This window comes from Macaca nemestrina, chromosome 4 (assembly GCF_043159975.1).
Source record: "Macaca nemestrina isolate mMacNem1 chromosome 4, mMacNem.hap1, whole genome shotgun sequence".
Lineage (NCBI taxonomy): Eukaryota > Metazoa > Chordata > Mammalia > Primates > Cercopithecidae > Macaca > Macaca nemestrina.
In genome coordinates, this window is record NC_092128.1 from 131,270,333 (window position 1) to 131,383,363 (window position 113,031).

Consider the following 113,031-nt stretch of genomic DNA (forward strand, 5'->3'; position numbering starts at 1 on the left):
AATGAGAAAATTATATACTAGGTCCAGCATAAGAAACAGGCAAGAAAAACACAAAGGATTTCCAAAGAGATTCTGAGCCAAGGGGCCATAAGATTTTAGATAAATGAATTCAATACAAAGCAGAGAAAACAGATTTGTTTTCAGAATCTTTGAGGTTTTGACCTGCCTAGTAAATTATCAACACTTTTAAAATTTATCTGTATTGGGCCGGGCGTGGTGGCTCAAGCCTGTAATCCCAGCACTTTGGGAGGCCGAGACGGGCGGATCACGAGGTCAGGAGTTCGAGACCATCCTGGCTAACACGGTGAAACCCCGTCTCTACTAAAAAAATACAAAAAACTAGCTGGGCGAGGTGGCGGGCGCCTGTAGTCCCGGCTACTCGGGAGGCTGAGACAGGAGAATGGCGTAAAAACCCGGGAGGCAGAGCTTGCAGTGAGCTGAGATCCGGCCACTGCACTCCAGCCTGGGCGACACAGCGAGACTCCATCTCAAAAAAAAAAAAAAAAAAAAAAAAAAAAAAAAAAAAAAAAAAATTAATCTGTATTGATCTGATGTTTTTCTTCTCAAAATAGGTACACACTTACACACAAACATACTACATTCACCACAAATCTCTTACACCTGAAGTTTATCTATAAAGTGATATATTTGTATATGTAAACCCATGTAAATCAAAACTAAAAATCTGTGTTTTGCAGACTAGAGTGGGCACACTCAGAAAAAATAAAGAATAAAATTTTAAAATAATCAGAATTCAGAAATATGTGAATATATTTTATTATAGTCTTATGTAATCTTTATTGTAACCATCATAATGATCCTATAGTTACAAAAACAAGAAAAAAATAAAAATATTACCTCTGGTAACAATATTCCACTGAGAGGAGGGATTACAAAAGATGTCATTGTACTATGCTACCCTCCACTATGCTATCCAATAGTATATTGTGACCATCAGTTACCTACAACATGGGATAAGGTGGGATAGGTTAATGCTGGTGGTAAGATGCATTTCATTCAATGGAAAATAGTCTTAAGACATTAAAAACAACTTTGTTCCATTAAAATAAATTAAGTTCAAATAATATGTCAAAAAGCATTTTAAACTCCACAGTATTTCATTATTTTTATGTGTAACTAGTAAAACAATTCACTTCTAAGATTCAAAATGTTTCTCTTCTCCTACAATGCATAATCGTATTATCCTGAACAACTACCTCACAAATCACTTACTACACTGTTATAAAGGGCCTCTCCGCCTAGATTTTCTTCATGCGTCTTACATTCAAGTGTCCTCAGTGTTCCACGGAAAAGTGTATTAATGGTGCAGATGTCTCCGAGCTCTGATGCAGAAACCATTAACCACGTGCTTTCACATGAGCACTAGAAACGATGATATAACATCAAGAAATTTGTGAGTTTACTTGACATAAATATTTGCTTTTCAAAGTAATTGTAATTATTCCAATCCCCAAAAGTATAATTTGAATGTAATTTATAACTGTCCAAAGAGAAAATCAATCTCCTTCTCCATTTAAACTTACATACAAGTAAGCAACCTATTTTAAATTATTATCTATAATCAACACTGATTAGAGCAATGTCTCAAATTCTTACTGCCTTGGTGCTTTCTACTGTCAATCTATAACGTTTACTTAGGCTTGGTTTCTAATGTATTTTTCACAGTTTCTAAATCTGTATAATATATTCTAGTAGAAACTCTCCAGTGTTTTCTAAGGTACATGTATGGAACAGAAGTTTTTCCACATTTATTACATCCATAGGGTTTCTCCCCAACAGAAAGTCTGAGGAACTCCCGGAGAGTTTCCCTTCAGTATAAATTTTCCAGTGTACAATACAATCTGTGGTATAAGTAAGGTATTGTGCCTTTCTTTATATTTGCAGTGCTTTCCTTCACCAAAATAATCTCATGCACATTAAGGGTTCTATTTTGTGAAAGATCCTTCAACAGTCATTACATTAATACCACTTTTATTTAGGATGAAATCATTGCTGTAGATTGTGATGTCAGCATTCATTAATGGTTTTGCCACATTTTTTACCTTGGTAGGGTTTCTCTCCAGAATGAATTCACTTACAGTAAAAGTTGAGCACAAATTAAAACTATTGCTACATTCCCTACAATTGTAGGGGTTCTCTATCATGTGAATTATCTTACATTCAGTAAGGACTGAGCATTGGTCAAAGACTTACCCCATTCTTTACAATTCTAGGGGTTCTCTCCAGTATGAATTCTCTTACGTTTAGTAAGGTTTGAGAACCAGTTAAAGGCTTTGCCACATTTTTCACATTTATAGCGTTGCTCTCCAGTATGAATTATCTTGTGTCCAATAAGATGTGAGCTCTGGTTAAAGGCTTTGCCACATTCTTCATATCTGTAGCATTTCTCTCCAGTATGAATTCTTTTATGTTTAAATAAGGATTGAGCCATGCATAAAAGCTTTTCCACATTCTTCACCATTGTAGGGTTTTCTTCCAGTATGAATTCTCTTATGTCCAATAAGATGTGAGCTCTGGTTCAAGGTTTTGCCACATTCTTCACCATTGTAGCATTTCTCTACAGTATGAATCCTCTTGTTTTTAGTCAGGATTGAGCCATGCATAAAAGCTTTTCCACATTCTTCACAATTGTAGTGTTTCTCTTCAGTATGAATTCCCTTACATTGAGAAAAGTATGAGAACCAGCTAAAAGTTCTGCCGTATTCTTCACATGCGTAGGGTTTCCTTCAGTATGAGTTGCCTTGTGTCCAGTGAGATGTAAGCCCTGGGTGAAGGCTTTGCCACATTCTTCACATGTGTAACGTTTCTCTCCAGTATGAATTCTTTTATGTCCAATAAGGTGTGAGCACTGATTAAAGGCTTTGCCACATTCTTCACATTTGTAGGGTTTCCCTACAGTATGAATTATCTTATTTTGAGTAAGGTTTGAGAACCAGTTAACGGCTTTGCCACATTCCTCACATTTGTATGGTTTCTCTCCTGTATGAAAATTCTCTTAAGGATTGAGCACCAGTTAAAAGCTTTGCTACATTCATTGCATTGGAAGATTTTGCTAAGACTAGTTGATAAATATTGGTTAAGTCCATTATAACTTTTTTTCTGTCCCTTACACTCACCCACACTTGTCCAGTCTTTTCTTAAGTTTAAATTTTCAGTGCCATAGCTTTCGTATCTTCTCAGTATCACTTTTGGGAATAAATGTTTTATGCTTTGCTCAGGCAAAAGGTCTGGAGTAAAATGAGAGGATACAGCTAAAAGAAATAAAAATGAATTGTACCACTGATTAGACTCAGGAGAATACACTTTACAAATACAAAATATAAAATTATACCAAGCACAATAAGATGGCATAATACCACATGCCCAAATTCCTTAATAGACATGGAAACATAACAAAAATATATTAACCAAAATGCCTTTGTAAGAGTTCTAAAAACCAGTTAAGAGATTGCAGTGCCATAGATGAGAATGATGCTAAGAGCCACATAAAAGACAATGGAACATTTGTTACATTTACCCACCTCCTCCCCAATACAGAATAATGCCTTTAAGTGTAAACTCTCAACTCCTGGCTTCTCTCTAAAAAGCAAAAAAAAAAAAAAAAAAAAAATAGTGGCACATGGGTCCATACTTCCGGCTTTGTGGGGTCTTTCCAAAGACTGGTTTCTGTTTACAGGGACACAGAGTGCTGAAAGAAATGGTGCTATACTTTGAATGACAGGGTAGTGTCTGTGAGAGAAAAGGGAAATGATTTTAAAGCAGCAGAGAGACTGTAGGACCACAGAGAAACAGCCGGTGTACCAACTAATTACAGGCTCTGAAGCAGAAACATGGGCAAATCCACAGAACCCAATAAAGGGAACACAAATCTAGGGAAGAGACATCTTAAGAACAGGTTTGAGAAATTCTCAATATCTATCCTGGTAAATTGGTGTCAGACACTGCAGGAAAGAAAGCCACTTTATACAGACTGTGATAGGTGGTTATTTATTTATTTATTTATTTATTTATTTATTTATTTATTTTTGAGATGGAGTCTGCCTCATTTCTCAACCAAATGTTAGAATGTATACAAAGTATCAGACTAAGATGGCCCAATCAAAGAAACAAGTATGCAGAAATCAACCGTAAAGAAATTAAGCTGTATAAATTATCTGAAAAAATCAACACAACCATCTCAATTATGCTCAGTGTTTAACATGGGAACACAGACAACTAAGTGTAACTAGAAAAATAAGAATATCAACAAAATGACAAAAAGAAACAAGTTTTAGAGAAGACATACAAAAAATGACTGAGAAATTATCTAATGTAAGAAAAAAATATTAAAAACTGAAACTCAACAAACTCCAACTCGGATAAAGAGACACATAACAAGACACTATAATATGAGCAAAGTTTTGAAAGTCACAGAAAAGAATCTTGAATGCAGAAAGACAAAAGAGATGAATCACCTATATGCATGCTCCTGCAAGATTATCAGTGAATTTTTTGAACAAAAACCCTGCAGAAGAGAGTTGAGTTACATATTCCAAGTGCTGAAGTAAAAAAAAAAAAAAAAAAAAAACTTTTAGCAAAACTGTCCTACAAAATTTTTTAAAATAAAGATTTTCCAAGATAATGCTGAGAAAGTACATCAGCAATATAACTGTCCTACAAGAAATGCAAAAAGAAGTCTTTCCCATTCAAAATTTAAAATAATAGAAAACAAACCAAATCATATAAAAATACACGACCCTCTGGGAAAGATATGCACGTACACAAAAGTAAAACTTTGTAGTATTATGATAATTAGGCAGAAAACAATTGTGCTTTAAAATCTGAAAGACATCATGAAAATTAAAACACCCATTAATATATAATATACTTAGTGACATTATAAGTTAAGGGCAGATGTAATGAGCAAGCATTTTTGTATGCAACTGAGGGCAAGTTGTTACCAGTTTAAAATATACAGTTGTAACTTTAAGAGATTTTTATGTAATTTACATGGGAACCATAAAGAAAATGCAGCTACACAACAGAAAATAAAAGAACAAAGCATGTCACTACAAATATCAACAAGACACAAAGGAATACAAAGTGAATAGGGACAAAATAGGTACAACAGTCAAATAAAACAATAAAATGGTAATTGTAAGTCATTTCCTTTCAGAAAAGTATTAAAATACGCATGGACTAAACTTCCCAATCAAAAGGCAAATATTACATAAAGGGATTTTTTTTTAAAAAAATTTAGAAAACAAAATCCACCTATGTCATGTCTCCAAGAGACTCACCTCAGATCTAATGATGAAAATAGACTGAAAGTGGCAGGATGGAAAAAGACATTCCATGCAAATGTTAACCAAATGAGAGGTGGAGAATTATATTAAGTCAAAAGCTGTCATATTTTATAATATATAGTTTAAGTCAAAACACACGAGACAAAAAAGGATATTATATCATAATAAAATGGGTAATTCACTGGGGACCTACTTTTATCTCCTATCAGGTTTTCCAAAAATATAAAGCATTTGAACAACCAACCTACATGAAGACCTGAGCGAAAAAGGAAGGAATTGAACCTCCACAGACTGTTTCAAGCCAATCCCACAACCTCTATGACTTTCTCAATAACCTATTAGTAAAGTTATTTCATAACTTTGTCAAAGTTAAGTTGTAGGTTAAGCCCTATATATCTTAATGGCCCATCCAATTCAATTAGGTCTTCAAGACGCTTCATTCCCTATTACAGAAGAACTACTTACCTTCCATGATCACACTCTTATAATTATTTTCCTAATTAGCTCCCTGGTTCTATACATTATTTCTCTAATACTCACAACAAAATTGATTCATACTAGCACCATAGATGCCTAAGAAATAGAGACTGTCTGAACTATCTTGCCTGCTATCATCTTAATCTTAATTGCCCTCCCATCCCTACACAGCCTGTATATAACAGATGAAATCAATAACCCTTCTCTCACTGTTAAAACAATTGGACATCAATGGTATTGAAGCTACGAGTATACAGATTATGAAGAATTAAGCTTCAATTCTTATATACTTCCAACAGCCAACTTAAAACCAGATGAACTTCAACTCCTCGAATTCAATAACCAAACAATCCTCTCAATAGAAACTCCCATCCGCATGTTAATCTCCGAAGATGTCCTGCACTCATGAACTATTCCCTCACTAGGGTTCAAAGCAGATGCAATACCTGGACACTTAAACCAATCTGCCTTAACCGCTATACGACCAGGCCTCTACTATGGACAATGCTCAGAAATTTGTGGATCTAACCACAGTTTTTATACCTGTTGTTCTAGAATTAGTCCCATTAAAAACGTTCAAAACTCGGTCTATATCCACACTATAATCTCACTGTAAAGCTACCCCAGCGTTAACCTTTTCAGTTAAAGGCCGAGAGAAATCACACTTCTCTACAGTGAATGCCTCAACTAGGTACTTTCCACATGATCTATTATTATTATATCAACAATCATAACTTTATTCTCCATTATTCAATTAAAACTATCAAAGTTCATTTGCCATACACCCCCACACCAAAAATAATTAAAACACAAAAATGTAACAATGCTTGAGAACTAAAATGAATGAAAATCTGTTCACCTCATTTACTGCCCTGATAATCCTAGGTTTACACACAGCAGCACTCATCATCTTGTTTCTCACCACACTCCTTCCAACCTCCAACTATCTAATCAATAACCAATTGATTTCTATTCAACAATGACTAGTTCAACTTGTTCTAAAACAAGTAATAATTACACATAATATTAAAGGACGAACCTGATCCCTTATACTAATATCCCTAATTCTCTTTATTACCTTAATCAATCTCCTTGGGCTTCTACCCCACTCATTTACACCAACTACCCAACTATCAATAAACCTAGGTATAGCAATCCCCTTATGAGCAGGCGCAGTAATCACAGGCTTCTACTTTAAAACTAAAAACTCCTTAGCTCACTTCCTACCATCAGGCACACCCAGACCACTTGTCCCTATACTAGTAATCATCGGAACCATTAGTCTACTTATTTAACCAATGGCACTAGCTGTACGTTTAACACTCAACATTACAGCCAGTCACACATACACTTAATTGGAGGAGCTGCACTAGTATCAACTATTAACCTTCCCACAGCTTAAGTCACCCTTATTATTCTAATTCTATCTTCGCTGTGGCCCTTATCCAAGCTTATGTCTTTATGCTATTAGTAAGCCTTTATTTATATGACAACACATAATGACCCACCAAACACACACCTATCATTTAATCAAACCCAGTCCTTGGCCTTAACAGGGCCTCTCTCAGCTCTCCTAATAACATCCAGCCTAGCTATACGATTTCACTTTAACTCTATTACTCTTTTAACCTTAGGCCTACTAACCAATACACTGACTATATATCAATGGTGATGTGACACTATCTGAGAAAGTACATTTCAAGGTCACCATACAATTGTTCAAAAAGGCCTCCGATATGGAATAGTCCTATTTGTTATCTCAGAAGCATTGTTCTTTGCTGGGTTCTTCTGGCATTCTACCATTCTAGTCTAGCCCCTACTCCAGAATTAGAAGGACACTGACCCCCAACAGGCATTTCTCCCGTCGACCCTCTGGAAGTACCTCTCCTGAATACATCTGTATTACTTGAATCAGGGGTTTCGATTACTTGAGCCCATCACAGCCTAACAGAAAATAATCGAAAACAAATAATTCAAGCATTACTTACCACAATTACCTTAGATTTACTTCGCCCTCCTACAAGTCTCAGAATACTTTGAGGCTCCCTTTGCTATTTCTGATGGAATTTATGGCTCAACATTCTTTATAGCTACAAGCTTTCACGGACTTCATGTCATTATTGGATCAACATTCCTCACTATCTGTCTCCTCTGCCAATTAAAATACCACTTTACATCTAGCCATCAAGTTGGCTTTGAAGCCGCTGCCTGATACTGACACTCTGTAGATGTAGTATGACTATTCTTGTATATTTCTATTTACTGATGAGGATCTTACTCTTTTAATATAAACAGTACCATTGACTTCCAATCAATTAGTTTTGACATCTGAAAAAGAGTAATTAACCTAATACTAGCCCTAGTAATCAACACCCTATCAGCCCTATCACTAACAGTTATTACATTTTGGCTCCCACAATTTAATATTTATATAGAAAAATCCAGCCCCTACGAATGTAGATTTGACCCACCCGCATTCCTTTCTCCGTAAAATTTGTTCTAGTAGCCATCACATTCCTATTTGACTTAGAAATTGCCCTACTACTACTCTTGCCATGAGCCCTTCAAACAAGCAACCTGACACTAATAATCAGCACAGCCCTTATACTAGTCATCATTTTAGTCCTAGGGTTAACTTATGAATGAGTTCAAAAAGGATTAGATTGAACTGAATTGGTAGATAGTTTAAGCCAAAATAAATGATTTCGACTCATTAGATTATGAGATTACACTTAGAAGGAATATTATTATGATTATTCATCATAAATACCCTTATAACCTTAAATATCTATTTCACCCTAGCATTCATAATACCTATTACCCTCCTAGTATTTGCTGCCTGTGAAGCCGCAGTGGGCTTTGCCTTACCAGTTTCAATCTCCAACACGTATGGCCTAGACTATGTATATAACCTAAATTTACTTCAATGCTAAAAATTATTATTCCAACAATTATACTGCTACCAATAACATGACTCTCTAAAAACTCTACAATCTGAATCTATAAGACTATTCACAGCCTAATCATCAGCTTCATTGCCCTATTATTTTTTAATCAATTCAATGACAATCTATTCAACTTCTCATTAACCTTCTCTTCTGATCGCTGACATCACATCCCTTCTAATCTTAACAGCCTGACTACTACCTCTTACAATTATAGCAAGCCAGTACCACCTCTCCAACGAGTCACCCCCATGGAAAAAGCTCTATATTTCTTTATTGATTTCCCTACAATTTTTTAAAATTATAGCATTCACAGCCAGACAACTAATTATATTTTATATTCTCTTTGAAGCTACACTTATCCCTACCTTAATTATCATCATCCTCTGGGATAACCAACCAGAATGCCTCAATGCAAGTTCATATGTCTTATTTTATACACTAGTGGGATCTCTCCCCCTACTTATTATACTTATTTATACTCAAAATGCCCTCAGTTTACTGAACATAATAATATTTAATACCCAAGAACTATTAATTTCCTGATCCAATAACCTTACATGATTAGCATGTATTATGGGTTGTATAGTAAAATTATCCCTATATGGACTTCACCTATGACTTCCTAAAGCCCACGCAGAAGTTCCTATTGCCAGCACAATAGTACTTGTAGCGGTTCTCCTAAAACTAGGCAGCTATGGCATAATACGCTTACCCTTATCCTCAGCACCCAACAGAATATACAGCCTACCCCTTCCTCATGTTATCCTTATGAGGTATAGTTATGATAAGCTCTATTTCTCTATGACAAACTGATCTAAAATCACTTATTGCATATTCCTCCATAAGCCATGTAGCACTTGTTATTATGGCTATTCTCATTCAAACTCCCTGAAGCTTTACCGGTGCAATTACCCTCATAATTGCCAATGGACTTCCTTTGTCCTTACTATTCTGCCTAGCAAATTCAAACTACAAGTGAATCCATAGCCGAATCATATTACTCTCTCGAGGGCTTCAAACACTACTCCCACTAATCGCTCCCACATAACTCCCACAAATTGCTACAATTTGATGATTTTTGTAGCAAATCTTACTGACTTTGCCTTAGGCCCTAACATTAATCTAATAGGAGAACTCTTTGTAATAGTGGCTTCATTCTCCTGATCAAACCACCATTATGTTTATAGGACTTAATATATTAATCACAGCCCTTTATTCCCTACACATGCTTATCACAACACAACGAGGAACACTTACATATTACATTAACAGTATTAAACTTCCTTTACATGAGAAAATATACTAATACTTACACACCTTGCACCTATTCTATTATCCCTAAACCTTAAGATTATTACAGGTTTTATACCCTGTAAAGATACTTTAATCAAAACATTAGATTGTGGCTCTACTGATAGAAGTCTGCAACTTCTTATTTACTGAGAAATTATGCAAGAACTGCTAACTCCTGGCCCCATGCCTAACAACATGGCGTTCTCAAGTTTTAGAGGATAAGAGCTATCCACAGGTCTTAGGAACCAAAAATACTGGTGCAACTCCAAATAAAAGTAATAATCATGTATTTTTCCATTACTATAACCTTAATCTCCTTAACCTTACCAATTATTACTATCTTAATCAACCCTCACAAGAACTTGTACCCATATTACGTGAAAATATCTATCTCATGCACCTTCACCATTAGCCTCATTCCCACAATGTTTGTGTATATAGACCCAGAAGCCATCATCTCAAACTGACATCCAGTAACAATCCAAACCCTCAAACTCTCATTAAGCTTCAAACTAGGCTACTTCTCCATAATATTTATCTCAGTAGCACTATTTGTCACCTGATCTATTAGAGAATTCTCAATATGATACATAAAATCAGATCCTAACATCAATTTTTCAAATATTTACTTATTTTCCTCACCAAAATATTAATTCTAGTTATCGCCAACAATCTTTTTCAACTTTTTATTGGATGCGAAGGCATAGGAATTAGTCTTTTTTACTAATTGGCTGATGACAGAGCTGAGCAGATGCTAATACAGCAGCCCTCCAAGCGATTCTGCATAACCGCATTGGCGATATTGGCTTCATTTTAGCTATAGCATGATTTCTCTCCTCCAATATATGAGAACCTCAACAAGCATTTATCCTAAATCCTACCCCCGATCTTCTTCCATTAATTGGCCTTCTCTTAGCAGCAGCAGGAAAATCAGCTCAATTTGGCCTCCATCCCTGACTTCCTTTGACCATGGAAGGCCCAACCCCAGTCTCAGCCCTACTCCACTGTAGCACTATAGCTGTAGCAGGAGTTTTCCTGCTTATCCGCTTCTACTCCTTAATAGAAAATAGTATATTAATCCAAACCCTTACCCTCTGTTTAGGGGCTATTACCACCTTATTTACAGCAATCTGTGCTCTAACACAAAATGGTATCAACAAAATCGTAGCATTCCCCATCTCAAGTCAACTAGGCCTTATAATAGTTACAACTGGCATGAATCAACCACACCTGGCATTCCTACACATCTACACCCACGCCTTTTTTAAACCTATATTATTTATATGTTCAGGATCCATCATCCATAACCTCAATGATGAACAAGATATCCGAAAAATAGGAGGACTATTTAAGACTTTACCCCTTACTTCCTCCTCCCTTATTATTGGCAGCCTGGCATTTACAGGTATGCCTTTCCTCACAGGATTTTACTCTAAAGATCTCATTATCAAAACCACAAACACATCATATACCAATGCCTGAGCCCTCTCTACTACTCTTATTGCCGCCTCCCTAACAAGTGTCTATAGTATCCAAATTATTTTCCTTGCTCTAATAGGACAACCCCATTTCCCAACCCTAATCAGCATTGATGTAAATAACTCTTCCCTAATAAACCCAATTAAATGCCTTACAGTCAGCAGTATCTTCACTGATTTTCTCATTACCAAGAGCATAATCCCTACTTCATCCCCTGCAAACAACAATACCACCTCCCCTAAAACTCACAGCCCAAGGGGTAACCATCCTAGGACTCTTACTGGCAATGGAACTTAGTTTTATAACTAATAATCTTAAGACAAAATATCCATTACAAACATTCAGCTTCTCCAATATATTATGATTCTACTCAATCACAGTTCACCACACAACCCCTCACTCAAACCTATCTACAAGCCAAAACCTGCCAGCACTTCTGCTAGACCTAATTGGACTAGAAAAGTCCTTACCAAAGACAATTCCACAGACCCAAATCACAGCCTCCATTACCATAACTACTCAAAGAGGCCTAATTACATTTTATTTCCTCTCTTTTTTTATTCCATCCTTTCTAACTTTGCTCTTAATTATCTATTACCCTGAGTAATTTCAACTGCAACATAAATACTAACAAACAATGTTCAACCAGCAACTACCACCAATCAACATCCATAATTATATAAAGCACCCGCACCTGCAGAATCCTCATGAATCAGCCCTGGGCCCTCACCCTCAAAGATTATTCAACTTCCCACACTCACAAAATTAACTATGATCACCACCCCATCATACTCACTATTCATCAAAGTAACACCAACTCTATTAGTAGCCCCAATAATAAAGTTTCTAAAACTTCAATACTTGATCCTCATTACTCAGGGTATTCCTCAATAGCCATTGCCACAGTATAACCAAAAACAACCATCATCCCCCCCAAATAAATCAAAAAGACTATTAATCCCATAAAAGCCCCACCATGGTTCAACACAATAACACAACCTACAGCAGCACTAAGAATGAACCCTAAGTCCCCATAAATAGGAGAAGGTTTAGAAAAAAACCACAAATCCCATAACAAAAGAACACTTAGTAAGAAAAAAGCCTATGTCACTATCCCACATGGATTATAGCCATGACTGATCTGAAAAGCCATCATTGTACTTCAACTATAAGAACACTAATGACCATTATATGTAAAACAAGCCCACTAATAAAAATCATTAATTACTCATTCATTGATCTCCCCACACCATCTAATATCTCTATATGATGAAACTTCGGCTCACTTCTTGGTACCTGCTTAATCCTCCAGATCATCACGCGTTATTTCTGGCCATACACTACACACCCGATACCTCAATTGCTTTCTCTTCTGTTGCCCATATTAACCAAGATGTGGACTACAGCTGAAGAGTCCGCTATTTTCACACTAACAGCTCTTCAACATTCTTCGTCTGCCTCTTCCTACACGTTGGTGGAGGCTTATATTATAGGTTATTCATATATTTAGAAACCAGAAATATTGGCATTATCCTCCTACTCACAACCACAGCAACAGCATTTATAGGCTATGTGCTTCCATGAGGCCAAATATCATTCTGAGGCGCTACAGTAATCACAAACCTATCAGCCATCCTATATACTGGAACTGACCTTGTCCAATGAATCGGAGGTGGATTTTCAGTTGACAAAGCCCCTCTTACACAATTCTTCACCTTCCATTTCATCTTACCTTTCATCATCATAGCCCTAACAATTCTCCACCTTTTATTCCTACACGAAACAGGGTCTAATAACCCTTCAGAAATTCCATCACATTCCAACAAAATCACCTTCCACCCTTACTATACAACCAAAGCTATTCTAGGTTTAATTTTTCTCCTCCTCCTTTTAATAATTCTAGTATCGTTTCTCACCTGACCTCCTGAGTGACACAGATAATTACACCTTAGTCAACCCCCTAAATACCCTGCCCCACATTAAACCAGAGTGATACTTTTTATTTGCATACACAATCTTACGGTCCATCCCCAATAAACTAGGAGGTGTACTGGCCCTTCTATTATCCACTCTCCTTCTAGCAGTTATTCCTGCACTCTACACATCCAAACAACAAAGCATAATATTCTGCCCATTAAGGCAATATCTGTTCTGAATCTCAGTCACCGACCTACTCACACTCACATGGATCGGAGGACAGCCAAGAACATCCTTTCATTACCATCGGACAGACAGCATCTATGAGATATTTCTCTATTATTCTTGTTCTCATACCACTCACTGCCCTAATCAAGAATAAACTACTTGAATGAAACTGCCCTTGTAGTATAATCCAATACGCCAGTCTTGTAAACCAGAAATGGAGAGTCCCTCCCCAGGGCAACTCAGAGAAAAAGCATTCCCACTTCACCATCAACACCCAAAGCTGAGATTCTAATTAAACTATTCTCTGTATTCTTTTCAGCACCCATTTTAATTTCTATGTAAGTACTGACCATCAGCACTAATACATTAATACTTTTATGTACTTTGTGCATTACTGCTAGTCCCCATGAATATATAGTACTGCTAATGCTTGATTGTGCACAGTACATTCACAGATTAGATGACATTACAAGCTTGCTCCACATGCATATAAGCAAGTGTTCACAATTTCTTAACTATCATACATAATACTACACTTACACACAGAACTAGTTCTACATGGATATCGACCAGCACTCAAAATTCTTAATATTACATAGTACATTCATTTGTTATAGCATATTTGACATAGCATATTTCAGTCAAAACCACCCTCGCCAACATGGATATCTCCTACCAAATTTTGGTCTCTTAATCTACCAACCTCTGAGAAATCATCATCCCACTCGGGCGTGTTACCCTCCTCGCTCTGGGCTCGGAATACTTGCGGGTGACTGTACTGAAACTATACCTGGCATCTGGTTCTTACCTCAGGGTCATAAAACTAAGATCGTCCACATGTTCCCCTTAAATAAGACACCTCGATGGACTAGTGACTATCACCCTATTAACCAGTCACGGGAGAACTGTCATGCAACTGGCATTTTTAACTTTTGGGGATGCTATCACTCACCATCGCAGAAGGTCTGGTCCCCTTGCTATCGGCTGTAGTTGTACTTGGATTTGATTTCCACCAAACCAATTGTAGAAGTCGCACCTACTCCCTCAGGTAATCCACTCGACTCGGCCTCCCAAAGTGCTGGGATTACAGGCGTTAGCCGCCGTGTCCAGTACTTTTTTTTTAATTGAAAAAAAGATTTTTTTGGCCAGGCACAGTGGTCACACCTGTAATCCTAACACTTGGGGAGGCTGACGTGGAAGGATCGCTTGAGCCCAGGAGTTCAAGACCAGCCTGGGTAACATAGGGAAACCACTTCTTCCCTAAAAATACAAAAAATGAGCCAAGTCTGGTGGTGCTTGCCTGCAGCCCCAGCAGCCCCAGCTACTTGGGAGGCTGAAGTGGAAGGATTGCTTGAGCCAGGAGTTTGGGGCTACAGCAAACTACATCTTAAGGCAGGGTAGGTAGTCAACGAAGTGCCTCCCGGCCCTGCCCGGAGTCCTCACCTCCTGCAGCTGCCAGGGGTACCACTGCTCCTTAATGCCCCGCTTCGGTTGTCCAAGTCGGAGCAGAAGCTCCAGAGGCCACCCAGCTCCTTGCGCTCCCGCAACATGCTCTCCCAGGGGTACAGCATCCCACCTTGCAGCGCCAAAGCGCAGCCATACAACAGTGGCCAGAGCGCCGTCCAGGCCACCCTGTCCACCGGGTCACACTTTCCGCTCCACGGCTAGGCCGCCGTCTATGGGGCTAAGAGCAGCACGGGAGGAGCCCAGCGGAAGGGTTGCGTTAGGCGCCTAGGGCCGTCCAAGCCATCTTTGCTGAGGACAAGTGCCAGGCCTGCAGGGGCAGGGCGGGGCCCGGTGCTGCCCAGTGGGAACTGCAGCTGTAACCCCAGGCTATACCTTTGGGTAAGCGGAACCCTCAACCCCAGCCAAGAAGGGCAAGGTCGGCTCCCCACCCCAGAACCCACTGGACGAAGATGGGCTGCAGGCCAGGACAGAACTCCTGAGATCAGTGGGATCTCTCGTTCATCAAGGAGCACCTTCTCTTGCCTTCCACAGCAGGAATTCGAGCAGGCCCCAGCCTGTAGCATCCATGCCTGTCAGATGCAGCCACTTGAAGAGAAGAATGTTCTTGGGATGGTGCCATAGCCTTGACCCTGGGCCTCTGGGGCCCGGACCCTAACCAAGGAGCCAGGAGCCCTCTCTTGGGGTTGCAGGCATATGAAGATACAGGGAGAGGGGCCAAATGCAGTGGCTCATCCCACTTTGGGAGGCTGAGGTGGGCGGATAACCTGAAGTCAGGAGTTGGAGACCAGGTTAGCCAACCTGGTGATACACCTGTCTCTACTGAAAATATAAAAAATTAACTGGGCATGGTGGTGCTTGCCTGTAATCCTAGTTACTTGGGAGGCTGAGGCAGGAGAATCGCCTGAAGCCGGGAGGAGGAGGTTGCAGTGAGCTGAGATCATGCCACTGCACTCCAGCCTGGTCCACAGAGTTAGGTTGTCTCAAAAAAAGAAAAAAACAAAACAAAACACTACATACCTCCTACCAAATTTGCCTGCTAGGAAATTCCTTGTGAGCCCCGAAAACTTTACTGAACTCTAAGTCATTCCTCTGCTCATCTGAGACAAATGCGCATTTGATTGAACCACCTTGACTGGTTCATTCTTTTCTTCCTCCTCGGCATTTAAATGCAGGAGCCACTGCCTGGCTATTTCTTTCTCCTCTTCCTCCTTTACAGGTGTGAGCCACCTCGCCTGGCTGTTTCCTCCTCCTCTTTTACAGGCGTGTGAGTCACCTCGCCTGGCTGTTTCCTCCTCTTTTACAGGCACGTGAGTCACCTCGCCTGGCTGTTTCTTCCTCCTCAACAGGGGTGAGCCATTGCACATGGGTGTTTCCTCCTCCTCCTCTACAAGCATGAGCCACCTCACCTGGTTGTTTCCTCCTCCTCCTCCTTTACAGGCGTGTGAGCCACCTTGCCTGGCTGTTTCCTCCTCCTCTTTTACAGGCGTGTGAGCCACCTCGCCTGGCTGTTTCCTCCTCCTCCTCTTTTACAGGTGTGTGAGTCACCCGCCTGGCTGGTCCTTCCTCCTCAACAGGTGTGAGCCATTGCACATGGGTGTTTCCTCCTCCTCCTCTGCCTCTACAAGCATGAGCCAGGTCGCCTGGCTGTCCTCCTCCTCCTCCTCTTTTACAGGTGTGAGCCACCCGCCTGGCTGTTTCCTCCTCCTCCTCTTTTACAGCCATGAGCCACCACGCCTGGCTGTTTCCTCCTCCTCCTCCTCTTTTACAGGCGTGTGAGCCACCACGCCTGGCTGTTTCCTCCTCCTCCTCCTCTACAGGCGTGAGCCACCCACCTGGCTGTTTCCTCCTCCTCCTCCTCCTCTTTTACAGCCATGAGCCACCACGCCTGGCTCTTTCCTCCTCCTCCTCCTCTTTTACAGGCGTTAGTCACCCGCCTGGCTGTTTCCTCCTCCTCCTCCTCTCTTACAGCCATGAGCCACCACGCCTGGCTGTTTCCTCCTCCTCCTCCTCATTTACAGGTGTGTGAGTCACCCGCCTGGCTGTTTCCTCCTCCTCCTCCTCTTTTACAAGCGTGTGAGCCACCTCGCCTGGCTGTTTCCTCCTCAACAGGTGTGAGCCATTGCACATGGGTGTTTCCTCCTCCTCCTCTGCCTCTACAAGCATGAGCCAGGTCGCCTGGCTGTTTCCTCCTCCTCCTCCTCTTTTACAAGCGTGAGCCACCCGCCTGGCTCTTTCCTCCTCCTCCTCCTCTTTTACAGGCGTGAGCCACCCGCCTGTTTCCTCCTCCTCCTCCTCTTTTACAGGCGTGAGCCACCCGCCTGGCTGTTTCCTCCTCCTCCTCCTCTTTTACAGGCGTGTGAGCCACCACGCCTGGCTGTTTCCTCCTCCTCCTCCTCTACAGGCGTGAGCCACCCACCTGGCTGTTTCCTCCTCCTCCTCCTCCTCTTTTACAGCCATGAGCCACCACGCCTGGCTCTTTCCTCCTCCTCCTCCTCTTTTACAGGCGTGAGCCACCCGCCTGGCTGTTTCCTCCTCCTCCTCCTCTCTTACAGCCATGAGCCACCAGGCCTGGCTGTTTCCTCCTCCTCTTCCTCATTTACAGGTGTGTGAGTCACCCGCCTGGCTGTTTCCTCCTCCTCCTCCTCTTTTACAAGCGTGTGAGCCACCTCGCCTGGCTGTTTCCTCCTCCTCAACAGGTGTGAGCCATTGCACATGGGTGTTTCCTCCTCCTCCTCTGCCTCTACAAGCATGAGCCAGGTCGCCTGGCTGTTTCCTCCTCCTCCTCCTCCTCCTCTTTTACAAGCGTGAGCCACCCGCCTGGCTCTTTCCTCCTCCTCCTCCTCTTTTACAGGCGTGAGCCACCCGCCTGGCTGTTTCCTCCTCCTCCTCCTCCTCTTTTACAGCCGTGAGCCACCACGCCTGGCTGTTTCCTCCTCCTCCTCCTCTTTTACAGGCGTGAGCCACCCGCCTGGCTGTTTCCTCCTCCTCCTCCTCTTTTACAGGCATGAGCCACCCGCCTGGCTGTTTCCTCCTCCTCCTCTTCTTTTACAGGTGTGTGAGTCACCCGCCTGGCTGTTTCCTCCTCCTCCTCCTCTTTTACAGGTGTGTGAGCCACCTCGCCTGGCTGTTTCCTCCTCCTCCTCTTTTACAGGTGTGTGAGTCACCTCACCTGGCTGTTTCCTCCTCCTCCTCTTTTACAGGTGTGTGAGTCACCTCGCCTGGCTGTTCCTTCCTCCTCAACAGGTGTGAGCCATTGCACATGGGTGTTTCCTCCTCCTCCTCTGCCTCTACAAGCATGAGCCAGGTCGCCTGGGTGTTTCCTCCTCCTCCTCTTTTACAGGTGTGTGAGTCACCCGCCTGGCTGTTTCCTCCTCCTCCTCCTCTTTTACAGGCGTGTGAGCCACCACGCCTGGCTGTTTCCTCTTTTTCCTTTATAGGTATGAGTCATCGCAGCTGGGTGTTTCCTCCTCCACAGGCGTGAGTCACCTCACAAAGTTCTTTCTTTTCCTCCTCCTTCTCTTTCTCATTTAAAGGTGTGAGCCACTGCTCCTGGCTGTTTCTTCCTCCTCTTCCTCCTTTACAGGCGTAAGCCACCATGCCTAGCTGTTTCATCCTCCTCCTCCCGTCTCCTCCTCCTTTACAGGAGTGAGCCACCACGTCTGGCTGTTTCTTCTTCGTCTTCTTCATTTTTTTAAGACAGAGGCTTGCTTTTTTCACCCAGGCTAGAGTGCAATGGCGCGATCTTGGCTCACTGCAACCTTCACCTCCTGGGTTCAAGCAATTCTGCCTCAGCCTCCCCAGTAGCTGGGATTACAGGATCCTACCAGCACACCCAGCTAATTGTTGTATTTTTAGTACAAACGGGGTTTCACCATGTTGGCCAGGCTGGTCTCGAACTCCTGACCTCAAATGATCCACCAGCCTCAGCCTCCTACAGTGCTGGGATTATAGGTGTGAGCCACCACGCCCGCTTGGGTATTTTTTTTTTTTAATGTGTTAGCTGAAGTCTTGCTATGTTGCCCAGGCCTCCCAAAGTGCTAGAATTACAGGCATGAGCCACTGATCCTGGCCTGAGGTCACTGTGATACCCTGTTTGAAGCGGATGGGGCCTGGACCAGATGGAGGCTATGACAGGAGCCCCTTCTTCCCTTCCTATCTATGATTCTCATTGCCTTTGCCCAGTTTTCTCTGCTTCCATTTTATTAAGTTTTTCTTTTAGAGACAGGGTCTCACTGTGTTGTCCAGGCTGGAATGCAGCGGCGTGATCATAGCTCACTGCAGCTCCACTCCTGAACGTAAATGATCCTCTCACCGCAGTCTTACAAGTAGCTGGGACTTACAGGCATGCCCCACATGCTGGACTAATTATTTGTTTTATTATTAGGTACAGGTAATAACACAGGAGTCTCCCTGTGTTGTCCAGGCTGGTCTCAAATTCCTGTCCTCAAGCATCCTTGCACCTTGCCCTTCCAAAGTGCTAGGATTACAGGCCACCCCGCCCTGCCTCTCCAGTCTCTGACTGTCCCCACTGGCCAGCCCTGGAAAGCGCAGCAATGAGGGAGCCAGGCTGGGGCAAGAAACACGCAGCAGCGTCCTCTTGTGCTCACTTTATATGGGGCCAGGCATGGGAGGACCTAAGCCTGCTGTGCCTGCAATAGTGCCCGCACCTGGCAGATCTGCCTGTTGATGCCAGAGCACGCAGTGCCACCTAGGGCACGATACTGCCCCACACTGTGCCCATAGTCCCACACGTGGCTCATGTCACCTGAGAACAGGGGGCTGGGGAGAGAGGAAGAGGTGGGCCAGGCCACCGGGCCACCCTGGCCTCCAGGCACCCAAGCTCACCTCTTAGAAGGCAGTGTCGGGAAAAGGGTGTGCCACACCTGATGATGTGCAGCTCCTGTAATGACAGCTGGTTGAGGGCAACCCCCTTGGACTCAGCCATGAACACGGCTTTCCCAGAGGCCTTGTGGGCCTGGCAGAATGGCATCTGGGTGCTGGGGAGGAAGGTGGCACTGAGGCAGCTTCCTCCACGCCCTGATCTGCCTCCATTGCCTGCGCCTCTTCCTTTTTTTTTTTTTTTTTTGATACAAAGTCTCACTCTGTCGCCCAGGCTGGAGTGGTGTCCCGACCTCACCTCACTTCAACTGAACTCCACCTCCCAGGTTCAAGCGATTCTCCTGCCTTAGCCTCCTGAGAAGCTGGGATTATATGACTGTGCCACCACGCCCAGTTAACTGTTGTATTTTTAGTAGAGACGGGGTTTCACCATGTTGACCAGGCTGGTCTCGAACTCCTGACCTCAACTTACCCACCCACCTAGGCCTCCCAAAGTGCTGGGATTACAGGTGTGAGCCACCAGGCCAGGGAACCTGCACCCTGAGCTCCCCTACCCTCTGAGGGGCACCCCATCTCCTCAACCTCCCCCTGGCTGATACACACTCACCTCTTTGCAGACCAGGTAGTAGGTGAGGTCAGTGGCCAGTATGTCAGGGTTGAGGGCCTGTCCTATGTTCTCTCAGTGAACCTGGGGGCACAGGTGGGCAAGTGGTGAGCCCTGGGCACCCTGGGGTCTGAAGCTGTCAAACCCAGGACCTGTCCCTCTGCCAGGATGTCCCTGCCTTGGGCAGATCCTCTCTTACCCACTCGGCTCTGTCTCACTCTCAGCTTGAACAATCTTTTCCATAATTACTGATAATATTTACATACACTATTAACGCTTACTGGCCTGTAGGTTTTACTGGCCTTTATGTTTTCAAAGAGTCCTTATCTTTAGCATGCACCAGATGTTCCTGGAGGATTTTTTTTCTGTTGTAGGAGACAGGGTCTTGCTCTGTTGCCCAGGCTGGAGTGCAGTGGCCATCACAGCTCATTGCAGCCTGGACTCAAGGGATCTTCCAGCCTTGGCCTCCTGAATAGCTGGGACTACAAGTGCGCACGGCACCATACCCAGCTAATTTGTTGTTGTTGCTGATTTGGGCTTTTTTGAGACAGGGTCTTGCTCTGTCACCCAGGTTGGAGTGCAATGGCACAATCATGGCTCTCTGCATCCTTGACCTCCTGGGCTCAAGAGATCCTCCCACATCAGTCTCCAGAGTGGCTAGGACCACAGGTACACGCCATCACGACTGGCTAATTTAATTTTTTTGATTTTAGAGACAGGGTCTCGCTATGTTGCTCAGGCTGGTTTTGAACTCCTGGGCTCAAGCGATGCTCCTGCCTCAACCTCTCAAAGTGGTGGGATTACACACGTGAGCCACCAGGCATAGTGACTGGAGAATTTATGAAAAATACAAATTACTGGACAGCTATGGTGGCCCACACCTGTAATCCCAGCATTTCGGGAGGCTGAGGCGGGCGGATCACCTAAGGTCGGGAGTTTGAGAGCAGCGTGGCCAACATGGTGAAACCCCGTCCCTACTAATAATACAAAATTAGCCAGGCATGGTAGTGCGTGCCTGTAATCACAGCTACTCGGGAGGCTGAGGCAATCGCTTGAACCTGGGAGGCGGAGGTTGCGGTGAGTCAAGATCACGCCATTGCACTCCAGCCTGGGCAACAAGAGTGAAACTCCATCTCAAAAAAATAAATAAATAAAATAAATATACATCCCTGGGGACCACCCCCAGAGTCTCTGATTCAACCATCTAGAGTGGGGCCTCACATCACATTTCTCAGGAGTTCTGAGGTGATGCTGGTGCTGCTAGTTGACTAGTTTCAAGAAACAGTTTTTTTTCCCTTTGTTTTTAGATAAAGTATTGCTCTGTCACACAGGTTGGAGTGCAATGGCGTGATCTCCGCTCACTGTAACCTCCATCTCCCCAGTTCAAGCGATCCTCCCACCTCAGCCTCCCAAAGTGGCTAGGATTACAGACATGAGCCACCGCGCCTGGCCCATGTCCTGAGGTCTCACCTGCTGTCTGCCAATGACGAAGTAAACAGAATGATGCCCCGGGCAAGGTGGAGAGGGGAGGCCAGGAAAGCGGTGGGGCTCCATGGGTCGTACCTTCAGGCGGCGCTCATTGGCTGTGTGGATGTCCTCATCATTGGAGTTGAGTTTGAAGGTGCCCTGGGCCCACTCCTCAGCCACCTATAGCGGGTAGCAGCAATGCCAGGGGTCAGGTGAGCAGGCATCAGCAGCCAAGAGGGCCCCTGCCCTGGTCCCACCCTCCGTGATGACTGACTGTTCCTGTCCAGGAGCTGAGTCCTGAAAGCGCACCCTGAGAAGGTGCATCTGGGGCCCTGCACACCTTTACCCATGAGCCATATGGGCCACAGGGGTCATTAAAGGATGGAGAGAGGTGGTCATCAAGGCACCCAGTTAAACAGCACATGAGAATATACTTAGTTCAAAGTGAAACCACAGACTGGCAACACTGCACTATTTGCTCAGGGATTTGGTGGGAGCCTGTGGCCACAGGGAGGGGGTCTCAGGTGGGGCTTGGGCCACGGCAAGTACCTTGTCTAGGCCATGTAGTATCCGGTCCATCTCGGCCTTGGTGAGAAGCCCTGAGAGCACACCACTGGACTACAGCCTGGGTGACAGAGCAAGACTGCATCTCAAAAAAAAAAAAAAAAAAAAAAAAACAGGACAAAGTGAGTGATTAAACGTGGCTCTAAGATCTCACCCATGCCCTCAACAGGTATTATTTACCGCATGCTGTGTCAGATATTGCAGAGTACCTTGGAAGCAACAATAAACAGGACTTCCTTCTCTCTCCTGAGCCCACAGTCCTCAAGGCTTCAATGAGCTGTGATCGCACCACTGCACTCCAGCTAGGGCAACAGAGTAAGACCTTGCCTCTACAGAAGAAAAAGAAAACTCAGGTTCCAACCCAGGACTTACTGAATCAGGATCTCAGAATGCAGAGATCTGCCATTTCAAAAAAACTTCCCCTAGAGATTCTGATCAGCCAGGTGTGGGCCAGATGAACTCTAAGCCCCCTTAAACCTTTGACATTCTATGAGTCTATTAAATCAAAGTGCAAAAAACGCTGAGTCCAAACTGAGCAAACAAATCCCATCTCCCTATGTGCAGCCTCCCTGGATTCAGAAAGCCACACTGCCTGGCGAGTAAGCAGGGAGAGAATTCTCATTAACCCAAAGACCATCTTTGAAAACAGACTGGCTGCAGCTGAGTGCGGTGGCCCACACCTGTAACCCCAGCCCTTTGGGAGGCTGAGGCAGGAGGATCGCTTGAGCCCAGGAGTTCGAGATCAGCCTGGGAAACATGGCAAGACCCTGTCTCTATTTTTTCAAGTAAAAAAACAAAATAAAAAATCCCACACTGGCAGCTCATGGTTCTTTCCAGCTGTCCCCATGAGCAGACTTCAGGACAAGGCCAGGCAAAGGTGGGGAAAAATGGGGTGGGGACCCCCAGGCTCACCCTCTTGTCTGCTACATAGTTGGAGTTGGTCACAAAGGTCACAGGCCGGGAAGGGTCCAAGGCTTTGGTGTGAGCGATCACCATCCTGTCCACAAAAGGCAGAAGGCACAGGTTCCGTCAGTCCAGGAAGGGCTCAGACACCCTCCCATCCTTTCTGTCCCATCTTCCCCCATCAGAACACAACACGGGGCCAGGCACGATGGCTCATACCTTTCATCTCAGCACTTTGGGAGGCCGAAAGAGGGTAGATCACTTGAGGTCAGGGGTTGAAGATCAGCGTGGCCAACATGGCAAAACCCCGTCTCTATTACAAATACAAAAATTAGCCGGTCATGGTGGCACGTCTGTATCACCAGATACTCGGAAGCTGAGGCACGAGACTCGCTTGAACCCGGGACATGGAGGCTGCAGTGAGCCAAGATCACGCCACTGCACTCTAGCCTGCTCCACAGAAGAAGACCCTGTCTCAAAACAAACAAACAAACAAAAAGAAAAAAAACATGCAGCCACTGCTTTCTTCCCTAACTTGAGATGTATTTTACATAAGGGCACATGATCCTCTAGTCCTAGACCGAGCTCTCTAACATCACTCTTTCTCCCCCTGCCTCCGAATCCTATCCCCCCAGAGGAGCAGTCACCCTTCCAGGCACACAGAGCTGAGGTCAGTGGGCTGGACACTGCCAAAAATGAGGTTGACTCCCTGAAACAGCTCTTGAACACAGGAACGGATGGGTGCAGATTCAGGAGGGATATTTATTAATGCATCAAGCAAACAGGGAGTGCAGGCTGGGAGGTAGGCATGGGGCTTGGTGCGAGGTGCTCAGTAGTGGCTCAAATCGAAGGCCACAGGTCCTGGGCAGTGGGAATGGAGAAACATGCACAGAGAAATGGTGCACGTGCCGGGCAAGGTGGCTCACGCCTAGAATCCCAGCACTTCAGGAGGCTTACTAGAGACCAGGAGTTCGAGACCAGCCTGGGCAAGATAGCAAGACCGTTTCTACAACAAATGTATAAATTAGGGTGGGGCATGGTGGCTCACACCTATAATCCCAGCACTTTGGGAGGCCAAGGCAGGTAGATCACGAGGTCAAGAGTTCAAGACCAGACTGGCCAACATGGTGAAACCCCATCTCTACAAAAAAATACAAGAAAAAAACAACTGGCTGGGCCTGGTAGCACCTGCCCGTAATCCTAGCTACTCGGGAGGCTGAGGCAAGAGAATTGCTTGAACCCAGGAGGTAGAGGTTGCAGTGAGTCGAGATTGCACCACTGCTCTCCAGTCTGGGCAACAGAGCAAGAAACTTTTTCTCAGTGGGAAAAAAATAAATTTAAACTTAGCCTGGCATGGTGGCACACATCTGTGTTCCCAGCTCTTTGGGAGGTTGAGGGGGAGGATAGCTTAAGCCCAGGAGGTTGAGGTGGCAACAAGCCATGACTGCACCACTGCACTCCATCCTGGGCAACAGAGCAAGACTCTGACTCTGAAAAAGAAACAATGAAAGAAATGTTGCAAATGGAAATGACAAGTGGTGGCAGGAATTGGGCTCTGCAAGACAATAAACATAACTTGGACTGGAGAGTCAGGGACAGCCTCTTAGAAGAAACAGCCTTTATGCCAGGTCAAGTTAACCAGGAGGGATAAAGGGAAGAAAAACCCAACAGAGGGACGAGCCTGTGGTCAGAGCTTCCAGCACCCGCCCCAGGCCTCCACAGTTATTTTTTTTTTAGAGACAGGGTCTCATTCTGTAGCCCAGGCTGGAGTACAACCTCCCCTTCCTGGTTTTAAGTGATTCTCCCGCTTCAGCCTCCCGAGTAGCTGGGATTACAGGCGCACACCACCATGCCCGGCTTATCTTTGTATTTTTAGCAGAGATGGGGTTTCACTATCTGTTGGTCAGGCTGGTCTTGAACTCCTGACCTCAAGTGATCCACCCACCTGGGCCTCCCAAAGTGCTGGGATTACAGACATGAGCCATCATGTTCGGCCTAGACTGTTGTTGAAGCCTCTTTTCCTCTTCTCTATCCTAAGTTCATTTCTTCTTTTACACCCTCCCCCCATCATTGCTCTGCCCATTCAAAGCTGGCTGTGGCTGGCACAGGACAGAACAGAACCCCCTATCCTCAAGTTCCAAACCCACACTCTCCAACAGCCAGGCTTGAAGATGGGAAGCTTCAAAGGCTTGTGACAGCCCGGATGAACCACTCCAGCCTGGACGGCTCCCTTCAATTCCTGCCCCGGGGAAAACAGGCAACAGGCATCTCCTGAAAAGGCTGCTGATGTCGGCCTTGAAGGGGAGGTAGACCCCTCATGCTCTAGTGCATTGACCCCATTTACCCACTGTAGACACAGGGGATATGGGGAGGGTGGGGGGCAGGTCAGGGCATGAGGAGGGGCCCTGCTATTGGGCACTCCCTCACATAAACTACAGCATGGAGCTCAGGGGCCTGCCAGTCAGACGGGAAGAATGGCATCCCAATGGGGTAGATCAGGCCACCTATCCCCCTACACAGGGCACAGCCCCCAGGGCAGGGCAGGGCCCCCCACAGTCCCACCCCAGGAGAAAGGCTGTTCGGCAGCCATGCCCACCCACCCGCCCTGCCTGCTCCTGGCTGCACTGACCACGATGGCATAGGAGTGGGCACCGCCAAGCCTCAGCACCACTCTTGTGCGCAGGTCCTGGGTTCATTGCTCCGGCAGAGTCACCTCCTGTTCATACTACACCTGGCTGACAAAATGCCGCAGCCGCCAGTCCTGGCCAATGTCGTTGAAGCTGGAAGGAACCGGCATGTCCAGGGTGGGGCCCGACTGTGGAAAGAAGGGCCAGTCTCAGCTCCTAGGCCCCCAAAGGGATCCAGGACCAGTGTGCTGCACCAGCTGTGCCCCCAGGCCTAGCGCAAGCCCTGACACAGAGCAGGGAATCTTAGCAAGACAGACAGATAACTTGCTGAGGACAGGTCAACTGTCAGGGCGGTTTGTGCACCTGGGCCAGCGGGGCCAGGAGTCCATCCTCGGAGTGGATGGGGCCCAATATCTCTCAAGACACGAGTGAGCCCAGGGCCGCATCCCAGCTCGAGGCAAGAAAGTTTAGACTGGTGACTAAGAGGTAGATGACCCACTGCCTGTCACAGGGAGCTTCCTCCCTGTGGTTGGGGGGTTTGAGGGGGCTTTCCTTAGGACACTGAGTGGGGCGCACACTAGCACCCAGTTCTCTCCTCTCTTCCTCCTGTACTGAATGCCACAAAGTCAGAAAAAGAGGATGCAGACCAGGCAAAAGTGGCCCAGACCTTACCCGGTCCCACTTCTCTCCTGGCCACATCCAAGTCAGGAGGGGAACAGGGGTGGCGTCCTTGGCCTGTCACATCCTGTCCTGTATCTGAACCTTGAAAACCAAAGGACCTTACTGCCTTGGCAGAGCTGACCTCAGGACATCTAAACTGTCCCCTCCTCCCGATCCCTGGGCCCAGCTCTGTGCAGCGCCTGCCGCTCTGGACCCCCAGTGTCTGGGTGGCTCATGCCTGTAATCAGCGCTTTGGAAGGTTAACGTGGGAGGATGGCTTGAGGCCAGGAGTTCGAGACCAGCCTGGGCAACGTAGTGAGACTCTATATCTTAAAAAAAAAAAAGTTTTTATTATTATTTTTAAGACAAGAGTCTCACTCTGTCACCAAGGCTGGAGTGCAGTGGGGTGATCTCAGCTCACTGCAACCTCTGCCTCCTGGGTTCAAGTGATTCTCCTGGCTTAGCTTCCCAAGTAGCTGGAATTACAGGTATGCACCACCACACCCAGCTAGTTTTTCTATTTTCAGTGGAGATGGGGTTTCACCATGTTGGCCAGGCTGGTCTTGAACTCCTGGCCTCAGGTGATTTACCCGTCTCAGCCTCCCAAAGTGCTGGCATTACAGGCGTGCGCCATCAAGCACATTTTTTCTTTTCTTTCTTTTTTTTTTTTTTTTGAGACAAGAGTCTCACTCTGTAGCCCAGGCTGGAGTGCAGTGGCGCGATCTCTGCTCAGTGGAAGCTCCGCCTCCCGGGTTCATGCCATTCTCCTACCTCAGCCTCCCGAGTAGCTGAAACTACAGGCCCCGCCACCACACCCGGCTAATTTTCTTTTTTTCTTTTTTTTTAAGCAGAGACAGGGTTTCACCGTGTTAGCCAGGATGGTCTCAATCTCCTGACCTCGTGATCCGCCCGTCTCGGCCTCCCAAAGTGCTGGGATTACAGGTGTGAGCCACTGCGACCGGCCTCGGCTTTTTTTTTAATTAGCCAGGGATGGTGGCTCCAGCTAACTTGCAAGGCTGGGGTGGGAGGATCGCTTGAGCTCAGAAGTTAGGATTGCACCACTGCGCTCCAACATGGGTGACAGGACCAAACCCAGTCCCAAAAATTTTTTTTAAATTAAAAATAAACACTAAAAAGATAGATACTGCCCGGTCTCAGCCTTCGCCCACGGAGGAGATTTCGCAGAAGCGCTTCCTCCTCCTCCTCGGCCATCCTGGGTCCCCCCGTCCACCTGTCCCCCAACCCGGCGCACCCAAGCCCGTTGACCTTTAACCTCCTCCGGGCTCCCAGCTCCGGACGCCCAGGTGAAGGAGCCTGCTGGGGGGCCCGGGCTCCTCCACTCCCACCCCCGGGCTTCCGGGGACCTCCCGGCCCTGCCCCAAGCACGCACCTCTCGCAAGGGACACCGATAACACCGCTCCTAGAAACCACCGCACCTGATGTCGAAGAAGTCGGCGCCGAAGCTCCAGAGGCCTCCAGCTCGTTGCGCTCCCGCAATGGCCTCTCTCGGGGGTATAACATTCAGCCCTGCAGCGCCAGGGGGCAGCCCCACAAGAGCGGCCCCAGCGCCTACCAGGTATCACGCAGCCCCACAGACCACACTTTCCGCTCCTCCCTGGGCCGCCGTCTACGGGTCTAAGAGCAGCGCGGGAGGAGCCCTGCATCTCGCGCGACGCGACGCCCGGCGCGCCTGAGGCCATCCTCGCCATCTTTGTTGAGGGCGACTGCCAGGCCTTGAGGGGCTGGGCGGGGCCAGGCGCTACAGAGTGGAGTCGGTGGCTGGGAACCCAGGGCTAGGCCCTTCAAGCAGGACCCTCACCCTCAGCCCCAGCCAAGAAGGGTGAAGTCTGCTCCCCACCTCAGCCCAGTCCTGACGATCCAGGGCTGCAAGCCAGGACAAGAACCCCTGAGATAGGCGGGATTCCCCTCTTTCTTCAGGAAGCACTTCCACTGGCTTTCCCCAGCCGGACTCTGAGCAGGCTCCAGCAGAGCCTCTTCTATGCCTGTTGGAGGCAGCCTCTTGGAGGGATGCACGTCCTTGGGATGCGGGCCCGTAGCCTTGACCCTGGGCCTCTGGGGCCCTGATCCTAACCCGGGGGCCAAGAGCTCCCTCTTGGCATTGCAGGCACGTAAGGATGCAGGGAGAGGGCCTGGCGCAGTGGCTCACGCCTGTAACCAGCACTTTGGGAACCCGAGCGAAGCAGATCACTTGAGGCCAGGAGTTCAAGAGCAGCCTGAACAAAATGTGGAAACCCCGTTTCTACTACAAAAACAGAAAAGAAAAGAAAAGAAAAGAAAAGAAAGGGCCGTGGTGGTGGGTGCCTGTAATTCCAGCTACTAGGGAGGCTGAGGCTGGAGAATCGCTTGAATACGGGAGGCGAAGGTTTCAGTGAACCGAGATCACACCACTGCACTCCAGCTCTGGGCGAAAAAACGAGACTCTGTCACAAAAAAAAAAAAAAAAAAAAAAAAAAAAAAAAAAAACATTGCAGGGAGAGGGTTTCCTGCGAGACCCCACCCTACTCCAGTAGGGAAGGCACCGTGTGGAAGAGGGTAGAGGAGGAGATCTGGAGACGGCAAAGGAGACGTAGGTTTATGGAAGGGACTTTCATACAGGGAAGGTGCCGTGGCCATGGCTGGACATGAGAAGCACTACCATTTGTAAAAAGCATGCAACTTACATAACATTTTCACCTAGCATCCTCTACCCATTACTGGTGGTAGGTGTCCAAGTTCCTGGTGATGAATCCGTACACATCTGCAACTACCTCAATTCTTGCCTCCTCAGAAGAAAGAATCAGACTGAGGGTCATAAGGCAGAAACCCAAATGGAGGCAAGTTGCAGAGCAGGAGTAAAAGTTTGTTAAAACGTAGGCCGGGCACAGTGGTTCAAGCCTGTAATCCCAGCACTTCAGGAGGCTGAGCCAGGTGGATTACCTGAGGTCAGGAGTTTGAGAACAGCCTGGCCAACATGGTAAAACCCTATCTCTACTAAAAATACAAAAATGAGCTGGACGTGGTGGTCAGCGCCTGTAATCCCAGCTACTTGGGAGGCTGAGGCAGGAGAATCACTTGACCTTGGAAGGCAGAGGTAGCATGAGCTGAGATCGCACCACTGTACTCGAGCCTGGGCTAAAGAGTGAGACAACATCTCAAAAAAACAAAAAGAAAAAAAAAGTTTATTAAAAAACTTTAGAACAGGAAGGATAGGAAAGAGAGAAAGTAAAACTTGGAAGAGGGCCAAGTGGGCGACCAGAGAAACCAAGTGCCCAGCTTAACCTCTTGACTCAGGGTTTCATATGTTGGCATTCTTCCTGGATCTTGCCACTCCTGATTCCTTAGCTTGGGGCTCTGAACACACATTTTTCTTAGACCATAAAGTCATTCTCAGGGTCCACATTAGTTACGGATGTCAGGTGCCTCTGCCATAAAGAGGGGGCGCTCAGGTCCTAGGAACCTGGCCTGGACACAATTGTTTGTACGATTACTCCCCCACTCCCTTTTTTAATGCTCACCAAATCAACCTTCTGAAAATGGACCTTAATACTGGAAATGGAGTCTTGCTCTGTTGCCTAGGCTGTAGTACAGTGGCACACTGCAGCCTCTGCCTCCTGGGTTCAAGCAATTTCTCAGCCTCCCAAGTAGCTGGGACTACAAATGTGCACCACCACAGCTGGCTAATTTTGTAGGTTTTTTTTTTTTTTTTTAAGAGTTGGGGCTTCACCATGTTGGCCAGGCTGGTCTTGAACTCCTGACCTCAAGTGATCTGCCTGCCTCGGCCTTTGAAAAGTACTGGGATTATAGGCCTCTCCAAAGTGCTGGGATTATGGGACCCACCGGCCCATATGGAAAGATTTTTAAAGGCAGGGAGGCTGAGGTTACAGGCAAAGTCATCAATCAATCCATAAAATGGTTTGCCCCCAAAAGGCGGGATATCTTGAAGCATCTTGGCCAGTCTGGTCTCAAAGTCCTGACCTCAGGTGATCCACCTGCCTCAGCTTTCCAAAGTGCTAGGATTACAGGCGTAAGCCACCACGCCTGTAAAAATTAGCCAGGTTTGGTGGAATGTGCCTGCAATCCCAGCTACTTAGGAGTCTCAGGCAGGAGTACTACTTGAACGTGGAAGGCAGAGGTTTGCGATGAGCTGATGTTGCACCATTGCACTCCAGCCTGGGCAACAAGAGTGAAACTCTGTCTCAAAACAAAACAAAACAAAACAAAAAAGGCATAAGTGACCATTCCCCCAGATGTACATTGTGTATTTGGTGAAAGCCTGATCAAAGTCCGGGTGCAGTGACTTGTGCCTATAATTCCAGCACTTTGGGAGGCCAAGGCAGGTGGATCACGTGAGGTCAGGAGTTCGAGACCAGCCTGGCCAAGGTGATGAAACCCCATCTCGACTAAAAATACAAAAATTAGCCAGGCGTGGTGGCAACCACCTGTAATCCTGGCTGAGGCAGAAGAATTGCCTGAACCTGGGCAGTGGATGTTGCAGTGAGCTGAGATTGCACCACTGCACTCCAGCCTGGGCAACAGAGCCGGACTCCATCTCAAACAAAACAAAACAAAACAAAACAAAAACACAAATGAACAAAAAAACAATTTATGGCTTCACTAGAGGCTGACCAACTGATCCCCATTTCCTATCCCACCAGCCATAATGACAATTTTAATGAGACAAGAGACTCTAGTAACTTTCTCCTGATAAACGCCCACTGACCATGCACTAGTTCTGGCTGAATGACAGAAATTACACATCTGCATGCCTTTGTGTACTGAAAAGACCTTTTGACAGATAAAATCTAACTGTACATTTAAATGTTAAGTTTGCATCCCAAAATGAACATGGATCCTGTATTACATGCATATTCATTGATTCAATACACCTGTGTCAGGACCACCTTCATGAATATTCACAGATCCTCCTATAACCTTTTAAATATGTGTAACCATTCTGCTGTCAGATCACTATAGAAGCTGCAGATACAACTGACAGTGCAGAGCTTAATTAATCAATTTAATAATTAAGATTGAATGCTGGCTGGGCACGATGGTTCACGCCTGTAATCCCACCACTTTGGGAGGCTGAGGTAGGCAGATCATATGAGACCAAGAGTTCGAGACCAGCCTGGCCAACATGGTGGAACCCTGTCTCTGCTAAAAATTAAAAATAACTTAGCCAGGTGTGGTGGTGCACACCTGTAACCCCACCTACTCGGGAGGCTGAGGCATGAGAATTGCTTGAACCCAGGAGGCAGAGGTTGCAGTGAGCCAAGATCACATCACTACACTTCTGCCTGGGTCACAGAATGAGACTCTGTCTCAAAAAAAAAAAAAAGAAAAAGAAAAAAAAAAAGTGGCCCAGCTGCATTCCCTGCCCCTTGCATAGAAGTGGACCATACCTCTGAATATCTTCCTAGAGCCTCTTCTATCAAAATTTAGTGATAGTTGGATGCTTTTCCCTCCCTTGGATGTGGCCGTCCTCCCTTCCTGAGTATTCAGCTTTAGAAAGGGGCATCCTGGCATCCTAGTTTACCCTCTTTTTTGAGCTACAGCATTTGGTGGCTAAGAAAGGACAAGCATCCAGGGAATCACCTGTGGCTAATCAGGCAGGACCTGCCCTAGAGCGAGGTGTGTCTGGATCTCACTAAGAGCTGATCATACTGTGCTGGATGCGAGAGACCCATGGTATCCATGGAGGGATCTTGCACTAAATTATTGCAGCTTTGTCCAGATTTTATGCAGGACCTGGATGGAGTTGAGATCTAGCCAATATTTCTCTATGTGAAAAAAATAGGAAGGACTGAACCATATCTACCTTCCTAGGATATATGTGCTTTCAAATAAATACAGAAATAAAAATTGCCTGGTATAGTGGCCCACACCTTTAATCCCAGCACTTTGGGAAGCTGAATTGGGGGCATTGCTTGAGCCCATGAGTTCGAGAGCAGCCTGGGCAACACAGTGGGATCGTCTCTACAAAAAATTCAAAAATTAGGCACACGTGATGGTGTGAGCCTGTAGTCCCAGCTTCTTGGGAAGCTGAAACAGGGGCATGGTGTGTGCCCAGGAGGTTGAGGCTGCAGTGAGCTGTGATTGTGCTACTGCATTCCAGCCTGGGTCACAGAGCGAGACCCGGTCTCAAAAATAAATAAATAAATAAGGTCAAAGAGTAAATACACAAAATCTGCAGATAAATGATTAAAGCACTTTTATTCAGTCTTATTTATTTGTTTATTTATTTATTTAGAGAAAGAGTCTCACTCTGTTGCCCAGGCTGGAGGGCAGTGGTGTGATATCAGCTCACTGCAACCTCTGCCTCCCAAGTTCAAGCAGTTCTTCTGCCTCAACCTCCCGAGTAGCTGGGATTACAGGCGTATGCCACCACACCCAGCTACATCCAGCCTTATAATTAAGGATTAAAATGGTTCACCCTCACATAAAATCTGCCACCTCTGCCAGCAAGACTAATTATAAAATTCATCAGCCTCATGATTGAGCTGTTGTGTATCCATCAAGGGCAACACACCCACAAATCATAAGCTACTATTTGACATAGCAGGTGGGTGAGAGAAATGATTGCCTCCTTGTCATTTTTCAGCCAGTGATCAACATGGCATGATACTGCACTCACATTGTTAGGCCATGGCCATGGTGCAGGTGATAATAGCTAGTGGGGAGTGCTCCTCTCTCTCAGGTGCAGATGGAATGCAGAGGAAATAGTGAGGGCAAAGTGTGTGCAACATTTGGAGAATGGAGCTGTCTATCATAAGGCACTATTATGTGGACCATTCTTTCTTTAACAAACATTTATAATGAATTTTGGCTATGTACCAGGCACAGTTCTAGATACCAGGGATAGAGCAGAGAAGCAAACAAATTCCCAGCTTTTTTTTTTTTTTTTTTCAACACATTCCCTACTTTTACGGAGCATACATTCCAGTTGGAGGAGAGAGGACCAGAAATAGATAAATGTATGCTGTGCAGCAGAGATGCTTGGTAAGGGAAAGGGGAGGGGGTGTGACTGGGAGATTACCAGTTTGGATAAGTTGTCCAGGAAGATGTTTCTACTTTGGTAGAGACTGAACAGAGCAAAAGAGAGCAGAAGTCAAGAAGACAGTGGAGGGGAAAGTTTCCGAGGGAGCTGTGAGTACCTAAGGCCTGAGGTTGGAGCACATTTGGTGTATTTGAGCAACAGCAAGGAGGAAGCCACGTGCCTGTAGTGCAGGGAGGGAAGCAGAGAGGTGGGAAGGGGCCAGGTCATGAAGGGTTTTGTGGGTCATTTAGGATGCTGACTTTCACTGAGTGAGATGGGAGCCATTGGAGGGGCTGAGCAGAGAGGCGCAGGATCTGACTTAGGTTTTACACAGATACCCCAGTTCCTCTGGTGAGAACACGGTAAGGGAGAAAGTGACGTCAGCTGGCGGCTCATGATATCCAGGCAAGAGATGCTGGTGGCTTGAACCAGAGTGGTCGTGGTAGGGGTATGAAAAGTGGAGGGCTTGTGAATAAATTTTAAAAGTAGAGCAGACAGGATCTGTTGACAGATTATTTGAAGTGTGAGAGATGGAAAGGAGCCATAGATGACCCTAAGATTTTTAGCCTGAGCAACTGGAAGAATAGAGCTCTCACGGAGGCTCTGGGGGGAATGCAGCTGGAGGGAGGGAGGAACAAAGGGCTGGGCCACCAGCAACTCACGGAAGCCAAGCTATACAATTGGAGAGTATTTATTGATGAACATGCTTACTTGTTTGAATGAAGTGGAGCTTGCAAACTGGTGGCTCAGGAGCCAAATCTGGCTGGCCAATCTGTTTGGTTTGGTTCTCACAATATTTGTTAAACAATGAAATTAGTTGTTGATGTTTAAAACTCTAGGGAGTTTATATCAAAATCTGGATTTACGGCATCTTTTGGAAAAGTGAAAGATATGGCAATGCTGGGTGGTGATGAATAACAGTGCGGCTCTTTGGTAAAGTGTGCCGTGCTCAGTCCCCTACTCTCTCATTGTCTTACAGCCAACTGCTATCCTGTCTGTGCCCTGATTTCCTCATTTGAAAATAGGAGTAAGAGTAGTTCCTACCTCCTGGGGCTGTAAGGAAAATTAACAGAGATAACTTATGAGTAGCACTCAAATAGCATTCAGAAATGTGAGCTATTATTGTTATTGCTGTTATTATTGATATTGTTATTATTATTACCTTGCCAGGCTTTGAGTTTGCGTGAGAATTTCAGAAAGCTGGAAGATGATACTAACAGGGGTTGAGAGGTAAGTGAAGCTTCCCTTAATCAATAATGGCACCAAACCAGAAAGCAGGAGAGATGGAAGCACAGCTCACAGACACTTAGAAAATTGTGATCAGCCCCACGAGTCAGAGTTAATTTCTCTTCTGCAGAGCTGGGACCAGCGGCCTGGATCACCCAGTGACTCATCTAATAGCCCTGTGAGTTTGCCCAGCTTGCAGCATCACAAATTACACTTGCAGCCTCCTTATCAGGCAAGCTAGGAAATTAAACCTAAATGGCTACGGTGTTGCTAAGTAATATGGTTGCAACACAGACACCTGAAGCTGAGACCATCACAGGCCCATTAAAGCATCATTTCCCACTGTGGCTAATGAGGTCCCAATCCTTTGAAGGAAACCTGCTGTTCTTTTTTAAGGTCAGAAAGTGGAGTAACTCGGTTAGAAGCAAGAGACAGAATTTCCCTTCCTAGATGCTAGGGGTTTGTGTGTTTATGGGTATATATTGGAGCTCTATGGTCTCATGGCTAAGTGGTGGGGGTGAGGGAGATCAGAGACAGCCATCCTCCCTTCCTGGACTCCTTGACCCTGAGCCGGGAGGGGCCTGGCCAATGGCATCAGGCAGTGTTAGCCAAATGCCTATTGGCTTCAATTTGGGAGGCTTCTTAGGAATATGGGGCAGAAGGGGATGACGATAGTTTTGGCATTTTCTTCCTCAGGACAGTGTTTTCTTTAGGGGGCTTTTCCGTTTCTACAACAAAGTCCTAGAACCATTAATGGGGCTCCTGGACCCTGGGATGCTTGGGCAGCTAAGCTAGACCTGGAAGTGGACTTCATTTTCCCGTTTCTTTCCAGTCAGACCAACCATGTCCATTTCAGAGTTTGGTTCCTCATGGACCTGGAAAGATTAGAGCCTGGGCACAACCCCAGCAAGTAAGGCAGTGGCTGTATGTGGCCCCCTGAGTTCACTCAGGTAGGGACTGAGCATGCGTGTCACCAGCCCCGTGTGGCTCTTCTGAAGCTCCACAGCTGTGCTTGCAGTTAGCTGTTTAGTAAGTCAACACACTGGGGCTGTGTGGTCAGGGGTTGGGGGACTGCAGCCCATGGGTCTGCCCCAGCTCCCCTCTCTGAAAGGATATTCTCTACCTTCTCTGCTCTGGGCTCCTGAGACGGATTGGGAGAGTATTACCTCCCCCCCGCCCGCCTTTAATTAGTATCTTTCATCACATCTTCTCCACAATGCTGACGGTTATTTTTCAAGACTCATTCAAGTGGGTTGGGCCTCACATAACTTCTGCATGGTGATCCGAGTATGGGGCTTCCTGGCAGCCTGGAGGACAGTGACTGCAGTACAGTGGGTGTGTTTGCCCCATCCAGGTCTGAGCAAGCCCTGAGCTTCATCTGCTGGGAGCTCTTGATAATCTGGCCTAGCTAGTTCCAGTCTTCATGAAAAGAAGAATGTGGAGGAGAATTCCAGAGCTGCTTTCTGGCATTCATTGTGTGATGGGAGACATGGCTGTCCCCAAAGGGGACAAGGACTTTTAGATTGGGGACATTTCTAAGTCAAACTCTAATCAAGTGCCTTCTTTGCATTTTGTGAGCTTGCTGCAGGCTTGGACCTCTCTCCCTAAGGAAGAGCTGCGCTCTGCTGGAACTGGATGGACATCTGGGGACTCACAGGCTGGCCGCTGCTCTGACTGTATTTCCTACATCCCCACACACCATCCTCATAGGGAAGATGACACATGACATGCCATGAAACACTTGACCAAGCACAGGTCAAAGCTACCAACACATCCCATTCTGTGGTACCTTGCAAATCTCGTGCAGCTGTGAGCTATGATTTATTTCATGTAGGTGTACTGGGGTGCTTGGGTCCTAGTGGTTACTTTTCATACCATTATTTTTACCAAGTGTTTTCTCTCCTAAATTCAATCAAAAGCTGCATGATTTCTATCCCCTCTACCACTATTTCCATTCAAGGAAGGAAACGCTGGCTAGATTTAGAGAGTGTCCCTTTCATTTCTTTGGAGGGCCATCATTTGCTTCGTTGCATATGTACTTTTCCTTGGTTGGTTCTTTAAAATAAATTTTTTTTTCTAGCAATCTTCCTGTCTCAACCTCCCAAGTAGCTGGGACCACAGTCGTGCACAACCACACCTGGCTAATTTTTTAAATTTTTTGTAGAGATAAGGTCTCTCACTATGTTACCCAGGCTGGTCTCCAACTCCTGGGCATAAGTAGTCCTCCTGCCTTGGCTTCCCAAAGCCTTGGATTACAGGTGTAATCCATGTCTGGCTTTAAATTTTTTGTAAAAAACAAAGACATAAACACACACACTAGCCCAGGCCTACACAGGATCTGTGTGTAACTAGAGCAGGAGACCCTTCTACCTGAGAACTTTTGTCTTTGCTGTGTGATCTTTGGCAGGTTATTTAAGCTCTCCAGGCCTTAGTTCTCATTTGTAAGATGAGATAATAATAGCATCAATCTCAAGGAATTGTGTGAAGGTTAATTAATACATTTTTAAAAAGAGAAAACACTCAAGGGGTATTAACTATTATGATAAGAGTGGCAATGACCATGCATATTGGACTTCATAGATGGAGGAAGCCCAGGCTCGATGGACAGCTTCCCTGTTTCCCAGCAACGTTTTAACAAATCTATCAAATTCCCATTCTCCACCTAGGTGGCCTTGCCAGGGACGTGGTGACAAGTATAAAGGGGAGGAGCGATGCTTCTTCAGGAAGGTGCTGATGGAAGGATAACCAGGCCTGTGCTTTTATGAAATAGCAAGCCAAACTGGGAACTTGACCTAGAGAATTTGATTAATCTCTTCAACTACATCAAAGGCAGCAGTGAAGCAACTTCTCTCGTGTGATGCCAATAACTAAAAGAGTGTGTGCTGTCCTCCAACTGCCACTTACCAGCTGTATAAAAAGGGCCAGTTACTTAATCTCTCTGAGCCTTAGTTTCCTCATCTGTCAATGGGAATGATACTATTTTATAGGGTTGTTGTGGTTATTAATCAGGTGGTATCTGTAGAATGCCTAACAAGTTTTTGGAACCAGGTGAAGGCTCAGTAAAAGCCAATCATTATGCTCATTATTATGTTTATTATAAATGCTTTTTTTTTTTTTTTTTTGAGACGAAGTCTTGCTCTTGTCCCCCAGGCTGAAGTGTGATGGTGCAGTCTTGGCTCACTGCAACCTCCTCTTCCTGGGTTCAAGTGATTCTCCTGCCTCAGCCTCCCAAGTAACTGGGATTACAGGTGCCTGCCACCAAGCATGGCTAATTTTTGTATTTTTAGTAGAGATAGGGTTTCACCATGTTGGCCAGACTGGTCTCAAACTCCTGATCTCAGATGATCCATCTGCCTCGGCCTCCCAAAGTGTTGGGATTACAGGCATGAGCCGCCACACCCAGCCTATAAATGCTCTTATTACGAGCTACCTTACAGCTTATGATTTACAACTGAGGAAGCAAGTTATTTCATGGCAGGACTTGTCCTGTGATAGTTCTCTTCCTCATCATGAAAGATGTCAACAGCACTCATCGGGATTCCCCCACCTCTGGCCTGGGCTGTTGCCCATGTGAAGATTGGGAGAAGGTGATGCCCACCTGGTTGCACAAGAGCTGGGTCTAAGTCATCCTGTCTCTGTGTGTATCTACAGCCCTAGGAACGGCTCATGGCTCATGCTTCTATTGCATGACCAGGGATTCTGAGGATGGTTTAGGTGTCCAGACTCAAACCTTCCTTGTCATTACCTCCTTCCTAGCTTTTTCCCTCTACCTAACAATTCTTCTTTCTCAGGTTCTCTTGAATGTGTCCCTCTTTTCTAGAGACAGTTGCATCTTCCTACCTGCCTGCAGCCTCCTCTGGCTTTGCCCTCTTCTGCACCCTCCCTGAAATTGTTTTTGTCTCTCCAGCCCCAGTTCCTCATTCCTCAGATGACAGCACCCAGACTTTCATATGGGGATGGATAAGTTAGGAATGCATTCAGCTGCAAATAAGAAAGCTGACGCAGAGTGGCTGCAACATAAGGATTTATTTCATTCACATAGCACTAAGTCTGAAGATAGGTGGTTGCCTGCTTTGATTCAGCCTTTCTATCCTCATGCTCGCAGCTCCAGGCATCACATCAGCACTCAAAGCAGGATGAAGGAATGGAGGAAGGAAGCACAATTTGCATTTGTTCTTTTTTTTTTTTTTAATGAGAAAAGCCAAAGTTTTTCCAGTTGCCCCCAGCATACTTCCATTTATATCTCATTAGCTAGAGCTGTGTTAAGATTCTCTCTAGCTGCAAAGGAGATGAGGAAGGCTAGCATTTCATTTTTCTAGCCTCCAAAATGGAGATAAAGAGAAAAGGAGCTCGAGGGTGTGGGCTTATGCAGCCAATGCTGTCTAGTATAGAAAACTTCTCCCCAGTCTCAGCACATGCAGCAGACTTGACCCCCACTCCAGGCATGTCACTGATGACCAATCAGAGCATGATATCGCTCTTGCCACAGGGATTGTTTCATGAAAGGGCATGTGACTAAGCTAGGGAAATTAAGAGATGATGAGACTCAATTCCAGGACTTCAGTTGAGACTATTGGGAAAGAGATCTTTTGTTTGGATTTAAGCATAGCATAAACTGCTGAGATCCTCAGGCTACCCCTTAAAGAAAGCTGACCTGAGATGGTTCCAACCTAGAGGAAAGCAAGGCTGAGAGACAAGGAGCAGTGCTGATGACATGGATGGAATTCCTGGATCCAACTGTACCTGATGCCCCCAGGAACTTTCATGTATGTGAGCCAGTAAATTTTCCTTTTTACTTAAGCCAATTGGAGTTCAATGTCTATCACTTCAAGTAAAAGAATCTTGGATAATACGTGCCCTTGGAGGCTCTGCTTGAGGTACCAACACCATCTGGTTTTGTTTATGTGTTTACGTATCAAGATCTCTCACCAGATGCATGCTCTGCTGGCAGGGGTCATCTTTGTATCCCAAGGCCCCCCACATTGGACGTGACACATGGCAGGTTCGCAGTAAAGGCTTCATTAATGAATGAGCCATGTTTCTCCTCTGCCCTCCATGGCTGCCTTATAAATCCAGGCTCTGTCATCTGGCACTCAAGGACTTCCATCATCCAGCCTCCATAATGTCCTCCCATTATTCCTCTCGATGAAAAACACTGCTGCTGAATTTACCTTTTTTTTTTTTTTTTTTTTTTAAAACAGTGGCCCTTCTCCATCTGTACATCTCTTCATGCTGGTCTCTCCGCCTGGAACACGGCTTTCTCCATCTTCATCTTTCAAAACTCTATATATTCAAGACATAACTCAAATGTTGCTTCTCCCAAGGAGCCTTCTTTGATCATCTCAAGTCATAACACCTGCAGCTCTCGCTGATCTACATGAGACACCTGTCACGTCGCCCTGTGGCGGTTGATGTGTCAAGATCTTATCTTCCCAATTAAACCATTAGCTTTGTGCCTCTTCCAGCACCTAGCAGGGTGCCATTCACATTGTGGGGCTCAGGAGACATAGATCGCTGGAAAAACCTGGTTTGGAATGAATTTCTCTCTCAGCCCTGGAGAGGGTTTTTCTTTTCCTGACCACATTTTATTAAAGCTATTTTTCCTACTAAATTTTTTCCCACAAATGTGTTGAGGTATAATTGATTTAAGGTGTGCAATTGGATGAATTGTGAGATATGTATACACCTGTAAAGCCGCCCCACAATCGAGAGAGTGAACATGTTCTTCACCGCTGATTGGTGCCCACGCCCCTTTGTCATCTCTACCTCCCTTTCCCCGACAAACTCCAAAACAGATCAGCTTCCTGTCACGACAGTTGAATGTGTATTTTCTAAAATCATATGTTGATGGAGTTGTATGGTTTGTATTTTTTTGTCTGCCTTCTTTCACTCAAGAGAATGACTTTGAGATTCATCTGTTGTTGTGTATATCAATAGTTTGTTCTGTTTCACTGCTGAATCGTGCTCCCTGTCATGAATATGCCACTATCTATCAGTTCATCTGTGGACATTTGGGTTGTTTGGGTCCAGTTTGGGGATTTTACAAATAAAGTTGCTATGAACATTTGTGTATAACTCATTATATGAACACATGCCTTCATTTATCCTGACAAATATCTAGGAGTGGAATGGCTGGATCAAAGGGTAGGCATCTGTTGAATTTTTAAGCTCTTTTATGTGGTGGTACCATTTTACATTCCCACTGGTTCTAGTTCTACATACTCTCTTGCCACATTTTCATTTCTTCCCCATATATCAAAATTAGTGCTTTTCAAACTTTAAAAAATTTGGGTTTGTTTTTGAGACAGGGTCTTGATCTATCATCCAGGCTGGAATGCAGTGTCATGATCTCAGCTCACTGAAGCCTCCACCTTCCAGGCTCAAGGGTTCTCCCACCTCAGTCTCTGGAGTAGCTGGGACTACAGGTGTGCACACCACCATCCCTGGCTAATTTTTGTATTTTTAGTAGCGATGGGGTTTTGTCATGTTTCCCAGGTTGATTTCAAACTCCTGGCCTCAAGAGATTTGTCTGTCTTGGCCTCCCAATATCTTTTGTTTTGTTTTGTTTTTTAAGAAGCAGAAACCTTAAAAAAAAAAAAAAAAAAAAAAAAGGCCATCCCTAGACCCCTAGTGAGTAAAGCGTGTAAGGAGACAGATGCTTTGGCCAAAGGGTTGTAGGAGGTGTGTGGCGCCTGAGGCCCTGGGTCACCTCTTCCGGCCCTGGGGTCCTAAGAACACATACATGTAGAACACCCGCTCTAGGTGATAAACGTGAGTCAGATTGGACTTTCACTTACGTTCTGGGCCACAGCACCTGCCAGCCATGCTGAGAACCTCACCAGGGCCTCCAAAATGACGAGCCTTGGAGGCGGCTCGGACACAGCAGCCTGGACTATGGGGTGGTATTTCTCGCTGGATGGAAAAGGTTTTTCAGGATATAAATACTACCTTTCCACCACCATGACTTGTCAAACTTCCTCCATCTCCAAGACAAATATCAGAAACTGCATGACTCCAGATACCAGGAACAAAGAAACAAATTGGGAACACTGTGGGCAAAAAAAAAAAAAAAAAAAAAAAGATTTTAATAAAGATTCAGCCAGCTCCGTGCGTAAATCCTGACACACTGCTTACTGTGATCTTGACAGTGATGCTGGGCAAGAATAAATAGACTGTGAGGCCATTCATATTCCTGGCACTGATGAGCCCACTGCAGCCTAAATGATGGCTGACTATAGACAGGGACCCTTTCAGGGGCTGCTCCAGCAGACCTCTGGCCTCAGACTCTTGGCCTCTGCAGGCTTTGGGACCCTGAAGCTGAGGTTTCTCACTGGCCTGCAGTGAGCCTGAGAAAAGCAGATTCACGGGCCCTCAGCCTTCATTCGCACTCCTGTGCCAGAACCTGAAGAGCTGTGTTTTCACCTTGCTGTGTGTTTCTTACTCCTCCTCATTCTGCTTTTATTATAGAAAACTTTAAACATATACAAAAGTAGACAGGATAGTAAAATGAACCCTATACACCCACAGCCCGGCTTCAACAGTTACCCATAGATGGCCAATCTTGTTGCATCTCTACTCCTACTCACTGTCCCCAGTATTATTTTGAATCAAATCCCAGACATTAAATTATTTCATCCATAGACAGGTCCCCCAATCTAAAACATAAGGGAGCCTTTTTAAAGACAAAACCATAATATTATTATCCCACCTAAAAATGAGCAATAATTTCTTTCTGGCCCATAGTGGAGTGTGAGGACCATGGCCTAAGCTCTCTCAGCCAAAGAGTAGGTCACTTCTTCCGGTAGTGGGAGCTACGCCTGACACGTGTCGCAAGACAGTGTGCATTTTTAAAGGAGGGTGTGCATTTTTAAAGGAAGCCAGCAGGAGTTCTACTTCTGGAAATCCAAGCTCATAAGAGAAAAACAGCACCAAGTTGAGCTGACCACTTGTGTTGCAAAGGGGGCCTCGGGTCCTAGGCAGGACCATTATCTAGAATCTTGTCATCCACGCCTTCTATTTGTTTTTAAAGCCAACTTTGCATTTTAACCTAACGGGTTCAGGGAAGCCACTGTCAAGTTCCCTATAGAGTAGTTCCTGGGGGCTTACCAGTATGACGTCACCCTGGGCAGTCTTTGAATATCCAGTCAGACCCCCTGGGTTTGATGTGTGTCTCTGCAGTTTATATACTGTGCATTAGGAAGTGGACACTTGCTGTCATTGGCTGGCAGGGGTGTTTTTTGAGATGACAGTAGATGACATGCTGATAAACTGGATGCTGAGAGTGTGTGGTGATGCAGGTCACCCATCTTCCCCTGCCTGCCTGTGCCCACTGTCTATCCAGGGGCCCATCCAGATGGTTTTCCAGGCCCTACCTTCATCCCAAGAGCTGGATTCATGGTTTCTTGTAGGTGCCAAACAGGAACCAGCTGGGCTTTTCAGCACACAGAGCCCCCCGATGCTGGTGGGTAGAGCAGGCCCTGTTGAGGCTCTTGCTCCAGCTGCCCCCCTTGGAGAACCCTCTGCAGTGTGCATGAGGCACTCCTGGGCTGTCTTCTAGCCCTTGCTCCTGAAGGCACCATTTCCCACACATCCCAGGCTCCTTGGAATTGAGATGCTGTGGTCGTGGTCTTGGCTGACCAGGTGTCCCTTGATTCCAGTAAGGAGCAGGGACATGGGAAAAGCTTTGCTGGTGGAGGAAGCTGCACAAGGGAGCAGTGGGATGCCAAGGTCTCCTATTGCTGTCCATCCTCAGGGCTGAAGGCTGCTCAGTAGGAAGTCACCTAAAGTGCTGGGATTACAGGTGTGAACCACTGCACCCAGCATTTTTTTTTTTTTTTTTTTTTTTAGACAGAGACTCATTCTGTTGTCCAGGCTGGAGTGCAGTAGTGCAATCTCGGCTCACTGCAACGTCCACCTCCCAGGTTCAAGTGATTCTCCTGCCTCAGCTTCCTGAGTAGCTGGGATTACAGGTGCCCGCCACCACATATGGCTAAGTTTTTGTATTTTTAGTAGAGAAGGGGTTTTGCCATGTGGGCCAGGCTGGTCTCAGGCTCCTGGCCTCAAGTGATCCACCCACCTCAGCCTCCCGAAATGCTGGGATTGCAGGTATGAGCCACTGCACCTGGCCAAGTTTTACTGTTCTTAGTGTGCAGATATTTTACTTCCTTGGTTAGATTTATTCTTAAGCATTTTATTTTTCAGCATTATTCACAATAGCCAAGATATGGAAACAATCTAAGTGCCCATCAACAAGGTACACAATAAAATACTATAAAGCTTTTAAAAAGAATGAAATCCTGTCATGTGTAAAACATGAATGAAACCGTAGGACATTATGCTAAGAGAAATAGACCAGGCACAGAAGGACAAATACTGTATAATCTCACTTACATGTGGTAACTAAAAGTCTCACAGAAATAGAGAGTAGACAGGTGGTGAGTGGAGGAAAGTAGGGAGACAGAGGGATGGGGAAACAGAAAATATTGATCAGGCCGGGCGCGGTGGCTCAAGCCTGTAATCCCAGCACTTTGGGAGGCCAAGACAGGCGGATCACGAGGTCAGGAGATCGAGACCATCCTGGCTAACGCGGTGAAACCCCGTCTCTAGTAAAAAATACAAAAAAATAGCCGGGCGAGGTGGCGGGTGCCTGTAGTCCCAGCTACTCGGGAGGCTGAGGCAGGAGAATGGCGTAAACCCGGGAGGCGGAGCTTGCAGTGAGCCGAGATCCGGCCACTGCACTCCAGTCTCGGCGACAGAGCAAGACTCCGTCTCAAAAAAAAAAAAAAAAAAAAAAAAAGAAAATATTGATCAAACGGTACAAAGTTGTAGTTAGACTGGAGGAATAAGCTTCAGTGATCTATTGCATTGCATGGTGTCCATAGTTAATAATAAGCCACTATATATTTCAAAATTGCTAAAACGGGGAGTGGGGTGGAGCAAGATGGCTCAATAGAATCTCTCATCAATCATTCCCCTACATAAACACCAAATTAAACAATTATCCATGCAAAAAAGCACCTTCGTAAGAACGAAAACTCAGGTGAGCAATCTCAGTACCTGGTTTTAATATTATATCAAGAAAAGAGGCACTGAAGATTGCAGTAAAGAGAGTCTTGCATAGCCTATACCATCTGACATTCATCCCCCAGCAGCACCATACTGAACAGAGAGAGAATCTGGGTGCTTTGGGGAGGGAGAGTGAAGTGATTATGGGACTTTGCATTGGAACTGAGTGACTGCCCTGTCACAGTGGAACACAACACAGGACAGAATTCTGCTAGTGCCCACAAAGGGAGCATTTTTTTTTTTTTTTTTTTTTAGATGGAGTCTTGCTCTTTCAACCAGGCTGGAGTGCAGTGGCATGATCTCGGCTTACTGCACCCTCCACTTCCCAGATTCAAGTGATTCTCCTGTCTCAGCCTCTCGAGTAGCTGGGACTACAGCTGCACAACACCATGCTCAGCTAATTTTTGTATTTTTAGTTGAGACAGGGTTTCACCACATTGGTCAGGCTGGTCTCGAACTCCTGACCTCAGGTGATCTGCCCGCCTTGGCCTCCCAAAGTGCTGGGACTACAGGTGTGAGCCACCACTCCTGGCCAAAGGGAGCATTTAACCTAGCTCCCACTAAAGAGGAATCTCCCATGCCAGAGACAGATAGGAACTTCAGTTCCAGCTGCCTCCACCACTAGTTAATTAAAGTGCCCTGACGTCCTGAATAAATTTGAAAGGCAGTCAGACCACAAGGTCTGCAGGTCTGCAGTCCTTGGGCAAATTCAGGTGCTGAACTTGCTCAGAGCCAGTGGAATGGGAATGCGCATGACCCAATGAGATATCAGTTTTGGTGGCCAAGAAGTGCTTGTATCACACCTCCCCCAACTCCAGGCAGTGCAGCTCAAAGAGAGACTCCTTCCACTTGTAGGAAAGAGAAGGAAGATTAGAAGAGAACTGTGTCTTACCACTTGAGTAGCAGCTCAGCCACAGGAAAACACACCACTAAACTGATTCCTGAAGCCCCCAATTCAAGGCCCTACTTCCTGGACATTTCTAGACTCACTCTGGGACAGAAGGGAACTTGCTGCACTGAAGAGACGGACCCAGCCCGGCAGGACTCACCACCTGCCGACTAAAGAGCCCTTGGGCCTTAAACATCAGTAGTAGCAAGGCAGTAGTCGCCATGGGCCTTGGTCAGGACCTAGTAATTTGCTGGCTTCACATGTGACCCAGCACAGTGGCAGCTGTGGTGTTCACAGGAGCAACTATGTCACCCCTCCCTCACTCCAAGTAACCTAGTACAGACAGAGAGACGCCTTCAGTTTGGGAGAAAGCGAGAAAACAGTTTGAGAGATTCTGCCTAATAATCCAAGGAATTCTCCCAGATATTATCCAAGACCACTGAGGCAGTATGAGTCTGCTAGAATCACAGTGCTACTTGGCTTAGGGTACTCCCTAGTAAATTCCCTTTGAATACTTAGAAAACCTTCTCAAGAAGAACAGGCACAACTGAGCCCAGATGGCAAAGACTACAATAAATATCTAACTCTTCAATGCCCAGACATAGATGAACAATGACAAGCATCAAGACCATCCCAGAAAACATGACCTCACCAAATGAACCATGTAAGGCACTAATGACCAATCCCAATCACACATCTCAGGACAGAGATATGTAACCTTTCAGAGAACTCAAAATAGCTGTTTTAGAAGAGCTCAATGAAATTCAAGATAACAGAGAGAAGAAATCCAGAATTACATTAGACAAATTTACCAAAGAGATTAAAATAATTTTAAAAATCAAGCAGAAATAATGAAACTGAAAAAATTTAATTGACATACTGAAGAATGCATCAGAGTCTCTCAACAGCAGAACTGGTCAGGCAGAAGAAAATATTAGTGAACTTGAAGAAAGCTATTTGAAAATACAGTTAGAGCAGACAAAAGACAAATGAGGTCGTATGTGGTGGCTCACGCCTGTAATCTCAGCACTTTGGGAGGCCAAGATGGGCAGATCACGAGGTCAGGAGATCGAGAGCATCCTGGCTAACACAGTGAAACCCCATCTATACTAAAAAACATACAAAAAATTAGCTGTGCATGGTGACGGGCGCCTGTAGTCCCAGCTACTCGGGAGGCTGAGGCAGGAGAATGGCGCGACCCCAGAAGTCGGAGCTTGCAGTAAGCTGAGATTGTGCCACTGCACTCCAGCCTGGGCGACAGAGCGAGTCTCCATCTCAAAAAAAAAGAAAAAAAAGAAAAGAAAAATGAAACTAAAAATAAGGTGTGCCTACGAGATCTAAAAATAGCCTCAAAATGGCAAATCTAAGAGTTATTGGCCTTAAAAAGGAGGCAGAGAGACAAAGGGATAATATCAGGGAACATCTCAAACCTAGAGAAAAATATCAATGTTCAAGTACAAGAAGGTTATAGAACACCAAGCAGATTTAACCCATAGAAGACTACCTCAATGCATGTGATAATCAAACTCCCGAAGGTCAAGGATAAAGCAAGGATCCTAAAAGCAGCAAGAGAAAACAAACAAACAACATACGATGGAGCTTCAACGTGTCTGGCAGCACACTTTTCAGTGAAAACCTTACAGGCCAAGAGAGAGTGGCATGACATATGTAAAATGCTGAAGAAGAAAACCTTTTAGCCAAGAATGGTATAACCAGCAAAAATATCCTACAAACATGAAGGATAAATGAAGACTTTCCTAGACAAATAGAAGTCGAAGGATTTCATTAACACCAAAACTGTCCTAAAATAAATACTAAAGAGAATTCATATATATATATATATATATATATATATATATATATATATATATATGAAACCATTTGAAGGTACAAGACTCACTGGTAATATTAGGTTGATTCAAGAGGAACTGCAGGCCAGGCACGGTGGCTCATGCTTGTAATCCCAGCACTTTGAGAGGCTGAGGCTCACGAGGTCAGGAGTTCGAGACCAGCCTGGTCAACATAGTAAAACCCCATCTCTACTAAAAATACAAAAATTAGCTGGGCATGGTGGTGGGCACCCACCTAAGTACCTAAGTAATCCCAGCTACTTAGAAGGCTGAGGCAGGAGAATTGCTTGAACCCGGGAGGCGGAGGTTGCAGTGAGCTGAGATCACGCCATTGCACTCCAGCCTGGCCGACAGAGCTAGACTCCGTCTCAAAGAAAAAAAGAGGAACTGTGTTTTTTGCCATTACTTTTAATGCCATAACTTTTAATAGCAAAAACTGCAACTACTTTTGCACCAACCTAATAGTAAGTATACAGATACACATGGAATGTTAAAATAAGATTATTGTGATGGGTAAAGCACTCATATCTGGAGTAGAAATACTAAAAAGTAAATGTATCAAAAATAATAAGTATGACAACTTTTCAAGACATAGACAGTATAAGATATAAATAGAAATTTTAAAAATGTCAATAAAGTGGAGGGATGAAATTGAAGTGTAAAGTTTTTATTAGTTTTTGCTTGTTTGTTAGTTTCTTTGTTCATTTATGCAATCGGGGTAAGTTGTAATCAGTTTAAAATAATGGATTATAAGATGTTATATACAAGCCCCATGGTAACCTCAAATCAAAAAACGTACAAAGATACACAAAAATAGAAATTAAAGCATACCATCAGAGAAAATCACCTTGACTAAAAAGAAGACAAGAAAGTAGGTAAAAAGGAAGAGAAGACCACAAACCCACCAGAAAACAAATAACAAAATGACAAGAGTAAGTCCTTACTTATCAATAACAACAATGAATGTAAATGGATTAAACTCTCCAATCAAGAGATATAGAGTGATTAGCCAGGCATGGTGGTGGGCGCCTGTAATCCCAGTTTCTCAGCTGGCTGAGGCAGGAGAATCGCTTGAACCCAGGAAGTGGAGGTTGGAGGTTGCTGTGAGCCGAGATTGTGCCATTGCACTCCAGCCTGGGTGACAGAGCAAGACTCTGTCTCAAAAAAAAAAAAAAAAAAAAAAAAAAAGAGAAAAGAAAAGACAGAGTAGCTGATTGGATTTCCAAAAAGAAAAAAACAACAACAACGATCTGTTACCTACTAGAACACACTTCACCTAAAAAGACACACATAGACTAAAAATAAAGGGACGGGAAGATAATTCCATGCCAATGGAAACCAAAAAAGAACACGAAAATGTATACTTATATCAGATAAAATACATTTCAAGACAAAAACTGTAAAAACAGACAAGGAAATTCATTACTTATTGATAAAAGAATCTATTCAGCAAGAGACCATAAACAATATAAATATGTATGTACCCAACATTGGAGCACTTAGATATATGAAGGAAATATTATTAGAGCTAAAGAAAGAGAAAGATTATAATACAATAATAGCTGGAGACTTCAACACTCTACTTTTGGCATTGGACAGATCATCCAGACAGAAAAACAGCAAAAACATTAGACTTAATCTGCAGTATGGACCAAATGGACCTAAAAGACAGTTACAGGACATTTCATACAATGGCTACAGAATGCACATTCATCTCCTCAGCATGTAGCATATTCTCAAGGATACAGAATATGTTAGGCCACAAAACAAGTCTCAAACAATTCAAAATATGAAATCAAGTATTATCCCTGACTACAAAGGAATAAAGGTATAGATCAATAACAAGAGGAACTTTGGAAACTACACAAACACATGAAAATTAAGTAATGTGTTCCTGGATGACCAGTGGGTCAATGAGGAAATAAAGAAGGTAATTTTAAAATTTATTGAAACAAATGAAAATGGAAATATAACTTACCAAAACCTATGGGATACAGCAAAAGCCGTACTAAGAACAAAGTTGATAGTAACAAGTTCCTACATCAAAAAAAGCAGAAAAACATCAAATAAACAACCTAACAATGCATCTTAAAGAACTAGAAAAGCAAGAGGAAACCAACCCCAAAATTAGTATAAGAAAAGAAAGAATAAAAATCAGAGCAGAAATAAATGAAATTAAAATGAAAAAATACCAAAGATCAATGAAATGAAAAGTTTATTTTTTGAAAACATAAACAAAATCTACAAACCTTTAGCCAGACTAGGGGAAAAAAAAAGAGTAGACCCAAATAAATAAACTCAGAGATGAAAAAGGAGACATTATGGCCAGGTGCAGTGGCTCACGCCTGTAATCTCAGAACTTTGGGAGGCTGAGACAGGAGGATTGCTTGAGCCAGGAGTTTGAGACCAACCTGGGAAACATTGTGATACCCCCATCTCTGAAAATAAAAAATTAAAAAAAAAAAAAAAGAAAAAGGAAGCATTACAACTGATGCCGCAGAAATCCAAAGGCTCATTAGAGGCTACTATGAGCTATTATATGCCAATAAATTAAAAAACGTAGAAGAAATGGATGAATTCCTAGATGCATACAACCTATCAAGATTGAACCATGAAGAAATTCTAAACCTGAATGGACCAATAACAAGTAATGAGATCAAAACCGATATAAGAAGAAGTCTAGCAGCAAAGACAAGTCCAGGATATGATGGCTTCACTGCTGAATTTCACCAAACATTTAAAGAACTAATATTAATTCTACTCAAACTATTCTAAAACATACAGGAGGAGGGAATGCATCAGAACTCATTCAACAAGGCCAGTATTACCCTGATACCAAAACCATATAAAGATACATTAAAACAAGAAAACTCCAGGCCAATATCTCCGAGGAACATTGATGAAAAACCCCTCAAAAAAATACTAGCAAACTGAACTCAACAACACATTAAAAACCATTCATCATGACCAAGTGGCTTTATCCCAGGGATGCAATGATGCTTCAACACACAAAAATCAATCAATATCGTACATCATATCAACAGAATGAAAGACAAAAAACATATGATCATTTTAATTGATGCTGAAAGGGCATTTGATAAAATTCAATATCCCTTCATCATAAAAAATTTCAAAAACCTGGGGATAGAAGGAACATACTTCCACATAATAAAAGCCATGTATCGCAGACCCACAGCTAGTATCATACTGAATGGAAAGAAACCTAAAAGCTTTTCCTCTAAGGTCTGGAAAATGACAAGGATGTCCACTTTCATTGCTGTTATTAAACTGGAAGTCCTAGCTAGAGCAATAAGACAAGAGAAGATATAAAGAGTATCCAAACTGGAAAGGAAGAAGTCAAATTATCCTTGTTTGCAGATGATTTGATCTCCTATTCAGAAAAACCTAAAGACTCCACCAAAAAAAAAAAAACTATTAGAACTGATAAACAAAATTAATAAGTTACAACACACAAAAATCAACCTACAAAAATCAGTAGCATTTTTATACCCAAAAGTGAACAATCTGAAAAAGAAATAAAAACTGATCCAATTTACAGTAGCTATAAATAAAATAAAATACCTAGAAATAAACATGACCAAAAAAATGAAAAATCTCTACAATGAAAACTATAAAACACTGATGCAAGAGGACATAAAACATGTTCACGGATTGGAAGAGTCAATAATATTGTTAAATGTCCATACTACCCAAAGCAATCTATAGATTAAATGCAATCCCTATCAAAATACCAATGACATTCTTCATAGAAAAAGAAAAAACAATCCTAAGATGTATATGGAACCAAAAAAAAAAATACTTAAAGCAATTCTGAGCAAAAATAACAATACTGGAGGGAATCGCATTACCTGACTTCAAATTATACTACAAAGCTATAAGTGAAACAGCATGGTATCAGTATAAAAACAGACACATAGACCCATTGAACAGAATAGAGAACACAGAAATAAATCCATACAGCCACAGAGAACTCATTTTCAACAAAGGTGCCAAGCACATACATTGGGGAAAGGATAAGCTCTTCAATAAATGGTGTTGGGAAAACTGGATATCCATATGCAGAAGAAAGAAACTAGACTTTTATCTCTCACCACATATAAAAATCAAATCAAAAGGATTAAAGACTTAAATTTAAGACCCCAAACTATGAAACAACTACAAAAAACAATAAGGAAACTCTTTAGAACATTTATTGAGTAATACCCTATGAGCACAGGCAATCAAAGCAAACATAGACAAATGGGACCATCTCAAGTTAAAAACCTTCTGCAAAACAAAGGAAACAATCAACAAAGTGAAGAGATAACCTACACAATGAGAAAATATTTCCAAACAATTTATCTGACAAGAGATTAATAACCAGAATATATTTAAGAAGCTCAAACAACTCAATAGGAAAAAATCTAATAATCCAATTTAAAATGGGCAAAAGATCTGAATAGACATTTCTCCAAAGAAGACATACAAATGTCTTCTTTTGTCTTATTGACAACAGCCATTTTAACATGTGTGAAGTAACTGCTCATTGTGGGTTTTTTAAAATGCCAAACAAGCAAATGAACAGGTTTTCAACATCACTCATTACCAGAGAAAGGCAAATAAAAACTACAATGAGATATCATCTCACCCCAGTTAAAAAAGCTTTTATCCAAAAGACAGGCAATAACAAATGCTGGTGAGGATGTGGAGAAAAAGGAATCCCTGTACACTGTTGGTTGGAATGTCAATCAGTACAGTCTCTATGGAAAACAGTATGGAGTTTCCTAAAAAAAAAAAAAAAAATAGAACTACCATATGATCCAGCAATCCCACTAGTAGGAGTATACCCAGAAGAAAGGAAAGCAGTATATCAAAGAGATAGCTCCACTCCCGTGTTTGTTACAGCACTATTCACAATAGCCAAGATTTGAAAGCAACCTAAGTATCCATCATCAGATGAATGAGTAAAGTAAATGCGGTACATATACATGATGGAGTACTATTCAGTCATAAAAAATAATGAGATCCTGTCATTTGCAACAACATGGATGGAACCGAGGACATGATGTTAAGTGAAATAAGCAAGACACAGGAAGACATGTCCTCACTCATTTGTGGAGCTAAAAATTAAAACAATTGAACCCATGGGGATAAAGAATGGAATGTTAATCACCAGTAACTAGGAAACGATTGGGAGGGAGAGAAGTGGGGATGGTTGATGGGTACAAATACATAAATAGAATGAATAAGATCTAGTATTTGATAGCACAAAAGGGTGACTACAGTCAACAATAATTTACTGTACATTTTAGAATAACTAAGAGTATAATTGGATTGTTTGTAACACAAAGAAAGGATAAATGCTTAAGTTGACGGGTACTCTATTTACCCTGATGTGATTACTGCACATTGAATGCCAGTATCAAATGTCTCATGCACCCTATAAATATATACACCTACTATGTATCCATAAAAATTAAAAATTAAAAAACACAGGCCCAGTGTGGTGGCTCATGCGTATAATCCTAGCATTTTGGGAGGCTGAGGCAGGTGGATTACCTGAGGTCAGGAGTTCAAGATTAGTGTGACCAACATGCCAAAACCCTGTCGCTATTAAAAATACAAAAAAAAAAAAAAAAAATCTCAGCTACTTGGGAGACTGAGGAAGGAGAATTGCTTGAACCCAGGAGGCGGAGGTTGCAGTGAGCCAAGATCACACCATTTCACTCCAGCCTGGGCAACAAGAGCTAAACTCCATCTCAAAAAAAAAAAAAAAAAAAAATTAAAAACACAATAAGCTGTTACTTCCCCCATGCTAAAATGGCTATTATCAATAAGACAAACAAGTGCTGGTGAGGACGTGGAAAAAAGAGAACCCTTGTACACTGTTTGTGGCAATGTCAATTAGGATAGCAGTAAATTAGGATAGAAAAACAGTATGGAGTTTCTTCAAAAAATTAAAAATAAAACAATGACCATATGATCCAGCCATCTCACTACTGGATATATTACCTCCCAAAAATGAAGTCAGTATGTCAGAGAGATACCTACACTACCATTATTCACAAGAGCCAAGATATGGAAGCAATCTAAGTGTCCATGAATAGATGCATGAAGAAAAAACTGTGGCATACATGTGCAATGGAATACTATTCAGCCTTAAAAGTCAGGAAATCCTATCATTTGCAGCAACATGGATGGAACTGGAGGACTTTACACTACGTGAATACGCCAAGCACAGAAAGACAAATAGTAAATGATCTCACTAATAGATCAAATTTTTAAAAGTTAAACTTGTACAAACAGAGAGTAGAATGGTGGTTATGTGAGTTAGGTAGAGGGTATGGTAGGATAGATGTTAGTCAAAAGCTACAAAATTTTAGTTAGATAAGAAAAAGTTAAAGAGATCTATTGTACAACATAGTGACCATATTAATAAAAATATTTTATATTCTTGAAAATTGCTTAGATATTAAGTTTTCATCACAAAATAATTGAGATAACACATATGTTAATTAAATCAGTGTAACCATTCCACAATGTATATGTATTTCAAAACAATATGTTGTACATGAAAAGTACATACAGTTTTGTCAATGAAGATTAAAGAAAAATAATTTATATGGCTCTCTCCTGTATTTATCATGTCCAGAAAACTGACTACAATGTATGGTTTATTGTGATTAATACTGTGACCAAATTTTATACATCCACATAGTGTAGTTATATATTTTATAACATATACTAATATGTAATACAACATAATACAACAAATATTAAAACATTAAGTTTTAAGTATGTTTAACAAATTTTTAAATCTCTAATATGTCAATTTACTAAAAACATCATTTGGGGCTGGGCACGGTGGCTCATGCCTTATCCCAGCACTTTGGGAGACTGAGGCAGGTGGATCACCTGAGATCAGGAGTTCAAGATCAGCCTAATATGGTGAAACCCTGTCTCTACTAAAAATACAAAAATTAGCCAGGTGTGGTGGCAGGCGCGTGTAATCCCAGCTACTAGGAAGGCTGAGGCAGGAGAATCACTTGAACCCAGGAAGTGGAGGTTGCAGTGGGCCAAAATCGTGCCACTGCACTCCAGCCTGGGTGACAAGAGCAAAACTCTGTCTCAAAAAACAAACAAACAAAAAAAACCATATCATTTGGAAACCAGTACAAGTAGAAATTTTCCATTCTCCAATAACTAGTACCACAAGTATATGAATCAGACAATAAATTACTGCTTACTACAGTATTCTAACTTAGTATGACACTAAATAATTATATAAATGTCAAAGGTATAATCTTTAGCCAAAGGTAAAATGTACTTTCTTGTTTTAAAAAGTTTATCACTCTTTTTTCTAGTGACCAGTTTAAAATGGTTTCTACATTAGGTAGTAATGAGTTTATGGAACATGTCTACACACTAGTATTTTTGCTTCCATTTTGTTTAAAGAGCTTTCCAGCATTCTCAATATCATGATTGATACAGAGACAGATAATATGTACATGGTGCATTGGGAACACTGGGATAAACAAAGAGGTTCTTCCCAGACTCTGTAGATTTTGGCTTAAAGCAGCGTTCAGCAAACTTCTATGAGAATGAATCACGGTTAGAGTAAGCATTACTTTAAATAAAACAGAGTTTATGTTCCTCATTAGTAACTGTTAACTTACAGATTACCAGAGTTACCAATATTAGCCCAAGTTAAAATGTTACTTTGAGACTATGAATGATACACATATATTTAACTTAATCATTCCAAAGCCTGCCCTCTTTCATTTTTACCTTGCAAAACTCCCCAAGGGTAGTGATGGTCTCTGACCATCCTTTCTGCAACTTTCACTTCATCCACACTCCCCACCACAGCAAAGGGTAACAGCATCTAGAGAACAAGAATGATATCAATTGAATTCTCTAGCACCAATAGAGCTTACTCTATTACTCTCAATCCTGTTATAAAAATGACAGTGATGATGATATTGTAGTATATTTAATTAGGGATCTACCCTGCATCTCATTTTAAGACTTAACAATATGCACTAATTGGTTTCTGTCAGCTTCAGCCTCAGGCTGTGCACACAGTTGGAAACTGTCTACTGAGCAGAGCCTAAAGCAAGGTATCCTGCTGTGGGAAACACAAAGTAAAAAGATTTTTAGTAGACATAATTTTTCTCCCACTATCTTTACCCTGAACCATCTTTACCCTGAATGTTGAAGAAATAACATACAAAAAACTTTTAACTCTAGTATAAAGTCAAAAGACAAAAATATTAAAAATAACTACAACTATTAGAATAATTAATGGATACAATATAAAATGTATTAATAAGCAATACTGTATATATCTCAATAAATTACGTTTGTTTTTTTCAGACAGAGTCTGGCTCTGTCACCCAGGCTGGAGTGCAGTGGTATGTGCTTGGCTCACTGCAACCTCCACCTTCCAGTTTTGAGCAATTCTCCTACCTCAGTCTCCCTAGTAGCTGGGATTACAGGCACCCGCCACCATGCCTGGCTAATTTTTGTATTGTTTAGTAGACACTGAGTTTCACCATGTTAGCCAGGCTGGTCTTGAACTCCTGACCTCAGGTGATCCACCCACGTCAGCCTCCCAAAGTGCTGGGATTACAGGCATGAGCCACCATGCCCAGCAAAAATAATTTTTTACATTTTACAGTACTTAGCATTTCAATTCAGAAATCTATTTACTGTTTGCAGTATCTTAAAATAAAGGAGGTATTTCACAAAAAAAATAAATAAAAGAGGTATAAATAATAAGAAAAGAGAAATGGAAGAAATGGAATTAACAGTTATCAGTTTAGATTCTGTGTTTCAGATCCTTCACAAAGATTTTGGCACTTACACCTCAAAAAAAAAAAAAAAAAAAAGCCTTAAAAGAAGTGTCGGCCGGGCGCGGTGGCTCAAGCCTGTAATCCCAGCACTTTGGGAGGCCGAGACGGGCGGATCACGAGGTCAGGAGATCGAGACCATCCTGGCTAACACAGTGAAACCCCGTCTCTACTAAAAAATACAAAAAACTAGCCGGGCAAGGTGGCGGGCGCCTGTAGTCCCAGCTACTCGGGAGGCTGAGGCAGGAGAATGGCGTAGACCCGGGAGGCGGAGCTTGCAGTGAGCTGAGATCTGGCCACTGCACTCCAGCCTGGGCGACAGAGCGAGACTCCGTCTCCAAAAAAAAAAAAAAAAAAAAAAAAGAAGTGTCATTGGTCCCATAGCATAGATAAGTTAACAGTCTCAGGGAAGATGAGTGAATTGTGCATGATCTCTTGACTTTTAAGTAGAGAAGATAGGATGGAAATCTAAATCTACATACTTTCAAAATTTATCATCTTTCAGCCGGGCATGGTGGCTCATGCCTATAATCCCAGCGCTTTGACAGGCCGTGGTGGGCAGATCACCTGAGGCCAGGAGTTCAAGACCAGTCCTGTCAACATGGTGAAACCCCATCTCTATTAAAAACACAGAAATGAGTTGGGTGTGGTGATGGGCATGTATAATCCCAGCTACTCAGAAGGCTGAGGCAGGAGAATTGCTTGAATCCAGGAGGCAGAGGTTGCAGTGAGCTGAGATTGTGCCATTGCACTCTGGCCTGAACAACAAGAGCAAGACTCCATCTCAAAAAAAAAAAAAAAAAAAAAAAATTATCACCTTTCAAAGTTTGAGCTAATATTTTAGGTATTTACTACCACAAAAGGTTTATACAAATAAAGAGTTTAGTCATCTTTACTACTGCCCTGATTCTAAAACCAGAGACAACACAGCATTCCGCATCCAACCCCCATCTATTTGTTTTGAGGCAAGTGCATTTGAGAGTTGGAGGCTCCCTTTTAACACTCAAGACCTACTTGTGAAATAGGGGCCCTGCCTTAGATGCAGCAAACGGAGAAGATGGGGGCCCTGACCATCCTTGCCGAGTTCATGAGGCAGTGGCTCATTATGTGGGGAAGCAATCCAAAGAACCTCAGACTGCTGCTCCTCCACAATGAGCTCTCAGTTAGTTACCAGTGGGTGCCTGAAGTTTCAAGGTGGGGTGGGGGGGCTGGGTAACCTGTCATTGTTTCCACCCACAATTACAGAACACTGCCTCAGAGATTTTGCCTTGGAGGGGAAACAGGCCATGAAATGAGAAAACCCATCCAAAAATTTAAATGTCATCCCAAGGGACCTGAATAGCCAAAAAAATATTGAAAAGAAAGACCAAAGTTAGAGGTCTCACACTTCTAGAATTCAAAACATATTACAAAGCTACAGTAATCAAAATAGTTTGGAAGTAGCATAAAGACAGACATTTAGACCAATGGAATCAAATACAGAGCCCAGAGTTAATCCTCCCTTACCTATTCTTCTGTTGATAGACATTTGGGTTGCTTCCAGCTCTCAGCTACTGTGAATAATAACACAATTTATATGGCTTTGCAAATATCTAAGACCCTGCTTTCAATTCTTTCAGATATATACCCAGAAACAGGATTGTGAGATCATATAGTAATTTTATTTTCAATTTTGGAGAAACCACCTGTATTAGTCTGTTTTCACACTGCTGATAAAGATATATCCTAGACTGAGAAGAAAAAGAGGTTTAACTGGACTTACACTTCCACATGGCTGGGGAGGCCTTAGAAGCATGGTGGGAGGTGAAAGGCACTTCTTATATGGCAGTAGCAAGAGAAAATTAGGAAGAAGCAAAAGCAGAAACCCTTGATTAATGCATCAGAACTTGTGAGACTTATTCACTATCACGAGAATAGCACGGGAAAGACCGGTCCCCATAATTCAATTACCTTCCCCTGGGTTCCTCCCAAAACATGGGGGAATTCTGGGTGATACAATTCAAGTTCAGATTTGGGTGGAGACACAGCCAAACCATTCCACCACCATATTGTTATTCGTAGCGGTTCTACATGAGAAAAACTATAAAACTCTATTGAAAAAATCAGAGACAGGCTGGGCGTGGTGGCTCACGCCTGTAATCCCAGTCCTTTGGGAGGCCAAAAGGGGTGGATCACCTGAGGTCAGGAGTTCAAAACCAGCCTGGCCAACATGGCCAGCTGACATGGCCAACCCCATCTCTACCAAAAATACAAAAATCAAAAAATTTTTTAAAAAAGGAAGAAAAAGAAAGAAAGAAAAGAAAAGAAAAACTCAGGGACTATCTAAATAAATGGGGAGCCATTCCACATACCTGGATAGAAAGACTCACTATTGTCAACATGTCAATTTTCTATAACTTAACCTATGGATTCACCACAATCCCAATCAAAATTTCACCAAATTATTTTGTGAATAATAAACTAACTCCAAAATTTATATGAAAAGGCAAAAGAACTAGAATAGCCAACACAATATTGAGGAAGAACCAAGTTGGAAGACATACTATTCAACCTCAGGATTTACTACAAATCCATAGTAATCAAAACAGCATGGCATAGGCAAAATGGTAGACAAACAGATCAATAGAACAGAATAGAGAGCCCAGAAATATGCCTACACAAATATAGTCAATTGATATTTGACAAAGAAGCGATGGGAACTCAATGGAGAAAAGATATTCTTTTCAATAAATGGTGCTGGAACTGGGTATTTACATGCAAAAATAAGAATCTATAAATAGACCTTACATATTTCACAAAATTAACTCAAACCAGATCATTCCTAGAAGATAATGTAGAGTCCTAATTAGGGAAGGGGAGTCAGACTCGTGGGAGCAGGGGAAACCGAAAAAAAAGGGAAGCAGATAAGCTACAAGTCTGCCTTTCTTCATAATCTGGAACACACAGCCCTACTGCACAAACAACTCATAATCTTCCTGTGCCTGGCTACCAGCAGACCCTCGGTTGACATAAAAAATTGCAAGTTTGCCGGGCGCGGTGGCTCAAGCCTGTAATCCCAGCACTTTGGGAGGCCGAGACGGGCGGATCACGAGGTCAGGAGATCGAGACCATCCTGGCTAACACAATGAAACCCCGTCTCCACTAAAAATACAAAAAAATTAGCCGGGCGTGGTGGCGGCGCCTGTAGTCCCAGCTACTCGGGAGGCTGAGGCAGGAGAATGGCGGGAACCCGGGAGGCGGAGCTTGCAGTGAGCCGAGATCGCGCCACTGCACTCCAGCCTGGGCGACAGAGCGAGACTCCGCCTCAAAAAAAAAAAAAAAAAAAAAATTGCAAGTTAGCTCACTGCACTGATGGTGGCAGGAGGCAGACAAATGCCTAGAAAGATAGGGCCAAGTCCCCAGGGAAATCCCACCTCCAAGCCAAGGACAATTTAAAGCCTAAAAGCCAAGCTACGAGTCAAATCCACGGACTGAACTGAGAAGCTGACTCCCTGCCTGGTGCTCTTTCCTCTGACTGATCCCCGCCCTTCACCTGGTTTACATACACCTACACTTCCTAATTGTTTTTTCACATTGCTGTGCCCACCTTTGGGTGGTGCCTTTGTTTTAACCTTTTTGCACATGCACAAACCAATCAGCATGCACTCCCCTGTTCTGAGCCCATAAAAGCCCTGGGCTTAGCCACACAAGGAGAGAAACTGCCCCCAGGTCCTCTCTCCACTGAAAGCTGTTCCATCACTCAATAAAATTCTCTCTACCTTCCTAATCCTTCAATTGTCAGGGCATCCTCATTCTTCTTGGATGTGAGAAAAGAGCTGGTGAACCCCCCATCTCAGGTAGAAGCTATAACACAGGCAGGCTGGAGCATGCTGGTCCAGCCGCAGGCTGAGTTGCTGTGCAAGCCAGACTGGGCCAAGTGGATGGGGAGCCTCCTGTGTGGCAGGTAGCGTGCCCAAGCAAGGCCCAGGTGGGGGTGTCACTGGCCAGAGGTCCTTGGCTGGCAAAATGACTAAGAATCTTGCATCACAACCTTGGCATTATCAGCGCTACACAAAGCCCTCTTCAGCATACAGCCTAAGAACTAGCTTATAAAATCTCAGGCAATCCTTTGTTTGCAGTCAGCTTCTTTGTTGCAAGCCGCCCATTGCCTCCCTAGCAATGTATTTTCCTACTTTCTTTAATAAGTCTACCTTCCCTACCTATAACAAGCTAAAATTTTCCTTTTTTTTTTTTCCTTTTCTTTGAGAGACTCTCACTCTGTCACCCAGGCTGGAGGGCAGTGGTGCAATCTTGGCTCACTGCAACCTTTGCCTCAATGAGGTAAATTCTTTTTTTTTTTTTTTTAGAGATGGAGTTTCGCTCCTGTTAACCAGGCTGGACTGCAATGGAGTGATCTCGGCTCACAGCAATCTCCGCCTCCCAGGTTCAAGTGATTATCCTGCCTCAGCCTCCCAAGTAGCTGGGATTACAGGCATGCAGCACCACGCCCAGCTAATTTTGCATTTTTAGTAGAGGCAGGGTTTCACGATGTTGGTCAGGCTAGTCTCAAACTCCCGACCTCAGGTGATCCACCCACCTCGGCCTCCCAAAGTGCTGGGATTACAGGCATGAGCCACCAAGCCCGGCCAGTAAATTCTTTTATGCCTACACCAGTCCAGATAGTCATCACTCCCTCGCAACAGATAACATAAAAGGAAATGTAGGTGACTTTGGGTTTAGCAATGACTTCATCGATATAATACTGAAGACATCATCAATGAATGGAAAGAATTGATGAGTTGGACTTCATTAAAACTAGAACTTCTGCTAGCAAAAGACACTGTTAAAGATAACAAGATAAGCCACAGACTGAGAGAAAATCTTTACACAACACACACTTGATAAAGGACTGATGTCCAAAATATACAAAGAACTCTTAAAACTCAACAAGAAAATGAACAACCCAATTAAGAATGGGCACAAGATCCAAATAGCCATGTCAACAGAAAAGATATTCAGATAACAAATCAGCATGTAAAAAAGATGATCAACATCATACATCCTCAAGGAACTGCAAATTAAAAGAAAAATACATGATACTACACAATTATTAAATTTCCAACCACTGAATCTAAAATAAAAGTTAAAAAAAATTTTTAGGTCAGGCACAGTGGCTCCCCATTGTTAATCCCAGCACTTTGAAAGGCTGAGGTGGTTGGATCACCTGAGGTGAGGTGTTCGAGATCAGTCTGGCCAACGTGGCGAAACCCCATCTCTACTAAAAACACACACAAAAAAGTAGCCAGCTGTGGTGGTGCACACCTGTAATCCCAGATACTTGGGAGGCTGAGGCAGGAGAATCATTTCAACCCGGGAGGTGGAGGTTGCAGTGAGTCAAGATCACACCACTGCACTCCAGCCTGGGTGACAAGAATGAGACTCCATCTCAAGAAGAAAAAAAATTTTTTTTTAATTTCCAAAATCCAAAACACTGACAACACAGAATCCTGGGAAAGATAGAGAGCAGCAGGAACTATCACTCATTGCCTGTGGGAATGCAAAATGGCATAGCCACATTGTAAGATTCTTGGGCAGTTTCTTTCAAAATTAAACGTACTTTTACCATATGATCCAGAAGTGCACTCATCAGTATTTATCCAAATAAGTTGAAAACTTGCGTCTGTACAAAAGCCCGCACACAAATGTTTATAGCAACTTTGTTCATAATTGCTAAACTTGAAAGCATCCAAGATGTCCTTCAATCGGTGAGTGGATAAACAATCTGTGGCGTACCTAAACATGAAATATTATTCAATGACAACAAGAAATCAGCTATCAAGCCACAAAAAAAGACACAGAGAAACCTTAAATACTTATTTCTAAGTAGAGTGAAGCCAATCTGAAAGTTCTACACGAACTATGATTCCACCTATATGATATTCCCAAAATGGAAAATTATGGAGTAAAAAGATCAATAGTTGCCAAGGGTAAAGGGAAGAGAAGGAGACAGAAATGAATAGGTCAAGTACAGGTGATATTTAGGGCAGTGAAACTACGGTGAATGTTACTGTAGTATGGGATAGAGGTCACTAGACATCTGTTCAAACCCATACAATGTTCAACACGAACACTGAAGACTTGTCAGATACAAACTTTAGTTTACAACTTACCAGTATTGCCTCATTAAGTGTAACAAATGTACCACACTTCAGGCAGGATGTTAATAATAGAAGAAAATCAAGGGAGGGCCTTAAGATCTCTCTGTTCTATCTGCTCAATTTTTCTACAAATGTAAAACTACTCAAAAAAAAAAAAAAAAATTTTACATTTAAAAAGAAGGATGGGGCCGGGCTTGTGGCTCACACCTGTAATCCCAGCACTTTGGGAGGCCGAGGTGGGTGGATCATTTGAGCTCAGGAGTTTGAGACCAGTTTGGCCAATGTGGTGAGACCCTGTCTCTACTAAAAATACAAAAATTAGCCAGGCGTGGTGGTGGGCGCCTGTAATCCCAGCTACTCAGGAAGCGGAGGAAGGAGAATTGCTTGAACCTCAGAGGCAGAGGTTGCAGTGAGCCGAGATCATGCCACTGCACTACAGCCTGGGCAACAGAATGAGACTCCATCACATACACACACACAAAAAAAAAAAAAAAAAAAAAGAAGGATGGAGGTTGGGGTGAAATAAAATTATAAGGAGATTCCAATAAAGGCTAAATTGTAGTCCAACTAGTTTGCAAGACAAAAACAAACAATAAGAAAGCTGGGAGGAGGCATCCTTGGGTTGCAATAAACGTCAAACACTGACTTCAGAAATCATTCCTTAAAAGGAGACAATTTGATAGAATTCATTTAGAGAACAATATCGTTAACAAGGCAGTGCTGCAAACAATTGAGCAATCAGCTGGCAATTAGTGGAGCTTATCAGCTGGGTACAATCATGGGTAAAGAGAGAGGGCAACCAAAACCACTTCATTCAGTGTGTCTATGGGCCTGCCTAAAACTGCACCTTAACGAGGAGCAACATCACAGGCTTAACATTGTAGGAGGAGAAACAGACTTTACTCAAACAATTCTGCCAGTTACTGAACAAATACATAACAAGCTCTAGGGGAAGAGATAGAACTCACATCCCAAGTTGTCACAATGCAGTATCTAAAATACCCCATTTGTAACAAAATATTACATGCAATGTATAAAACAAAATATACCCTTAAAAAAAGAAACAGGCCGGGCACGGTGGCTCAAGCCTGTAATCCCAGCACTTTGGGAGGCCGAGACGGGTGGATCACGAGGTCAAGAAATCGAGACCATCCTAACACGGTGAAACCCCATCTCTACGAAAAAATACAAAGGACTAGCTGGGCAAGGTGGCAGGTGCCTGTAGTCCCAGCTACTCAGGAGGCTGAGGCAGGAGAATGGCATAAAACCGAGAGGCAGAGCTTGCAGTGAGCTGAGATCCGGCCACTGCACTCCAGCCTGGGCGACAGAGCGAGACTCCATCTCAAAAAAAAAAAAAGAAACAAAGTGGTCAACAGAAACTGGCTGTGAGACTGTTCAGATGTTGGATTTATCCAAAAAATATTTTATTTCTAATAGTCATTATAATTAGGTCCACAGATATAAGAGAAGCCAAGATTAAAGAATTAAAGGAGAGTGACATCTGCAAGATAAGAGACTAGGAGATCCCAGTTCTTATCTCCCGAGAAAATGCTAATTTGGCAATATCTATGGACAAAAGTGCCATTGTGGGAGCTTTGGGATCCAGATAGCAGATTATGATATTCTAGTACATTTGAAGACCAAGGAAAGCCGCTTTAAGAAGACAGGCTCACACCTTAGTAGCAAACACACTAAGTGCAGACTCAGCAGACCTATAAGCATCCGCATTTCTCTGTGGACTTGGCTCCAACCCCACATGCCCGAAGCACTGAAGCTCCTTGTCCAAATTCCTTCCATGAGCTTCACCCACATACAGACTGACTACAGAACCCACAGAAGACCAGGACCCAATCAATCCTACATAACTATGGTCCCTAAGGTAGTTACACCAGTTGGGAGCCTAAGATGAGAGTGTCTTTACCTAATAAAATGAGTCTTTAAAGACAAGAAGACAAGATTGCTCCTTTAAATAAGCAAAGACCAATGCAAGACTATGAAGATCATGAGGAATAAGTCAAACATGACCCCACAAAAAAAAAAAAGAGAAAAAAAAATCCCCAATACGGAGCCATTAACAGGCCCTAAAATAATGAAGATCCATGAAGCTACTTGAAAAGAATTCAAAATAATTACATTTGTTTGTTTGTTTGTCTCGTTCTGTCACCCAGGCTGGAGTACAGTGGTGTGATCTCAACTCACTGCAACCTCCACTTCCCAAGTTCAAGCGATTCTGCCTCAGCCTCCCGCTGGAACTACAGGCACGCACCACCATGCTCAGCTAGTTTTTGTACTTTTAGTAGAGACGGGGTGTCACCATGTTGGCCAGGCTAGCCTCAAACTCCTGACCTCAGGTGATCCACCCATCTCGGCTTCCCAAAGTGCTGGAATTACAGGTGTGAGCCACCACACCCAGCAAAATTCAAAATCATTGTCTAAAAAAAAAAAGCTAAATAAGCTTCAAGCAAATACAGATAAATGACAAAATGAAATCAGGAAAACAATACATGAACAAAATTAGAAGTTCAATAAAGAAAGAAAAAACACACAAAAATTCTGGCTCTACAAAGTAAAATAATTGCACTGAGAATTTTAGTGGACAGCTTCAATGCAAGACTCAATCAAGCAGAAGAAAGAACGAGTGAACTCTAAAACAAAGTATTTGAAATTATCATTAGATAAACAATAACAAAAAGGATGGAAAAAGTGAAGAGAGCATATGGAACTTACAGAAAATCATCAAGAAAACCAATGTACGCATTATAGAAATCTCAGAACGAGGCAGAGCTTGCAGTGAGCCAAGATCACTGCCACTGCACCCCACCCTGGACAACATAGTGAGAATACATCTCAAAAAAAAAAAAAAAAGAAAAGAAAGAAAGAAATTACTCATTTTGCAAACTGAATCTTTGTATACTCTGACCTATATCACAAAGAGAATTCTGAAAGCAGCAAGAGAAAAACATCTTGTCCCATATAAGGGAGCCTGCATAAGACTATCAATGGGTATCTCCACAGAAATCTTGCAGGTCAAGAAACAGTGGGATGATTCAATGTACTGGAAGAAAGAGAAAGACCAAAATGAATACTTTACCCCCCAAAAACTGTCCTTTAAGAATAAAGGACAGGCTGGGTGCAGTGGCTCACGCCTGTAATCCCAGCACTCTGGGAGGCTGAGGAAGGCAAATCACCTGAGGTCAGGAGTTCAAGACCAGCCTGGAAAACATGGCAAAACCCCATCTCTACTAAAAATACAAAAATGAGCTGGTGTGATGGCAGGTGCCTGTAATGCCAGCTGCTCAGGAGGCTGAGGGAGGAGAATTGTTTGAACCCTGGAAGCAGAGGCTGCAGTGAGCTGAGGCCCCATCATTGCACTCCAGCCTGGGCACCAAGAGTAAAACTCTGTCTCAAAGAAAAAGAATTAAGAACAATGTTCCCATCTGATCATTTCAGCTGTGGCCTGGCACTCTTCTGAGAGCCCAGCCCCAGGTACTTGCAATCAGCCCTGGCACTGCTGTCGCTTTAGCATTCTGCAGTTGCCTGAGCATTCTTCCTGCCCCTGCCTAAGTTTTCTGCCAGTTGTGTGGGGGCCAGCCTGCCCCTCTCTTTCACAGCCAGCATCTGAACCCTGGGTACCTGAGGACACATATGCCAGCCTGTTTCTGATCCAGTCCCTCCAGTACTTATGCATGCCATCCAGAACACCATTTGGGATCTGAGAATCAAGAAAATGGCTAGCCCAGTCCACCACTGGCACCTGATCACTCCCTCTGGAGACTAAGGCTGTGCTGACCCAGGCGGCCGACACTACAGCAGCTGAAACCCACCCTCCTGTGCTGAAAGGTGAAGCTGCTTCCCCTGTGTACACAAAGTAGCAGCGTTCCTGCATGAGAGAACAGGCAAGCCACAGGGCTGTCTATTGGGCTGAGGGAAGAGGTCCTACCCTGAGGCTGCTCCTATGAAGAGTCATCAGACAGGCATTTTCAATGGCTCTTGGCTACATTATGACCTGGAGGTAGATTACAGTGTCTGTCTGAACTAACAGTCATGAGCTCTGTGGGACAGGGGTAGGATAGGGAAAGAGATCATGTTCCTACCTACATAGGAGGCAGAGCTGGTACAGCTCCTCCCTCCCTACAGAGACCTGTGAGTATTTCACCAGGAGCTGCCCCAGCCACCCCTGTAAAGGCTACTGTTCACGTTCATCTTGAGATGTTGGTGGGTAAGCTTTGTGGTCCAGCTCTGCCCAGCTTTGTCTTCCCCTCTGGGCTGAACAGGCAACTCAGAGTCTAGGCATTACATAGACCAGCCTATCACCTGAAACAACAGAGACGAAATCACAGTAAACAAAGATCAAACACACACCATCTGCTTCTGCCATAGCTGGCTCTTACTCATGAGCGCCACTTACTGGCATGAAGGTTAAAGGGCACAAACCAATAAAAAGTCTACTGACAGAAGGGCACAGGGCTAAAGAAACAAAGCCAAAGTCCCCTACCCAATAGATGCTATAGTTACACCCACAAGGGGGGAAAGCCCCATCTAAATTAAAGGAAATTCAAAAACAAGAAGTGACAACTTTCCCAGATGAGAAGAAACCATCATAAGAACTTTGGCATCATGAATTTAAAAAAAAAAAAAAAGAAAGCAGAATGTTTTGATGCTACCAAAGGACGCACTAGCTCTCTGGCAATGGATCCTAACCGACCAAAATGACAATTCTGAAATGAAAGATAATGAATTCAAAATATGGATTATAAGGAAGCTCAATGAGATCCAAGAGAACATTGAAAATCATCACAAAGGCCGGGCGCGGTGGCTCACGCCTGTAATCCCAGCACTTTGGGAGGCCGAGGCGGGCGGATCACAAGGTCAGGAGATAGAGACCACGGTGAAACCCCGTCTCTACTAAAAATACAAAAAATTAGCCAGGCGCGGTTGTGGGCGCCTGTAGTCCCAGCTACTCGGGAGGCTGAGGCAGGAGAATGGCGTGAACCCGGGAGGCGGAGCTTGCAGTGAGCCGAGATCGCGCCACTGCACTCCAGCCTGGGCGACAGAGCGAGACTCCGTCTCAAAAAAAAAAAGAAAACCATCACAAAGATATCAGAGCAATGTAGAATGTGAATTAAATACAGATATCTATAAATTAAAAGAATGGAATTTCTAGAAATGAAAAACACACTGAAGGACCGATTTACAGTTGAAAGCTTTAACAATAGGCTAGACTAAGCAGAAGACAGACAGAAAATAGAATCCCACTGACTTCTGGCTTGTAAAATTTCTTCTGTGAAGTCTGTAGTTAGTCTAATGTGATTTCCTTTATAGGTGATTTGAAATTTCTCTCCTGCTTCTTTCAGAGTATTTTCCTTCTAGTTGACTTTAGATAGTCTGGTGAAGTTCATTTTGCAAAGTATTTCCAGGTATTCTCTGAGCTTCTTGCATCTGAATGTGTACCTTTCTAGCAAGGCCAAGAGAGTTTTTCTGATTATTCCCTCAAATATGTTTCAAATCTTTTTACCTTCTCCTCTTCTCTCTCAGGAATGCCTACAACTCATAAGTTGGGTTGCTTTACATAATTTCCTATTTCTTGACCTCTTATTTATTTAAATTTTCTTTATTTTTTACCTGTGTTAGTTCAAAAGACCTGTTTTGTTTTTTGAAAAAGATAAGAAAATTGATATGGTGTTAGGCCAGGCACAGTGGCTCATGCCTGTAATCTTACCACTTCGGGAGGATGAGACAGGTGAATCGCCTGAGCTCAGGAAGTTCAAGACCAGCCTGGGCAAGATGGGGAAACCCTGTCTCTACTAAAATACAAAAAATCAGCTGGACATGGGGGCAGGTGTCTGTAATCCCAGCTTCAGGAGGCTGAGGCATGAGAATTGCTCAAACCTGGGAGGCAGAGGTTGTAGTGAGTCAAGATCATGCCAGTGCACCCAGCCTGGACAACAAAGTGAAACTCTGTCTCAGAGAAAAAAAAGAAAAGAAAAGAAAGAAAATTGATGTGGTGCTAGATTAACCAGGAAAAAAGAGAGAAGATTCAAGTAAGCACAAGCACAATCAGAAGTGATAAAATTGACATTACAACTGATACCACAGAAAACAAAAGATCATCAGAAACTAATAAAATATCTCTATGCATACAAACTAGAAAACCTAGATAAAATCGTTAAATTTATCCCTCCCTGCTCAGATGTGGCTCGAGCTGGAGGCACACAGGGCGAGATGCCGCAGACCTTCAACCCAGAGCAGCTTGGAGCCAGTGAATAATAGCTCTTCAAGTCTGCAATAAAAAATGGCCTCTTCTAGAGAATTGTTTGAACCCGGGAGGCAGATATTTCAGTGAGCTGAGATGGCACCACTGCTCTCCAGTCTGGACAACAGAGCGAGACTCTGTCTAAAAAAAAAAAAAAAAAAAAAAGCCTCTTCATGGCTTAAATTACAAAAGTAAACTAAAAGACATACATGTTTTTCTTTACCCCAACTCATTCCTTACATGTAGACTCAATCTTTTCAGCATTTGCTTTACTGGTTTAGTAAAAGCCAGGAAAAACAACTTTGTGGTAACGAGAATGTTATCCAACTGTATGTTGTTTACCTTATTGTAAATACTGGTGAACAGCTGTCAATAATGGTTTTATATTCCTTAAAAAAAAAAAAAGAAAGAAAGAAAATGGATAAATTCCTGGAAACATACAACCTCTTAAGACTGAACCAGGAAAAAAATAGATATCCTAAATAGCCCAATAACAAGTAATGAAATAGATTCAGTAATAAAATAATTTCAAACAAACAAACAAACGAAAAAAACAAGAACAAATGGGTTTACAGCCAAATTTTGCCAGAAGTACAATGAAGAGCTGGTATCAATCTTACTGAAACTATTCCAAAAATTTATGGAATTTTTCGATTGGAAGAATCAATAACATTACCGAGACCATATTAACTAAAGCAACCTAAAGATTCACCACAATGCCTATCAAATTACCAATAACATTTTTTACAGGATTAGAAAAAAATGATCCTAAATATCATATGGAACCAAAAATGCATCTAAATAGCCAAAGTAATCTTAAGAAAAAGAACTAAGCCAGAGGCATCATGTGTCTGACTTCAAATTATACTATAATGCAATACTAAATAAACCAGTATGGCATTGGTACAAAAACGGACTGATTAATAGAACAGAATAAACAGTCCGTTGCTAGGAAGGATACAGCTAAAAAAGGGAGAAAAAAATTGTGAAAGAAAAGAGAATAAACAACCAGTAATAAAGCCACATGCCTACATACAAGTGATCTTTGACAAAGTTGGCAAAAATAAACAATGGGGAAAGGGCATTCTATTTAATAAATCGTGCTGGGAAAATTGGCTACCCATAGGCAAAAGAATGAAACTGAATCCCCATCTCTTACCATATGCAAACTTTAACCCAAGATGCATTAATGACTTAAATGAAACACCAGATGCTATAAAAATCCTAGAAGAAAATGTAGGAAAAACTCTTCTAGATATTGGCCTAGGCAAATAATTCATAAATTAGTCCTGAAAAGCATATGCAACAAAACCAAATATACACAAATGGGACTGAAACTAAAGAGCGCAGCAAAAGAAATGATCAACAGAGTAAACAGACAATCTACACAATAGAAACAAAATATTTGCAAACTTTGCATCTGAAAAAGGACTAATACACAGAATCTACAAAGAACACAAACAACTCAACAACAGCCAAGAATAAACAACCCCATTAAAAAGACCACAAAGGATATGAACAGACATTTCTCAAAAGAAGACATACAAGTGGCCACCAAACATATGAAAACTTGCTCAACATCACCAATCATCAGAGAAATGCAAATTAAATCCACAATAAAGGCTGGGCACAGTGGTTCACACCTGTAATCCCAGCACTTTGGGAGGCCAAGGCGAGTGGATCACCTGAGGTCAGGAGTTTCAGAACAGCCTGACCAATAAGGTTAAACTCCAACTCTACTAAAAACACAAAAATTAGCTGGGCTTGGTTGTGAGCACCTGTAATCCCAGCTACCCCGGAAGCTGAGGCAGGAGAATTGCTTGAACCCAGGAGGCGGAGGTTGCAATGAGCTGAAATCATTTCACTGCACTCCAGCCTGAGTGACAGAGCGAGACTCTCTCAAACACTCAAACACACACACACACACACACGCACACACAATATCATCTTACATAGTCAGAATGGCTATTACTGCAAACACAACAGATGTTGGTGTGGATGCAGAGAATAATGAATGCTTATTCACTGTTGGTGGGACCATAAATTAGCACAAACTCTATGAAAAACAATATAGAGATTTCTCAAAGCACTAAAAATAGAGCTACCATTCGACCCAGTGATTATACTAGGCATCTACCTGAAAGTAAACCTTATATACAAAAGTCACTTTCACTCATATGTGTATTACATTCCTACTTATAATAGTAAAGTCATGGAATTAACCTAAATGTCCATTAACAGTTGACTGGAATTTTTAAATGTAGTGCATCTACACCATGAAATACTATGCAGCCATAAAAAAAAGAAATCATGCTCTGTGCAGTAACATGGATGGAGTTGGGGGCCATAATCCTAAGTGAAATCACTCAGAAACAGAAAATCAAGTACCACATGTTCTCATAAGCAGGAGTTAAACAATGAGTACACAAGGACATAAAGATGGAAACAACAGATAACAAGACTCCAAAAGGCAGAGATTGGAAGGAGGTTGATGGTCAAAAAATTATCTACTGGTAATGAGATGTGATCAAGGCACTACACACCAGCTGGGACAACAGAGTGAGACCATGTCTCAAAAAAAAAAAAAAAAAAAGATCTGTTGGGTACAAAGTTTACTATCTCAGGATAGTTACACTAGAAGCCAAACCTCACCATTATGCAATATATCTATTTGACAAATACGCACTTACACCCTCTGAATCTAAAATAAAAAACAAAAGAAGTTTATAGTAGTAAACACCTACATCTCTTAAAAAAAGATCTCGCCTGTGCATGGTGGCTCATGCCTGTAATTCCAGCACTTTGGGAGGCCGAGGCAGGTGGATTGCCTGAGGTCAGGAGTTCAAGACCAGCCTGGCTAACATGGTGAAACACCGTCTCTACCAAAAATACAAAAAAAATTAGCTGGGTATGGTGGTACATGCCTGTAGTCCCAGCTACTCGGGAGGCTGAGGGAGGAGAATTGCTTGAACCTGGCAGGTGGAGATTGCAGTGAGCCAAGATTGCATCACTGCACTCCAGCCTGGGCGACAGAGGGAGCCTCTGTCTCAAAAAAAACCAAAAAGATCTCAAATAAACAACCTAACCTTACACCAAAAAAAAAAAAAAAAAAAAAAAAAAAATTAGCAGAAGGAAAGAAATAATAAAGATTAGAGCATAAATAAATGAAATAGAGAATTTTAAAAGTTTTAATCGGCCAGGCACGGTGGCTCACACCTGTAATCCTAGGAGATCTCTTGAGGCCAGGAGTTCGAGACCAGCCCAGCCAACATGGTGAAACCCTGTCTGAACTAAAAATACAAAAATTAGCCAGGCGTGGTGGTACGCTCCTGTAATCCCAGCTACTCAGGAGGCTGAAGCAGGAGAATCGCTTGAATCCGGGAGATGGAGGTTACAGTGAGCCAAGATTGTGCCACTGCACTACAGCCTGGGCAACAGAGTGAGACTCTGTCTCAAAAAATAAAACAAAAACATTAATCAATTAAGCTAAGAGTTGATTTTGGGGAAAAAAAATCAAAATCAAAGCCCTTACTTTGACTAAGGGCAAAAATAGAGAACATGTTAATAAAATAAGAAATGAAAGAGAAGATATTACAACTTATTACAGAAATTTATTTCTTACAGAAATAAACAGAATTATAAGGGACTATCATGAACAATTATAAATCAACCAATTTGACAACTTGGAAGAAATGGTGAAATGACTAGAAACATATAACCTACCAAGACTGAATGGAGAATAAATAGAGAGCTTAAAGAGACCAATAAAAAATAGAGAAAATAAAGAAGTAATTTTTCAAAACTCCAAAATATAGCGTAGGACCAGATTACTTCATGGGTAAATTCTACCAAACACTCAAAGAAATTTTAATATAAAACATCCTCAAATTCTTTGAAAAAATAGAAAAAGGAGGTAACACCTTCAGAGTCATTTTATGAGGCAGCATCCCCTTGATATCAAAGCAAGAAAATATACTTCCAAGAAGAAAATTATAGGCCAGTATCCTTGAGGAACACGGTGTTTGAATTAAATCTAAATAAATCTGCTTACAAAGAATCAATTCTCAGCAGACACTTTTCAAAATGAAGAAAATGTAAAAATTCTCACACTAGATTCTGGATAAAATAAACACTCATTTATAGCCTCTTTGTCAGATATTGTTACTGAAACTTACATTAATTGAGGAGTTTGCTTGAGCAGCAGTTTCTTCATCTGTTGGGAGCTGATATATCTGGATGCCACTGCTAATCAATTCACTCATTATCTTACTCTTAAACATCTGTAAATCATGTTTAGAAATTGTGTCTGCTTTGGTAATCAGTGGTATAATGTCCACCTATTAAAAAAGAAGACAAAATCTCAGCATCAAGGATTCATTGTTCATCCTACAGTTTTTATAGTAAAGCTTCACAATCCCTGGCAACAAATTGCCTAACTAGATAATCACTGGCTGTCATGCCTTTCTTAAAAATTATTTTCCAAAATTATCAATACTTTTGAAGATTCATCTTTTATCCAAATTCACATTTAAAAGTCTCAACCTTGTTTCTCTTCTAAAAATCCCTTATACCTCTACAGATACGGAGTTAGTAAAATGTAAATAGTAGGACAATGTAAATTATTTTCGATTTTATTTCTTATTAAGCTGAGTGATGAGACAAATTGAAAGAACTTTCATCAAAATTGTGGAAGGGACTTTGTCTGCTTTCTACATCACTTATTCCATCAATCAGTCTTAATTAATGTCCCATTTTCACACACTCTTGCCCCACCTAGATGTGTTTGCAGATAGATTTGCTTTGCTTTTGTTTTTCAAAGATCACCTAAAAAGAATATAGATTGGTTACCATATTCTTTTTTTTTTTTTTTTTTTTTTTTGAGATAGAATCTTGCTCTGTGGCCCAGGCTGGAGTAGAATGGTGCAATCTAGGTTCACGGCAACCTCTGCCTCCCAGGTTCAAGCAATTTCCTGTCTCAGCCTCCCGAGTAGCTGGGATTACAGGCGCATGCCACCACACCCAGCTGATTTCTGTATTTTTAGTAGAGACAGGGTTTCACAATGTTGGCCAGGCTGGTCTCAAACTCCTAACCTCAGGTGATCCACCCACCTTGGCCTCCCAAAGTGCTAGGATTACGGGCGTGAGCCGCTGCACCCGGCCTGGTTACCATTTCTAAAGGCGCGCACGTGTGTGTGTGTGTATATGTGTGTGTGTGTGTATAAGAACACCTTGCAAACAAATATGTTCATTTTTCTTTTGTAAAACGACATTATTTTCACATAGGAAGTTAAATATTTGCATATTTGAGGTTGAATTTTTACCCACAGTCTTCTCCTAGTGCTTCAATATGATCACTCCTGTCCTTTGCATTTGCACTTAAATAACTAAACTTTTTAGAAAATAACAATATACAAAATTATAAAATGTTTCATTACTGTTAAAATATCTTATGAAATCATAGCTCCACAAAATCAGTATCTGTAATATAGTAGAAATATATGAATATAAATTTTAGGCAGACTGCTTTCGTTTTAGATTGCTCAAAGCACATTTTTTTAAAAATCCATGGACAGGCCGGGCGCGGTGGCTCATAGTCTATAATCCCAGCACTTTGGGAGGCCGAGGCGGGTGGATCACCTGAGGTCAGGAGTTCGAGATCAGCCTGGCCAATATGGTGAAAACCCTGTTTCTACTAAAAAATACAAAAATTAGCTGGGCATGGTGGTGGGCACCTGTAGTCCCAGCTACTCGGAAGACTGAGGAAGGAGAATCGCTTGAACCCAGGAGGCCGAGGTGGCAGTGAGCTGAGATCGAGCCACTGCACTTCAGCCTGGGTGACAGAGTGAGACTCCATCTCAGGAAAAAAAAAAAGAGAGAGAGAGAGAAAGAAATGGAAATTTTCTATGTCAGTAATTCCTCAGGTTTTCAAATTTAAGGGGAAAGGCATTCATTGCAAGGAGAACTGACCAACTTGAAAAAGAAGGCAAGCAGGGCACGGTGGCTTATGCCTTTAATCCCAGCACTTTAGAAGGCTGAGGCCAGCAGATTACTTGAGCCCAGGAGTTCCGGACCCATCCAGATAATATGGCAAGACCCCCGTCTCTACAAAAAACTAAAAATGATGGCCGGGCGCGGTGGCTCAAGCCTGTAATCCCAGCACTTTGGGAGGCCGAGACGGGTGGATCACGAGGTCAGGAGATCGAGACCATCCTGGCTAACACGGTGAAACCCCATCTCTATTAAAAACTACAAAAAACTAGCCGGGCGAGGTGGCGGGCGCCTATAGTCCCAGCTACTCGGGAGGCTGAGGCAGGAGAATGGCGTGAACCCGGGAGGCGGAGCTTGCAGTGAGCTGAGATCCGGCCACTGCACTCCAGCCTGGGCGACAGAGCGAGACTCCGTATCAAAAAAAAAAAAAAAAAAAAAAAACAACTAAAAATGAGCCAGGCGTGTGGCCACACACCTGTGGTCCCAGAAACTTCAGGCTGAAATGGGAGGATCCCTTGAGCCTGAAAGGTCGAGGCTGCTGTGAGCCTTGTTCATGCCACTGCACTCCAGCCTGGGCAACAAGAGCGAAACTTCGTCTCAACAACAACGGTGTGTATTCCTGACTATTGAATGTACTACTAATTAAGAACCTGAAGCAGCTCTTAATTTAACTAGAAATCTAATTTATTTCAAGTACTTAATGACATCTGAGATTAAATACAAAGTCTCTTTTCAGTTTGAACAATACACAGCAAAAGTGGAGACTCCTTGGATAAAGGGAACCCAAATTAGAACTTTTCTGTCTTCAACTAAAGTTGTCTTCAACTAAGTAAAGTTGAAGACAGCATGTTTTGTTAGGGCTGAGTACAGAAAAGAATCTGACAATATGACAATTTCTGTTATATCTATATTGGCCTTCTATTTTTTAAAAAGAAGACATACTTTCAACCCTTTCTTTTTTTTGAGAGAGAGAGGGTCTTGCTCTGTGGCCCTCTCTGCAGTGCGGTAGCATGATCACAACTCACTGCAGCCTCAACCTCCCAGGCTGAAGCGATCCTCCCACCTCAGCCTCCTGAGTAGCTAGAACTACAAGTACATGCTACCATGCCTGGCTATTTTTTGTAGAGACAGGGCCTCACTATGTTGTTCAAACTCATCTAGAACTTCCAGGCTCAGGCAGTAGGGTGCAAAGGGGACTCTGGAAGCCAGGTGTCAAGTCCCAATTTGTCCAAGATATCCTGCCCAAGATAACAACAACCTGTGTTGGGCAAGTCACTTAACCTGTGAATCTCAGACAAAGCAAGGAGCAGTAAATACTTCTACGATCTTTTTTCTGGAGATGGAGTTTTCTCTTGTTGCCCAGGCTAGAGTCCAATGGCGCGATCTCAGCTAACTGCAGCCTCTTCCTCCCAGGTTCAAGTGATTTTCCTGTCTGGCATTACAGGTGCCTGCCACCATACCCGGCTTTTTTATTTTAAGGCTCTTGTTGCCCAGGCTAGAGTGTAGTGGTGTGATCTCAGCTCGCTGCAACCTCTGTCTCCTAGGTTCAAGTGATTCTCCTGCCTCAGCCTCCTGAGTAGCTGGGATTACAGGCACCCACCACCATACCCAGCTAATTTTTTTGCAATTTTAGTAGAGAGAGGGTTTCACTGTGTTGGCCAGGCTGGTCTCAAACTCCTAAACTCAAGTGACCCACCCACATCAGCTGGGATTACAGGTGTGAACCAACATGTCCGGCTCAAGGTTCTATTCTAATTCTAAAAGTCTCATTATCTCAATGGGGTAGTAAATAGATTGCACTTTAAGATACAGGAGAGGTAATAATCCAACATTTTGATATGGGGGAGGTAGTAAAATTCAACATTTTGTAAAACATGGCAAGTTTTTTGTGGACTTGATTTTCAAATGCAGTACACCCTTGAACAACACGGGTTTAAGCCGTGTGGGCCCACTTACATGTGGATCTTTTTCAACCAAATGCAGAATGAAACCTGCATATATGGAGGCCCAACTATTCATATACCCAGGTTCTGCAGGGCCCACAGTGGGGGCTTGACTATGCCAGGATTTTGGTAAAAACAGGGGTCCTGGAACCAATCCCCTATAGTATATGTCCTATACATATACCATAGGACAACCAGACTATTTTTATAGTTTTAAGAAACATAGATTTGCCAAGTCTATGAGCCTTTCCAGATCATTTGTACTATGCTTACATAGAAACCCTTCGTAGAGGGAGTCTAATATACAGGAAATACTTACATAGAATATTTTGCATATTAAAACCGGGCACAGTGGATGCCGCTTGTAATCTCAGCACTTTGGGAGGCTGAGGCAGGTGGATCACCTGAGGTCGGGAGTTCAAGACCAGCCTGGCCAACATGGCGAGACCCTGTCTCCACTGAAAATACAAAACTTACCCAAGCATAGTGGCAGGTGCCTGAAATCCCAGCTACTCGGGAGGCTGAGATGGGAGAATCACTTGAATGCACGAGGCAGAGGTTGAGGTGAACTGAGATCGCACCACTGCACTCCAGCCTGGGTGACAGAGCAAGATTCCATCTAAAAAAAAAAAAATTCCGCATATTACTTTCTCTTCAAAAACAACTTCAAAATTGTTTTAAATGAACACGTCTTTATGTCAGCAATATGCTACATTAAAACAATTAACATCCAAATATATAAACAAGTATATACAAGAAACTTATTATACTTAAAGGCACTTATTATCAAACACTGAAAAAAAAAGGAACATCTCCAATCAATGGTGACAGCTACAACTGAGGACAAACTTTATTTCAGGAACATACATGTATCACTTTTCATCCTAACACTCATCTAGCAAAGTAGGTTTTTTTGGTTTATTTGTTTCTTTTTTGAGACAGGGTCTCTCTCTACCAACCAGGCAGGAGTGCAGTGGCACCATCACGGCTCACTATGGACCTCGGCCTCCCACGCTCAAGTGATCCTCACACCTCAGCTTCCCAAGAAGCTGGAAATACAGGCATGCGCCACCATGTCTGGTTAACTTTTGTATTTTTTGCACAGGCAGGGTTTTGCCCTGTTGCCCAGGCTGGTCTGAAACCTAAGCTCAAGAGGTCTGCCAGGTGTCAGCCTCCCAAAGTGCTGGGATTATGGGTGTGAACCACTGCACCAGGCCCTAAGTAGATGTTAAAATCCCTAATTAAGATAAGAAACTGAGGCATCATGAAGATAAGGCTACAAGTCTAAGAACGGGAGGGCTGGAAGCCCACACAGATTCCTTAGATTTGAGCGCAGTGTACCAAACCAAGGGGGCAGGGAGTGCTAACTTAATGTTAGCTGGCAGGCTGGTGCAGGTTTGCAGCAGAGTTTTCAATGATTTATGGGAAATAGTAAGAACATGAAAGTAAATTTTTTTTTTTTTTTTTGAGACCGAGTCTCGCTGTGTCACGCAGGGTGGCGTGCAATGGTGCGATCTCAGCTTACCGCAACTTCGGCCTCCAGGGTTTCAGTGATTCTCCTGCCTCAGCCTCTGGAGTAGCTGGGATTACAGGTGTATGCCACCACGCTCAGATAATTTTGTATTTTTACTAGAGACGGGCTTTCAGCATGTTGGCCAGGCTGGTCTGAAAGTAAACTTTTCCATAGAGCTAAATGATTCCCCATTTAAAGATCTTTTATTCTGAGAGATTCTGTTCTTTCAAATTGTTTGAATGGAATTATCCTCTTGTTAAATGAAATGATGGTGATAGGAGATAGTGGTGTGTTACTCTTTTTATTGGCTGTACCTGGTAGAATTAAAAAATCAGCATTTCTATTGTAGCCTCCTAATTTGGGGAAAATATTTCTTTAGAAATCTAAAAGTCTGGAACTTCCCATCATTATGCCTCCCCAGAATAATAGAGGACTTTACTTAAAACACAGATGCCCCTCAAGATTCTCTCATTAATCTCTACCTTATTCTGTTTGGGTTAAGACATTTAGGGATTGTCGGCTGGGCGCGGTGGCTCAAGCCTGTAATCCCAGCACTTTGGGAGGCCGAGACGGGCGGATCACGAGGTCAGGAGATCGAGACCATCCTGGCTAACACGGTGAAACCCCGTCTCTACTAAAAAATACAGAAAACTAGCAGGACGCGGTGGCGGGCGCCTGTAGTCCCAACTACTCGGGAGGCTGAGGCAGGAGAATGGCGTGAACCCGGGAGGCGGAGCTTGCAGTGAGCTGAGATCTGGCCACTGCACTCCAGCCTGGGGGACAGAGCGAGACTCCGTCTCAAAAAAAAAAAAAAAAAAAAAAGACATTTAGGGATTGTGAAGTGAGAATAAAGTGAGTTTAAGCAATCCAAAACCACGTGCTGACTCTGGATCCTCGAAGATTACTTTCTTCGGAATCTTTTTCATCTGTTAACTTTCCTCTGGGCTCAAACTGTCTTTTCCTAAAACAGTCACATTTGGAATAGTACTGCTACATGGCAATCACTATCATAATAAACTAACTTGAGGTCTCCAATAATCAACTTTCATCTAAAGTCTCTTTCAGGTTGACAAAATAAAAACTTTCAATATTTTGTCTACCAACTTCCAAAAGAAAATGAGTCTATACATGTACAAATATATGTGATTATATATGTATATACACACATGTGATTTTGATCAGCCTGTTTATAAACTACTTGAAAAACAAGTTGATTTGTAAATTCATTTATGAAATCATTAGTTTATAAACTACTTGATTTTTGCAATTAGTTTATAAACAGGCTCATCAAATTGAACAAATTTCTTAAAATAATTTCACTGTATAGCTGGCAAATAAGTTATTTACTCTTCTTATTAGCGTATCTTATTTTTACCCGTCCTCCTTTAGCAAGCATCTAAGTTAAACTATTTTATGTCCACAGCTATACAACGAAACATCACTTTCAGTCACAACATATTAAATTCACATTGAAAACTATGAAGATATCCAGTTACCTTTAGTCTTACATGTACTTATATATACTTTTAATATACTACTTGATGTTTTATGGTGCACAAACACAGAGCTCTTGCAGGATATATAACTATGAGAATACTTAGAGTGTATGCTGATTAAATGGTTCGAAACTCTCTTTTTTAAAGAAAAGTTCATTCTTATTTTTTTTTATTTATTTTTTATTTTTTGAGATGGAGTCACTCTTGTCGCCCAGGCTGCAGTGCAATGGCGCGATCCCGGCTCACTGCAACCTCTGCCTCCTGGGTTCAAGATATTCTCCTGCCTTAGCCTACCGAGAAGCTGGGACTACAGACATGCGCCACCACGCCCGGCTAATTTTTGTATTTTTTAGTAGAGATGGGGTTTCACTATGTTGGCCAGGCCTGTCTCAAACTCCTGACCTCAGTTGATCCGCCTGCCTCAGCCTCCCAGAGGGTAGGGATTGTGGCGTGAGCCACCGTGCCCAGCCAAGAAACGGCAATTTTAAGAACTTAAAATTCTTAAGGCTCACGCAGTGGCTCACGGTGGTAATTCCACACTTTGGGAGGCCGAGGCAGGCGGATCAACCGAGGTCAGGAGTTTGAGACACCCTGGCCGACATGGAGAAACCCCCTCTATACTAAAAATACAAAAATTAGCCTGGCATGATGGCGGGAGTCTGTAATCCCAGCTATTGGGGAGGCTGAGGTAGGAGAATCACTTGAATCCGGAGCCGGAGGTTGCAGCGAGCCAAGATCGCGCCATTGCACTCCAGCCTGGGCAACAACAGCAAGACTCCGTCTCAAAAAATAAAACAACTTAAGCATACAGTAAAGTACTCTTTCCATGCCCCAATGTTAAAAGGTCCATTCATTATAGACTACTTGTTTCAAAAAAAAAATCAAAAATTGGTAAAAATTCTGCTTAAATTCCATATTAAACTAGGATCAAAAGTTATTTTTAGCTCTTCTTTCTTAAATACTTGAAATGTGCTACTACATTTCTTTCTTATGTATTTATTCATTCAACTAACTTTGGGTGTAAGGTACTTACAAGTTTAAAAGTCCTGACAGTGGAAATAACATAAAAATATTTGCATAAAATACACTCAATGGTTCTCAAAGAGTATCTGAGAGTCTAATCAGCCTATTAACCTTGGTCTAAATAACCAACAACAAATGTGAGCTTTTTGTCACATCCGTGTATTTTCCCCTGTAACCTGATACCTACATTTTAAATGCATTTTTAAAATGTTTCATTTGGCCCTATGATAATTATTTCCCCTGTAAAAAGCAACACGATTTTTGTTTAAGAGCAAACGAGAGAGTATCTGGTCTATGAAAAAAGCTAAGTGGAAAGATCAGCTCCCTAAAGTTTGTAACCAATAACAAGACACCAAGGCTACCTTGTTATGTAATCAACAATATGTGAGTCGAAATAAACTAGTGAGCTATACATTTCTGATACATACCAATTTACCAATCAACAGGAGGGGAAGAAATCGCTCAAATGTGACTACTGTTAACAAACATCTAAATATCAGACATAGTCTCTATTAAAATCCTAACCTACCAATTTTGAAATCATTCCTTCGACTTTTGTTATGTTTTTAATCACCCCATAAAACAAAAAAAAGCAGCCTCTTTTAAAATGTAAATTCCCCCCTTTTTCAAAGTAAGTTGCCTAGGGAAATTTAATGCATTAAAATAAAACCTAACAGACAAACCAATTACAACCTTAAAAAAAAAAAAAAACTAAAATGATCAGTAACCAAACCAATAGCTCCAGTATAGCAAAGCGTGTGTTTTTAATCCGTTATGGGTATCCTATTATATTAATAAGCAACAATGTTTAAAAGTCATCCCAATGCCTAAAACACCGCCATAAACATAACATACTTGTCTTTTACTCCAATGAAGCTTAAACTAGACTCGAACTCAGACCATTTCCCCCTTCCTGGCACACTGAAATACACGATGGGGAATCCAAGAAATCAGATATGTTAAGTGCCGGAAACTTCTTCCAGAATAGGGTCAAATTCGTGTTTATCCGCAAATGTCACCGTCCCAGTAAGTCTGCAAATTCTCACCAGCGCTGGAGTACAAAGAGGCCTGACCACGGAAACACCTGACCCAGCATCACGAAGACAGTGGGAAATGCAACCCTCCTTGGGTCGGAGCCCGCCCCAGAGCATCGGCTGCAGCGATGGTGGGGACAAGAGGCGGCCGCTGGTCTCGCGGGTGCGGCGGACAGGGTCCCACACCCCCGGCCGCCTCCCGAGAACCAGGAAACCTGTCAAGCCGGCCGAGACCCACCCTTCGCAGCCCCCTCGCGCTCCTGCCCAGCCCGGTCCCAGCCCGCCCGACCGCTCCCCTTCTGCCCCGGCCTCCCGGCTGCACTCTGCCACCTCATTCCTCCCCGGCTGCCTCGCGGCACCGCCACCTCCTCCCCGCGACCTGGGCTCGGGTGGCCCCCCGCCCGGCCCGACCACGTCAGTCCCCCGCGCGGCCCGGTCCCCGCGGCCTCCAGTCCCGAGCTCCAGCCGCGCGCTCCCCGGCCTCGGCCTCCGCGCTCGCCCCGCTCGGCCGCTCCCGGCCCCACTCCCCAACGCCGGCTACCTGGAGGCAAGCGCAGCGGAGCACTTCATCCACGGTCCCAGGTCGCAGAGGGCCCGTGGTCCCGCTTCTTCTCCAGCTCCACATGGTAGGCGCAGATGGAGAGCAGGATCCCGGCGGCGAGGCACACTGCATGTCGGTTACTCTCTCCCACCGCCGCACCGACACTCTCAGCAGGACGGGCGCCGCCACCTTCCTCCCTCCGCCGCTGCCGCCGACGCCGCCTTCCTCCGCCTCCCTCTGCCTCCATCTCAGCCCGTCTGGGTCCCACACAGCCGCCACCGCAACAGCCACCGCAACAGCCACTGCAACAGCCACCGCAACAGCCACCGCAACAGCCACCGCCGCCGCCGCCGCGCCCCATTGGCTCGGTCGCCCGCTCCAGCCCCGCCCCGACAGGCGTGCGGCCAACCGCCCTGAACCGAGTGAGGCCTGCGGGGCGGGGAAGGCGAGCGCCGTCGCGGAGGGAGGGGGCGGAGCACGCAACCGCCGGGAGGCCGGATGGCGGGCAAAGACTGAGGCGGGCGCGGGAAAGGTGCGCTCCAGGAGTGGGGCCCGGGAAGGGGTGGGGCCCGGGCGAGAGAGGGGCGGGGCGGAGAAGGGCGGGGTCTGGAGGGGCAGGGCCCAGGAGGGGCGGGGCCGGGCGGGACCGGGCGGCTAGCGCGGGAGGGACTTAGGGGACCGGTGCAAGGAACACATTGCAAGGATGCTACTGTGGGTGACTGGGGGAGGCCTCGGCCCCTCCCTCTGGATTGCCATCCTTTTTCCCTTTTTCGTCGTTATCAGTTGATATTTCTGACCCAATCCAAATCAACCCTGGCAATGCTCGGAAATTTAGAGCCACACTCCTATGACCTCATCTTCCCACTACCAACTCTGGGCACTCTGTGTTCAACCTGTGCAAAACTTTTTTTTTTTCAATGTGCAAAAGTATGTTTTGAATTAAAAAACTGTTTTTACAAAATGATTTATGGGCTGGCGGGGTGGCTCACAGCCTGTAATCCCAACGCTTTGGGAGGCCGAGGCAGGTGGATCACTTGAGGTCAGGAGTTCGAGACCAGCCTGGTCTACATAGTGAAACCCCCATCTCTAATAAAAAAAAAAAAAAAAAAGCCGAGTGTAGTGGTGGGCGCCTGTAATCCCAGCTACTCGGGAGGCTGAGGCATGAGAATTGCTGCAACCCAGGAGGCAGAGATCGTGCCACTACACTCCAGTCTGGGTGACAGAGTGAAAGACTCAACAACAACAACAACAACAACTTACGAATGCCTTGCTTCTCTATAAGCTGAATTTGAGGTGGTTTGCCATAATTCAAATAATATAGAAAAATACAAAGATGAGCTAATACAATCAGGACGAAGAAAACCAAAAGTCAGAATAAAATGAAAGGCCAGGAATCAGAACACAGATAAGCAGGCTATAGGGGCTTACAAAATTATTAAAATTGCGTCGTAAATTTGGCTCTGAGCTTCCTGGTGGCCAAAACTAAAAGGGAAACAAATGTATATGCTTTCTCACTGTCTTCAAGAAGAAACACAGTGTTCTTGGAGATTTTCAGTGTTTCCCTGGTTGCAGCTTTCAATTTTTCAGGGGCTTTATATAGTGATTTTGAGTAATAAGCAATATCCTTGTAATCGTTATCTCTTGTTGGGTAAAAATTGCTCCCAATTCAGCAGCTTAATAAACAATAAACTTTTTTTTTTCTCACAGTTTCCATGGGCTAGGAATCTGGGTGAGGTTAGCTGTGTCCTCTGGCTCAGGCTCTCACCAGGATACAATCGAGCTGTCAGCCAGGGCTGCAGCTCTCTCAAGGCTTCAGAATCCTCTTTCAAACCCCCTTCCGCGGCTGCTGGCAGGCCTCAGGTTCTCTCTGGCTGTGGGCTGGAGACATCCAGTGTTTCACCATGTTGGCCAGGCTGGACTTGAACTCCTTACCTCAGGTGATTCACCCGCCTTGGCCTCCCAAAGTCCTGGAATTACAGGCATGAGCCACCGTGCCTGGTTTTTTTCATTTGATTATTTTGTTTTTTGTTTTTTGCTATAAGGTCTAGTTCTGTCCCTCAGGCTGGAGTGCAGTGGAGCAACCATGGCTCACTGCAGCCTCTATCTCCTGGGCTCAAGTGATTCTCCCCTCTCAGCCTCCTGAGAACTGGCACTACAGGCTCGTGCCACCACATCTGATGAAGTTTTTCTCTTGCTATCCAGGCTGGAGTGCAATGGCCTGATCTCAGCTCACTACAAATTCTGCCTCCCAGGTTCAAGCAATTCTCCTGTCTCAGCCTCCCAAGTAGCTGGAAATACAGGCATTTGCCATCACACTGGCTAATTTTTGTATTTTAAGTAGGGATGGGGTTTCACTATGTTGGCCTGACTGGTCTTGAACTCCTGACCTCAGGTGATCCACCAGCCTCAACCTCCCAAAGTGCTGGGATTACAGGCATGAGCCACTGCACCTGGCACACCTGGTTCAGTTTTTAAATGTTATTTTTGCAGAGACAGGGTTCTCTGTACGTTGCCCAGGCTGGTCTCGAAATGTTACCCTCACATGATCCTACCCCTTCAGCCTCCCAAAGTGCTAGAATTCGAGGCATGAGTCACCGTGCCCAAACTCATTCTCTTTCAATTAGCTCAGTTTCAATTTCTTATTATAGAAATACCATCAAATAGAAAATGTCAATGTTAAGCAGGATTTCCATGTAAAGATGGCAAATCACAAAATCTTCCTTCCTTGATACTTATTCATTCTTTTTTTGTTCTTTTTATTTATTTATTTTTTGAGATGGAGTCTCACTCTGTCACTCAGGCTGGAGTGTAGTTGCACAATCTTAGCTCACTGCAATATCCACCTCCCAGATTCAAGTGGTTCTCCTGCCTCCGCCTCCCCAGTAGTTGGGATTACAGGTGTGCACCACCATGCCCAGCTAATTTTTGTATTTTTAGCAGAGACGAGGTTTCACCATGTTGGCCAGGCTGGTCTCGAACTCCTAACCCGAGGTGATCCACCTGCCTCGGCCTCTCAAAATGCTGGGGTTACAGGCATGAACCACTACAGCCGGCCCCTTGATACTTATTCATTCCAATGACATTTATTGTGTGCCTACTATGTGCCAAGTACTGTATTAGGTTCTGAGAGTGAATAAGATGGGACTCCTGCCGCAGGGAGCCTCTGTTCTGATTTGGTGTGAGTTTGGGAGGAGGACATACAGACAAGCAATTCAATAAATAGCAAGCTGAATTTTGAGTGTGATATCTGCTTTGGGAAAACCCGGCAGGAGGAGGCAATGAAAAGCAGGATGATTCCCCCTCCACAGGATGAGGGAGGATTTCTCTGCCAAGGTGATATGGGATCTGAGGTCTGAAACATGAGAAAAATCCAGTTTCAGCAGGAGGTATGGGAAGTCCATTTCGGGCAGGGGAGAGCATGTGCAAAGGTCCTGAAGAGGGAAACCACTTGGCATTTACAGGAGCAGAAAAGCAGCCCAGATGCCTGCTGCACAATGAGCAAGAGGAAAAGAATAGAGGGTGGCAGGCAGGGTCAGATCATACTAGGATTGGTTTGTTTTTTTAAGAGACATGGTCTCGCTCTATCACCCAGGCTGGAGTGCAGTGGGGCAATCATAGCTCACTGCAGCCTCAACCTCCCGGGTTCAAGGGATCCTGTTGTCTCAGCCTCCCAAGGAGCTGGGACTACTGGCATGAACCCCACCATGCCTGGCTAAGTTTTCTATTATTAGAGACAGGAGTCTTGTTATGTTGCCTAGGTGGGTCTCGGTCTCAAACTCCCAGACTCAAGTGATCATCCCATCCTGGACCCAAAAAACACTGGCATTACAGGTGGATGTCCCACATCTGGCCAAGATAGGGAGTTTTAAATGCTTTACTTTTAATTTTTGTGGGTACTTAGTAGGTATATATATTTATGGGGTGCATGAGATGTTTTGATACAGGCATGTAATGTGTAATAATCACAGGAGGGTTACTGGGATACCCATCACCTTAAGCGTTTGTCCTTTCTTTGCTTTACAAACAATCCAATTATGCTCTTATCGCTTTTTTGCTTTGTTTTGTTTGTTTTGTTTTGAGATGGAGTCTATCTCTGTCACCTGCGTTGGAGTGCAGTGGTGCGATCATGGCTCACTGCAACCTCCACCCCCCTCATCCAGGTTTAAGCGATTCTCCTGCCTCAGCCTCCTGCGTAGCTGGGACTACAGGTGTGTGCCATCACACTTGGCCAATTTTTGTATTTTTAGTGGAGACTGGGTTTTGCCATGTTGGTCACGCTGGTCTCAAACTCCTGACCTCAGGTGATCCCCCTGCCTTGGCGTCCCAAAGTGCTGGGATTACAAACATAAGCCACCACATCTGACCTCTTTTAGCTATTTTTAAATATGCAATAAATTATTGTTTACTACAGTCACCCTGTTGTACTACCAAATACTACATCTTATTCATTCTAACTGTATTTTTGTACCCATTAATGATTCCTGTGCACCCCCTCCAGCCCACTACCCTTCCCAGATTCTGGTAATCATCATTCTACCCTCTATTTTTGAGTTCAATTGTTTTAATTTGTAGCACCCACAAATGACTGGGAACATGCAAAATTTGCATTTCTGTGTCTGGCTTATTTTAATTAACATAATGATCTTCAGTTCTACCCACGTTGCCGCAAATAACAGGATTCTATTCTTTCTCATGGCTGAATAATACTCCATTGTGTGTATGTAACACATCTTCTCTATCCATTTACCTGTTGATATACACTTAGATTGCTTCCAGTCTTAGCTATTGTGAATAGTGTTGCAATAAATACAGAAATGCAGATATTTCTTCAATATACTGATTTTCTTTCTTTGGGATATATACTTAGCAGTAGGATTACTGGATTATAAAGTAGCTCTACTTTTAGCCTTTTGAGGACCCTCCAAACCGTTCTCTGTAGTGGTTGTACTAATGTACATTCCCACCAACAGTGTACCAGGGTTCCCTTTTCTCCACATACTCAATAGAATTTGTTATTGCCTGTCTTTTGGATATAAAGCATTTTTAACTGGGGTGGGATGATAGCTCATTGTAGTTTTGATTTCTGTTTCTCCGATGATCAATGATGTTGAGCACATTTTCAAATACCCATTTGTCATTTGTATGTCTTCTTTTGAGAAATGTCTATTCTGATCTTTTGTCCATTTTAAAATCAGATTATTAGATTTTTTTTCCTGTTGAGAGAGAAAAAAACAATGAAAGAAAAAAGAAGGAAGGAAGGAAAAGGAAAGAAGGAGAAAGAAAGAAAAGAAAGAGAAAGAAAGAAAGAAAGAAAGGAAGGAAGGAAGGAAGGAAGGAAGGAAAAGAGAAAAAGAAAGAGAGAGAAAGAAAGAAAGAAAGAAAGAAAGAAAGAAAGAAAGAAAGAAAGAAAGAAAGAAAGAAAGAAAGAAAGAGAAGATTGTGTGCAGAGATAGAGAAGTACATAGTAATCAAAGGGCAAACCGTATACCTGGAAAAACTAGTACAGAATGACTGGCCTGGAGCCAACCCTGGCTAAACTATTGAATTTCAATGATAAAGAAAGTATTCCAGTGGCCTTTGGGCAGGAAAACATAAGTACATGTGGGAAGAACCTCCAGCCAGCCTCAGAGCTTCCCATAACCCCAGCCAAAGCTAGATGACAATAAAGTCAGAAGTTAAAGGAAAAACTGAAGAAAAGGAAAATGAATCAAGAATATTCTCCCAGGCCAGGCGCGATGGCTGAACGCCTGCAATCCCAGCACTTTCAGAGGCCGAGGCGGGCAGATCACCTGAGGTCAGGAGTTCGAGACCAGCCTGGTCAAGATGGTGAAGCACCATCTCTACTAAAAAACAAAAATTTCCAAGCGTGGTAGCGTGCACCTGTAATCCCAGCTACTCAGGAGGCTGAGGCAGGAGAATCGCTTGAACCCGGGAGGCGGAGGTTACACTGAGACGAGATCGCCCCAGTGCACTCCAGCCTGGGCGACAGAGCAAGATTCTGTCTCAAAAAATAAATAAATAAATAAATAAATAATAAAAATAAAAAGAAATAGCTATCCAAGTACAAACGCATTAAACAGAAACTCTCAAACATGCACCAATTCAAAAAATACAGCAGCTGTAGGTAAAAATAGAAACTGCAGATTAAAAAGAATCATGATACTTTTATTATCTTTTTTCATAATTTTAATGAATGTTGAATAAAAAGATATCACTTTCACATAGGCATTTATCTGAAGTTCAGAATTTCTCCCACCTTACTTTAGTTTCTTCAGCTTCTTACTTTAGTTTCTTCAGCTTCTGTTGTATCAAGCAAAATGGAAGTTATATATATTTGAACTAAAACACATACAAAATACGTAAAGTTATTTGGTTTTTTTTAGAGTGTCGCTCTGTTGCCAGGCTGGAGTGTAGTGGTGTGATCTCAGCTCAATCTAACCTACGCCTCCCAGGTTCAAGCGATTCTCCTGCCTCACCCTCCCAAGAAGATGGGATTACAGGCACCCATCACCATGTCCAGCTAATTTTTGTATTTTTAGTAGAGTCAGTGTTTCACTGTGTTGGCCAGGATTATCTCTAACTCCTGACCTCATGATCTGCCCGCCTTGGCCTCCCAAAGTGCTGAGATTACAGGCCTGAGCCACCACACCAGGCAAAGTTATTTTTAATGCATTAATATATCAACTTACCTAACTACCTATTTGCAAAAAAAGGGGTATAAATTATCAACTTTTTTTTTTTTTTTTTTTTTCCGAGACAGAGTCTGTCTCTGTTGCCCAGGCTGGAGTGGAATGATGTAATCTTGACTCACTGCAACCTCTGCCTCTGAGGCTCAAGTGATTCTTGTGCCTCAGCCAGGCATGGGCTACCAGGCCTGGCAATATCACTTAATGTTGAGTTATTTCTTGGTGGCTGAAAATTTCATGATTTATTACTGGCTTCTTTGTACTTTTTCTTTTCTCTCTCTCTCTCTTCTCTCTCTCTCCCCCTCCCTCTCTCTGACAGGGTATCACTCTGTTACGTAGGCTGCAGTCTCAAACTCCTGGGTTCTAGTGATCCACATGCCTCAGCCTCCCGAGTACCTGAGACTACAGGTGCATATTATAACTGGGTTTTAATTTTTTATAGAGATGAGATCTTGCTATGTTCCTCATGCTGGTCTCATACTCCTGGCCTTGAGCAATCCTTCTACCCTGCCTTTCAAAAGTGTTGGGATGACAGGTGTAAGGTATAGCACCCGGCCTGCTTTGTACTTTTCTATAGGACTTAGATTTTATATAATAACTACAAACAATTTTTACAAAAGCAATAGTCATTCTAAACTTTTTAAAATTAAGCAGTGATTAAGAATGAGCCACAGAAAGTAATATTAATTCAGCACCTATTATATACTAGATATTTTGCATATAGCAAATCACATAGTCCACATATCAAGGCAAGAATTATAATCTTTATTTTCCAGGAGGCAAAACTGTGGATTACAAGCCTTTGTTCATTCTAGAGTTACACAGCTGCTGCCAAAACAAGTGCCCTCTTCCCAGAAGCCTGCTCCCTGCTGGTTTTATCAAATTCTACCCCCCACTTCCTCAGCCACATCTGTGAGCAAGAATGTTCACACACACACATTTCTGCTATATTCCATCTGCCTAGGCCAGGAGCTTGTCATGACAAACCAAATGCAATACCTATTTCCTGACCAAACCTGTTATTCAGTATCTCTGTGATTTGAGAAATGGTTTGATTTCATTCTGACAAGGATCACAATGAGGTCTTAAAATAAGTTAGAATTACAAATCATCTATGTGATTAGTCTATGTGAAAGGGTGTGATTTTCAGATATACCCAGCCCTTTGAGATGCTCTGCTGGAAGGTGGTTGAGGTGCAAAGTACTATTGACTCACGGTCATCTTGGTCCATTGTCATTAATAATGATAGTTTGTACTTCTTTCGTGTTTGTGCTAAAGGTGGTTTCAAAACCAGGAAGAAGCTTATCAATTTCTAGGTATTCAAATATCTATTTCACACTGTATATGTGCGTGTGTGTATGCTATGAAATTATATACACACATATATTCACATACGAATACATACACACACATATTTATATATTTACATTATACTAAAAAAAAGTAATTTTTTTTTTTTTGAGATAGAGTCTCACTCTGTCACCCAGGCTGGAGTGCAGTGGCATAATCTCAGCTCACTGCCACCTCCGCATCCCAGATTCAAGCAATTCTCCTGCCTCACCCTCTGGAGTAGCTGGGATTATAGGCACCTGCCACCACACCTGGCTAACTTTTGGTAGAGATGGGGTTTCACCACCTTGGACAGGCTGGTCTTGAACTCCTGACCTCGTAATCCACACACCTCATCCTCCTAAGGTGCTGGGATTATAGGCGTGAGTCACTGTGCTGGCATAAAGTAAATTCTTAATGATCCATGAAAAGAAAATGGTAGGCCAGGAGTGGTGGCTCCCACCTGTGATCCCAGCACTGTAAGAGGCTGAGGGGGGAGGATCGCTTGAGTCCAGGAGTTTGAAACCAGCCTGGGAAACATGGTGAGACCCCCTCTCTACAAGAAATATACAAATTACCTGGCTATGGCAGCTCGAACCTGGGATCCCAGCTACTCAGCAGGCTGAGGGGGGAGGATCACTTAAGCCAAGAAAGAAGAGGTTGTGGTAAGCCGGGATTATACCACTGCACTAAATCCTGAAGGAAAAGTGGTACTTTGCCTCAAAGAAAGGGAAAAAATTGGTATCCATGAAAAATTTAAACTGTCTATATCTACATAAATCTATACAGAAATAGTATATTAATCAAAAAGCAAACTCTTAATAGTTCATGACAAGCAAATAGCAAGCCAGGTATGGTAGTTTATGCTTGTAATCTCAGCACTTTGGGAGGCTCAGGCAAAAGGATTGCTTGTGTCCAAAAGTCTGGGAACAGCCTGAGCAACATAGTGAGAACCAATCTCTCAGAAAAAATCAGAAATTAGCCAGGCATGGTGGCATGTGCCTGTAGTATCAGCTACTCAAGATGCTGAGTTGGGAGAATTACTTCAGGCCAAAAGGCCAAGGCTGCAGTGAGCCATGATCACACGATTCCACTCCAGCCTGGGTGACAGAGCAAGACCCTAAAAAAAACATAACTGTAAACAACACAAATACAGAAGACATGAAGTGAGAAGTTACCATGTCCAGAGTGAAGAAAAAGGGCCCGAGCAGAGGCTCATTCCCATTCCCACCAAAAAAAGAAAAGAAAAATGATGAGACACTAAATAAAACAAAACTCAGTATGAAACCACACAGGTAGAATTTATTATAAATTTGTCACAAATCCATTGTCAAGGTTAAAAGAAGAGGCAGGTGTTTTGCTAAAGCACTCTGCTTTAAAGTTACCAATAAATAAGAGTCCAGAGAAGCTTTAGCTTCCTTGATACTCTGGACCACCAAAGATTAAAAAGATGGATCCAGAAGAGGTGACTGTGGGGCAAGAGGAAAGGGAGAAAAGGCCACGAAGAGGCAGAGGATGGGCTTGACTGTCCACTATAACGCCGAAGGTGGGCCAGAAGAGGCCATCGTGAGACAGGAGCTAGTATAACACACAACACAATAAGACAGGAGCTGGGACTTGGGAGGCAGGCACAAGGAAAGAGACGGGCAACGTGAAAAAAGCAAAACGCAGCATCTGGGCCTAGAAACACCAATGTGAGAATGCTAAGGCAGCTTGGAGAAGAAATAGTCAGGCAAAAGCTGTGACAGCTCATGCTGCCACAAGTAAGGTAGTGAAATTGGAGGGCTGGACTTGAGAAACTTCTCGGTCTAAATGGCCACGAGGAGCTGGACAGGAGTTGAGTCCAAACAGATTGTGGTGAGGAAAAATTTAAGCACCAGCCAAAACTGGGAGGAAGACCTGGGCAAGAAGGGGATGATGAGACGCAGCAACTGGGTGTGGAGAGGCCGGCTTAAAAAACGTCTGGCCCTGGAGAGGCCACCAAAAGGCAAAGACGGGGGCTGGAGAGGCTATTACCCGTGAAAAATGAGCTCGGTAAAAAGAGGCCACTGGGAGGCAGGAGCAGGGCCGTGCGGAGCAGTGGAGAAGCAGGAGGCGCTCTGGCCTGTGGTGGCCGCAGTGAGGAGAGAGCTAGGGGTGGAGAGTCCGCTGGGACACAGAGGCTGGGCCTGTGCAGCCCTTCGGGAGGCAGGAGGCTGGTGTTGGAGAGGCTGACTAGAGGTCAAGTCCAGGGAAGGAGGAGGCCGCCAAGAGGCATGAGCGGGGCTGGGCCTCAAGACCAGTGGCAGGCAGGAGGAGCTGGGACTGGAGAGGCTAACCTGAGGAAGTCTAGCAGCTGGAGAGGCCATGGAGAGGCAGGAGCTGGGCCGTTGGAGGCCGACAGGAGGACGAGTTGGGACTGCAGGGGCCGCCAGGGGTAGGAGCGAAGCCCAGAGAGGCCGACTCGAGGCCAGCGTGGGCCTGGAGAGGCCACTGGGAGGAGGAGCTGGGCCTGGAGAGGCTGGCTGGAGGAAGTCTGGCGCGTGGAGACGCCGTCGGAGGGCGGAAACCGGACCCGGCGGAGCTGCTGAAAGGCAGGAGGAGCTCTGGCCTGGGGAGGCCGCAGTCAGGCGAGAGCTGGGCGTGGAGAGTCCGCTGGGTGCCTGAGGCCAGGCCCGTGCAGATCTTTTGGAGGCAGGAGGCTGGGCCTGGCGCGGCCGACTGGAGGTGAAGTCCCGGGCCTGAGGAGGCCGCCCAGAGGCGTGAGCGGGGCTGGGCCTCTAGAGGCCAGTGGCAGGCAGGAGGACCTGGGCCTGGAGAGGCTGACCGGAGGAAGTCTGGCCGCTGGAGAGGCCGCGGAGAGGCAGGAGCTGGGCCGGCGGAGGCCGACTGGGCGACGAGTTGGGCCAGCAGGTGCCCCCGGGAGCAGGAGCGAGCCCTGGAGAGGCCGACTCGAGGCCAGCGTGGGCCTGCAGAGGCCGCCGGGAGGAGGAGCCGGGCCTGGAGAGGCTGGCTGGAGGAAGTCTGGGGCATGAAGACGTCATCGGAGGGCAGGAGCCGGGCCCGGAGAGGCCACCATGGGGCCCGGCTTCAGGACGTTTGGGGCCTAAAAGGCCGCTGAGCATGAGCTGGGCTGCAGCCGAGTCCAAAGAAGTTGTTGGGAGTCCAGAGCAGGGCCTGCGGCCACAACCAGGAGCATGAGGAGCTGGGCCTGGACAGGAGGCTGGGAGGCCGTAACTGGGCCTGGAGAGGCCGGCCAGAGAAAGTTCTGGGCCTGGAGAGGCCGACAAAAGGCAAAGGCTGGGCCTGGAAAGGCGCTTCCCCGTGAAGAATGAGCTGGGCCTAATGAGGCCACTGGGAGGCAGGAGCGGGGCCTGGCGGAGATGCCGAAAGGCAGGAGGAGCTCTGGCCTGGGCAGGCCGCAGTCAGGCGAGAGCTGGGCGTGGAGAGCCCGCTGGGAGGCAGAGGCCGGGTCTGTGCAGGCCTTCGGGAGGCAGGAGGCTGGGCCTGGCGAAGCCGACTGGAAGTGAAGTCCCGGGCCTGACGAGGCCGCCCAGAGGCGTGAGCGGGGCTGGGCCTCAAGAGGCCAGTGACAGGCAGGAAGAGATGGTCCTGGAGAGGCTGACCTGAGGAAGTCTGGCAGCTGGAGAGGCCACGGAGAGGCAGGAGCTGGGCCGGCGGAGGCCGACTGGGCGACGAGTGGGGCCCGCAGAGGCCGCCGGGAGCAGGAGCGAGCCCTGGAGAGGCCGACTCGAGGCCAGCGTGGGCCTGCAGAGGCCGCCGGGAGGAGGAGCTGGGCCTGGAGACGCTGGCTGGAGGAAGTCTGGGGCGTGGAGACGCCGTCGGAGGGCAGGAGCCGGGCCCGGAGAGGCCACCGTGGGGCCCGGCTTCAGGACCTTTGGGGCCTTCAAAGGCCGCGGAGCGGGAGCTGGACCGGAGCCGAGTCCAAAGAGGTTGTCGTGAGGCCGGGGCTGGGCCCGCGGCCGCAGCCGGGAGCAGGAGGAGCTGGGCCAGGACGGGAGGCCGGGAGGCTGCAACGGGACCTGGAGAGGCCGGCCTGAGGAAGTTCGGGGCCTGGAGAGGCCGCCGAAAGGCAAAGGCTGGGCCTGGAAAGGCCGTTCCCCGTGACAAATGCACGGGGCCTAGTGAGGCCACTGGGAGGCAGGAGCGGGGCCCGGCGGAGCTGCCGAAAGGCAGGAGGAGCTCTGGCCTGGGGAGGCCGCAGTCAGGCGAGAGCTGGGCGTGGAGAGTCCGCTGGGCGCCTGAGGCCGGGCCCGTGCAGATCTCTTGGAGGCAGGAGGCTGGGCCTGGCGCGGCCGACTGGAGGTGAAGTCCCGGGCCTGAGGAGGCCGCCCAGAGGCGTGAGCGGGGCTGGGCCTCTAGAGGCCAGTGGCAGGCAGGAGGACCTGGGCCTGGAGAGGCTGACCGGAGGAAGTCTGGCCGCTGGAGAGGCCGCGGAGAGGCAGGAGCTGGGCCGGCGGAGGCTGACTGGGCAACGAGTTGGGCCAGCAGGTGCCCCCGGGAGCAGGAGCGAGCCCTGGAGAGGCCGACTCGAGGCCAGCGTGGGCCTGCAGAGGCCGCCGGGAGGAGGAGCCGGGCCTGGAGAGGCTGGTTGGAGGAAGTCTGGGGCGTGGAGACGCCATCGGAGGGCAGGAGCCGGGCCCGGACAGGCCACCGTGTCGCCCGGCTTCAGGACATTTGGGGCCTACAAAGGCGGCGGAGCGGGAGCTTGGCCGGAGCCAAGTCCAAAGAGGTTGTCGTGAGGCCGGGGATGGGCTCGCGGCCGCAGCCGAGAGCAGGAGAACCTGGGCCTGGACGGCAGGCCGGGAGGCCGCAACTGGGCCTGGAGAGGGCGGCCTCAGGAAGCTCGGGGCCTGGGGAGGCCGCCAAAAGGCAAAGGCTGGGCCGGGAAAGGCCGTTCCCCGTGACAAATGCGCCGGGCCTAAGAAGGCCACTGGGAGGCCGGAGCGGGCCCCGGCGGAGCTGCCGGAAGGCAGGAGGAGCTCTGGCCTGGGGAGGCCGCAGTCAGGCGAGAGCTGGGCGTGGAGAGTCCGCTGGGCGCCTGAGGCCGGGCCCGTGCAGATCTTTTGGAGGCAGGAGGCTGGGCCTGGCGCGGCCGACTGGAGGTGAAGTCCCGGGCCTGAGGAGGCCGCCCAGAGGCGTGAGCGGGGCTGGGCCTCTAGAGGCCAGTGGCAGGCAGGAGGACCTGGGCCTGGAGAGGCTGACCGGAGGAAGTCTGGCCGCTGGAGAGGCCGCGGAGAGGCAGGAGCTGGGCCGGCGGAGGCCGACTGGGCGACGAGTTGGGCCAGCAGGTGCCCCCGGGAGCAGGAGCGAGCCCTGGAGAGGCCGACTCGAGGCCAGCGTGGGCCTGCAGAGGCCGCCGGGAGGAGGAGCTGGGCCTGGAGAGGCTGGCTGGAGGAAGTCTGGGGCATGAAGACGTCATCGGAGGGCAGGAGCCGGGCCCGGAGAGGCCACCATGGGGCCCGGCTTCAGGACGTTTGGGGCCTAAAAGGCCGCTGAGCATGAGCTGGGCTGCAGCCGAGTCCAAAGAAGTTGTTGGGAGTCCAGAGCAGGGCCTGCGGCCGCAGCCAGGAGCATGAGGAGCTGGGCCTGGACAGGAGGCTGGGAGGCCGTAACTGGGCCTGGAGAGGCCGGCCAGAGAAAGTTCTGGGCCTGGAGAGGCCGACAAAAGGCAAAGGCTGGGCCTGGAAAGGCGCTTCCCCGTGAAGAATGAGCTGGGCCTAATGAGGCCACTGGGAGGCAGGAGCGGGGCCTGGCGGAGATGCCGAAAGGCAGGAGGAGCTCTGGCCTGGGCAGGCCGCAGTCAGGCGAGAGCTGGGCGTGGAGAGCCCGCTGGGAGGCAGAGGCCGGGTCTGTGCAGGCCTTCGGGAGGCAGGAGGCTGGGCCTGGCGAAGCCGACTGGAAGTGAAGTCCCGGGCCTGACGAGGCCGCCCAGAGGCGTGAGCGGGGCTGGGCCTCAAGAGGCCAGTGACAGGCAGGAAGAGATGGTCCTGGAGAGGCTGACCTGAGGAAGTCTGGCAGCTGGAGAGGCCACGGAGAGGCAGGAGCTGGGCCGGCGGAGGCCGACTGGGCGACGAGTGGGGCCCGCAGAGGCCGCCGGGAGCAGGAGCGAGCCCTGGAGAGGCCGACTCGAGGCCAGCGTGGGCCTGCAGAGGCCGCCGGGAGGAGGAGCTGGGCCTGGAGACGCTGGCTGGAGGAAGTCTGGGGCGTGGAGACGCCGTCGGAGGGCAGGAGCCGGGCCCGGAGAGGCCACCGTGGGGCCCGGCTTCAGGACCTTTGGGGCCTTCAAAGGCCGCGGAGCGGGAGCTGGACCGGAGCCGAGTCCAAAGAGGTTGTCGTGAGGCCGGGGCTGGGCCCGCGGCCGCAGCCGGGAGCAGGAGGAGCTGGGCCAGGACGGGAGGCCGGGAGGCTGCAACGGGACCTGGAGAGGCCGGCCTGAGGAAGTTCGGGGCCTGGAGAGGCCGCCGAAAGGCAAAGGCTGGGCCTGGAAAGGCCGTTCCCCGTGACAAATGCACGGGGCCTAGTGAGGCCACTGGGAGGCAGGAGCGGGGCCCGGCGGAGCTGCCGAAAGGCAGGAGGAGCTCTGGCCTGGGGAGGCCGCAGGCAGGCGAGAGCTGGGCGTGGAGAGTCCGCTGGGAGGCAGAGGCTGGGCCTGTGCAGGCCTTCGGGAGGCAGGAGGCTGGGCCTGGCGCGGCCCACGGGAGGTCAAGTCCTGGGCCTGAGGAGGCCGCCCCGAGGCGTGAGCGGGGCTGGGCCTCAAGAGGCCAGTGACAGGCAGGAGGAGCTGGGCCTGGAGAGGCTGATCTGAGGAAGTCTGGCCGCTGGAGAGGCCGCGGAGAGGCAGGAGCTGGGCCGGCGGAGGCCGACTGGGCGACGAGTTGGGCCCGCAGGGGCCGCCGGGGGCAGGAGCGAGCCCCGGAGAGGCCAACTCGAGGACAGTACGGGCCAGCACAGGCCGACAGGAGGAAGAGATGGGCCTGGAGAGGCTGGCTGGAGGAAGTCTGGGGCATGGAAACGTCATCGGAGGGCAGGAGCCGGGCCCGGAGAGGCCACCATGGGGCCCGGCTTCAGGACGTTTGGGGCCTAAAAAGGCCGCTGAGCATGAGCTGGGCTGCAGCCGAGTCCAAAGAAGTTGTTGGGAGTCCGGAGCAGGGCCTGTGGCCGCAGCCGGGAGCATGAGGAGCTGGGCCTGGACAGGAGGCTGGGAGACCGTAACTGGGCCTGGAGAGACCGGCCTGAGAAAGTTCTGGGCCTGGAGAGGCCACAAAAGGCAAAGGCTGGGCCTGGAAAGGCGGTTCCCCGTGAAGAATGAGCTGGGCCTAATGAGGCCACTGGGAGGCAGGAGCGGGGCCTGGCAGAGATGCCAAAAGGCTGGAGGAGCTCTGGCCTGGGCAGGCCGCAGTCAGGCGGGAGCTGGGCGTGGAGAGCCCGCTGGGAGGCAGAGGCTGGGTCTGTGCAGGCCTTCGGGAGGCAGGAGGCTGGGCCTGGTGAGGCGGACTGGAAGTGAAGTCCTGGGCCTGAGGAGGCCACCCAGAGGCGTGAGCGGGGCTGGGCCTCAAAAGGCCAGTGACAGGCAGGAAGAGCTGATCCTGGAGAGGCTGACCTGAGGAAGTCTGGCAGCTGGAGAGGCCACGGACAGGCAGGAGCTGGGCGACGAGTTGGACGCGCAGGGGCCGCCGGGAACAGGAGCGAGCCCTGGAGAGGCCGACTCGAGGCCAGCGTGGGCCTGCAGAGGCCGCCAGGAGGAGGAGCTGGGTCTGGAGAGACTTGCTGGAAGAACTCTGGGGCGTGGAGACGACGTCGGAGGGCAGGAGCCGGGCCCGGAGAGGCCACGGTGGGGCCCAGCTTCAGGACGTTTGGGGCCTACAAAGGCCGCGGAGCGGGAGCTGTACGGAAGCCGGGTCCAAAGAGGTTGTCGTGTTGCCGGGGCTGGGCCTACGGCCGCAGGCGGGAACAGGAGGAGCTAGGCATGGACGGGAGGACGGGAGACCGCAATGGGGCCTGGAGAGGCCTCCCTGAGGAAGTTCGGGGCCTGGAGATGCCGAAAAGGCAAAGGCTGGGCCTGGAAAGGATGTTCCCTGTGACGAATACGCGGGGCATAGTGAGGCCACTGAGAGGCAGGAGCGGGGCCCGACGGAACTGCCGAAATGCAGGAGGAGCTCTGGCCTGGGGAGGTCGCAGTCAGGCGAGAGCTGGGCGTGGAAAGTCCACTGGGAGGTAGAGGCCGGGTCTGTGCAGGCCTTCTGGAGACAGAAGGCTGGGCCTGGCGAGGCCCACTGGAGGTCAAGTCCTGGGCCTGAGGTGGCCGCCCAGAGGCGTGAGCAGGGCTGGGCCTCAAGAGGCCAGTGGCAGGCAGGAGGAGCTGGGCCTGGAGAGGCTGACCTGAGGAAGTCTGGCAGCTGGAGAGGTGGAGGACAGGCAGCAGCTGGGCCGACGGAGGCCGAGTGGGCGACCATTTGGGCCCGCAGGGGCCACCAGGAGCAGGAGCGAGCCCTGGAGAGGCCAAATCGAGGCTAGCATGGGCCTGCAGAGGCCGCTGGGAGGAGGAGCTGGACCTGGAGAGGTTGGCTGGAGGAAGTCTACGACATGGAGACGCCGCCGGGAGCAGGAGCGAGCCCTGGAGAGGCCGACTCGAGGCCAGCGTGGTCCTGCAGAGGCCGCCGGGAGGAGGAGCTGTGCCTGGAGGGGATGGCTGGAGGAAGTCTGGGGCGTGGAGACGCCGTCGGAGGGCAGGAGCCGGGCCCGGAGAAGCCACCGTGGGGCCCGGCTTCAGGACATTTGGGGCCTACAAAGGCCTCGCAGCGGGAGCTGGGCCGGAGCCGAGTCCAAAGAGGTTGTCGTGAGTCCGGGGCTGGGCTCGCGGCCGCAGCCGAGAGCAGGAGAAGCTGGGCCTGGACGGGAGGACGGGAGGCCGCAACGGGGCCTGGACAGGCCAGCCTGAGGAAGTTCGGAGCCTGGAAAGGCCGCCAAAAGGCAAAGGCTGGGCCTGGAAAGGCCGTTCACGGTGACGAATGCGCGGGGCCTAGTGAGGCCACTGTGAGGCAGGAGCGGGGTCCGGCGGAGCTGCCGAAAGGCAGGAGGAGCTCTGGCCTGGGGAGGCCGCAGTCAGGCGAGAGCTGGGCGTGGAGAGTCCGCTGGGAGGCAGAGGCTGGGCCTCTGTAGGCCTTCGGGAAGCAGGAGGCTGGGTCTGGCGAGGCCGACTGGAGGTCAAGTCCTGGGCCTGAGGAGACCGCCCAGAGGCGTGTGCGGGGCTGGGCCTCAAGAGGCCAGTGGCAGGCAGGAGGAGCTGGGCCTGGAGAGGCTGAACTGAGGAAGTCTGGCAGCTGGAGAGGCCGCGGAGGGGCAGGAGCTGGGATGGCGGAGGCCGACTGGGCGACGAGTTGGGCTGTAGGGGCCGCCGGGAGCAGGAGCGAGCCTTGGAGAGGCCGACTCGAGGCCAGCGTGGGCATGCAGAGGCCGCCGGGAGGAGGAGCTGGGCCTGGAGAGGCTGGCTGGAGGAAGACTGGTGCGTGGAGACGACGGAGGGCAGGAGCCGGGCCCGGAGAGGCCACCGTGGGACCCGGCTTCAGGACGTTTGGGACCTACAAAGGCCGCGGAGCGGGCGCTGGGCTGGAGCCGAGTCCAAAGAGGTTGTCGTGAGGCTGGGGCTGGGCCGGTGGCCGCAGCCGGGAGCAGTAGGAACTGGGCCTGGACGGGAGGCCGGGAGGCCGCAACTGGGTATGGAGAGGGCGGCCTGAGGATGGTCGGGGCCTGGAGAGGCCGCCAAAAGGCAAAGGCTGGGCCTGGAAAGGCCGTTCACCGTGACAAATGCGCGGGGCCTAGTGAGGCCACTGGGAGGCAGGAGCGGGGCCCGGCGGAGCTGCCTAGATGCAGGAGGAGCTCTGGCCTAGGGAGGCCGCAGTCAGGCGAGAGCTGGGCGTGGAGAGTCCGCTGGGAGGCAGAGACTGGGCCTGTGCAGGCCTTCCGTGGGGCAGGAGGCTGGGCCTGCCGAGGCCGACTGGAGGTCAAGTCCTGGGCCTGAGGAGACCGCTCAGAGGTGTGAGCGGGGCTGGGCCTCAAGAGGCAAGTGGCAGGCAGGAGGAGCTGGGACTGGAGAGGCAGACCGGAGGAAGTCTGGCTGCTGGAGAGGCCACGGAGAGGGAGGAGCTGGGCCGGCGGTGGCCGACTGGGCGACGAGTTGGGCCCGCAGGGGCCGCCGTGAGCAGGAGCGAGCCCTGGAGAGGCCGACTCGAAGCCAGGGTGGGCCTGAAGGGGCCGCCGGGAAGAGGAGCTGGGCCTGGAGAGGCTGGCTGGAGGAAGACTGGGGCGTGGAGACCCCGTCGGAAGGCAGGAGCCGGGCCCGGAGAGGCCACCGTGGGGCCCGGCTTCAGGACATTTGGGGCCTACAAAGGCCGCGGAGCGGGAGCTGGGCCGGAGCCGAGTCCAAAGAGGTTGTTGTGAGGCCACGGCTGGGCCTGCGGCTGCAACCGGCAGCAGGAGGAGCTGGGCCTGGACGGGATGTCGGGAGGCCGCAACGGGGCCTGGAGAGGCCGGCCTGAGGAAGTTCGGGGCCTGGAGAGGCCGCCAAAAGGCAAAGGCTGGGTCTGGAAAGGCCGTTCAACGTGACGAATGCGAGGGGCTAGTGAGTCCACTGGGAGGCAGGAGCGGGACCCGGCAGAGCAGCCAAAAGGCAGGAGGAGCTCTGGCCTGGGAAGGCCGCAGTCAGGCGAGAGCTGGGCGTGGAGAGTCCGCTGGGAGGCAGAGGCTGGGCCTGTGCAGTCCTTCGGGAGGCAGGAGGCTGGGCCTGGCGTGGCCCACTTGAGGTCATGTCCTGGGCCTGAGGAGGCCACCCAGAGGCGTGAGCCGGGCTGGGCCTCAAGAGGCAAGTGGCAGGCAGGAGGAGCTGGGCCTGGAGAGGCTGAGCGGAGGAAGTCTGGCAGCTGGAGAGGCCGCGGAGAGTCAGGAGCTGGGCCGTTGGAGGCCGAGTGGCTGACGAGTTGGGTTCGCAGAGGTCGCCGGGAGTAGGAGCGAGCCCTGGAGAGGCCGACTGGAGGCCAGCGTGGGCCTGCAGAGGCCGCTGGGAGGAGGAGCTGGACCTGGAGAGGTTGGCTGGAGGAAGTCTGCGACAAGGAGACGCCGTCGGAGGGCAGGAGCCGGACCCGGACAGGCCACCGTGGGGCCCGGCTTAAGGACATTTGAGGCCTATAAAGGCCGCCCAGCGGGAGCTGTGCCGGAGACGGCTCCAAAGAGGTTGTCATGAGGCCGGGGCTGGGCCCGTGGCCACAGCCGGGAGCAGGAGGAGCTGGGTCTGGACGGGAGGCCGGGAGGCCACAACGGGGCCTGGAGAGGCCTACCTGAGGAAGTTCGGGGCCTGGAGAGGCCGCCAAAAGGAAGAGGCTGGGCCTGGAAAGGCCGTTCAGCGTGACGAATGCGCGGGGCCTCGTGAGGCCACTGGGAGGCAGGAGTGGGGCCCGGGGGAGATGCCGAAAGGCAGGAGGAGCGCTGGCTGGGGAGGCCGCAGTCAGGCGAGAGCTGGGCATGGAGAGTCCGCTGGGAGGCAGAGGCCGGGCCTGTGCAGGCCTTCGGGAGGCAGGAGGCTGGGCCTGGCGAGGCCCACTGGAGGTCAAGTCCTCGGCCTGAGGAGGTCGCCCAGAGGCGTGAGCGGGGCTGGGCCTCAAGAGGCCAGTGGCAGGCAGGAGGAGTTGGGCCTGGAGAGGGTGACCTGAGGAAGTCTGGCAGCTGGAGAGGTCGCAGAGAGGCAGAACCTGGGACGGCGGAGGCCGACTGGGCAACGAATTGGGCCCGCAGGGGCTGCCGGGAGCAGGAGCGAGCCCTGGAGAGGCCGACTGGAGGCCAGCGTGGTCATTCAGAGGCCGCAGGGAGGAGTAGCTGGGCCAGGAGAGGCTGCCTGGAGGAACTCTGGGACGTGGAGACGCCGTCGGAGGACAGGAGCCGGGCCCGGAGAGACCACCGTGGGGCCCGGCTTCAGGACGTTTGGGGCCTACAAAGGCCGCCGAGTGGGAGCTGGGCCGGAGCCGAGTCCAAAGAGGTTGTCGTGAGGCCACGGCTAGGCCTTCGGCTGCAGCCGGCAGCAGGAGGAGCTGGGCCTGGACAGGATGCCGGGAGGCCGCAACGGGGCCTGGAGAGGGCGGCCTGAGGAAGTTCGGGGCCTGGAGAGGCCGCCAAAAGGCAAAGGCTGGGCCTGGAAAGGCTGTTCATCGTGACGAATGCGTGGGGCCCAGTGAGGCCACTGGGAGGCAGGAGCGGGGCCCGGCGGAGCTGCCGAAAGGCAGGAGGAGCTCTGGCCTGGGGAGTCCGCAACACGCGAGAGCTGGGCGTGGAGACTCCACTGGGAGGCTGAGACTGGGCCCGTGCAGGCCTTCAGGAGGCAGGAGGTTGGGCCTGGCGAGGCTGACTGGAGGTCAAGTCCTGGGCCTGAGGAGGCCGCCCAGAGGCGTGAGCGGGTTTGGGTCTCAAGAGGCCAGTGGCAGGCAGGAGGAGATGGGCCTGGAGAGGCTGACCGGAGGAAGTCTGGCCGCTGGAGAGGCCGTAAAGAGGAAGGAGCTGGGCCGGCAGAGGCCGTCTGGGCGACGAGTTGGGCCCGCAAGGGCCTCCGGGAGCAGGAGCGAGCCCTGGAGAGGCCGACTCGAGGCCATCGTGGGCCTGCAGAGGCCGCCGGGAGGAGGAGCTGGGCCTGGAGAGGCTGGCTGGAGGAAGTCTGGGGCGTGGAGATGCCGTCGGAGGGCAGGAGCCGGTCCCAGAGAGGCCACCGTGGGGCCCGGCTTCAGGACGTTTGGGGCCTACGAAGGCTGCGCAGCGGGAGCTGGGCCGGAGCCGAGTCCAAAGAGGTTGTCGTGAGGCCGGCGTTAGGCCGGCGGCCGCAACCGGGAAGGAGGAGCTGGGCCTGGACGGGAGGCCGGGAGGCCGCAACTGGGCCTGGAGAGGGCGGCCTGAGGGAGGTTGGGGCCGGGGGCGGCCGCCAAAAGGCAAAGGCTGGGCCTGGGAAGGCCGATCCCCGTGACAAATGAGCCGGACCTAAGGAGGCCACTGGGAGGCAGGAGCGGGGCCTGGCGGAGCTGCCGAAATGCAGGAGGAGCTCTGGCCTGGGGAGGCCACAGTCAGGCGAGAGCTGGGCGTGGAGAGTCCACTGGGAAGCAGAGGCCGGGCCCGTGCAGGCCTTCGGGAGGCAGGAAGCTGGGCCTGGCGAGGCCGACTGGAGGTCAAGTCCTGGGCCTGAGGAGGCCGTCCAGTGGCGTTAGCGGGGCTGGGTCTCAAGAGGCCAGTGGCAGGCAGGAGAAGCTGGGCCTGGAGAGGCTGACTGGAGGAAGTCTGGCCACTGGAGAGGCCGTGGAGAGGCAGGAGCTGGGCCGGTGGAAGCTGACTGGGCAACAAGTTGGCCCGCAGGGGCCGCCGGGAGCAGGAGCGAGCCCTGGAGAGGCCGACTCGAGGCCAGCGTGGTCATGCAGAGGCCGCCAGGAGGAGGAGCTGGGCCTGGAGAGGCTGCCTGGAGGAACTCTGGGACGTGGAGACACCGTCGGAGGGCAGGAGCCCGGCCCGGAGGGGCCACAGTAGTGCCCGGCTTCAGGACCTTTGGGGCAGGAGCGGGGTCCGGCGGAGCTGCCGAAAGGCAGTAGGAGCTCTGGCCTGGGGAGGCCGCAGTCAGGCGAAAGCTGGGTGTGGAGACTCCGCTGGGAGGCAGAGGCCGGGCCTTTGCAGGCCTTCGGGAGGCAGGAGGGTGGGCCTGGCGAGGCCAACTGGAGGTCAAGTCCTGGGCCTGAGGAGGCCGCCCAGAGGCATGAGCGGGGCTGTGTCTCAAGAGGCCAGTAGCAGGCAGGACGAGCTGGGCCTGGAGAGGCTGACCTGAGGAAGTCTGGCAGCTGGAGAGGCCGCAGAGAGGCAGGAGCTGGGCCGGCGGAGGCCGACTGGGCGTCGAGTTGGGCCCGCAGGGGCCCCCGGGAGCAGGAGCGAGCCCTGGAGAGGCCGACTCGAGGCCAGCGTGGGCCTGCAGAGGCCACCGGGATGAGGAGCTGGGCCTGGAGAGGCTGGCTGGAGGAAGTCTGGGGCGTGGAGACGCCGTAGGAAGGCAGGAGCCGGGCCCGGAGAGGCCACCGTGGGGCCCGGCTTCAGGAAGTTTGGGGTCTACAAAGGCCGCGGAGCGGGAGCTGGGCTGGAGCCGAGTCCAAAGAGGTTGTCGTGAGGCCGGGGCTGGGCCGGCGGCTGCAGCCGGGAGCAGTAGGAACTGGGCCTGGACGGGAGGCCGGAAGGCCGCAACTGGGTCTGGAGAGGGCGGCCTGAGGAAGGTCGGGGCCGGGGGAGGCCGCCAAAAGGCAAAGGCTGGGCCTGGAAAGGCCCTTCCCCGTGACATATGAGCCGGGCCTAAGGTGGCCACTGGGAGGCAAGAGCGGGGCCCGGCGGAGTTGCCGAAAAGCAGGAGGACCTCTGGTCTGGGGAGGCCACAGTCTGGCGAGAGCTGGGTGTGGAGAGTCTGTTGGGAGGCAGAGGCTGGGCCCATGCACGCCTTCGGGAAGCAGGAGGCTGGGCATCGCGAGGCCGACTGGAGGTCAAGTCCTGGGCCTGAGGCCGCCACCCAGAGGCGTGAGCAGGGCTGGGCCTCAAGAGCCCAGTGGCAAGCAGGAGGAGCTGGGCCTGGAGAAGCTGACCGGAGGAAGTCTGGCCGCTCTAGAGGCCGTGGAGAGGCAGGAGCTGGGCCGGAGAAACCGACTGGGCGACGAGTTAGGCCCGCAGGGGCCGCCGGGAGCGGGAGCGAGCCCTGGAGAGGCCGACTGCAGGCCAGCGTGGGCCTGCAGAGGCCGCCGGGAGGAGGAGCTGGGCCTGGAGAGGCTTGCTGGAGGAAGTTTGGGGCGTGGAGACGCCATCGGAGGGCAGGAGCCGGGCCCGCAGAGGCCACCGTGGGGCCCGGCTTCAGGACGTTTTTGGCCTAGAAAGGCCGCGGAGCGGGAGCTGGGCCTGAGCCGAGTCCAAAGAGGTTGTCGTGAGGCCGGGGCTGGGCCCACGGCCGCAGCCGGGAGCAGGAGCAGCTGGGTCTGCACGGGAGCCGGGAGGCCGCAACGGGGCCTGGAGAGGCCGGCCTGAGGAAGTTCGGGGCCTGGAGAGGCCGCCAAAAGGCAAAGGCTGGGCCTGGAAAGGCCGTTTCCCTTGACGAATGCGCGGGGCCTAGTGAGGCCACTGGGAGGCAGGAGCGGGGCCCGGCGGAGCTGCCGAAAGTCAGGAGGAGCTCTGGCCTGGGGAGGCCGCAGTCTGGCGAGAGCTGGGCGTGGAGAGTCCGATAGGAGGCAGAAGCTGCGCCTGTGCAGGACTTCGGGAGGCAGGAGGGTGGGCCTGGCGAGGCCAACTGGAGGTCAAGTCCTGGGCCTGAGGAGGCCGCCCAGAGGCATGAGCGGGGCTGTGTCTCAAGAGGCCAGTAGCAGGCAGGACGAGCTGGGCCTGGAGAGGCTGACCTGAGGAAGTCTGGCAGCTGGAGAGGCCGCAGAGAGGCAGGAGCTGGGCTGGCGGAGGCCGACTGGGCAACGAGTTGGGCCAGTAGGGGCCGCCGGGAGCAGCAGCGAGTCCTGGAGAGGCCGACTCGTCGCCATCGTGGGCCTGCAGAAACCGCCGGGAAGAGGAGCTGGGCCTGGAGAGGCTGGCTGGAGGAAGTCTGCGCCGTGGAGACGCCGCCGGAGGGCCGGAGATGGGCCCGGAGAGGCCACCGTGGGCAGGAGCTGGGCCCGGCTTCAGGACGTTAGGGGCCTACGAAGGCCGCGGAGCAGGAGCGGGGCCGCAGCCGAGTCCACAGAGGTTGTCGTGAGGCCGGGGCCGTGCCCGCGGCTGCAGCCGGGAGCAGGAGGAGCTGGGCCTGGACGGGAGGCCGGGAGGCCGCAACGGGGCCTGGAGAGGCCGGCCTGAGGAAGTTCGGGGCCTGGAGAGGCCGACAAAAGGCAAAGGCAGGGCCTGGAAAGGCCGTTCCCCGTGACGAATGCGCGGGGCCTAGTGAGGCCACTGGGAGGCAGGAGCGGGGCCCGGCGGAGCTGCCGAAAGGCAGGAGGAGCTCTGGCCTGGTGAGGCCGCAGTCAGGCGAGAGCTGGGCGTGGAGAGTCCACTGGGAAGCAAAGGCTGGGCCTGTGCAGGTCTTCGGGTGGCAGGAGGCTGGGCCTGGCGAGGCCCACTGGAGGTCAAGTCCTGGGCCTGAGGAGGCCGCCCAGAGGCGTGAGCGGGGCTGGGCCTCAAGAGGCCAGTGGCAGGCAGGAGGAGCTGGGCCTGGAGAGGCTGAGCGGAGGAAGTCTGGCAGCTGGAGAGACCACAGAGAGGCAGAAACTGGGCCGGCGGAGGCCGATTGGGCGACGAGTTGGGGCCGCAGGGGCCGCCGGGACCAGAGGCGAGCCCTGGAGAGGCCGAATCGAGGCCAGCGTGGGCCTGCAGAGGCCGCCGGGAGGAGGAGCTGGGCCTGGAGAGGGTGGCTGCAGGAAGTCTGGGGCGTGGAGACGCCGTTGGAGGGAAGGAGACGGACCCGGAGAGGCCACCGTGGGGCCCGGCTTCAGGACGTTTGGGGCCTACAAAGGCCGTGGAGCAGGAGCTGGGCCGGAGCCGAGTCCAAAGAGGTTTTCGTGAGGCCGGAGCCGGGCCCGCGGCCGCAGCCGGGAGCAGGAGGAGCTGGGCCTGGACAGGAGGCCGGGAGGCCGCAACGGGGCCTGGAGAGGCCGGCCTGAGGAAGTTCGGGGCCTGGAGAGGCCGCCAAAAGGCAAAGCCTGGGCCTGGAAAGGCCGTTCCCCATGACGAATGCGCGGGGCCTAGTGAGGCCACTGGGAGACATCAGCTGGGCCCGGCGGAGCTGCCGAAAGGCAGGAGGAGCTCTGGCCTGGGGAGGCCGCAGTCAGTCGAGAGCTGGGCGTGGAGAGTCCGCTGGGAGGCAGAGGGCGGGCCTTTGCAGGCCTTCGGGAGGCAGGAGGCTGGGCCTGGCGAGGCCCACTGGAGGTCAAGTCCTGGGCCTGAGGAGGCCGCCCAGAGGCGTAAGCGGGGCTGAACCTCTAGAGACCAGTGGCAGGCAGGCGGAGCTGGGCCTGGAGAGGCTGACCTGAGGAAGTCTGGCAGCTGGAGAGGCCGCGGAGAGGCAGGAGCTGGGCCGGCGGAGGCCGAGTGGGTGACGAGTTGGGTTCGCAGGGGTTGCCGGGAGAAGGAGCGAGCCCTGGAGAGGCCGACTCGAGGCCAGTGTGGGCCTGCAGAGGCCGCTGGGAGGAGGAGCTGGGCCTGGAGAGGCTGGCTGGAGGAAGTCTGGGGCGTGGAGACGCCATGGGAGGGCAGGAGCCGGGCCCGGACAGGCCACCGTGGGGCCCGGCTTCAGGACGTTTGGGGCCTACAACTGCCGCGGAGCGGGAGCTGGGCCGTAGCCGAATCCAAAGAGGTTGTCGTGAGGCCGGGGCTGGGCCGGCGGCCGCAGCCGGGAGCAGGAGGAGCTGGGCCTGGACGGGAGTCCGGGGGGCCGCAACTGGGCCACGAGAGCCCAGCTTGAGGAAGGTCGGGGCCTGGGGAGGCCGCCAAAAGGCAAAGGCTGGGCCTGGGAAGGCCGATCCCCGTGACGAATGAGCTGGGCCTAAGAAGGCCACTGGGAAGCAGGAGCGGGGCCCGGCGGAGCTGCCGAAAGGCAAGAGTAGCTCTGGCCTGGGGAGGCCGCAGCCAGGCGAGAGCTGGGCGTGGAGAGTCCGCTGGGAGGCTGAGGCTGGGCCAGTGCAGGCCGTCAGGAGGCAGGAGGCTGGGCCTGGCGAGGCCGACTGGAGGTCAAGTCCTGGGCCTGAGGAGGCCTCCCAGAGGCGTGAGCGGGGCTAGCCCTAAGGGTCCAGTGGCAGGCAGGAGGAGCTGGGCCTGGAGAGGCTGACCTGAGGAAGTCTGGCCGCTGGAGAGGCCGCGGAGAGGCAGGAGCTGGGCCGGCAGAGACCAACTGGGCGACGAGTTGGGCCCGCAGGGGCCGCCGGGAGCAGGAGCGAGCCCTGGAGAGGCCGACTCGAGGCCAGCGTGGGCCTGCAGAGGCCGCCGGGAGGAGGAGCTGGGCCTGGAGAGGCTGGCTGGAGGAAGTCTGGGCCGTGGAGACGCCGTCGGAAGGCAGGAGCCGGGCCCAGAGAGGCCGCCGTGGGGCCCGGCTTCAGGACGTTTGGGGCCTACAAAGGCCGCGGTGCGGGAGCTGGGCCGGAGCCCAGTCCAAAGAGGTTGTCATGAGGCCGGGGCTGGGCCGGGGGCTGCAGCCGTGAGCAGGAGGAGCTGGGCCGGGACGGGAGGCCGGGAGGCCGCATCTGGGCCTTTAGAGGCCGGCCTGAGGAAGGTCGGGGCCTGGTGAGGCCGCCAAAAGGCAAAGGCTGGGCCTGGAAAGGCCGTTCCCCGTGACAAATGCGCGGGGCCTAGTGAGGCCACTGTGAGGAAGAAGCAGGGCCTGCCGGAGCTGCTGAAAGGCCGGAGGAGCTCTGGCCTCGGCAGGCCGCAGTCAGGCGACAGCTGGGTGTGGAGAGTCCGCTGGGAGGCAGAGGCTGGGCCCGTGCAGGCCTTCGGGAGGCAGGAGGCTGGGCCTGGCGAGGCCCACTCGATGTCAAGTCCTGGGCCTGAGGAGGCCGCCCAGAGGCGTGAGCGATGCTGGGCCTCAAGACGCCAGTAGCAGGCAGGAGGAGCTGGGCCTGGAGAGGCTGACCTGAGGACGTCTGGCAGCTGGAGAGGCCACGGAGAGGCAGGATCTGGGCCGGCGGAGGCCGACTGGGCGACGAGTTGTGCCCGCAGGGGCCGCCAGGAGCAGGAGCGAGCCCTGGAGAGGCCGACTCAAGGCCAGCGTGGGCCGCAGAGGCCGCCGGGAGGAGGAGCTGGGCCTGGAGAGCCTGGCTGGAGGAAGTCTGGGGCATGGAGACGCCGTCGGAGGGCAGGAGCCGAGCCCGGACAGGCCACCGTGGGGCCCGGCCTCAGGACGTTTAGGGCCTACAAAGGCCGCGGAGCGGGAGCTGGTCAGGAGCCGAGTCCAAAGAGGTTGTTGTGAGGCCGGGGCTGGGTCTGCGACCGCAGCCGGGAGCAGGAGGAGCTGGGCCTGGACGGGAGGCCGGGAGGCCACAACTTGGCCTGGAGAGGCCGGCCTGAGGAAGTTTCGGGCCTGGAGAGGCCGCCAGAAGGCAAAGAGTGGGCCTGGAAAGGCCATTCCCCGAGAGGAATGAGCGGGGCCTAAAGCGGCCACTGGAAGGCAGGAGTGGTGCCTGTCGAAACTGCCGCAAGTCAGGAGCACCTCTGGACTGCGGAGGCCGAAAGAGCTTGATTGGAAACAGTATCTGGCCTAAAGACGCTGGCAGGATATATGCAGGAGCTGAAACAAAAGTTGTGTTTTCAGAGGCAGGAGTTGGGCCTGTATATGCAGCCGGTGGAAGACCTTGGCCTGTCGAGGTTGCCATGAGACAGAGTCTGGGCCTGCAAAGGTCATCAGGAGGCAGTAGCTAGACCTGGACGATCCAACTTCAGGATGGTTTGGGCCTGCAGAGTCCCCCATGTGGGTGGAATTTGTCCTGGTGAGCTTGCGTTGAGGAAGTTTTGGGCCTATATAGGCCGTCAGGAGCTTGGCAAAAGGGACATCCACAGAGGTTGTTGTCTGGTTGGATTGAGCGTATAAACACAGCCGGGAAGAAGATCTGGGCCAGGAGAGACCACCATGTGGCAGCAAATGGGTCTGGAGAGTCCGATTTGAGGACGTTCTGGGCCTTGGGAAGCCATCAACAGGGAAAAACTGGGCCTGTAAAATCCATTATGTAGAATGAGCTGGTCCTGAAGAGTCCACTGGGAGGCAGGAGTTGGGCCTGGAGAGGCTAACTTCAGGCAGTTGTGCACCTGGGAGAGTCTACTTAGAGGCAAGAGCCAGGCCTAGAGAGGCTGACGTGAGGTCAATTTTAGCCTGCAGAAGCCACCAGAAGACAGGAGTTGGTCCTGGAGAGGGCAAATTGAGGACAATTTGGCTGCTGGGAGGAAGAGCTGGGCCTGGAAAGACCGACTGGAGTAATTTAAGGGCATGGAGACGATGCACAAAAGCAAACGCTTGGCCTGGAAAGTCTGCTGTGAGGCATTAGTTTGACCTACACAGCACTGGGAGGCAGGACCTGGGCCTGCAGAGGCTGACTTCAGGACGATTTGGGACTGCAGAGGCCTTTGGGAGGAAGACCTTGGCCTGGACAGGCTGAATGGAGGAAGTTTTGGGCCTGGAGTATGCGTCAAAAAGCAAAAGTAAAGCTAGGAAAGGCCACCGGGAGATGTGAGCTTGGCCTACAGAGGCCATTGTGAGGCAGGAGTTTCACCTGAGGAGGCCATGATCTGGTGGGCCTGGAAGGGCTACTGTGTGGTAGAGTTTGGGCCTCTGTAGGCTGACCTCGTGAGGTAGGAGCTGGGTTGGGAGAGGGCAACTTTTAGAGAATTGGGGCCTGCAGAGGCTGCCAGGAGGCAAGAGCTATGCCTGGAGAGTCCATCTTTTGGCATGAGCTGGGCCTAAAGGGGCCATTGTGAGGCATCAGCTGGACTTGTCAAGACTGCTGGCAGACAGGCAGATTTGTGGCCTGAGGAGGCTGCCGTGAGGCAAATGCTGTTTTTGGAGGATTCCGTGAGGCAGGGACAAACTTGGCTTTTTGTAGCTGCCATGAGGGAATAGTTTGATTGCTGAGGCTGCCGGGAGGCCGAAGGTGGGCCTGGAAAGCTTTACATTAAGAAGTCTGTGGCCTACAGAGGCTGCCAGCAGCTCGGCAGGAGTTGGGCCAAAGGAAGTTGTTTTGAGGCAGGAAATGGGCCTGTAGGTGCAGCCGGGAGAATGAGCTCATCCCAGAGATGCCAAGTTCAGGATATTCTGGGCCTGGACAGGCTGCAAAAAGCAAAATCTGTGCCTGGAAAAGTCACCATGGGGCATGAGCTTGGCCTAAAGAGGCCATTGCAAAGCAGGAGATGGCCCTGTAGAAGCTGCCAAAGGGCAGGATCTTCACCTGAGAATGCCACAATAAGACATGATCTGGGTCTGCAGGGTCCACTGTGAGGCAGAGGCTGGCCTATAGAGTCCGACAGTAGACAGAAGGTGGGCCTAAAAAGGCTGATTTGAGGACGTTTATGGGCTTCAAGAGTCAGTCAGAAGGCAGGCACTGGGCCTGGATAGGGCCTGACAGTCAGGAGTTGGACCTAAACAGGCCAGTGTGAGGGAGGAGCTGTGCCTGTTGAGGCTGCTGGCAGGCAGTCAGAAACTTGGCCTGGGGCAGCTGCCACGAGGCAAGAGCTGGGCCTGGAGAGGCTGCCAAGATGCAGGAGCTGGGCCTGGAGAGGCCAGTGTGAGGCAAGAGACCAGCCTGGAGAGGCTGACTTGAGGAAGATTTTGGTCTGGAGAGACTGTCGGGGGCAGGAGCTGGGCCTTTCGAGCCTGCTGGGAGGCAGGCAGGAACTTGGCCAAGGACGGACCCCGTTAAGCAAGAGCTGAGCCTGGAGAGGCCATGGTCACGCAGGAGCTGGACCTATTTAAGCTGCTGGGAGGCAGGTTGTGCTAGAGAACCTGATGTGAGAAAGCTTTGGGCCCATAAAGGCTGCCAGGAGCTGGGCAAGAGCTGAGCTGAAAGAGGTTGTTGTGACGTAGGAGACGGGCCTGGAGATGCAGTCAGGAGGAAGAGCTGAGCCTGAAGAGGCCCACTTGAGGAAGTTCTGGGCCTGGAGATGCTGCCGACAGGCAAAAGTCGAGCCAGAATGGCCGCTGTGAGGCATGAGCTTGCTCTAGAGAGGTCATTGAGAGGCAGGAGCTGGGCCTGTAGAGGCTGCTGAAAGGCAGGAGCTTGGCCTAGGTGGCCAGGAAAGTCTCCTGCGAGGCAGAGGTTGAGCCTATGGAGGCTGACGGGAGGCAGGAGTTGGGCCTGGAATGGCGGACCTGAGAAAGTTCTTGGTCTAGAGAAGCTGCCAGGATGCAGGAGCTGGGCCTGGAGAGGCCATCAAGGCATGAGTCCTGCCTAAAGAGGCCAATGTTGGGCAGGAGCTGTGACTGGAGAGGCTGACTTGAGGAAGTTTTGGGCACAGACAGCCTGTCGGGGGGCAGGACCTGGGCCTGGACAGGCCACAGTGAGGCATGAGCTGGGCCTAACAAGGTTACTGTGAGGCAGGATCTGGGCCCATCGAGCTGGCCGGGAGGCAGGTAGGAGCTTGTTTGGAGAACATGTCAGTGAGGCAAAAGCTGGGCCTGGAGAGGCCATTGTTACGTAGGAGCTGGGCCTGTCCAGGCCATTGGGAGGCAGAGGGTGGGCCTGGAAAGCTTGACTTGAGGCACTTTTGGGCCTTCAAAGGCCACCAGGAACTGGGCAGGAGCTGAGCCAAAAGAGGTTGTTCTGAGGCAGGAGTTGGGCCTCCAGGCACAGCCAGAAGTAAAAGCGCAGCCTGTAGAGGTCACCTGGGGACA

The 113,031-nt window shown here is 47.9% G+C and overlaps 1 protein-coding gene across 1 annotated transcript; it reads right to left on the bottom strand.

Annotated features, from left to right (window-relative positions):
• Positions 1-761: 761 nt before the first annotated feature.
• Positions 762-97,651, bottom strand: LOC105483027 (uncharacterized). Its single transcript, XM_071094148.1, has 19 exons — positions 97,509-97,651; positions 95,047-95,188; positions 92,960-93,207; positions 92,658-92,745; positions 82,627-83,232; positions 73,264-73,425; positions 69,431-69,477; positions 62,295-62,470; positions 58,461-58,514; positions 55,635-55,731; positions 41,840-42,091; positions 26,122-26,307; positions 23,712-23,962; positions 23,502-23,586; positions 22,799-22,918; positions 22,575-22,668; positions 22,029-22,205; positions 20,562-20,642; positions 762-3,272 (listed from the first exon to the last, which is right to left on the bottom strand). The coding sequence occupies exons 1-10, from the start codon at positions 97,649-97,651 to the stop codon at positions 55,694-55,696; spliced, it is 1,704 nt and encodes a 567-aa protein (XP_070950249.1). The 3' UTR covers positions 762-3,272; positions 20,562-20,642; positions 22,029-22,205; positions 22,575-22,668; positions 22,799-22,918; positions 23,502-23,586; positions 23,712-23,962; positions 26,122-26,307; positions 41,840-42,091; positions 55,635-55,693.
• Between the last annotated feature and the right edge of the window lie 15,380 nt (positions 97,652-113,031).

Bases quoted from the DNA above. Each gene is read 5' to 3' on its own strand.
- LOC105483027 (XM_071094148.1), bottom strand. From the start codon at position 97,651: ATGCCCCAGACTTCCTCCAGCCAGCCTCTCCAGGCCCATCTCTTCCTC. The intron at 92,746-92,959 runs GTTAGCCTCTCC...CGGCCACCACAG, and splicing joins CAGCTGCTAGACTTCCTCAG to GCCAGAGCGCCTCCTGCTTC. The intron at 73,426-82,626 runs GTAGCCGGCGTT...CTTTTTTAATAG, and splicing joins TCCGCTGCGCTTGCCTCCAG to GTGGACATTATACCACTGAT.